The sequence below is a fragment of the Ranitomeya variabilis genome, chromosome 2 (assembly GCF_051348905.1).
Source record: "Ranitomeya variabilis isolate aRanVar5 chromosome 2, aRanVar5.hap1, whole genome shotgun sequence".
In the NCBI taxonomy this organism is placed as follows: domain Eukaryota; kingdom Metazoa; phylum Chordata; class Amphibia; order Anura; family Dendrobatidae; genus Ranitomeya; species Ranitomeya variabilis.
Genome location: NC_135233.1, coordinates 439,317,411 through 439,440,608, shown reverse-complemented (window position 1 = coordinate 439,440,608; position 123,198 = coordinate 439,317,411). Strand labels below are relative to the sequence as shown.

The 123,198-nt window shown below is 45.4% G+C and overlaps 1 protein-coding gene across 2 annotated transcripts; it reads right to left on the bottom strand.

Moving 5' to 3' along the window:
• Positions 1 to 1,850: 1,850 nt before the first annotated feature.
• On the bottom strand, positions 1,851 to 74,677 carry TP53I11 (tumor protein p53 inducible protein 11). 2 transcript variants are annotated; one of them, XM_077287068.1, is made up of 7 exons: positions 74,605 to 74,677; positions 14,410 to 14,577; positions 12,900 to 12,958; positions 9,097 to 9,145; positions 4,852 to 4,948; positions 4,662 to 4,763; positions 1,851 to 3,634 (listed from the first exon to the last, which is right to left on the bottom strand). In XM_077287068.1, the coding sequence occupies exons 2-7, from the start codon at positions 14,536 to 14,538 to the stop codon at positions 3,501 to 3,503; spliced, it is 570 nt and encodes a 189-aa protein (XP_077143183.1). In that variant the 5' UTR covers positions 14,539 to 14,577; positions 74,605 to 74,677; the 3' UTR covers positions 1,851 to 3,500. The 2 variants fall into 2 exon arrangements, with proteins under 2 accessions (XP_077143183.1, XP_077143184.1); XM_077287069.1 differs by lacking the exon at positions 74,605 to 74,677 and adding an exon at positions 63,129 to 63,282.
• Between the last annotated feature and the right edge of the window lie 48,521 nt (positions 74,678 to 123,198).

Here is a 123,198-nt window from a genome sequence, read left to right as displayed (position 1 = left end):
ATATATATATATATATATATATATATACATACATACATATATACATACAGTACAGACCGAAAGTTTAGACACACCTCATTTAAAGATTTTTCTGTATTTTCATGACTATGAAAATTGCACATTCACACTGAAGGCATCAAAACTATGAATTAACTTACTGCTTTGTACACTCTTGGCATTCTCTTGATGAGCTTCAAGAGGTAGTCACCAGAAATGGTTTTTACTTCACAGGTGTGTCCTGTCAGGTTTAATAAGTGGCATTTCATGCCTTATAAATGGGGTTGGGACCATCAGTTGTGTTGAGCAGAAGTCTGGTGGATACACAGCTGAGAGTCCTACTGAGTAGATTGAGAATTTGTATTATGGCAAGAAAAAAGCAGCTAAGAAAAACGAGTGGCCATCATTACTTTAAGAAATGAAGGTCAGTCAGTCTGAAAAATTGGGAAAACTTTGAAGTGCAGGGGCAAAAACCATCAAGTGCTACAAAGAAACTGGCTCACATGAGGACTGCCCCAGGAAAGGAAGACCAAGAGTCACCTCTGCATCTGATAAGTTTATCCGAGTCACCAGCCTCAGAAATCGCAGGTTAACAGCAGCTCGATTAGAGACCAGGTCAATGCCACAGAGAGTTCTAGCAGCAGACACATCTCTACAACAACTGTTAAGAGGAGACTTTGTGCAGCAGGCCTTCATGGTAAAATAGCTGCTAGGAAACCACTGCTAAGGACAGGCAACAAGCAGAAGAGACTTGTTTGGGCTAAAGAACACAAGGAATGGACATTAGACCAGTGGAAATCTGTGCTTTGGTCTGATGAGCCCAAATTTGAGATCTTTGGTTCCAACCACCGTGTCTTTGTGCAACGCAGAAAAGGTGAACGGATGGACTCTACATGCCTGGTTCCCACCGTGAAGCATGGAGGAGGAGGTGTGATGGTGTGGGGGTGCTTTGCTGGTGACACTGTTGGGGATTTATTCAAAATTGAAGGCATACTGAACCAGCATGGCTACCACAGTATCTTGCAGCGGCATGCTATTCCATCCGGTTTGCGTTTAGTTGGACCATCATTTATTTTTCAACAGGACAATGACCCCAAACACCCCTCCAGGCTGTGTAAGGGCTATTGACCAAGAAGGAGAGTGATGGGGTGCTACGCCAGATGACCTGGCCTCCACAGTCACCAGACCTGAACCCAATCGAGATGGTTTGGGATGAGCTGGACCGCAGAGTGAAGGCAAAAGGGCCAACAAGTGCTAAGGATCTCTGGGAACTCCTTCAAGATTGTTGGAAGACCATTCCCGGTGACTACCTCTTGAAGCTCATCAAGAGAATGCAAAGAGTGTGCAAAGCAGTCATCAAAGCAAAAGGTGGCTACTTTGAAGAACCTAGAATGTAAGAGACAATTTCAGTGGTTTCACACTTTTCTGTTAAGTATATAATTCCACATGTGTTAATTCATAGTTTTGATGCCTTCAGTGTGAATGTACAATATTCATAGTCATGAAAATACAGAAAAATCTTTGAATGAGAAGGTGTGTCCAAACTTTTAGTGTGTGTGTGTGTGTGTGTGTGTGTGTGTGTGTGTGTGTGTGTGTGTGTGTGTGTGTGTATATATGTATATGTATATGTATGTATATATAATTTTTTTTTTTTATATACACATACATACACACACAGTACAGACCAAAAGTTTGGACACACCTTCATACACAAACACATACAAGATTAAAGATTAACACATTTTCTGGATGCAGTGTCTCTTTTTATTAGTTGCAATGTGCTGCAGCGCCATCTGATGGGTAAATATTGCAAGTGCACTTAATTTAGTTAAATGAATAAAGTCAGACGTCTGTGTTGCTGAATGCATATTTTAATATGGAAGATACTGAGGTATTAAGTTTTAAAACACAAAAAAATAATAATACAACAGTCTTCACAATATCACAATACAGTGATGGGGGGGGAGGGGAAATAAAGTTGAAGTGCACCTACAGGCTACACAAAGGGGAGGCAGCAAGAATGGGGAGGAGGAGACCAGTTCCTTGGTGAGGCTTAGATACAAAACAGCGGTCTCTGTGGCCTGCAGGAGACGGATGGACTTAAAAGCACACAAAAAAAGGTCAATTTTTGGCGGTGTTCGCGCTAGTGACGGGCAGTGTTTAGGGGCAGGAGTCACCAGCTGCTGGAACAAGTAGTCATTATAATGGTAACGAGGCTCAACAGTTTGGGGTGAGACGATGAAAAACTGGGGGGGGGGGGGGGGGTTTGGAATGCTGCGATTAACCCTTTGCTGATAAATCAAAATATGTGGGAGATCTCAACAAATGGGAAAAAAAAAAAAAAAAATAAAAAAAATAATAGATTTCTAGCCCTCCCATGATCAATCATATTCACATCACGGTGTCTGTTGGGAATGTGTGGTCTGGACATTTTCCAAAGCAGATTTCCTGCTTATGGCGAGATCCACGCATAACATCCTGTGACACATCCGTGCATGGAAATCTCCTCCTGAGGATGCAGGAAGCCGTCCTGTCATGCATCTCTGCACCTACACAAAGTGGTGTCGCATCCTGGGAAAAAACATCTCCATTTCACAGGTCGTCCTGTGAACATCGACTATCAGCAGTACTCCCATACTGCCAGCAGGTGGCGCTGGATGGATCACCAAATGGAACCTTCTGTTACCCAAAAGGTACAATTTTGTATTTATTTTTTTTTTTTTTGCAGGGTGTACAAACTTACCAATGCAGGAATGTAACTTAACCCCTCACTGGCCAGAGGGAAGAGAAGGCACTGCTTCGGCAGACAAAGCATTAGTAGGATTTTTTTCCATAAAATCAGACCCTTGAAATCATACTCTTAGGTAAAAGCGTAGAAAATGCCATATAGCTGTTTTCTAGGTAAATCCATTTGTGAGAAATGATATGCAGCGGTCGGGTGTGCAGGAGATGGTAGTTTAGCGGTTCAGGGTCATGGAAAAGCCTGGTGACTGCTGCACGCGATGGAGGCCGTATCCATCTTTCCCAGAAGCAAGACTTTAACATTTTTATATGTACAAGTGATCGTCGTTGATTAAAAAGGGGCACAAAAAAAATAAATAATGAAAAAAAAAAATAACGCATGACTTGGGATGGTCACGACCACTCGGTGGCTGAAGACATGCGTAAACTGGCCACTTGGCTACAGAAGGGTTAATATACACACACACACACACACAAGGATGGCGAATACGGTAAAACATAAAAGGTTGATGGCGGCAGCACGCGCCGTGTGCTTCATCCAGTCCTGACTGCGCGGGGGGAGATCATGGACCCTGTGCCCATAGCTCCTTGTATAGGCGATCCAGTCTCTTAAGAGCAAAGGGGGCAGCAGTTCTTGGTTCCAAGAGTCATAAATTAAAAACCATTACACCCCCATTTCCATAAGATGATGGGAATTATTGTGGTGGGAGGAAGAGGATGGGGGGAGGGGAACATCCTGGTGCCAAAAAGCCAGAGATCTCCTAGAGTTTCTTGGGTCTGCGTCCAACTTGGTAATAGAAGTAGACGCTGACCAGAATGAAGAGGAGGCAGCTGAAGACAAGGATGGATGCGGCGATAGTCGTGGAGCCGATCTCGATCATGGTCACAGTGGTAACTGCACGAGAAAGTAGAAAAGTCAGTTTAAAACTTTGCACTAATCTATAGAACAAGCGAATATAAGAAACATCATAACAGATCTTATCAGAAAATTCTGCTTCTGTCTCCACTTATGAGCCACTTCTAATCCCTGTACTGATTGGGTGTACAAAACAGCTAAAATCTGTCTTGAGAGAAAAAGATTAAGGATCAGATTCCCAGCTGCCCAGGAAAGTCCTTGGAGAGGTCAGGCAGCTGCTTCTAAGATCTACAGAAAGAGGGCGGGCAGAACGTTCTTAGATCAGTCAGCACCCACCAGCTCAGAGACAACTGGAAACCAAGAGATGGAGACTGCAGAGGGGAAAATACTGGATACATCTCATATAATGGTCACCTCGTTATCGGAGGGTTACGTGTAAGCCATTTATATACTATAGAGAAGTGTGAGAAGTCCAAAGCAGAACGTGGCAACACGTAGCAAAGAGGGTACATTCATGGGAATCCAATGAACGCAGCTGTGAAGGTGATGGATTATTAGTGCTGGGGAGGACGCTGGATAATCATGGGGATCAGCTCCGTCCACTGTGTCTTGGTGGTAACTACAAGGTCTTATCAACAGATCCATCTTTTATCTGCTCTCCAGCTACAGGGGTGTCCTTTCTTCCTTCCCTTCTATCTTGGCAGGAGACGACCTCCTGAAGATACGCGATTTTGCAATATTCTGCGTGAGATGTCTATGCTATACGTCGCCACCCAGTGGCTGTGATGGAAGCTGCAGCCTGTTTGCTTTTATGGCTTTCTCAATGAAATTTGTTGTAAGGCAAAAAGGTAATCATCTATAACCGACGTAAGAAAAAAAAAAAAAAAAATTTTAAATTGATTTATTGCCCCCTCCCTATTATAAGAGTAACAGGATCCCCAATATAGTAGGAGACTAGAGAAAAAATAATTAGCATGTGCTTCCCCCTATAACAGCGCCCCTTATTTCCACAGGCCACGTCTGGTACTGCAGCTCGATTTGATTAATTCATGACACAAACACTCACCAATGAGTTGTATACTGAGATAACAGGCTTCGGTCAGCAGCGTCCATCGGATGATCACCTTTTCTGCCGTGTACATAGAATTCCATATAATTAATGAGATACCTGCAAAAAAAAAAAAAAAGGCACAGGGAGGCCGTCAGCGACCACAAGCGGACTATTATAACCATTATAATCTCCAGCAGACACTCACTGAATAGCGCACCGCCGTACAGACGCGTGGAGGTCTTACTGCTCACACCGCCTTTATCGAAGACGGCTTCATACAGCTGATCGGGGAAGGCGAGAGCCTGCGGGACGGAAAAAGGAAAAAAAAAAAAAAAAGTCAGTTTAGGGGGTGTGCTGACTTTTGCACAAATCTTTGGGGGCACATCTACTCCTTGCAGAGACTAACCGTTGATAGAGGTAGAATTATAGGCAAAGCAATGCTCCCTGGGAAAAAGGAATGCAAATGAGCTCCTCTCCATGAGGAAGAAAGGTGGCTCTCTAGTGCCACCTAGTGGAAGTATCCAACATATATCGATGTCTGGCTGGGATAAAGTTCTGCAGTGTTGATGCAAGGCAGGTCGGAAATGTACTTATTGCTACTTCCATCTGGTGGCACTAGAGACGCAACTCCTGGAGGAGAAATAGTTTGCTACTATTAAGTGTTACCGTGCAATCAAATATCTTTTAATTTTTTTAAAGCAATATTAACATGTCCTAAACGGTCCGATTATTGGGCATTCCAGGTTAGCAGACTTTCACTGCTCCCTACAAGAGCTATAACACTCCTCTCCTGAAATACTCTGCGCTGCATAAAACACCACTTCTACCGAGACCTCCATTCCGCCCCAACTTGCATGGTGACAAATCTTAATATTACTCTGAAATACTCTGCGCTGCTGTAGCCTCCATACCAATAACCTGGATGCGCATATCATACCCAGCAGCAAATATATTCCTTACCCATGCCCAGCCTCGTGTTATAGGCAGCCATGTTGCACTGACACAAAGTACAGGAACATCAGCTGTAAGTAATTCATATGTCTAGGAAGATGAGTGTAAATAATACATGAAACTCTGAGAAGGATGGCACTATGTATTCAGGGGAAATAAGACCACAGGGGGCGCCACTTAATGAACGCAGCTGCAGAAATTAAATAGTTAAATAATACCCCAAAGATCCCGGGGCTGGATCATCACCAATCTGCGTCAATGAATAATGGCGGCAGAGATCATTAAATTCGAGTAAAGATCTCCGCTTGCTGTCAGGAACAGCTGATAGATCTGTGCAGATTCCGTGGATACTTTGTTACAATTCTATTGTGTAAAGAAACCGGATTCCAGATTGATACATTGTATCATTGTAGCAGGCAAGAGATCTGTTTAGCTCAGAGGATTGAACACAACGGAAATGATGGGAACCAACTCCAAACTATGAGAAGTATCTAAAGAGATCAGCGTTTGAATGTCGGCAAGAAGATCTCGAAAAGCAGATGACAAAGACGTCTCATCATGCAATGAGGGGCTCAGCTGACCCCACATATAGAATCTCATTATTATTATTTATATAGCACCATTGATTCCATGGTGCTGTACATGAGAAGGGGTTACATACAAGTTACAGATATCACTTACAGTAGACAAACTTACAATGACAGACTGATACAGAGGGGCGAGGACCCTGCCTTTGCGGGCTTACATTCTGCAGGATTGGGGAGGAGACAGTAGGTTGAGGGTTGCTGGAGCTCCGGTGTTGGTGAGGCGGTATCTCCGGTAGTGGTGAGGAGGTAGCGGGGTCAGTGCAGGCTGTAGGCTTTCCTGAAGAGATGGGTTTTCAGGTTCCGTCTGAAGGATCCGAATGTGGTTGATAGTCGGACATGTTGGGGAAGAGAATTCCAGAGGATGGGGGATATTCGGGAGAAGTCTTGTAGGCGATTGGATGAGGAGCGAATAAGTGTGGAGGAGAGAAGGAGGTCCTGGGAGGACCGGAGATTACGTGAGGGAAGATATGTGGAGATTAGTTCAGAGATATATGCAGGAGACAGGTTATGGATGGCTTTGTAGGTCAGTATTAGTAATTTGAACTGGATACGCTGAGGGAATGGGAGCCAGTGAAGAGATTTGCAGAGGGGGGAAGCGGAGGAGTAGCGAGGAGAGAGATGAATTAGTCAGGCAGCAGAGTTAAGGATGGACTGGAAAGGTGCAAGGGTGTTAGCAGGGAGGCCGCAGAAAAGGATGTTGCAGTAGTCAAGGCGGGAGATGATGAGGGCATGCACAAGCATTTTACTAGATCGGCGGTTGAGGAAAGGACGGATTCTGGAGATATTTTTGAGCTGGAGGCGACAGGAGGTGGAAAGAGCTTGGATATGCGGTTTGAAGGACAGGACAGAATCAAGGGTTACTCCGAGGCAGCGGACTTCCGGTACGGGGGAAAGCGTGTTGTCGTTAATTGCGATAGATAGGTCAGGTAAGGAAGATCTATGAGATGGAGGAAAGATGATGAGTTCAGATTTGTCCACATTGAGTTTGAGGAAGCGAGAGGAGAAGAAGGAGGATATGGCTGATAGACACTCTGGGATTCTGGAGAGCAGAGAGATGACGTCTGGGCCAGAGAAGTAGATCTGAGTGTCATCAGCATAGAGGTGCTACTGGAATCCATGGGACTTTATGAGTTGTCCCAGGCCAAGTGTATAGATTGAGAAGAGTAGGGGTCCTAGAACAGAGCCTTGGGGGACTCCAACAGAGAGAGGGTGGGATGAGGAGGTAGTGTGGTAGTGGGAGACACTGAATGTGCAGTTGGAAAGGTATGAGGAGATCCAGGATAGGGCGAGGTCTTTGATGCCAAAGGATGAGAGGATCTGTAGTAGGAGGCAGTGGTCAACTGTGTCGAAAGCAGAGGACAGGTCTAGAAGGAGGAGTATAGAGAATTGTCCGTTAGCTTTGGTGGTAAGTAGGTCGTTAGTGATTTTGGTCAGGGCTGCCTCAGTTGAGTGATGGGGGCGGAAACCAGATTGCAGATTGTCAAAGATCAAGTTAGATGAGAGGTGGGAGGAAAGTTCAGTGTGGACGTGCTGCTCCAGGAGTTTGGAAGCGAATGGGAGCAGCGATATTGGGCGATAGCTGGACATAGCAGTTGGGTCGAGGGCTGGCTTCTTAAGGATAGGTGTGATTGTGGCATGTTTGAAAGCAGAAGGGAAGGTGCCAGAAGTTAGTGAGCTTAAGGTGTAGTCCCCTCAGTCTCGGGGCATCGGACAGGTGCCCTTTTCCTTATGAAAGACGGACTATTATTCTTGGCCAGTACTGAGGCTTAGATGCCTAAGGCACGGCAGTTAAGAATGGTGATCTACATGAATTATTCAGCACCATGGAAGGCCCCCCCACACATGAGTGCTATCAAGCTCCCACAGCAGGGGTAACCCAGCTCTCCAAAGATCCTGACTGCAGCAATAAGGAAGCGAGGGATGGAGAAGTTGGGTGATCGCATGCCCACAACGCATAAGAAATCTTCCTGGCTATGTTCGACTCAATAGAAGACTGACTCAACCTACATTCATCCAAAGACACAAAGTAACCGCTGTATAACAAAGCTTTTTACTATAAGGCCTCTGTGATAAGAGGAAGGTGGGGGGGGGGGGCGGCTGCCGAGAATGTGGAGTCTCATCACAAGCTCTTTATGGAATAGAACAAAAAAAAAAAAAAAAAAAGAAAACAGCAAGGAAGAAAAACCTTTATAGAGATAAAACTGAAGAATCTGATGTGGAGCAATGAGCGGCTGAGAAAGAAAAGTATCAAAAGGAGCATTAACCAGCGGAAAAAGACGAGCGGAGAGAGAAGATGGAGATGTCGATCGAGAGGACGACATTCATCCATTCTCTCCGTCAGAGGGGGCACGGCTGGATATGGACATCACCACCTCTGGGTAATGCCCACCTGCTGTTTGGCAGATTCTTAGCTCTGCTACATAAGTGCAGGCTGCAGAACTTGTGTTACAGTCTGAAGCAAAGTTGCAGTATAAAGCATGGTGGTGGGGAATTAAGACATATAAGCTTTTCATTAAGTTGGTGTCACACAAATGAGGCTGTCAAGTTTGTGTGAATCATGCCTACTTAGAGGCTTAGATTTCTTTTTAAGTCCCCCATGCTTTACACTGCAGCTCTGCTTCTTCAGATTGGCTAATGTTTATTAGATCAAGTTCTGCAGAAATTCAGTGTGTTGAGAGCGGATTACCATTACAAAAAGGGTCTAATTTGTTTTCTAACCCTAGATACAGCGCCACTTCGATATCAAAGGTTGTGACTGGTATTGCAGCTGACCCAATTTAATTTTTGGCAGCTTTAGGTGTGACACAAAGCAGTACATTTCTAATTTGATTTGTAGCACTGGTAAAGGGCAGCAATGTCAGCCATACTGGCTATCGCCTAAAAAAAAATTGATGGAGAGAATCAAAACTTACCATTACGGCAATTCCCGTGAACATCACCGCAGAGAGGAACTGCCATACTCTGGAATGGAAAAAGAATCCAAATCACATTGCATCACTTCTCAAACTCATTACCCCACTGCCACTTTAATTTCCTAAAATTTACACATGCAATGCCAATTGTGGCCACCAGGTGGCAGAGTATATACATTATGTATTGTATAGGTTTAGTGCATTCTGCAAAAAAACTTCTGACTCTGATACAACAGATCTGAAAATGCTGCGTGCTGGGGGGACCCAACTACAAAACATTATTATTCCAGACTATGATACAAAATAGTGATAAGACTTTCCTGTAATGTGACATAACATTGCAATATATAGAGGAGCCCCCGCAGTATATGAATCAGACCTTACATAATAGATCACAGAGCTTCCAAAAGGACTCGGATAGAAATAGTAGAGAGCATGTTATTAATCCAAGTCTGAGCGCAGAATAGACGGCGTCCCGACAGAACTTCATAAACGGCTTCTAAATTCTGCATAGTGGACTCCTACCTCATCTCACAATAGGGGATGACCAGTTTAGAAGGGTTAATTGGTGGGGGGTGGAGTAATTCCAACATTCAGGATCTTAAAGGCCATGTAAAAACGTCACAGAATATTTTTCCAGTTTATCTGCTGCAAAGTTAAGAACCTTTCCAAATATTCTTTGTTATACATTTTCTACAATCTGTAAAGTCCTTTATCTGGCTGAGAGCTATGCAAAAGTGTTACAAATCCCTGACGTTCATGTTTTGGAGTTCACTTTGCAGGGAGGAAGGGCAGAGAAAACAGATTACAGACGAGGAAAGCACCTGAATAGGAAATAGGTGCAGGATAGAAGTTGTGCTGATAGAGGAGCTAGTGAAGAGAGCAGAGCCAACAACCAGCCTATATTACTGAGAGAGACACCCCTACAAAAGAACAGACTTATGTAGTCGGATTCTTTGATCTGAATAATAGTATATATATATATATATAGGTCCTTCTCAAAAAATTAGCATATAGTGTTAAATTTCATTATTTACCATAATGTAATGATTACAATTAAACTTTCATATATTATAGATTCATTATCCACCAACTGAAATTTGTCAGGTCTTTTATTGTTTTAATACTGATGATTTTGGCCTACAACTCCTGATAACCCAAAAAACCTGTCTCAATAAATTAGCATATCAAGAAAAGGTTCTCTAAACGACCTATTACCCTAATCTTCTGAATCAACTAATTAACTCTAAACACATGCAAAAGATACCTGAGGCTTTTAAAAACTCCCTGCCTGGTTCATTACTCAAAACCCCCATCATGGGTAAGACTAGCGACCTGACAGATGTCAAGAAGGCCATCATTGACACCCTCAAGCAAGAGGGTAAGACCCAGAAAGAAATTTCTCAACAAATAGGCTGTTCCCAGAGTGCTGTATCAAGGCACCTCAATGGTAAGTCTGTTGGAAGGAAACAATGTGGCAGAAAACGCTGTACAACGAGAAGAGGTGACCGGACCCTGAGGAAGATTGTGGAGAAGGACCGATTCCAGACCTTGGGGAACCTGAGGAAGCAGTGGACTGAGTCTGGTGTGGAAACATCCAGAGCCACCGTGCACAGGCGTGTGCAGGAAATGGGCTACAGGTGCCGCATTCCCCAGGTAAAGCCACTTTTGAACCATAAACAGCGGCAGAAGCGCCTGACCTGGGCTACAGAGAAGCAGCACTGGACTGTTGCTAAGTGGTCCCAAGTACTTTTTTCTGATGAAAGCAAATTTTGCATGTCATTCGGAAATCAAGGTGCCAGAGTCTGGAGGAAGACTGGGGAGAAGGAAATGCCAAAATGCCTGAAGTCCAGTGTCAAGTACCCACAGTCAGTGATGGTGTGGGGTGCCATGTCAGCTGCTGGTGTTGGTCCACTGTGTTTCATCAAGGGCAGGGTCAATGCAGCTAGCTATCAGGAGATTTTGGAGCACTTCATGCTTCCATCGGCTGAAATGCTTTATGGAGATGAAGATTTCATTTTTCAGCACGACCTGGCACCTGCTCACAGTGGCAAAACCACTGGTAAATGGTTTACTGACCATGGTATTACTGTGCTCAATTGGCCTGCCAACTCTCCTGACCTGAACCCCATAGAGAATCTGTGGGATATTGTGAAGAGAAAGTTGAGACGCGCAAGACCCAACACTCTGGATGAGCTTAAGGCCGCTATTGAAGCATCCTGGGCCTCCATAACATCTCAGCAGTGTCACAGGCTGATTGCCTCCATGCCACGCCGCATTGAAGCAGTCATTTCTGCCAAAGGATTCCCGACCAAGTATTGAGTGCATAACTGAACATTATTATTTGATGGTTTTTTTGTTTGTTCTTAAAAAACACTTTTATTTGATTGGACGGGTGAAATATGCTAATTTATTGAGACAGGTTTTTTGGGTTATCAGGAGTTGTAGGCCAAAATCATCAGTATTAAAACAATCAAAGACCTGACAAATTTCAGTTGGTGGATAATGAATCTATAATATATGAAAGTTTAATTGTAATCATTACATTATGGTAAATAATGAAATTTAACACTATATGCTAATTTTTTGAGAAGGACCTGTATATATATATGTGTATATGTGTATATATATATATATATTTATATATATTCAAACAAAAACCAGGCAGCACTCCATTGTTTCTTCATTCATCGTGCAGTGTTTAATTACACCCACATGTCTGTCCGACGTTTCGGCTCTAAATGAGCCTTTCTCAAGCAGTGGGTAAGCTTTTACAGTGCATATATATAGGTTTAAAACCATAACAAACCTTATTGCCATTGGTGGTTAATACAGTCCATGTGTAGCGATATATATATTAATTGTGCTCATTAGTATAATAAAGTGCTTTAGTGCATTATAAAGTGCCTTATTGTGTATCTATCTGACCCACTGCTTGAGAAAGGCTCATTTAGAGCCGAAACGTCGGACAGACATGTGGGTGTAATTAAACACTGCACGATGAATGAAGAAACAATGGAGTGCTGCCTGGTTTTTGTTTGAATCTATGGACTTTGGATAGCTAGTGGACGGGCTTCCTGAAGGCTTTGCACCCAGAAGATAAGTTTAAAAGTGTTGTGCTGTTCCCTTTTTTGTACGAATATATATATATATATCTCATGCCAAAAGGTGTCAGTAGCCTTTAAATTTACCCGGCAGAAAGGAACATCGATGGAAAGATGTTTTTATTCTTGATGTACTTGCACAAGCGACGTAACAGAACTGTGTAATACTGACTTCCCCCTGTGGTGGCGCTGCAGGGAAATTTAACACTTGCTACCAGGTTGCATCACAGGTGATAACTGGGGGTCCCAGCAGGAGGACATCCAGACACTGCTGATCGTTAACGGACCCTTCCCACTAAATGCACAATTTCTTTAATATTTTAAAGGTTTTGCTTCCACTTCGGGAGGTAAGCAGTGCCAGTGAGTAGGTCAGGTGCACAATACCTGCGATCATGCACCGGTCCAGGTAAAGTCATCAGAGCTGCTCACCCCTTTAAGGATCGGCCATTTCCTGAGAACACTTAGCTTTAATTCTATTTCTTTTATATAAAGGATTTTTGCACATAGAGATGAACATGAGTTAGTTTGCACGTTAATGTCGAAATTCCACAACAGAATTGACATGCTACAGATTAATAAACGCGTATCTGCTACTTTAATCCTCTGTGAATTCCACCTGCACTTATCCAATATCTGCAACAGTTCCACCACGTGTGAATTTGGCCCATCAATCATGTAGAGACCTGACCAAGCTCTTACCTTAGACCCAGGGGTTCCCGTACAGCAAATTTGATTTCATTCCCTAGAACTTGGCTGATCTGTCGATGAAAGAGAGAGGGTTACATTTCCATCCTAATAAAACCCTACAAGTGGGGCACTAAGGTCAGTTATTACAGGCATCATTATCATTTGCGAGGATCCAGATTTGCAGCCTCTTCAGCCGCTCGCCTCTTAAGCATTGCAAATTATTTTAATCACCACACGGAAGCCTTGGCCGCCTGACCGCGGAAAGTATCGAGTGGCCGCTTCATCGTAATGCAAAAGGAGTTTTATTTTAGAGACTGCACAAAATAAATACTTAATGCAGTAATTACGAGCCTGCCAGGGCACTTACAGGGAAGCTGGGGGGAAAAGAGAGGGGAGATGGCGCCTGGATGCCTTAAGGGGTTAAGATAAATGCCAGTGATGGAATTCATTCCGACAGCGTCTGATGAGATCCAGAGGAAGAAGGCAGCACGGAGAGGAGTGTGAGGAACACAACAAGAGAATGGCACCGGAGCAGAAAATCCTCAGCGCAAAGGCCGTCTTAAGAGAGGATCCGGGGTGATTAAGGGGGCTAGACAAAAGACTAATGTAGAACAAGGGGTGGGGGTACAAGAACTCACGCCAAGACTGTGCCAACCAGCTCCGACAGCTGTAAGGATTAATAAGGAACCGATGAATAAGCTTTGTGCCAACAGCGACTTAAAGAGGCAGAACACTCTTCCTTATAAATCATCAGATGTACGGAGAGATCGCCGCAGTCATCAGCTGATCCCAAATTACCATACATCACCAACATGGAGATAATGGCCAATTGCGACTCCAGGGCAGATTAGTTTGCTCCTCTCTAGTGGCATAGGGGCAGTCGAAATTGACAGTAACGTTTGAGGACAAGCTCATATCCTAACTGTGCAGACATCAAATTCTCCATAATGGACGTTACATCGACGACGTTTTTTTCCCCTATGTGTATAATGAAGTCTATAGACAAGCCCCAAACAAAAAAAGTGAATTTCTTGACCCCCCATAGACACAACCAAAGCAATGGTCAGAGTGTCATTTCAAAACAAATTATGTAAGCAAATGTAACATGTATGCAAGTATAGCAGATGACATTCCTCAAAGGGGAATTGTCTGTGGACTTATTAAAGGTCTCCCAAAGTCCCAAATTATTCACCAGCAGAAAGGAGGCAAATTTTTGCTCTTCATTCTTCCCACTGCTCCCCTGAGCATTCTGCTTCCTCCACTCCACCATATGGATTCTGAGATATGGACCCTTTTATTTGCTACTTTTTATGGTCTTTATCAAGGGGCTGTGTCTCATAGGGTAATTATACACAACATCCTAAAGAACTGCCCCAGAGGACCTTGGAAGCAACACCCCCACTCTAAAGACCATAAAAATTGCCACTAAATACTCTGCTAAACCTACGTTTAAAGGAGTAAATCAGCAATTTTCTGAACAAATAACTACCTGCACCCCCCATTTATACACACGAGCACTCACCTTAGACCTGTGCACCTCTCCGTCATCATCCTCCCCTCCCACGCCAAGAATCTTGCGCGTCTTGAGCCGGCTCACAAGATCGCTCTGGCTGTGCTTTTTCATTAACGGTGGAGGAGATTTGGTCGCCATTGTGACGGCGCCGTCTGACTCTTCAACCAGCAGCGAACCCTGAGGATGAACAAGATGATGGGATGTCAAAAGAAATAACGAGACCATGCCATTAGATTGAAGGATCTATTGCCCAATTCCATTAATCCAGCAACTGACAATCAGGATGCCCCGCTAATCCGGAATGCAGCACAAATAGTCATAATCTAAATTCTCAAGAGTTAAATTAGTGGCCACATACTGGTGGGTGCAGAGAGTCACTGAGGGTCCCGATGCCCCAGCGATGAAGGATCAGTAGGGCAACGACTTGCCAGATCTTTAATATTGATGGTCTAGTAGGGCAACGACTTCCCAGATCTTTAATATTGATGGTCTAGTAGGGCAATGACTTGCCAGATCTTTAATATTGACAGTCTACCAGGAGCGGTCACTAAACTAAGCAGTAAGACATTATAGGTGCTATACACACACCCACAGTCTGACAGACGAGGGTCTCGCCACTGGGACATGCATTCATCTCCAGAACGAGACCCCATCACTTGCAGCTGCTCATACGCAGATCGCGCCATTTATGTTTGGAGCGTTTCCTTGCCAATTTTCCCGTTCTGTAAAGCCACAGACCCAATATTTCACTCCTCTGAGGATTTGTTACATTGTATCCAGTTTGGATAATCCCATGTGAACAAAGCAGCTGGAAGTCCAGACTGATACATTGTAACAAATGGTCATTTAGTTTCTCACCAGTGGAGGATTTTCTGTACTGTTGTAACAAACCCTCAGCCGCCTGAAACAAATTGAGGAAAGCTTTTCCCCGATCATCACAGGCGTAATGGGCAGGATCAGGGATGGGTAAGGTCCTCCGTTAAATTGCACATTAGTGGCCCCAACTACCCCTCCAGGGGCCCAGCTGTTGGCTTCACCAATAAAGCTTCGTCTATCACTCACCGGCTGCGGAATATACCAGAAGCGTTTCCAGGTCAGAGACACCGCCCGCACCAGTGATTGCTGGGGAAATACTGGGATTCTTACCATACCCAGTCCGAGCCACCACTGGGATAGGATTGCAGATTTTGTCTGTCTACATATGAGAGAGAGGTATAGAATACATCACTGTATAACTAGGCATGGTTACCATTCAGGAGTCTGGGAAAGCCGTGTGAGAACCCTGGGTACAAGGTTGGTCATATTGGTGGCCACCCAGCTTTACCTATAGACAATTATGAATAGTCATATGGAAGGGAGAATTGGATACTATATAAATAAGTGGGTATACCATTCAGGATGCTAGGAAAGCTGAATTTAAACAGCTGTTGAACCTGAAAGAATGCCCACATTACACCCAATCCTTCCTTACTCATACGAAAAATGTCCCTACGTATGTAGTTATATAGGAGTAATCACTAGGAAAGTATGCCATTCAGGACACAGGGAAAGTTGTGAGATATCTAGTGAAGCCAAATCATACAGCTTCACACGGTCATCACGCAGCTCTCCCAGAAACTAGAATAACATGTCTGGCCAACTATACAGAAGAACAGGGAGGTTACTGTGTAAGTAGGAAGAGAGACCAGTCAGGGGACTGAGAAAGCTGGGTGATAAATGCTGTTGGAGCCCTTTTAGTTGTGATTTAGTTATCACCAAGCTACTAAGACTTCAGGAAAACAAATCTACCTAGTGAGACAGTATAGGATGCCACACTGGATAACTAGACAGAAAGGCCATTCGGGAGCCTGGGAAAGCTGGGTGATAAGTGCACTGTGTCTTGCAGGCAGACTGCATACAGCTCTGACCCAGAGAATGGGAATCTAAAAATATTAAGACAACTGAACAAGGCAATTACTTGCGTAGCTCAGTAGATGGATGCCCGCTGGCGCTGCGTGCCGATAGCACTGGGCACAATGTATGCCCACATTACATAAAGGCAAATCTGATGAATTGGTTACATGTCCTTACTCTAGTCACATCCAAAGCTGCCTTCAAAACTCTGTAAATACCTTACACTCGGCAGGAGGTCAGATTCTAGACTGCAGAAAAAATTAAGGGAGAGTTCTCAATAGCAGCTCTGGATGTGACAGGAGATGAACTTCCTTCACATTCTACTTTATGAAGGGGATTCCTGAGAATTGTAGTGCTACAGCAGAAGAGTTAATAGTTCACATAGTTCACATTAGTTCCCAGCGCAGATTAGTCACATCCAGCGCAGATTAGTCACATCCAACGCATGCTCCAGTCACATCCAAAGCTGCTCAAACTTTAACCTGACTAAAGAATAAACTCCAGATTTTACAAGAACGAGGTGGAACTTAACCATAGTCTTAGGTATTCCTGAGACTTGTAGTGATACAGAAGCAGCGTTACAGGTTAGACTATGGGCCTAATTTTATAGTGTAGATAAATTAGGCTGCAATTTCGAAAAGCAGCTCTCGGTGTGACTAGAGCACAAGTCCCAGGTTTTACAGGAACGAGAGAACTGGACTTAGCTGCCGTGGTCTTATTCATTCCTGTGATTTGCAGTACTACGCTTGCACAGTTCAAAGGATAGATCAGTTAGGGTGAAGTTCCAAAGCAGCTCTGGGTGTGACTACAGTAAAAATTCCAGATTTTGCAGGAAATACATAAAAATAAACTGGTTGTTGTCCTATTTCTTCTGAGATTTGTAGTGCTACAGCTACAAATGAGCCCCCCAGGTCTGATTGTGGAGTGTAGATAAGAAAAGGCAAATTTTAAAAAGGCAGCTCTGGATGTGACTAGAGTACGAAGATCAGAACACAGACTTGTATCTGTCAGTGGGAAGCGGAATGACCTGCACCGCCATGGGCACGGATTTGACTCCCACCAAGCATTTCTTACCTGCGCTGAAGGCAAATACACCCCAGAAATGACTAAAAATAATGTATATATCCCATAACCACTATGTAACTTCTGCAGTTAAAACATTCATTAAATATGTGACCCCCCCCACACACCCAGCATGCCGCTTCATTTCCACACGTCTCCAAATTACACATAAGAATTTAATGGACACGTGTGCGGCGTGTGTCCTAGGAGGGCGCTGATAGCCTAATTAGCCTCCCTGCAGTGAGCAGGATTTTTTGCCCTTGGAATAAAACATATAATTAGGGCTGCACGCCGCGGCTCGCTCACCCCCACACAGCTAAGAGAGGCCAGCACTTGGCATGGTCCTGCAGAAAAGAATGCTGGCACCGGACCCTGGCGGAAGGGACGGCCGCTGGCATCAATGCTCGCTGTATAAGAGCCAACATAGACTTGGTAACGCTGTGCACCCACAGGAGACGAGAACTGCTGGGAGCGCCATTAAAGACAGAGGAAGAAAAAAAAAAAATGTGGAAAAATATATATTTTTATAAGGCAAATACATGCATGTCTTGGTTTCTAAGTTTTCTGCTTGCTATCAGTGAATGTTTACATGAAGAAAATTCCTAATTTTGCTCGCAGTTTAAGGTTTGTTACAATGTTTGCAAATATTTTGTGAGCATTCAGTCTGCTTAGACATTGTCTGCTCCTGCATCATCTAAGTGGTTCATGTAAGTGTGGAGCAATGAATTAGACCAGAACTGAACCAGAAGGGAACTGAAGGTAACTGGATACATAGTCACAGTAAACAGGGGTTCTGTTTGTTTTCACTCACCCCTATAGTCCTGCGCTTTTTACTAACCCCCTTAATCCTTACACCTACACTTGTAAGGAACTGGTCATCTCACCTTCTACACAAATCTGTTCCTCAACATACAATCCTGTGTCTCCAAACTCAGACAGCCACATCACGCCCTCTCCTGCTCCCACCTGCTAACACTTTCTCTGCTGCTCCTCACTGCCGGTGATAGCTCTCCTAGTCTTGGTCCTCCTCACCACAGTCACTTCTACCTCAGCCATGATTGATCGCAAACTTCCACAAGGTTTCTAACTTTATACCCATTCGCCCAGCCCAGTTTCCCATCCCTCTAACCGGAGCTCTGTGGAACGCTCGCTCTGTCTACAAGAAACTTTCCTACATCCATGATCTTTTCATTACTAAACAAACTTTCCTTCTTCACCATCGACTGCACTTTCAAACGGCAAATTCCAACATTCCCACACCCTGCCCCAGCAGCAAAAGTGGCGCAGCACTAAGTTTTCTCCTGTCAGATATCTGCATCTGCTCCTTCACCAAAATCCCACTGCCACCCTCCATTACTCTCTCTCCCCTTCCATTGAGGTGCACTGTGTGCGCGCATCTACTCCCCCTCCAACTGGTTGTCATTTACCACCCACCAAGACCAGCCACCACCTTCTTCGACCACTTCACCACCTGGCTACTTCATTTCCTTTCTGCTGACATCTCCACTATTATCATGGGCGACTTCAACATTCCCATTGACGCTTCCCTCTCAGCTGTCTCTAAGCTTCTATCACTTCCTCCTTTTCCTTGCTCAATGGTATTCTGCAGGCACTCACAAAAATGTAGAAACTGGATTCCAGCTCACCCAGCTGACCTATGCTCATCCACCTGGGGCTCAGACACCGGCTTCACATCAAGGGAAATAGAAAAAAAATTGGAGTCTGGCTCAACAGGACTCAATTTTCCTTTTTCAAAAGAAAATATAGTGCATACAAAAGAAAAATTTACATGGTCGACATGACCCAGTCGACGCGTTTCGACTGGGTCATGTTGACCATGTAAATTATTCTTTTGCATGCACTATATTTTCTTTTGAAAAAGAAAAGGAAAATCCAGTCCTGTTGAGCCAGACTCCAATTTTTTCCATTTTACTCACAAAAATGGCCACACTGGACCTCTACTTCACCCATCTCTGTCCCCCATCTATCCTCTCCCTCTTTCTGACCACAACCTACTTACATTCTCTTCCCTCTCCTCTCCAAGGCCACAAACCCCACTCCACAAACTTGCACACCCTCACAAAAATCTTAACCCCTTCCCGACATGTGACGGAATAGTATGTCACATGTCGGGACCCCCGCTTTGATGTGCGCTCCGGCGGTGAGCGCACATCAAAGTCGCGACATGTCAGCTGTTTTTTACAGCTGACATGTGCGCGCAATAGCGGCGGGTGAAATCGCGATCACCCGCCGCTATTAACTAGTTAAATGCCGCTGTCAAACGCAGACAGCGGCATTTAACTACCGCATCCGGCCGGATATGAGCGCATCGCCGACCCCCGTCACATGATCGGGGGTCGGCGATGCTCCTCCATTGTAACCATAGAGGTCCTTGAGACCTCTATGGTTACTGATCGCCGGTGGCTGTGAGCGCCACCCTGTGGTCGGCGCTCACAGCACACCTGCATTTTAGCTACATAACAGCGATCTGATGATCGCTGTTATGTAGCAGAGCCGATCGGGCTGTGCCTGCTTCTAGCCTCCCATGGAGGCTATAGAAGCATGGCAAAAGTAAAAAAAAAAAGTTTTTAAAAATGTGAAAAAAATAAAAAAAATATAAAAAAGTTTAAATCACCCCCCTTTCGCCCCAATCAAAATAAATCAATAAAAAAAAACCCAACCTACACATTTGGTATCGCCGCGTTCAGAATCGCCCGATCTATCAATAAAAAAAAAGCATTAACCTGATCGCTAAATGGCGTAATGAGAAAAAAATTCGAAACGCCAGATTTACGTTTTTTTGGTCGCCACGACATTGCATTAAAATGCAATAACGGGCGATCAAAAGAACGTATCTACACCAAAATGCTATCATTAAAAACGCCAGCTCGGCACGCAAAAAATAAGCCCTCACCTGACCCCAGATCACGAAAAATGGAGACGCTACGAGTATCGGAAAATGGCGCAATTTTGTTTTGTTTTGTTTTTTGCAAAGTTTGGAATTTTTTTTCACCAATTAGGTGAAAAATAACCTAGTCATGTTAGGTGTCTATGAACTCGTAGTGACCTGGAGAATCATAATGGGAGGTCAGTTTTAGCATTTAGTGAACTTAGCAAAATAGGCAAGTAAAAAACAAGTGTGGGATTGCACTTTTTTTGCAATTTCACTGCACTTGGAATTTTTTTCCCGTTTTCTAGTACACGACATGCTAAAACCAATGATGTCGTTCAAAAGTACAACTCGTCCCGCAAAAAATAAGCCCTCACATGGCCAAATTGACGGAAAAATAAAAAAGTTATGGCTCTGGGAAGGAGGGGAGCGAAAAACGAAAACGGAAAAAGCTCCGGGGGTGAAGGGGTTAAACACCTCAACCTACACTCACTCTCTGAATCCCTTCTCCTTGCAGACATCGGTTCCTTTCATGATACAGATGCTGCCGCTTTATATAACACCACAACAGCTGCAGCTCTCAAATCGGTTGTGACCCTCAAACATACCAAAGCTCGCACAAACAGGCAACCTTGGCACTCCAGCCTGACTAAAGACCTAAAGCAGGCTTCCAGGGTTGCTGAGCGGAGATGGAAAAGGTCCCACTCCAATGAGCACTTCATCGCATTCAAACAGTTGCTCACTACTTTCAAGTCCACACTCGCTGCACCAAAAATCTACTTCTCATCTCTCACTTCCTCCCTGTCTCAGAACCCTAGTTATTCAACACATTCAATTCTCTCCTCCGTCCCCCAGCACCCCTTCCCTCTCCATCTCAGCTGAAAATTTTGCCTCATTCTTTAATCAGAAGATTGACAACATGAGGCAAAACTTTTGCCTAAAACTGCTACAACCCCTCTTCATAACTACTCTGCCCTCCTCCTCCAAAACTGGCTCCTCCGCCATTCCGGAAGATCAACTTTCCTCTTAACTCTCCAAATCACATCTCACCACCTGTGAACTTGACCCAGTACCATCCCAACCCTAACCCATCTCTTCAATCAGTCATTAAGAACTGGTGTCTTCTCATGCTTCAAACATGCCTTGATAACATCCATCCTCAAAAAAACCCTCCCTTGACCCATCCTCTGTATCTAGCTATCGCCCTATATCACTTCTCCCCTATGCTGCAAAACTACTGGAACAAAACGTCCATTTTGAACTGTCCTCCCAGCTCTCCTCCTGCTCCCTCTTTGACAGATTACAATCTGGCGTCTGACTGCATCACTCCACTGAAACTGCCCGACTGAAGTCACCAATGACCTACTAACCGCCAAATCCAAGCGACACTGTTATCCCACTTCTACACAGTGGACCATTCCCCATTTCAGACCCTCTCATCCCTTGGCATCACAGGCTTGGCCCCATCCTTGATCTCGTCATACCTAACAGACTGGACACTCAGCCATTCCCACTCACACACCACCTCCTATTTTTCGGTGTCCCGCAATATTCAGTCCTAGGGCCCCTGCTCTTCTCCATTTACACTTTTGGCCTGGGACAGCTCATAGAATCTCATGGCTTTCAGTATCATCTCTATGCTGACGACACACAGATCTACATCTCTGGACCAGATATCACCTCCCTACTAACCAGAATCCCTCAATGTCTATCCGCTATTTCATCCTTCTCCGCTAGATATCATCTATATGAGAAGACAACTGAGTACTGCAAAACCAATGACCCGAAAAAAAACATGCAGAAATTGCATGCACACAGACAATGCATCCCAGCTTATGCCGTCGGTCGGCGTTTGTGACCTTTGTCCTGCGACCTCCTCACATGGCTGCAAGGCTCCTCAGGGATTTCTTATACTCCTATGGGTGGACGATAATATAGGGAAAGGCAGTCCAGGGCTGAACGGGTTAAGTTCTTTAAACCAACAAAAACTTATTTACCGCATACAAGAGCCGCCAACAGCTGAATGTCGCAGCCGCCGCTGCTAAAAAAAGCAACCACTTAATTAAGTCTTTAATTACATTTCTCCATATCCCCCCCACCTCGCGGCGAGCCCGGCTAATTGCCGATCACGTTTCTACCTGCTCACCTTAAAGAGACGCCTTCTCTTTGGGTTCGCGCTAGAAAAAGCGCCAACTAAATGCACAAAAGCCAGAACATGCGAACAATAAGTCTTTCTTCCATAGACATATATACGCTCACGCTTTTGAGTGTCTTTTAACCTCCTCAGGTTTCCAAAGATGCTAAGCAGAAGAACTGAACATTTTTCAGGGGTTTTCCACTCTGAAGACACTTTATTAGTTAAAATACAAGACAATGAGAAGATTAAAAAAAAGAAGACACCAACGCGTCTATTAGAGCTTTCTTGCTTCAAAAATCCGCTAACTGTTTCCTCCTTATTGGATGGAGTGGAAAAAAAAAAAAAAAAAAAAAAGCCGATCCATGAGTCAATGCTTCAGGATTACAAAGAAAGGAAAAAAAAAAAAAAAGGGAAAAGCAGCATTTCCTGAAGTCTCCTCTTCGCTTGTCTGAATAAAAAATAAATTGTGCGAACATAGGCTTAATCTGCTCAGTCTCTAGATTATCTGCTCATTTAAAAAAAAAAAAAAAAAAAAAAAACACAGGAAAAGTCATCTTATCTAAAAACTAATATTTTCATTGCTTAATGACTAATTTCATTGAAAACTTAAAAAAATAGTTCGGCAAAGTCACAATTTTATTTTGCTTTATAGTTTTTGTATCCATTTAATTCTTGATGCACTTATTCCAAAACATACACAAACTTATTCAAAATTCTCCTATTCTCTCCAAATGGAGATGGGCTGCAATTCCACACACAGCCTGAAGCAAGCGGTGGCGCTATTTCTAAAAGCAGCATGTTCTTCTAAATCTATACAACCCCTTTAAGTAGACCAGGCTAAAGAGCAGGGATGGGAATCCCGAGTACGTGCAGACGCTTTTCTCCTTTCTTTTGCAGTTTTCTCAGATGGGGGTCACAGATGTGACGTTTATGACCAATCCTAAATGTCATTCTTACTACCCCTTAAACAGTTCTCAGTTTGCACAATGCATGGCTTTTTGGTAACAGTCTTTTGAATGCAGCTTTAGATGTAACTAGAGAAGAAAACCTGCAGCTCTGGATTCTGTGAGCAGGTACAGAAAGATAAATATTTACAAAAACGGTCAATATTTTGATAAAATATAAAGCAGCAGTTTCCTACACACATTCCGCAGCTCCTTCCAAGTATCTTCTCATCTCTTACATAAGGCATCAGGGAAAATGTCTGCATGCAGTCCTAAGAAGATAAACATGAACCAGGAAGCCCAGGATGAGCAGTGCCAGGGTATAAAGACCACCCATAATAGAAAGGGTCTTATCTGAAACTTCAGCTAAAAATATATATATATATATATATATATACGTAATGTTCATAAGAAGAGATGAGGGCACTCACCGGACTGAAGTAAAAAATGGTTCCTTTATTGAAAACAATACATCCAGAAGACGATTAAGGCCGGGGGAGAGGGAGCTCGTGCGAGCAGGGGAGGACAATATATATATATTTAGAGTGATGGGAGCGTACAGCAAAAATCTCCAACACTGACGGATTGATTGACAGAAGCCATCAGATTCCATCCTCCCATTTTCCTCTTCATTTTCTACCTGCGCAGATCTGCGATGCAGCCGCCACGTGATGGAAAAGATGTGCAGACGGAGGCTCCAGATTCATTTTTCCTCCCCAGCACATGAGGTGAAGCACAGCAGTGACATGACGTGACCGCACATTGCTCTCCGCTCTCGGGATTTGGAAGTGAAGCCGCCAAGAGCCATCTGTGCCTGAACGCAGAGGCCCAAAACGCGGAAATGAGAGCAACAGAATGAAAAAAAGGAAAATATATATATATATATGAAGAAGACAATCCCAGCCGGGATTCACTGTGTACGCGGCTATGTTCGGTACATATACAGAAGTATCTGCTGTACAGCAGACTGCATCTACATGGAACAGACTTGTTTCAGGTCCACAATAATCAACCCAAGAAATAGAAAAGTGTGCAAGGCATCTTACAAGGGGCGGTCAGGTGAAAACGTATAGATCGGTGGGGGTCCGACCGCTGGGACGCACTGATCAGCAGAAGGGGGAACTTCCATCCCGACAGTGCGATCACCCTGCACGATTGGGGCCACCGATCAGCAAGTGATCACCTATCCCAAGGATAGCACATGTTCGCTGACAACAAGGAAACCCCCTTAAGGAATCATTGAGATACAATGTTGCACGTACGTGTTGTGCCTGTGAAAACTGATGGTAAAAACGGACACACGGACTACAACGATGGTAAAAACGGACACATGGACGGCAACGATGGTAAAAACGGACACACGGACTACAACGATGGTAAAAACGGACACATGGACGGCAACGATGGTAAACACGGACACACGGACGACAACGATGGTAAACACTGATACCATATTTTCACTTACATGTATAAACACGGTCGTGTGAATGAGGCCGATGATGTAGTGAAGAACGGACGGGAAGGGAAACTAAAGAAATCTGGCAGACTATGAGAAGTCTTTGGAGTAAGGGGGGGGAAATGTCCAAACTGAATAAATCATTCTGCGCCTAATTATAGACCTGTTTGCTTTACCCAGAAGTTGCACACGGTGAACTGCAGGCAACACAATTTATGCAGTGTGAACTAAACACTGGGATTCTTATGTAGCCATCTGGGGAAAATATAATGAAAATTGTAACTACGAAGCAACAGTTATAGAACGACTCAGCCCTGCTCACTGACTTCAGGGTCTAACTTTTACTTTATAAAAACAGATACTTGCAAAGTGGGCAATAAAGGGATTATTACTTCTCTCTGTAGTTCAGGGGTGGACATACCACTGCTGCAACCGGTCCATTATTCTGTACAGATCAGTATATGGGGCCCATTATTCTGAACGGAGCAATATATGGGGCCCATTATTCTGTATGGAACATTATACGGGGCTCATTATTCTGTAAAGCAATATATGGGGCCCATTCTGTACGGAGCAATATATGTGGCCCATTCTGTACGGAGCAATATATGTGGCCCATTCTGTGCGGAGCAATATATGTGGCCCATTCTGTGCGGAGCAATATATGGGGCCCATTCTATACGGAGCAATATATGCGGCCCATTCTGTACGGAGCAATATATGGGGCCCATTCTATACGGAGCAATATATGAGGTCCATTAATCTGTATGGAGCAATATATGGGGCTCATTCTGTATGGAGCAATATATGGGGCCCATTATACTGTATGGAGCATTATATGGGGCCCATTATACTGTATGGAGCATTATATGGGGCTCATTGTTCTGTATGGAGGACTATGTGGTGCCTATAATACTGGAGGACTATATAGGAGGAAATTGTCTTTTGTAAAGGGTACACTGCTGAGGACAGTTTCTACTGACAGGGAACATTTATCAATATCCCATTTACTTCTAATACCAGAGGTACTGAAACCTGTGGACCCTCAATCACGTGAATCCCCTCTGCTGTCCGGTATTGTAGAATTTACAATAAATATCACTCATGTAATGTAAGAAGTGAAATCTTTGACATTGTACTGTTCCTATATTTCTTATCTGTGCATCATGAATAGTGGTATGTGTTAAAGGGGCCAACTGAGACTCTTTCACCCGGGGCCCACGAAAACCTGGAGCCAGCACTGTGAGTGCATGTATATATTTGATTTTGGTTCAAGTACGATACTGTAATTGAGAAAAAAAAAATAAATATATATATATATTTTATACACACACACACACACACACACACACACACACACACACACACACACACACACACATATACATACTGGGGGCCAAAACAGTATAGGGCCCTTTGATTGCTATTTACACCCCTGCTTGCAGGTCAGTGATAATGAGGACAATCTGGCCTGTTGCTCAGAGAATGAGGCTCTGGGGGTCCCGCGGCCAGATTGTCCTCATCATAAGCGGAAGACCAGGCACATATCTTGAAGAGGGGCCCTAAGCTGCCAGTGTCCGCCCCTGCTGTAATTTGTTCCTTATTGTAACTTTTGCTCCACTTTTCTATTTGCAGAGACCTCCTCGATTCTTCTGCAGTTTCAGGTGAACGGTCTATCATTTTCTATTAAAACTGCGCCACTCTTGTCCATGGTTGTGTCAGGTATTGCAGCTGAAATGAATGATGCAAAAACTGCAATACCAGTTACCAAACCATAGAATGGCTCCATTTCTAGGTTAAAAAAAATAAAGATAAAACAATATCACTGGTCAGGTTCTGAAAAAATAAGAGAGGGATCAGCATTTAAAATAAAAAAGGAAATTACAAGCCAAAGTCACAGATTAGTTACAGGGGGCAGGAGCACCCGGGCTCTAGAGCTTCTGTGCCTGAGATCTACGACATCTAAATGCAAAAAAATAAATAAAAAAACAGAGAAAAACATCAGCATAAAAAAGACAAGAGGTGCAGATTGCGCTGGGATGCGCCCACCCCTCACATACAGCAGCCGCTTCTGGAGGGCGGCCCAACGTTCACACTCAGTAATTAGCATCTGTTGGATTCTTTGTGTTCGCAGCCACACAACGAGCCTCATTAACATAATTCCAGCATTGCAAAAAATTAGAAGAAAAAAATATATATATATACGGTATCTTTTTCATCTAACTTTTTATACTTGCAGCTGGGAAGAGTCTCCGACAAATCCCAAAATTAACAGCGCGCGTCGCCGCCTTGTCGGACAGCACAGACACAAGAGACTTGCTAAATTTGCTGGAAAATATAAATGGTGCGATTGTTCCCGAGGACAAGCGTTTCTAGCAGATTAATGAGCCGGAAACAGAATGGAGGCTGATAACGAAGCAGGAATCCAAAGCAAAAATATTAACAGCTTCATTAGAAACAATTGGAAGCAGTTTGGAAAGCTTGCTGTATAGGTGCAACTGATGGTCCAGAAAATCTGATCATCCGGCACCAGCAGAAACCAGTCATGAGATTTTGGTAAAATTCTCTATAAAACCTGCTTCTATGGAGCACGGTCAATGATCCGACATCTTTCAGGTCCAATGCACACTGAATGTAGTGTAATTAACTGTAGCCGGCGTGTCTGTTTTAGTAAATACTTATATTGCCCACGAAAAGAGCCTGTATCAGTCCTCTGTTACCCCTCCTGGATATTTTCTAATTTTTTTTTTATTATTTGACAACTGGGTGTTACCATTTGCCTCTATTAATAGAATGTGACGCTTTGCTGTCAAAACTGATTGGTCAGTGTCAGGAACATGCTCCGCTGACAAAAGCAACGGTATCGGTTGTCAAATTATTCACGTGTTTCCAGGAGGAACAGCATAGGAACCGCACAGTGCAAGAAAACATTGCTGCAGATTTCAGTGGAGACTTTAGTAAAACGGACACATTGTATCTCAAGGGACAAAGGTTTAATCTGAAATCTTGGGACGGAAAGATGGCAGATTAGCGGGTGTTTTTGGATTATTGGTCACTGGCACAATTGTATATTCCGTTAACTTTAAGAGCAGGACGGTAAAACAAATGGACTCAGCACCGTGAAGCACCGCACCCCCCCATGGGGGTAAGCCAGGCGCAGCGGCACCATCTACTTCTGCATAATATCACAAATCCGAGAAATCCAATCTACACAATCTGCAAGAAATAACAAGATGACACCTGGTTATTATTATGTGCGTCCCCCTTCACACATGCCTCATCGCTACGTACCCATGGATACAGCCGGCACGGGAGGATGTAGCACCATGCCATCATCGTCTGCACGTCTCATCTCCTGGATGGGGGTGTAAATGCAGCGCCCCAGAGTCCTGGTCGTTGCAGTACTGTCGCTCCGCCACTAAGGGGAGTGATGGTACGTCTGATGGCACTAAAGGAGTTCACCTGACCAGGTATCACAGTCACACACTACACTTCACACTCCGGCCACCAGGGGGAGCAAAGGGTTCTATGTATTAGGCCACTCCTCACACACGGGTAAAACTGGGGGTTGGATAGGAAGTTAGAGAGAAGCTGACTGGGTTTTGCCCAGGTAACATCTAGTGAGAGGAGAGCGTTGCTTGGGAAGATCCAGGGGGGTCCCTGTCAGGGGTGGGAGCCTGGCAGAGGCCTAGCGAAAAGGACAGATCGTTACGGAGCCGCGCCTGCACTTCATTGCGGCGGCATCTTAAGAAAGGACAAGCAGCGAAGTATATTGTGGAGAAGTGAGAAACGAGATCACAGCACAAAGGCGATAGAACCAGTAGGAGTCGTGCCCCAAGATCGGCAATATCCTACTGAGGCGCGTAGCCGGCGGCCGGAACGCCGAGGAAGTATTGGGCTCTACGCATTACTTCAAATCAACGGCAGGGCAGTTAACTATAGGTTGGCTGTCTCACCTAAATCACCTAAGCAGACATAGGAGGCAATTGTGGGAGAGGGGCGTCTCTAGGGTCCCTATAAAATAACTCCAGGCCTACCCGTCATACGGGTGCGTCCTATCCATATCATCTGGGGGACGGAGAGAGAGAACAGAAACATACACGGCAGTTGTGAGGACTATCCCGTGGTGCTCAGCAGGGAAGTACTACAACACCCAGGCGCTAGTAGGAAGGCTACTGATTTCCACCTGCAAAGGGAACTCTGGATGTGCCTTCGGACCGGCCGGTCTCAGCCAGCCCTGTTAGCAGTGCTCTGGATTGCGGATGCCGAAGCCTTCAGTAAAGAGGTAAAGAGACTGCAACCCTGTGTCCTCATTATTTACTGCGACCTACACCACCACCTACACCTTTTATTGGGCGCCCCTTAGCAGGACCACGGACCGGGTCAGGCCACCGTGACATCCTCAGAACCGAGAGACCCGGATCCGAGTACCCCGCTGTCCTGCGTCTGGGGGCCGCTACATAAACTTATGTAGCAGCTGGAACACTGAAATATATTGGACCCCTCAACCATAAATCCATCCATTAGTCAAAATATCTACCTCCGACCCGACGAGCCTTCTGCAGGATATTTGCAACATCTGTATAGACTTTACCCTCCATGAACTTTGTTGACAGACCACTAGAGGGCGCTCACTGCACATAGATTTCTGCAGTTCCCATTAAGATCAATAGTAAATCAGGCTTCAGTGAGCTCCCCCTAGTGGTGGCAGCTTGCAGACAATGTTATCATTTCACTAATGGATGGAAAGTAATGGATGAAAAACTTTCCAGGGCCATTTATTGTTAATTTCTGGGCACTTTAACCCATTAGTTAGCTCAATCCAAACTGTTCCCATTAGTACAACTGGGCAAAACAGTCAACATCTGCCATTTTGGAAATGTTTGCCTTGTTTATATGGTCATAGGGCAACAGTAATAAACTCAGTGTAATAGTCAAAGAAAAGGTATTGGCTTTCCAGTGCAGGAATGGAAATATGTTCATGAACCAGGAGGCATAACATTATTATGCCTGGCAGGAATAAGGAAACTCTTATTCCAAAATGTATTAACAGTAAGTAATATGGGGTCTTGGATTTGCCTTTTATTGGTCTTTTCAAAGCTCCCCGTGTTTTGTGCATTACAGTATATTAACAATCCTGGCTGCCAGTCATCCACTGCACATGGAAGATGTAGCATATCCTTGCTGAAATTCCTTGGATTTCATCCTTCGGAATAAAGGATTTCCTGGCACGCATAGGTTTTCCTGTTTTACTCAGCAACATGCAGTAAAATCTGAAATTATGCAATCACACCAGCAGCAGTGACTGCGATCGGCACTGCAGGATTTGATTGTCCGACTTTTGCAACAAACTTGGTTTATAATGTAATCAGCACAAATCAAGAGGACGACTTTGAGTTCAAAGTAAATAAAAGTTTAAATCGCTGTTTAGTAAAATAGTTTTCCAACTTTCTAACAGTGTGAACTTCCTACAGCCACTACTGGAAACCCACAATATCGTGTTTATTTATACAACTTGTTATATTTATTCCTACAAATACAAAGATAAAGTTCAGGAACTTTGTGTTTTTAGATAAATCTCTGCACCGACACCATGTATCAAATACTGCAGCGGTAACATTTCCATTTGAAAAAAAAAATAATAATCTAAATATATATATATATATATATATATATATATATATATATATATATATATATATATATATATATATATATATATATTAGATATCTATCTATCTACACACACATATATACAGTCATGGCCAAAAGTATTCACACCCCTGCAATTCTGTCAGATAATACTCAGTTTCTTCCTGAAAATGATTGCAAACAAATTCTTTGGTATGATTACCTTCATTTAAATTGTCTTAAATGAAAAAACACAAAAGAGAATGAAGCAAAAAGCAAAACATTGATCATTTCACACAAAACTCCAAAAATGGGCCAGACAGAAGTATTGGCACCCTCAGCCTAATACTTGGTTGCACAACCTTTAGCCAAAATAACTGTGACCAATTGCTTCCGGTAACCATCAATGAGTTTCTTACAATGCTCTGCTGGAATTTTAGACCATTCTTCTTTGGCAAACTGCTCCAGGTCCCGGATATTTGAAGGGTGCCTTCTCCAAACTGCCATTTTTAGGTCTCTCCACAGGTGTTCTATGGGATTCAGGTCTAGACTCATTACTGACCACCTTAGAAGTCTCCAGTGCTTTCTCTCAAACCATTTTCTAGTGCTTTTTGAAGTGTGTTTTGGGTCATTGTCCTGCTGGAAGACCCATGACCTGAGGGAGACCCAGCTTTCTCACACTGGGCCCTACATTATGCTGCAAAATTTGTTGGTAGTCTTCAGACTTCATAATGCCATGCACACGGTCCAGCAGTCCAGTGCTAGAGGCAGCAAAGCAACCCCAAAACATCAGGGAACCTCCGCCATGTTTGACTGTAGGGACCGTGTTCTTTTCTTTGAATGCCTCTTTTTTTCTCCTGTAAACTCTATGTTGATGCCTTTGCCGAAAAAGCTCTACTTTTCTCATCTGACGAGAGAACATTCTTCCAAAACGTTTTAGGCTTTTTCAGGTAAGTTTTGGCAAACTCCAGCCTGGCTTTTTTATGTCTCGGGGTAAGAAGTGGGGTCTTCCTGGGTCTCCTACCATACAGTCCCTTTTCATTCAGACGCCGACGGATAGTACGGGTTGACACTGTTGTACCCTCGGACTGCAGGGCAGCTTGAACTTGTTTGGATGTTAGGCTACGTTCACACGATCAGGATTTCCATCCTTTTTTTTTCCTGCCCGTTTTTGGAAAACGGCAGCTAAATTCCGCAGTGAATTTGAGCTGCGTTTTCTGATCCTTTTTCTTCAGCGTTTTCCACTGCGGGTTTCCAATAGCAGTTTCCTATTGGAGCTGCTGGAAAACCGGTGCGGAATCCGCTGAAAGAATTGACATGCTACTTCTTTTTTCCGCTGGAAAATCCGCGCGGATTTTCCAGCGGAAAAACGGATCGTTAGCACAGCGGTTTTGGTTTTCCATTGGGTTACATTGTACTGTAACCAACATGGAAAACTGATCCGGATCCGCAGCTGAAAATCCGCTACGGATCCGGATCAAAATCCGGATCGTGTGAACGTAGCCTTAGTCGAGGTTCTTTATCCAACATCCGCACAATCTTGCGTTGAAATCTCTTGACAATTTTTCTTTTCCGTCCACATCTAGGGAGGATAGCCACAGTGCCATGGGCTTTAAACTTCTTGATGACACTGCGCACGGTAGACACAGGAACATTCAGGTCTTTGGAGATGGACTTGTAGCCTTGAGATTGCTCATGCTTCCTCACAATTTGGTTTCTCAAGTCCTCAGACAGTTCTTTGGTCTTCTTTCTTTTCTCCATGCTCAATGTGGTACACAAGGACACAGGACAGAGGTTGAGTCAACTTTAATCCATGTTAACTGGCTGCAAGTGTGATTTAGTTATTGCCAACACCTGTTAGGTGCCACAGGTAAGTTACAGGTGCTGTTAATTACACTAATTAGAGAAGCATCACATGATTTTTCGAACAGTGCCAATACTTTTGTCCACCCCCTTTTTTATGTTTGGTGTGGAATTATATGCAATTTGGCTTTAGAACAATTATTTTTGTGTTTTTTCATTTAAGACTAATTAAATGAAGATAATACCAAAGAATTTGTGTTTGCAATCATTTTCAGGAAGAAACTGAGTATTATCTGACAGAATTGCAGGGGTGTGAATACTTGTGTGTGTGTGTGTGTGTGTGTGTGTGTGTGTGTGTGTGTGTGTGTGTGTGTGTGTGTGTGTGTGTGTGTGTGTGTATGTGTATACACTCACCGGCCACTTTATTAGGTACACCATGCTAGTAACGGGTTGGACCCCCTTTTGCCTTCAGAACTGCCTCAATTCTTCGTGGCATAGATTCAACAAGGTGCTGGAAGCATTCCTCAGAGATTTTGGTCCATATTGACATGATGGCATCACACAGTTGCCGCAGATTTGTCGGCTGCACATCCCAAAGATGCTCCATACAAGGCAGGATGGATCCATGCTTTCATGTTGTTTACACCAAATTCTGACCCTACCATCCGAATGTCGCAGCAGAAATCGAGACTCATCAGACCAAGCAACGTTTTTCCAATCTTCTACTGTCCAATTTCGATGAGCTTGTGCAAATTGTAGCCTCAGTTTCCTGTTCTTAGCTGAAAGGAGTGGTACCCGGTGTGGTCTTCTGCTGCTGTAGCCCATCTGCCTCAAAGTTCGACGCACTGTGCGTTCAGAGATGCTCTTAGGCCTACCTTGGTTGTAACGGGTGGCGATTTGAGTCACTGTTGCCTTTCTATCAGCTCGAACCAGTCTGCCCATTCTCCTCTGACCTCTGGCATCAACAAGGCATTTCCGCCCACAGAACTGCCGCTCACTGGATTTTATTTCTTTTTCGGACCATTCTCTGTAAACCCTAGAGATGGTTGTGCGTGAAAATCCCAGTAGATCAGCAGTTTCTGAAATACTCAGACCAGCCCTTCTGGCACCAACAACCATGCCACGTTCAAAGGCACTCAAATCACCTTTCTTCCCCATACTGATGCTCGGTTTGAACTGCAGGAGATTGTCTTGACCATGTCTACATGCCTAAATGCACTGAGTTGCCACCATGTGATTGGCTGATTAGAAATTAAGTGTTAACAAGAAGTTGGACAGGTGTACCTAATAAAGTGGCCGGTGAGTGAGTGAATATATATATATATATATATATATATATATATATATATATATATATATATATATATATATATATATATATATATATATATACATATATATACACACACACATATATACACATATATACATACATACAGTGGGGCAAAAAAGTATTTAGTCAGTCAGCAATAGTGCAAGTTCCACCACTTAAAAAGATGAGGCGTCTGTAATTTACATCATAGGTAGACCTCAACTATGGGAGACAAACTGAGAAAAAAAAATCCAGAAAATCACATGGTCTGTTTTTTTCATCATTTTATTTGCATATTATGGTGGAAAATAAGTATTTGGTCAGAAACAAAATTTCATCTCAATACTTTGTAATATATCCTTTGTTGGCAATGACAGAGGTCAAACGTTTTCTGTAAGTCTTCACAAGGTTGCCACACACTGTTGTTGGTATGTTGGCCCATTCCTCCATGCAGATCTCCTCTAGAGCAGTGATGTTTTTGGCTTTTCGCTTGGCAACACGGACTTTCAACTCCCTCCAAAGGTTTTCTATAGGGTTGAGATCTGGAGACTGGCTAGGCCACTCCAGGACCTTGAAATGCTTCTTACGAAGCCACTCCTTCGTTGCCCTGGCGGTGTGCTTTGGATCATTGTCATGTTGAAAGACCCAGCCACGTTTCATCTTCAATGCCCTTGCTCATGGAAGGAGGTTTGCACTCAAAATCTCACGATACATGGCCCCATTCATTCTTTCATGTACCCGGATCAGTCGTCCTGGCCCCTTTGCAGAGAAACAGCCCCAAAGCATGATGTTTCCACCACCATGCTTTACAGTAGGTATGGTGTTTGATGGATGCAACTCAGTATTCTTTTTCCTCCAAACACGACAAGTTGTGTTTCTACCATACAGTTCCAGCTTGGTTTCATCAGACCATAGGACATTCTCCCAAAACTCCTCTGGATCATCCAAATGCTCTCTAGCAAACTTCAGACAGGCCCGGACATGTACTGGCTTAAGCAGTGGGACACGTCTGGCACTGCAGGATCTGAGTCCATGGTGGCGTAGTGTGTTACTTATGGTAGGCCTTGTTACATTGGTCCCAGCTCTCTGCAGTTCATTCACTAGGTCCCCCCGCGTGGTTCTGGGATTTTTGCTCACCGTTCTTGTGATCATTCTGACCCCACGGGGTGGGATTTTGCGTGGAGCCCCAGATCGAGGGAGATTATCAGTGGTCTTGAATGTCTTCCATTTTCTAATTATTGCTCCCACTGTTGATTTCTTCACTCCAAGCTGGGTGGCTATTGCAGATTCAGTCTTCCCAGCCTGGTGCAGGGCTACAATTTTGTTTCTGGTGTCCTTTGACAGCTCTTTGGTCTTCACCATAGTGGAGTTTGGAGTCAGACTGTTTGAGGGTGTGCACAGGTGTCTTTTTATACTGATAACAAGTTTAAACAGGTGCCATTACTACAGGTAATGAGTGGAGGAAAGAGGAGACTCTTAAAGAAGAAGTTACAGGTCTGTGAGAGCCAGAAATCTTGATTGTTTGTTTCTGACCAAATACTTATTTTCCACCATAATATGCAAATAAAATGATAAAAAAACAGACAATGTGATTTTCTGGATTTTTTTTTCTCAGTTTGTCTCCCATAGTTGAGGTCTACCTATGATGTAAATTACAGACGCCTCTCATCTTTTTAAGTGGTGGAACTTGCACTATTGCTGACTAAATGTGTGTGTGTGTGTGTGTGTGTGTGTGTGTGTGTGTGTGTGTGTGTGTGTGTGTGTGTGTGTGTGTGTGTGTGTGTGTGTGTATATATATACATATATATACATATACATACACACACATATACATACATATATATACACACACACACGCACACACACACTTTCCAAAAATGATAATCCCGTCTTCGGCCCAGCAGCTCCACATCAATGAAGAACATTGTATTACTCGGTCACAAGTAGTCAATGTCATTGACATACCGTACGTTGCAATTCACATGAAATGAAATATCTGGACCCAAGATCTAAGAGAGGACCAATCCAAAGCAAGAGGAAGAGCGTGCAGGGAGCTGGGTTGGCAGGGCAGAAAAGTATAACTTTTTTTTTATTTTTATTTTTTTAAATTCCTTCCCAGCCATTTTAAGAATCACACTAAATGGTAGTGTAAGCTTTGCTGCCATTTTATTAGAGCTGCGCAAGTCGGATCCCCCAGAAATTAAGTTCCGGGAGAATCAATGTTTTTGGGGAAAGCTTGTGATGAATTCAATTTGTGTATTTATTGATGTAGTAATCATTCATCTGTGGCATCAAGACTTAGAATGAGTTTGAGTTTTCAGCCTCTGGATGTCTATTAGATGGTTCCTATTCACTGACCACTTCCCATTATCTAGAGTAAATCATAAACGTGTATAAACCGATGTAAAAGCAAAATAGAACACAAATACAACAAAAGTTTATACATAGAATTCACAGACAATTTCATTTAATAAGTAAATAATAGGGATGTCCATTCACAAGATATTGATATTAACAGGACTTGCTCTGCAGTTCCATGCAGCAGCTACTACTCATTCAATCGAGCTGCACTGCAGCGCTTTGTGCTGATTACACTGGAGCAAACAACCGACTAGTGAGGGTGCCAGGTATCAGAACCCTGCAGATCGGAGATTGATGACTTATTCTAAGAATCGGTCATCAATATGTCCTAACTGATCAACGCCTTTACGTTTTCATTTTAACAACCCCGACAACACTTCTGTCTGCATTTTCCAGTGGTTTCCTCACGGTCCAAATAATCATCCACATCCATGTCTTTATCCAAAGAAATCACAACATGAACACCAATGAGAACCCACAGGTGGTCATAAAATATCAACTCCGAATTGCCAGAGTTTTAAAATGGAAGATTGGAAACTTTAAGCAAGGACACTTTCTTTAGGAAGCAAAAGGTCTTAAAAGGGTTAATCTGAAGTTCACAAATAGTTAAAATTGCAAAGTGCAAAGTGCTTGTAAAAAAACAACCAAATAACTTTAGTATTCTCTTATTAAAAATACTCTCCGGACTCTAGAATGGAGGGATTTTTAGTTCTACAGTTCACTGCTCGTTGCCAAAGTTACCGATCACCTCTGTAGGCAAGGAGTGCAGCACTCCCAAGTTTTTCTGTAAAGCTTGTAAGCGCTGCTCCGTCTGGATTGCTGGATCTGGCCAACATCCTTGTCCCTGTAATCCAGCAGCGCTGCCACCGCTTGTAGCACCAGTGCGTACAGTTGAGAAGGCAAGGGGTGGTGAACGCCTCAATCAAAACCCCTTTTAAAGGATGTGGATGATAAAGTATATGATAGTGAGGAGGTCTGAAAAAGCCACTACACCGACCTGCCCCCACAAACATAGTTTTTAAAGGGTTCAGCGGTGGCGGTCACATTAGGGTCATTGACCCTTCTGTCCCAAAAGACACCACCAGTATTGTAAAGGACACATGCGAGGTGGGGGCCCAGTTACAAATGTTGCATTGGGACCAAGGAGTTTCAAGCTAGACCTCCGACTGCCCCTAAGATACCATCCGACTACTCCCCACCCCCTCCACACTGATCTACCAGGTAATGGATTTTCCAAGGTAGACAATCCTACAAATTTTAGATGGACGGTTTAATCATAAACCCGGACTCTTCAAACCTAAACCTAGGAGAGGCCCCATAGGAGGACATCAGGCACCAGGGAAACAAATCCCTTCTATGTTTCCCTACATACCCCTCCTCCTGTTTCCACTGTCGCTACATTTTGCCACAGTTTCCCACATTACGATACTCACGTAAGAGTCCTTGGCAGACAAGACTCGTCGCCAATCCCTGCCTCGTAGAAACATTGGCTCACACTTACGCAGAGACATACGCAACGCACGGAGCAGATATACACACACACAAACAGCTCCAGGAATAACATAGGAAGCCTGGCGGCCCAGCCTGACTCATCCACGGGGGCAGGGTTTCCTCCAGCTCCGGGGGTCCCTACAATGCAGCATTCACATGGTTTTTGCACACTTTGCATTTCAGCTCCTGCTAGTAATAACTGTAACAAAGCAGAGTTTGTTATCTAGTACACCTCACAATGAGATCGCATGGTGCTTTGCATAGGACTGCACTGTCCCAACTACCTACATGGCAACTCAGAGCAGCGATGCTCGCTTTACCAAAGATTCCAGTGCACAGATGTAGCAGAGCCAAATTGGCGATGCTGCCTCATTTGTGCATTGTGAAAAAAAAAAAAAGTAGCATTCATGAGAGTATGACAAACTGCAGTCCTATGTAAACACAATATTGTGACATCACAAATTGGTTAAAGGGGTCAACAAAAATTACAAGTAATAAATGCCATAAAACAACAAATAGAGCCATCACCTGCCTAATAAATAACAGGGTGTTCCGATGCTCGCTGGTTTCTTACTCGCAGTGGTCAATCTCATTGGACCACTGCAGCCAATCACTACCTTTAGCAATGGACAGTGCAAGACTGTTGAAGAACAGAGACTGGCTGCAGGGGTCACATGGATTAGATATCACGTGACCACTGCAGGGATGTAAGCAGAGGATTTTTCAGGTATATTTATGCCATTTATCACTTCAACGATATCATTTCATTCATACACAGATTACAAATGTAAATTTCTCATTATTCTCCTTAGGTGACAGATCTGGGAGCCTCATACAACCCCTTCTGTAAATGCACAGTCCCACGTACATTCTCAGATGTAAATATTTACAAAACTCTTACTTTCCATATTTATAAAAAGAAAATTAGTGCACCTTTCTACTCTACAGATACAGAGCTGGATCCATTGACGCATCAATTTCACTGATATATAGATATAACTTTCTAACAAAGTTACATTTCGGTTTCAGTTCCTTATCATTGTCAACATCTGTTTGCAGTCAATGATTGAGAAGAAAGTTAGAGTTTACATTCAGAGACTGGAACCACTTTATAAGCCGATATCTCCCAGCTCATGATTTGCTACAATTGTATCCAATCTAAACAATCGTCTATGAACTAAACACATTTCTTTTTCCTGTTCTATATAGTTTGTTACAATGTATTGGGGCAGATAAAATGTATCCGCTCATAGACTCAGATACAACTGCAGCAAATCTTTAGCTGTGTGATTTAATTGGCTCCCTACATGACATTTCCAAGCAGAAATCTTGCAAATAGTGATGAATTTATAGATAAAAGTATATTAGAAAGTTGCCAAAAATATAATAAGTGAATTGTCAGCCGCACATGTATTGATTTTATTAGTAAGTGATGTCACTCAGGCACCGGACACCTCACGCCTCATTGCTGATCTAGAGATCTTTGAGGATAATTCGTGAAGATTCGTTATCCCATTAACCAAGTTAACCCTTCCACCACTAAACATATCAATATAACTCACGGGTGCTTTTTCGGTCCTGCCATGTGCATACTGGAGAATTGCATAAATTACAACTCCCCAATGCAATTATCATTGGACTCACCATCTGTACAGGAGGATATCTTCTATTACAGTATTCAGCTCACGAGCAGACAGCAAGCCTCAGGCTGCCATAAACAGCTGCTGAGGGACTTACAAGGCAGCAGCTCATATATTAGGAGATTCTGAAAGAAGTGGGAATTGCTATATTAACCATATGCATATCTATCCCAAAATTATATTCTATATCATACCTCAGAGCTAAATTCACAAATCTGCTGTCTTTATAGATTGAATTCACTAGCAATCCCTGCCGGTTCAGCTTCTGCATAAAAATTGCTCTGTTGGTTTTCATTCTGGCTATATGATCTTTATATTAACAAATACACAGGACCTGGGTCCAGCAGCCACATCCATAGTCAGGGCCAGGGGCCAAGAATCTGAGAACAGTCTCCTGGAATTGTAGAAAAGTCATGTTGTGACCAATGCATGACTGTCCTGCTACTTATCCAATGAGGCTGTGGGGGATACCAGCAGGTTGGACAAGGTTCACAGGGCTTCTGTCTGGTGGCCACAGAATACTGATGTGATCATTGCTCCGGGGTCCCATGAATTAATTAGCTCATCTTAAATATGTACAGTAATCTGATGCAGAGAAAAAAATAATACAAGAATCTGCAGAGAAAAAAAATAATACAAGAATCTGCAGAACTGGAACTCTAAGTACAGGATCAGTAATGTAAATGTATGTACACAGTGACTGCTCCAGCAGAATAGTGAGTGCAGCTCTGGGGTATAATACAGGATGTAACTCAGGATCAGTAATGTAATGTATGTACACAGTGACTGCACCAGCAGAATAGTGAGTGCAGCTCTGGGGTATAATACAGGATGTAACTCAGGATCAGTAATGTAATGTATGTACACAGTGACTGCTCCAGCAGAATAGTGAGTGCAGCTCTGGGGTGTAATACAGGATGTAACTCAGGGTCAGTAATGTAATGTATGTACACAGTGACTGCTCCAGCAGGATAGTGGGTGCAGCTCTGCTCAGCTGCTACTCACTGTGTTGATTGTGGGTGCGGTCGCTGCTGAACCTGCAGTGTGCTCCTGAGCTCCTGGGAACCACCACCTCTCCGCCCGGGGACCTCCTCTCTCTCTTACCCAGGGAGTGAGTGGGTTTCCTGGGATGAATGAGGGGGCCAAGTCCCAGGCTTCTGCTTCCCGGACCAGGCTGGCGGGGGGCAGAAAGAACCAGCAACCAGCCTGCACATCAGAAGATTCGGCGGTGAGACGCTCCACCAGGAGTCGCAGCAATGTGGCTCCTACTCCCCCCAGGTCTGCAGAGACCCAGAGAAGCCGCAAGGCTTCCATGGAGGAGAAGCTTGCTAGCGTGCAGGATGACGGCCCTTCCGGAGGAAAGCTGAGTGCTCACGGAGGTGAGGCCGACCTCACTGAGGAGGGTTGGGCGCTGCAGAGACCCCGGGAGTCTGTGTCCACCTATGCCTCCCGGGTCATGAGCCACCTCCGTGAGTATGAAGAAGCAAGCAAGAGATTGAGAAGGCTCCGGGAGGAGCTGCGCTGCACAAGCGCAAAAGCTGCAGGCGCCTCCAGACCCAGGAAGATGCAATTCCAGGCTGAGGTAAAGAGGCTGAAGCTGGAAATTAATGACCTGGAGGTAAGAAAAGCCTTTATCCAAGAAAAAAGTGGACCATTTAAAGAAAAATTGCAAAATGAAGACCGATTTAGAGAAATGGCTGATAACAGAGAGCAAAGGCAGATAGGGCTGCAGCCTGGGAGCCAGGTGGATGATGATGATGATGATGATGAGAAGGAGGATGACCAGCAGAAAGCCCCACCTGGCAGCCTGCTTAGTCACTCACAGGCCACGTGCAGCGAGCTCCCTGCTGGACAGGCGACAATGACATCTCGTCGCAGTTCTGCTGGCTCTGGGGAGGACAGTGACATCGACCAGGGAGGGGCACTAATGGCAGAGATCAAGCTCCTGGAGTCCCCAGTGTGCCTTCAGAACTTCCATCTTGGTGATGATTTGCCAGAGGAGGCACCTGGGGGCCGGAAAAAAAAGGTGAAGAAGATCAAACCTAAGCTGCAGGAAGCGGTAAGCTATGTATATGCCCCCCTCCCTGTACCCCCTGAGTCGGCTGCAGGGTCAGCTCGCTGTATAAGCCCCGTTGCCCAGCCCAGCCCGGGTTCTGCTGTGGATCCGGTGCAAAGGCGCGGGGAGACTACAAAGCAATGTAGTGAGGCGCAGAGCTCCGTTTCTGCTTGTAGTAGCAGGGACGTAGCAGCAGGTGCATCAGCCGAGAGGCTGGACAGTGAGGGCGGCCCGGCGGCGGGCGAAAAATCAGGCCACGATACTGTGGTGCGCTCCCCAGTGGGAGGGGGGGGCAGCCCGGTGTCAGGGGCAGCTCCAGTAGCCTCGGTGCCCCTGAATGCTGTTGCCGCTGATCACTTAGTTGAGAAGCGGCGGCAGTGTGAGGGGGTTACCGGGGCTGGGCGTTCCGGTCCTCCCACCAAAGTCCTGTTCTGTGTTGGCGCCGCTGGTCAACAAGATCCTGATGCTAAGGATCAGCGGTGCCTCACAGCAGCGAAAGATCAGCGGCGCCTGGTAGCAACCATGAAACAGCGGAAAATATCAACTGATGATGCGGAGGGCACACATAAAACCAGGGGTGAGGTCACCTCCAGTTCTGTGGAGGAGACTCAGCCCCTTGTGCCTGATGATGCGGAGGCCAAAGTGTCACCCCCTGTTGTCACTGGTCCAGCAGGAGTGAATGTGGTGGTGGGTATGGATGAGGAAAACTCTTTATCTAGTGGTGTGGTTGCTGGTTTGGTGGAGGGTGAGGAGGTTATGGAGGTGGGTAATGGTGATACTGTTGGTGTGGATGTGGTCACTGGTCCGGTTGCCCCCCCGGTGGTGGCAGCACCTGTCAGGAGTTATGCCGCTGTCACCTCCGGGGGAAATAGGGCGTCCTCCGTCTCTGGGCTCTGGGGACGGCATGTTGCAACGGCGTCTCCTGGAGGCTCTAAAGAAGGGAGAGAGATCACTAATGGTAGAGGGTCGAGAGGTTGATCTATCCTTCTGGATAGAGAGGCATGGCCTCGGGGCCTTCCGAGAGCAAAGAGGGGGGGATACAGTGTGGTCCCTCCCAACAGCCGGGCCGGGTAGTGTGCGTAGGAATGTGGTCCGTCTTCGGTGGAGGGGCAGTGATGCGTGTCCTCCAAGGTCGAAGGTTGTGGAGCTCCTGCTGAGGATGGGCTTCAAGGCGATTGACATCTACGCCTTGATACATCCCTATTCCACACCTGAGTTTGATGTCAGCTTTGTTCGGCCGGAGGGGCTTGAACTTTTCTGGTCGAACTATGAGTTGGGAAAAAATGAGCCCGGCTGGCGAGACTTTGCCGTTCAGGCGGTGTCTCGCCAAAATCAAGTCAAGAAAGTGACCGTGATGACATGTAACGAGTCGCTTTCTTGTTATGACATCATGACGTGGCTTGGCCGGTATGGAGAGGTAGTGGAGATGCCAAAGAAAAACCGTGACGAGTTTGGTATCTGGTCAGGGGCCTGGACGTTTATGGTAAAACTTAAGCTTTCAGGTGGTACGGTTGCCCACATACCATCATCTGCCTTCCTGGGTAGGGATCGTATCCTGGTCTTCTACCAGGGGCAACCGAAGCTCTGTCACAAGTGCGGCGACCCCACACACTTCAGCGCAAACTGCACTGTGCAGAAGTGTGCATTGTGTGGGGATGTCGGCCATCTTGCTGCATCTTGTGTGGAGATTAGGTGCCACCTGTGTGGTGAGTTAGGTCACCCATTCAGCCGTTGTCCTCGCTCCTTCGCTAACGCAGTCGTGACCCCGGTGGGAGAAAGCCGTGAGGCTGATTCTGCTGGGGAAGGGACTAGCAAGGGTGAGGGAGCTGAGGGGCCAAGGAAGAAAAGCAATAAAAAGACGCCTGCCCAGCTAAGGCGTCTAGACAAGCGCAGACAGGATAGGGAGCTGGGCGAGCCTCGGGCTACTGGGGCGGCCCCTGTCCTGGATGCCAGTCTTGCTGCTGAGGCCCCAAGGGATGATGAGTTGGATGAGGAGGTCAGGAGGATCCACAGGGAGGAGAGTGCCACTGCCTCAGAGTCCTCCCATTATGAAAGTATGGATGAGGATAATAGGCAGTGGCTAGAGGACAAGCGTAAGCTCGGCACCAAAAAGAAGAGAAAGAAGGGAGATAAAAAAATCTTCTCTCACTCTGACCAAGGTACCTAAGGAAGGAAAAACCGACTCCCCTCTGGTTGGTCTTTCTAACCGGTTCCAAGCCCTTGAAAACATCTCTTCCTCTGAGGAGGAAGCTGAGGGTGAGGTTCTGGCTTCGGCAGGGCTCACAGGGGGCGCCGAGTCTCCTCCTTCTGGGAACGCAAGATCCTTGGAGGGAGGGACTGGCCCAGAGTCCGGAGACGAGGACGAAAAAAATAAAAAACGCGTGGAAATGGATACCTCCATGTCATTAAAGAGGGGGAAGGATTCCTCCTCTGAGGCAGAAGATAAGGTGAGTGGGAAAAAGAAAGCCATCTAACTCAATCACCAATGATGGCGGAACCCACTCCGTTGATGCTGGCGTCCATTAATGTCGCCAGCATAAAGTCAAATACAGCTAGATTTGCGGCCTTTGATTTTCTCAGCCGGGTTGAAGCTGACATTTTCTTTTTGCAAGAGACCAGGCTGCCAAACATGGCAGATGTGTTTAAAGCTAAGAGGGAGTGGAGACTCGGGCCCTCCTATTGGTCTCTTGCGGCCGAGCCGTATAGCGGAGTGGCGGTCCTTTTTACCGCACCGGTGGAATGCCGACGGGTTATTGAGTTAGAAATGGGGAGGTGCCTGATCTTAGATGTCCTCATGAAGGGACAAGAGCTCCGGCTCATTAACATCTATGGTCCCCAATCTAAGTGGGACCGGAAGTGTCTCTTTATGAGGATCAAGCCCTACCTTTTTACAAGTCAGCAGGTTGTCTTTGGAGGGGACTTCAATGCTGTCACGAGGCCCCGAGATAGAGGAGGTTCCAGAGACAAGCTGACTTATGATAGCGTCGCCCTTAATAGTATAGCTAGTGAGGCTCGCCTGGTGGATGTCCACATTCGGCACACCCCAGGCCACGAGGGGTTCACCTATCATAGAGGTAACTGTAGGTCCAGAATAGATAGGTTTTATTTAAAGGAGGAAGCTGTCTCTTCAGCAGTGTCTGTTGTTGAGGTGGAGTTCTCCGACCACTGTTTAATTTTGTTTTCTCTGAATGTTACAGAGACCCTCCGGATGGGAAGAGGCTTTTAGAGGCTCAATTCATCTCTCTTGGAAGAAGCGGAGATAAGACAGTCCTTTGAGGATTTTCTTCAGAGCCAGGTACCCTTACTGGATCTTTGTAGTAGTAGGTCAGAGTGGTGGGAGATGTTCAAGGAAAGGGTGGCGAGATTCTTCCGCCAGCTCTCGAGCCTCAGGAGTCTGAGCAGGTACCGCCTGTATCAGGGTCTGAGGAGGAAACTCGAGCATCTTGTCTCAACTGGAGGTAGCCGCGAGGAGATCTCCAGAGTGAAATCTTTGCTTATGAGGTGTCAGTACGATAGACACGCATCTTTGGTTTTTGAGAGGGATTACGGGAAGTACCGCTCGCCCGACCCTTACAGAAACTGCAAGATGTCAGTGAATAGTAAAGTGGTTACAGGACTGGTCGACACTACGGGGTCCCTGAGGCGATCCAGATCAGGGATCCTGGAGGTTGTCAGATCCTTCTACTCGCACCTCTTGGGGAAGAGGGATCTTGATTGGGATGAGATGTCGGCTTTCCTGGCAGAAGCTGTCCCCGAACCAGGGGTAGACCCCTCTCTTGACGTTTTGACAGAAATGATCAGGGAAGAGGAAGTTCAGTTGGCGATTGAAGGGCTTGCTCCCAAAAAAAATCGCCTGGTCCAGATGGCTTAACATCTGAATTCTATAAGACCTTTAAGGACGTTTTGGTTCCCCTCTTGACTGAGGTATTCAATGAGTGTCTTTCCTCGGGCACTCTGCCGAAGTCAATGAGGAGGTCTGCTCTGATCATCTTGTCAAAGGGTAAGGACCCTTCTTGCATTGAGAATTGGCGTCCCATAGCGCTTCTCAATGCAGACAGGAAGGTTCTGGCAAAGGTGCTGTTTAATCGGCTGGTGAAATTTGCACCCCGACTCCTTTCGGGGGCCCAGCATTGCTCTGTTCCAGGCCGCAGCACATTTAGTGCTGTGCTCTGTGTCCGAGAGGCAGTGGAGCAGGGTAGGGCTGGTCACTGGAAGGGGTACATGCTGTCACTGGACCAGGCAAAAGCGTTTGATCGGGTTAATCACGAGTACCTCTGGTCCGTCCTTCTGAGATATGGCCTGCCGGGGGGGTTTGTTGATTGGCTTAAGACCTTGTACAGTGGGGCAGAGAGTTTCCCGCTTGTGAATGGTTGGATTGGTAGCTCTTTTGAGGTTGGGTCCGGTGTTCGCCAGGGTTGTCCCTTGAGCCCGCTGCTGTACGTGTTTGCGATTGACCCTCTTCTTAGGAGGGTGGAGCGTGGACCGTTGATCGGGATGGATCAGGCAGCACCGGAAGCCACTCTGATGGTGGTGGCGTATGCTGATGATGTCACTGTTTGCTTCCTCTCACGAGGAGACAGGGTGGCTGATGTCAGAGGTAGATCGCTACTCGGAGGCATCCGGGTCCAAGATCAACCGGGATAAGTGTGAGAGTCTCTGGCTGGGAGGAGGAGATCCTGGTTTTGAGCTCCCGGACACCCTTCCAGGACCCAAAGTCTCTGCAAAAGTCCTTGGCATCGAATTTGGCCAAGGGGATTACCCCAAACAAAATTGGGACAGCAGGCTAGAGATCGCCACTCAGAAGGTGAACCAATGGAAGGGTTGGTCTTTGACCCTAAGGGAAAGGGTAAACCTGAGCAAAACTTACCTGCTCCCTTTACTGATTTATCTGGGCAGTGTGTGCATCTTGCCGGAATCTCTCTGGACTCGGGTCTACAGTTTGTTCTTCCAACTGTTATGGGGGAATAGACTGAACCTGGTCAAGAGGGAGGTTACTTACCGTACGAGGAGACTAGGAGGGTTGGGTATGGTCAACCCTGTGGTATTCCTTGTGGATACCTTCATTAAGATCAATATCGCAAACCTCTGGAAAGAGGGCTCCTCCGTGGGTATTCTCCTGTAGGGGATGGTTTCAGCCTTTCTTCCAGGAATGGGAGACAGGAGGGCAAGTGAAGGATCTTCGCACACCGCATGGACATCTTCCGGCTTACGCTACCTTGGTTCTGAAGGTAATTCGTCGGTGGGGTCTGGGAATGTGGGAGATCAGGACTCTGCCAAGGAAACTACTTGACAGTAGGGTTCTGTTGACCCATTTCCAGAGGCCTCTGGCGCTCAGGGACTGCCCAAGTCGGGATCTTGGGTGGGTTTGCATCTTTTGAATTCTATCAGGATCCCCTCGAAGTTTTGGGACTTGGCTTGGCGCTGCTTCCATGGGAAACTGTGTGTGAGGGACAATCTGAAGTGTAGGAGCTCTGAGGACAGGAATTGTCCTCGGGAGCATTGTGGTACCTTGCTGGAAAGCATGGACCACTTCCTGCTTCATTGTCCCTTCAACACAGAGGTGTACAACAGGGTGGGCGCCTTCATTGGCTGGTCTCGGCTGGCCGGTCTCTCCTATGCGGAATGGGCCTATGGAGCATTCGGAGACCTGGGTGGTCGGGACCGCTGCACCTTATTTCTAGTTAGCGCAGTGGTTAGGTATCACACGTGGAACGCACGGTGCTTAGTATCGACGCAACGAAAAATCCTCCCAGTGGACGATGTGTTTAGGACCATACTCGGTGACCTGGTGAAGGTGCGCTCTCTGGAGTATGGGAGACTGGGTGCACGGAGGGCCGCGCTCCTCTGGAGGGGCTTTTCTTTTAGTGTGCCCTAGTCTGGTCATCTCCTTTCCTGGTGGTGGGCTGCTGCTGACACTGTAGATTTTTGTTTTGTTTGATCATTATACAGTGATGTAGGGCTGCAGGCGCCGAACTTGGGCTTCGTGTTTTGTAATTATTGTGGTGTGTGCTGCTGTATATATTGTATATATTGTATATATTGTATATAGGGATATAGAATTGGGTGTAGGTATTAGGTTGGGTGGTGGGAAAAGGGGGGAGGTGGGATTATCTTGTGGGACTATGGGACACTGGGTTGTTTGGGGGAAAAACTGGCACTGCCTGATCTGGCCTATGGACGTTGGACATGGACTCAGGCATGAGACGCAGGACCAGCTCTCAGGTCAGTGCGGGGGGTTGGGAATGGAGGATAGCTTAGTATTGTATATATTTGTTTAACTTGTAGTTATTTTATTTAAAACTAAAAAAAAAAAAAAGTTCATGTATATAGTCTTTGTTTTCCATTGTTTATTTTATTTGTTATTATTATTTTGTTTGGTGACCGGACCTGAAGGTCAAAGTAGTTATTGTTCTGTATATACTGTATAATATGGTATAATATGTGTGAGAGGAGAGAATGAGCGGCTGGACCAGTGTTCAGTATACTGATTATTTTCTTATGTTTTGTTATGCTTTCTGCTATTATTGTTGTTATGTTTTTCATTTTTATAATAAAAGATCTACAGGAGGTAACTCAGGATCAGTGACTTCAATTCCTAAACTGAATCTGTCACCAGGTTTTTGATACCACGTCTGAGAGCTGCATAATGTAGGGGCAGAGAACTCAATTTCAGTGTTGTAGATCTTACTGGGCGACTTGTTATTTAGATAAAATCCTGGCTTTATTTATAGCAGATCTGCCACCTCTCTGAATGCTGAGCTCGGTATAACCCCGCCCCCACCACTGATTTGCAGCTTTCTGCCTATGCACAGTATAAGCAACATCTCTGGAATCAGGGTCTGGGTTTATACATTATGCTGCTTTCAGATTAGGTGGAAAAACCTGACAATAGATTCCTTTTATATTTACATGACTCATAATATATTATATGCTCCGTTTATAAAACAAGCCGCGGTCCCTCGGCAGAATGCAGGTCGCCATTGATGGCTTTACCATTAGAAATATCATGATTGCATTATTTCCATCACAGACTGTTGTGAATGAGCCTGGAGCCACTGATTTTAGGGAATTGTTGTCTATGTATTCGTGCAGGTTTAGCACAGGCCGCAGCTTGTAGCTTTGCCATGTTATGGTGCCAATGTCAATATTAGGGATTCACCCAAGTAGACGCTTTGTAAGATCCATGTCCAGTGATGAGGGCGAAGGAGGATCACACAGACTACAGGTTTACATTTAGTGTGAGGTTACCTGCGGTCGTCAGTACCATGTACTCTCCCCTCCCCCATATACAGTATCTCACGTACACCAGTAAATACCAAACCACATTTCCAGGAAACCAGCACAGGACTTTCATTCACAAATATACCTAGAACCAGTGGTGACAGATCAGCACAGCAGCTTCCTTTCTACTCCGCTATTTACCCAGAGTTACATTTTCTCTTTATTTTTAGCAAACCAACGAACTATGCTGGGGGTTGTAGTACGCAGACACCTACCATATCACACATGTAGCACACACACGTCCCACACCAAATCCTCAATCCAGTCTCAGGACAAATTTGCAGTTTTGTCCACTTTATTCTGTGTAATCAACTTTCTCCTTCCACTTTAAGATCTCTGCTAGCTGATAATGAATAGAAACCTTTCCATTAGAGTCCTGTTCACACTGCTGCAGTTTGGTACAATGTTTAGCTCTCATGCGCAGAAGCGATTATTTCTCTGGGCTTTATAGGAGGGGGGATTATGGTGCTAAGAATCCCCCTTCTCTCACCTTCTCCTCCCAGGATCCATCACTAACACTAACACTGGCAGGCATGTCTCCACTAGACTGTCATGACTATATGCCAGCTGCACAGCGCTCAGTAGGCGACACCTGGCAGAGAACTGGAAACACAATTTCACAGTCGCAAATCAATTCGCATTTAAGCGTCTCGTGCACAAAAGTTTTATTTGCAGAAAGTTACTGTAAAGGTCAGAGTCAGAGTCTGGTCTGGGAGGATTGTGCAGAATATGGAGCGATAGACCGCTTATTAACGTCGGCTATAATAAAGTCCGGAGAGGCACAAGTTCAGGCGCAGAATTCCGAAACTCTTCGGATTATTTATCCTTTCACTCACTGGTTTACACCATATTATCAGGTTCTTGAAAAAGCACCAAATGCGATAATGTCTGTAAAGCGCTGCATAATATGTTAGCGCTATATAAAAATAAAGATTATTATTATTATTGCTCAGTTATATGGGAAGGAAGAGGGGGGTGATTTTCTATTAAAAGGGGATAACATGCAGATAGCTGTGGGTCCGATCATTGGGGGCCCCCATGAATGGGGCTCTGGGACCCAGTCTTGAAAGGATCGGAGGTACACATGCTATTTCTGCCCTTAATGCTTTGCTTATACAGCATCATCATATATATTTTTAGATACATCATGACTGTCCCCATTGGGGATCACAATCTAAATATCTTATCACTATGTCTTTGGAGTGTGAGGAAACCCACATAAACACAGGAAGAACATGCAAACTCCTTGCAGATGTTCTTGGTGGGATTTGAACCCAGGACCTCGGCACTGCAAATTAACCCTGCTGAGCCACCATACAGTGCTAACCACTGAGCCACCATACAGTGCTAACCACTGAGCCACCGTGCTGCCCAGTTCTATAGTGAATGATTGGGGAGGAGACAGAGCATGGGCACTTCTGCTTTTCTCAAAATTGGGCTTCACTTGGGAAGGAAGAGAGGTCTCAGTGGTTGGAGGTTGGACCCCTAGAGATTACCTATTTATACTTGATTTTTTGGGAATAGCCCTATAAATAATGCTTATGTGTCAATTCGTTACCATTTTCACGATCACTGGCTGCGGTCAGTGAACCAGAACACTTGTTTAGATCTCTATGAAGCTAGTCCTGCTCTTTGCTTAGAAATAGATACAATTGCATCTACTTCTGTGAGCAAACAACTCCAATTCGATACATTGTAGCAAAGCCCCAGCAGCTTTAGTGGATGTGTTTAGCTCACAGAGCATTGTCTACAAGGAGTACCATTGTATCCACTCGTCTGAGAGCGGGACTAGCCATTATCTGCAGGTTTACTACCTCAATGTAAGGAAAGCTCCTATTCACTGTCCACAAGCAGTGACCTTTAAAATAGCGAGAAAATGAAACAATGTCTATTAAAGAGCTGCAAAACTTTACATTTCTAGGGGTTTAAAGGTCACCCCCTCCTCCCTACAAAACATGTTTATCTCCTATCCACAGAATAGATAACTTTCTGATCCCCACTGGTCACAATAGTTATTCCATATTCCTCCCCTGTATGTGTAGGAATGAATGAAGCAGAAGCTCACACTTGTCTGCTACTTCTCCATTCAATCCAAGAGACAGTGAAGGGAACAAGGCAGATAATCATGGTTCTGGGGTCAGGTATTTATCTACCGAGATGTAGATTGGTGGTATATATCTTTTGTAGGGATAAAAAAAGGCTATAAAACCTTTTTTAAGGCCAAGTTCACATGTCCAGTAATCGGTTAGAATGGATCCAGCAGCAAACTATTAGCAAAGAATTTTTTATTTTAGCTGGACTAATCAAATCCAGTTGAAATCTTTTTTTTTTTCTTAGCAGGACAAAATAGTTGTGTCTGCACAATGTATTTCCTGACAGATTGCGGCTGGATCCGTTTTAACTGACAATTACTAGTGATGAGCGAATGTGCTCCTACAAGGTGTTATCTGAGCATGCTCGGGTGTTTTCAGTGTGCTCGAACACTATGTTCTGGTTCCTGCAGCTGCATGCTTTGACAATCCCTGACTGTATTGTGACTGTAACAGGGACTAGAACATAATATTCAAGAAACCTGATAACACCGGAGCATGCTGCAATAACACGTTATCTGAGGACGTTCGCCATCACTAATGATTACTGGACATGTGAACATGGAGGGAGTTAGAACCCTATTAGGGTATTCTGATCTCGTCCACTTTTCAGGACCATTTAGAGGGTGATAAGAGTGTCTGTTACTTGGAAGACCCAGGCTGTCCACGCATCACTCCAGCAGCTCATTGATATCAATAGGCAGGGTGTAATGCTTCATTTCTCCTGTGGTGGCGCTGTAGGAAAACAACTCTCCCTAGAGATTACAGCTGATCAATGGGGATCCCAGTAGGACTCCTTGTGATCCGCTTATCATTGGAGGACATTAATTAAGAAGATTTCCCTTATTAAAGAGCAATCCAAAAGCAGCAGCAGGCTGACCACTCTGGGAAAGCTGGGTGACAAGCCCTGCACATGCTTGTCCAGGCACAGATTATACTTTTATTTCTATCAGAAGACCCTCGGTTTCCCCTTCACAGCCATCTGCATAAATGTTAACAAGACAGTAATTACATTCCTGCGCCAAGACGATGAGAGCCATTAACTGGTAGACGCGGCAAGCGGCAGGACCATCTTACAAATGCTCAGGGATCCTTAGACTGGAACGTCAGGCTGTAATTAAGGACCACTATTCATTAAAGGGGGCTGCTTCCCTCCCCCATCTACTTGAGAAATCTCAATACTTCATTATATTCCCAAAATCTGGCATTTTTCCAGCTCGCTCTTCAATAACGCCGTTCTTCTGACAGTTGAGTCCCTAATTCTCTCCACCACAACTTCCTGTTATTTCCCCAGCGTTGGGTGACGTTAATGCAAGCGAGGCCGACAGCTGAGGGATCTAAGGATGACTAGCAAAGCTGCAGAAGTCGGGTAACCAAACAGTAAGAAAAAAAAAAAAAATTATGCTAATAAACAGAACTGAAGGACTGAGACATTCACAATCACATTATAACCCCGCCCACGAGGAGCTGCCCAGTATTACAAAGGGGGAAACACAGATTTGGCCACTACATGGAAATATTAAAGCCAAGCTATTGCATGGACAGGATTAGAGACTATAGGAAAGTAGATGCCCGCTGCACAGAAATGCAACAGAACAAATTAAGATGTGCAGATTCATGGAAGATTTCCAGGTGAACCACTCTGACTAAACTGATCTTGTAACTTTGAAACAGCATATGCCACAGCAATAAATAAGGTGTTCAAAATTAGAAAACATGGCTGTTGTCTTCTCAAACAGTGCCACTTTTGTCTTGTGGTTGTATCTGGTATTACAGCTATGTACCATTGAAGTGACTGCAATACCAGCTGCGGACAGGGGCGGTGCTGTACATGATAGGGAAAAGCCATGTTTTGGGGGTTTTTTTATGCTGGAATCCCCGTAATAAAGCACACAGCGGTGGAAAATGTCGGGGTATCCAAACTTATAACAGTGTGATCACGCACGGCCTTGAGCACCACCTGCAAGTATGTTGATAGAAAAAAAGTTCCCACAAGAACTTCTCCTGATGGACAGAACTGGACATCTTCCTATGAAAACATGAGATACTGGGTACAGTCATTAAAAAAAAACGACAGCGTGCGGATCCCAAGAGATGTCTGACTGCCAGGACGCAATATGAACAGTCTGAATCCATCCTATAAGGGTGATCTCATTAATCATTTTCTAACCAAAAGTCCAAAAATCCTGTTTAAAGTCACTGCTGGTCATTCTAGCATTATAAATAATATATTTCAATGTGTTTTTGTTTCCATGTGCTCCTTGACACAATTTACGGACATAATCAATCTCCTTCCCCCTCTGGCAGCTAACAATTAAGTTCCTTATCAGCGATACTGCCAGGCTGCAGAGGGGGTTCAGCTCCTCCCCTGAGGAGCAGGCAGAAATATCCATCACCTGTAGTGCAGAAACTGTCACCATGCAGAGACCTGGCAGTGGCGAGAGGGACCACCGGCAATCAGCTCAGTAAAGGGAAATGTTCATTACTCTACACAAATGGAAGCAACGTATTAAAATAAATGTCAGAACTCATCACTGCAGCTGCAAAAAATGTATCTTTTACACAATGAATACTGTTACAAAAATCACATCCAGAGCTGCATTCACAATTCAGCGCTGCATTGTGAGAGCACAGAAGACTGTTACACAGAGCACAGCCATTTGGTCACATGCCTGACAACAATCCAATTACTCTGTAGTCTGTTTCCAAGGGCAACCAGCACAATTCTGTATGCAGCTTTAGAGGCGAATGGAGCAAATCCACATAAGACTGAAATATGAGGTTAAGGACAGGTGACCATATTGGTAATTAGCGCAGATAGTAATCAAAGCGCCGGGTATTGATGGCCCTCTGTGTTATTATTTATAGATTTTTTGGGGGGGGAGCCTCCAAGAAATGAAATATAATCCCACTGAAAGCTGTAATAAGCAATATATATTACAGGGCAGGAAAGCGGAGGCTATAAATCCCGGTTAAGAAGAACCACTAACAGTAATTATCACAAAGGAGGAGCTCTGCACACCACCAAAGCTGCAGTAATGGCATGAAAGTGTACCGTGCCCCATAACGGGGAAATCGCTGATTAAAATAAGTGCTTCAGCCTCTTCTGTAGCTGGCAGCTATTAAAGCTTCCTCTAAAAGTGCTCAAACATCCAGCTTTCCCAGGATCCTGAATGGCAAAATAATCTTTATATGCAGAGATGTTTCCTACCTTTAGACAGATGTGTAGTTATATAGGTTTGCATTCAGGAGTCTTAAAAGAGGACTTTTCACAAGGTCAAAAGTGGCCAGATTTTGCTTTTTTTAATTTATTTTTTATTCCCTCCGTGTATTACTGTTTTTTGGTTTTTTTTGTTTGCTCCTGGGATTTTAGGGTTTATATTTAGCACCAATTGTTATGGTCTATTCTAAGGGGGCGTGGGCTCACAGGGTAATAATGCAAAGTTTCCTAAAGACACACCCCCGAGGATCTTGAGAGTCGCAATCTTCGAAAACATTCTAAAAAAAAAATCAAATAGAAATTCCTACATCTCTGGAACCATATGGTGGATTTAAAAAAAAAACCTCGGGAGCAGTAGAAAAGTGCAAAAACAGGACACTGATCTGTTCTTCTTAAGGCCACGTTTAAATTAGCGAATTTTACATACATGTGTTGTCCTTGTTAAAAATTAGATTGCACGTGGACTACTATTAAAAAGGGCTATTCTGATGGCAAAAGAATAAATAAAACACATCAGACACTTGGATGGCAATATGGAAGAAAAAGAGTTTTCTTTTTGGGCGGAAAAAAAGAAAAATGGATGACTTTGCATATGTTCATCTGAGCCCGGCATAAAGCAGGTTTGTTTATTTTCTCATAAAAATATTTTTTTTTTTCCCCGTTTTTTTTTTTTTTTTTAACATATGCGTTTTGGATCCTCAATATTTTCAGGATCTCATGCTTGTGTTCATAAACGGAAACATTTCCCGAGGGCTCTGATACATTGCGGCAATCTGACATGATCAGAGCAGGTTACCAGCCACCAAAAGGAAACAAAGTTTCCATTGAAAAATCTGCAAATGGTGACAATTTGGGTAATTTATGAAGATGGAGAAATAATTACGTGTCATATCCCAGGCTTAATTTCAAGCAAACTGGAGCAAGAGGAACCTAGGTTTAATGTAGACCCAAAATAAATGTGCACCATGAAGGCAAATTAGATTAGAGCGATAGTTACGGATATTCGGTGTATAGCATATTTATTACAACACTCCAAGCCAAACCCGCCTCAGAAAGTTGGCAAGAACAGCAGAACAGATCAAACAGTCACAAATAATAGCAAAAATCTGGTCTGAGCCATAATTACGACTCCCCGGGTGTAAAGTATCGGCAAGCGGGCGGCACAGACACTGGGGCTTCACCCTCAGCCAACTGTAAGGCAAGAAGACTATGCAGACGACAAGCGCAGATTGCCTTCAGAGTGTAGGACACAGATCTCCTGGGTGCGCTCCCTGGAGCGATGTGCGCATTCAGTCACAGGGATAATTAACACATGTTGCACTAGCACTGATCCATTTACAGCTGATTTTTCGGCTTTATTTTTCAGGCTGAAACTCTGTAAAAGAGTCAATCACATGCAGTGGGTGCGAGGCGCAGAGATCACGGCTCTTAACCTGCCGCATTCTTATTACCAGCATTTCATTTCCAGATCAATAGAGTTCACTTATTCAGTTTGGATTCTTATATCAGTCGTCTCATGATTGTTCTTCCCCTGCCTCCCCGCTTGCCAAATGACAGTGCGCTCTGACCAGTTCATGGTTTCTCCGTTGGCCTGAGCTGCACTAGCTCTCATGCTGCGAGTAGAGACAGCTTTACCCTTGTAGAATCGCCAAAGCAAGGGAGCAACAACCACGCCGGCCAGCTCCAGGGGCAACAACCACGCCGGCCAGCTCCAGGGGCAACAACCACGCCGGCCAGCTCCAGGGGCAACAACCACGCCGGACAGATCCAGGGGCAACAACCACGCCGGCCAAATCCAGTGATCAGAGCGGCACTTGCAGCCTATAAAGCAAGTAACTTGCATGTGTCATGCATCTTGCCTATTACCTGCCACCTATGATCGACTGCAGCGATAGCTGGTGGTAACCTAGGCAATAAGCGATAAACTGTAGAATTAAAAATCCCTCAGTTCGAGAAGAGAGAATTTTTAATAAGAGGTAAATTGCAAAGTTGCTTGTTTTTATGAATACTTTGCAATTTTAATCATTTGACAAGATGAAAAATAATTATTTAACTACTTCCTACTGGGATGGTCCAATTCCCACTTTGTTCAAGTGAAGCCGGGCCCAGGGCCAGTGCTGCTACTGCCCCACAACTAAACTACGTTCCAATGCCCACATCGAGGCCACAGGTCCCAGACCTCACTGGCATTTCTACAAGACTTCTAGTGCGTCTTCATTCTTCCAGAACAATATGTACTTGTGGTGCCGACTTCACCCAAGCTTCCACTGGAACCTCTCACCGTCTTAGACACTAACTCTCATTGACTGCCTAATCCAAGAAATGCCTTTTCTTTTAAATCGACCTACCCCTCCCATGCAGGGCTGGTCCCAAACATCAAGCATACCTTGTTCTGCTGTACCTACAGTAACTATCGCTAGTCTAAACACTGCTTCCAATTCTGCCAGCTGTATCTTCTCTATACATTATACATAAATAACTTTGCACATTAATCACGTAACATTGGTGCCTATAAGGTCCTATGCGCCTCTATATCTCACATCACTATACAAACCATACAATAAAACTACAGTTATGGAAATATAGAATGTTCAGACATGTGATTATATTATAACAGAAGTTGTCTTACAGGAGAACAGGCACGTGACCGTCCTGGACATCTCGTTACACAAGGTCCCTTTATTTGCCTCAGTTGAATGCTGAATCAGAGGATCCGCAGATGCAGAGAGAGCAGATGACAAATCACAGTGTGAGAATTTGGTTATTTTATTTAACAGACTTCGGCTCGATCTCGAGCGATGGTGACTTGATGGATGAACACTCTTGTAGGATGATGGATCTTGTGGAAGCCTAGATAGGTCCACCAGTGTCCTTTCCGACGAGATCTTGATAGCATCAAACCATCCGGCTGCTGATCTTCCTCTTCGCCTTGTTCCTTCTATTCTTCCACCCATGATGACCTTCTCCAGTGATTGATCTCTTCATATGATGCGTCCACAGACAAGTCGTAGCTTGGTGATCCTTACTTCCAATGACATGTCTGGCTTGACTTGTTACACAATTGCTTTGTTTCTTCTTCTTGCCACTCATGGTATTAATAATGTCCTTCTCCAGCTCCACATTTCAAAGGCATCGATTCTCCTCCTGTCTTGTTTCTTTATTATTTTCTGCACCATAAGTAGTTTTAACTCATTTTTTGGTAATCGGGGCAGTAAGTTATATTTCCAAAATCAGTTGCTGAAGAACAGATACGCTTTAAAAGACACCCAGTACCAAGGTTTCCATCCACGTCTCCACGGCTTCTTTCCTACTAGTGTTCCATCTGTCCAATCTCTTTACCAGTACCTGACTTGTAAGTTTCTATGACATTCCTCCTGCAAGCAGATTTCGTCCCAGTCTGGCTGGACACTCTGCCGTTACCAGTTTTAGATGTAGATGCATTCTGTGCCAATATTCCTTCCTAAGTCCCCTTGGGTTTTTTGCTTGTCCCAGGACTGTCACTCACAGGTTACTCCAGGTCTTTACCAGTCCCGGGGCTTCTTTGTTGGTCTTGTGCCTCTTTCCCAGGCTTCCAATGATCTCCTCGAGTGTCACATTTCCAGTTTCCAATGGTCCTCTCGGATTCCCATTCTTCCAGTTTTCAAAATCCTGCTGTACCTCAATCTCACTGGATTTCCTTTTCAAGGCATCTATAGGTTTCCACCCAATGTTGGCCATCCTCTTGCAGACTCAATGCCAATCTCTGAGGTTGAATGCCCAATATCATCCTTTCCTTGCTACTTTGTTACCCTTTTGATGCCAGGCTCCCAAGGCTTCCTCCTAATGTCGGAAGGTCTTGTGCACCTCACTGCTTCGCTAGTGCGGAAGTTGTGTGATAGAAGACGTTATTCAATAAGAACATGGGGAGATGTTATTCTGGCACCCAGTTAGTGGTTAACCCCTTTTGGCAACTGCTCCTTATCACAGTTGCAAATTCAACTCATCCAATCCAGGAAAGACTAGGAGTGGGAACGATAATCTGTGAGTCAAACAGCTTTTACTAGATCCCCAGCTTCATTAATCCTTAGGCAACAGAGCTCAGTTGGTCAAGCATACGTAATCCGAGTCAATGTGATATCTGGATTTTTAATTTTCCATTTTACATAAGACTTCAAGTGTGAAAGCAAAAGCAAAAACGAGCCCCCAAAAAAGCCATAATCAACTCTGCTGCATCCAGCCCATAACAAGAATAAAGCTAAACTGTAGTGGTGACAGCGTCGCTCAGTGGGCGCAAAGGGCATCCTGGTGACTACTAGCCATCATGAGTTTCTCCACCCAAAATTCATCTAGTGGAACTCTAACATTATGAATCAGATCCATCATTTCTTTTTTCTTGTCTTGTGCCATTCGTTGACTTTGTGCCAAATTCTTAAAAAAAAATTGGCGCACACTGTTCATTAATTTCACGCGAAAACAAAAAAAGTTATTTCACTTTAACCTTTTAAGAGCAAAAGTTCTGATGCGCATCAAATTTGAAGAATTTGATGCAAATCAAAAACGATTAAAAATAAATAAATAAATAAAAGGATGCGAATGCAATAATGAATCAGGACTATTGTGCTTTGAAGAACAAATAACCCTTATGGGAGTTGGTTATGCATGCACCCCCCAGTGCTATCCAATGGTTCATTAGCAGCAGGTGGTGTGCAGAGGAGATGGGGACACTAGAAAGGGGCAGTGCATCTTCTAGTAGACATCACAGGTGGTCTCTTAGCCACCTGCTGTCACCATAAAATTAGATTACACTTGAAGGAGGCTAGAAGAGCCCCAAGGGAAATTCAGCAGTAGGATGCAAGACATTTTCTTGATGTTAGCGATTCATTATGAAGCCATTTCCCCGTCTTGCTGCCACTGACTATAAAAACCATGTCCTGATCATATGCGGTATGTCACAGCTCTTAGGCAATGGTTGCCTCTCCATCGCTGGCACTTGCTCTTTTGGCAGCATTTCTCGCTGTTACTGATTGAGTCAAGCTTGAAGCTTCAACTAACCTTCCATTTTAAAGGGCAATTTGCAAGTGCACCATCCTGGAGTTGATCAAACATACCATCCATCCCCTATAAGTGTCAGAGACAAATCTACAATTTGGGACAAAGGGGGTAACAATAGGATCTTCATATGCAAACTTGAGGATAATGTGGTGTCGGCCTCCCATCAAGATAGGTGTAAGCAAATTCATTAACCAATGAAACTCCCAAGGCATTTTAATGTATTGACGCCTATGCAATCAAACACAGGGAGAAGAAACAGCAAGGACAAGGGGACAAATAATCCTTAATCCTAAACACCTGCACTGCTCCTTTAAGAAGAAGAAAAAAAAAAAAAAAACACAACTCCTTGAATTGTCCTCTATTAAGTTTATTCAGCCACCAACGCTGATTAGGGCGATAGTCACCCAGCTTATCCAAATCCCAGAACGTTACATATGCAGAGACACATGCCATGTAATTCCTATAGCGCTCCTTGCAATTCAGGAATCTGGAAAAGCTGGGTGATGTCCCCTCGGGTGGATCTATTGGTTGTCACCTAGCATTTTCAGGCTACGACAAATGCAGATGTACAAAAATACATCATAAATTCAATATGGCGCTGAACATTCATGTAGGAATCTAAAGAAGCTGGGTGATGTGCCCTTTTTTTTTTTTTTTTGTCAGCGCTATTGGATGTCACCCAACTTTCTCACACTCCTGAGAATGGCAGATTTTGCAATGATAAATCCTACATTTAACATAGCATTACCCGTTCACCTAGGCATCGGGAAAAGATGTGTAAAAGAATATTGGTTGCTCAAAGCTTTTTCCTTCCCAAGGAGCAGAAAGAGAAAACAGAAATGAAGGATATTTGGTAAACAGATAAAACATAGGTACTTCATATAAAGGGGTATTTAATAAACAAACAACCAAAAAAATGGGCATGGCTCAAAACACAGAGAGACCCTCAGGGCTGTAGTGATCAAGGATCAGAGAAAGAAAAAACATAGACATTAAAGTTATTTTGTTATGCCCTGGGGTACCAAGCAGAACTGTACTGAAAATATACAAAGTTTCACAGAATCAGGAGAGAAAGTGTTTCCCACACAGAGGAGTCCTGTAGGTCTGACAGACGAGGTTAGAGGTTGGGAACAGTCCCTCCTCTATAGATGTAATTACTGGGACTTACATGAACCTATAGAAGCTTGGCGGATGGGGATTTAACCCTGACAGATGTTTTCAAAACTGGGTTAACCACTTTACAATAACAGTCAGATGTAGCAGAGTCCAGTTTGCCACTCTGTAGACTCATAGCCAACGTGTTATTCTTCAAACACTCGTAGGGCAAGATGCACAAGCAACGCAGCCTTATAGTGTGACTAATTCAGCTCTGCTACATCTATGAACCCGAAACAGAAAATACTTGTAATAAACTACAGCCGCTGGGATTTTAAAGGGAAAAGCAACATTTTATGCCACTGTTTAATTCTGATATTGAGACTGTTAGATAGATTGTACCTGTATGATCCATTAATCCCATAATGAACGGTCATAATTAATGATTAGTTTACATCATAATTATATTCCAAAGGGTCTCATACGGAAACTGTAGCATTTTAACCTTTAGATCTAACTGGATGCTGCAGAGAGCACAAACACAATCACACACATACAGGGGCTTGTAGCATCAAAGAAACTGTCAACTTAAATTTAGGGTCTGAATGAAAGGATGAAAAGCAAATGAGACAGAGGAGCAGCAGCCAGGGATGTGGCCAGAGAGAAAGTGCAGCAGCCGGCTGTCCACTGCCAGAGGGAGAGAGAAAGAGGGGGCACAACATTCACAGCCAAAAAGAAGGGGTGCAGATTCAGGCAGAAAGAAAAGGCGGGTGCAGGTGCCATAGCAAGCCACAGACAGAAAGGTGTACAGCTGCCACAGCGCCAAAAAAAGGAGAAAAAAGGGGTGCAGATGACAAAAAAAAAAAAGAGAAGAGGAAATGCAGCTGCAATAGCAAAGATAAATAAATGGGGTGCAACTGCCACATCTCCCAAAAAAGGAGAGGAAAAAGTGGTGCAGATGCCAGCCAAAGAAGAGAGAAGAGGGAGTGAAGCTCAAATAGCAAGAAATAAGTAAATGGGGTGCAGCTGCCACAGTCAAAGGGGGTGCAGCTGCAATAGCAAAAATAAATACATGGGGTGCAGATACCACAGGAAAAACGAGAGAAATATTGCCATACACAGTGACAGATATGGGTTTTACAGATGTGCGCAGCACCCCTGCCCAAAGACAGTGCTACGAGATAAGGTTCAATAAGTAGTTGCACACAGACATTTGCACTGGGTATAGGCGGTAAGGGGGGGAACAGGAGGTAAAAGGGGGGTGGGGGGGACAGCTACAGAATGGCAGCGCCTGACTATCCAGACAGCCAACATTAACACACATGTAAAGGGGCACCATGTCCTGAGGTATAGAGCAGTCATGAAGTGGGGGTGCAGCACCCAAGTGCACAAATGAGCTGCAGAAAAATGCCCAACACCTACACTCAGGTGCGCTAATTAGTAATGTGAGCGTCAGAGATAACCGTCTGCAGTCACAAAAAGGCACACAGCACCCACACAGAGAGGCAGCAGGGAGTCAGTGAGGAGATCACAATCAGATTATTTGCAAACAGCACTGCTGACAATCTGTGTGGGGGATAAAGTCAAGAGCAACATGCAAAGGAAGGGGTGGGGGCACAGCGCATACATACTAATATATATATATACACACATACATACACGGGGGGGGGGGGTCATAGCTTAGGTACATTCTAGAAAGGGGGACACCGCATGCATCTTGAACAACTGGGTGCAACACCCACACACATGGGAAGGTGTATCACATAAATACACAAAAATAAACAGGCAAATAGAGGGGTGCAGCCCCCACACCGAGTGTGAAATACCCACAGTAAGAAAGGAAAAGAAATAGCCAACTACCTACACAGCTAATGGGGTGCAATAGTCACAAAGAGGGGTGAGCCCGAGCTACATACACAAGCAGGGGTGCTGAGAAAACTAGAGCTGCTCACATACAGAAAGGGGGTGCACTGACCACATACAGCCAGAAAGAGGGGTGCAACAGTTACATAGAAAAGAGTGGGGTGCAGCAGCTAGTCCTGTCCAAACATGGGGGCTGCTCCCAGCTGCATGGAACAGAAGTCACACACACATACTGGGGGTCCAGCAGCCACACACATACATACTGGGGGTCCAGCAGCCACACACATACATACTGGGGGTCCAGCAGCCACACACATATACATACTGGGGGTCCAGCAGCCAGACACACACACACACACACACTAGGGGTCCAGCAGTCACACACACACACACACACACACACACACACTGGGGGTCCAGCAGTCACACACACACACATACTGGGGGTCCAGCAGTCACACACACACACACACACACACATAATGGGGGTCCAGCAGTCACACACACACACACACATACATACTGGGGGTCCAGCAGTCACACACACACACACACACATACTGGGGGTCCAGCAGTCACACACACACATACTGGGGGTCCAGCAGTCACACACACACATACTGGGGGTCCAGCAGTCACACACACACATACTGGGGGTCCAGCAGTCACACACACACATACTGGGGGTCCAGCAGTCACACACACATATACTGGGGGTCCAGCAGTCACACACACATATACTGGGGGTCCAGCAGTCACACACACATATACTGGGGGTCCAGCAGTCACACACACATATACTGGGGGTCCAGCAGCCACACACACATATACTGGGGGTCCAGCAGCCACACACATATACATACTGGGGGTCCAGCAGCCAGACACACACACACACACACACACACTAGGGGTCCAGCAGCCACACACACATACATACTGGGGGTCCAGCAGCCACACACACATATACTGGGGGTCCAGCAGTCACACACACATATACTGGGGGTCCAGCAGTCACACACACATATACTGGGGGTCCAGCAGTCACACACACATACTGGGGGTCCAGCAGTCACACGAACACACACACACACACACACACACACACACACACACACACACGGGGTCCAGCAGTCACACACACATATATATTGGGGGTCCAGCAGTCACACACATATATATTGGGGGTCCAGCAGTCACACACATATATATTGGGGGTCCAGCAGTCACACACATACATACTGGGGGTCCAGCAGACACACACACACACACACACACACACACACACACACACACACACTGGGGGGGCCAGTAGTCACACACATATATATTGGGGGTCCAGCAGTCACACACATATATATTGGGGGTCCAGCAGTCACACACATATATATTGGGCGTCCAGCAGTCACACACATATATATTGGGCGTCCAGCAGTCCCGGGTGCCTCCCCGGTGCGGACCCCGCAGCCTCTGACCTGTGTGCCCCCCTCCGCTCCGCGGTCACTGCTCGCTGTCCCGGCCGCACATCTGCTCTGCTCCCCGGACCCCGGAGTCTCCTGCTGCCGCCGCGGCTCCCAGTCGCCACACACTGTCTCACCGTAATCACCGGCACAGGCGCACTCATTACCGTAATGTGCCGCCCAGAGCGCACGCCCCCTCCCACAGTGTCTCACCCACTCACATCGCGGGACCCCCCACTCCTGGAGGCGGTGACATCATCCGGGAGAGTTATACATAAAGTTTCTGCATCTCTCAAAAAACTTTCTACAAGTGCAGAAAACTCTCGGCTCTGTTAGCATTTTTTTGGGAAAGCTGGGTGACAACTATTACTGCCGCAGTTTTGTGCTGGTGGTTGTCAGACAGCTTTCCTGAATGCAAATCTTCCCGTACTACTGCCTATAATGTGCAGCAAAAGTGGGAGACAGGACAGTTGGGGGAACCCTGCACCTCTCAGGAGGATAGCAGTGTCCACCCAGCTTTTCCCTTAATGGCAGAACTGTCATTTTGGTATCAAAGGGGTGTAACTGTAGGGGGCTGCAGAGGTGACAGTAGCACAAAGGGCCCCTCTGTCACATAAGAAGACCCCACTATCATAGGGTTCAGCCTCTGAAATCACTGCTTTACTAGGTAGATTTGCCACTCAGGAGTCTGAGAAAGCTGGGTCTATAATAACCTTGGATGCTCAGATCTAAGTGGACGGAATAAGTCATCAGATTTGCACAGAGGCGGAGGGGTCCGGTGAAGACTTCAAAAGGAAACCAGACGGACCCCATAATAATGAGTAGACCCCCAGCTTCTGTTTCTATGACTGAAGCCGCCGATCCTGAACAGAGCCCGACGTGTGCATGTAATTCCTATCACTGGCGGACACGGACAGAAGAGACCCCTGTGCAAGAACCTCATACAGGTCCTCACAATGCACAATCCCACCATGTTTGGAGATGGCAGTGGCCCCCTTACCTCTCAGGCTCGGACTGGCCACCAGGCGGACAGGGCAATCCTCCGGTAGGCCGCCCCTGTGAACAAACTGCTAATGAGCAGTGCTATTCCACTTGATTCACAATTTGCAGAAAGATATAATGTAATCAGTCATTAAACAAGCGAGCCAAATTAATATTACATAGAAGCAAAAGTAAATGTATGCGTTAGGGTCAGGGTATATCTGCATGTAGCTGAACAGCGGGGCCCAACAATCATTACTGGTGAGTCTCTGCCCACCCAGCCCGACACTGCTTGTGCCCTATGTGGCAGGTTGCTCCAATGATACGTGCGCCCCGGATTCCTATTACCCACATGCAGACATATCTGTATCTTCCTGGCAGGCGATGAGAAACAACGTAACACCCGCTCTCCATTGTTTACTGCAGAAATGTTACAGTGCGGCAGCTGCTGACAGGGGCCCATGGGCAGCGCCAGCCTCCTGGACAGCTCGTCTTTGCCTGGGGCGCCCTTCTTGCTGCTGCACCCAGTGCATTATGCAGCTTTCTTCACACTCTTTCATTACTCGTCCTTCAGAAAGTCGTCTCTGGGCGCCTCCACATTGGGTGAAAATCCACATATACAGAGTATACAGAGAGCATGGAGGGTATATAATAACCAGTGGCGTAACTTAAAACTCATGGGCCCCGATGCGAACGCTCCAACGGGGCCCCCAAATATTTTCAATCTTTAATAGGAATAGTATTTTTATATAGGCAAAAGGGACTTTTAGGGCCCCCTAGGCTCCAGGGCCCCGGGTGCGATTGCAACCCCTGCACCTGTTGTAGTTACGCCCCTGATAATAATCATGGTCCAGCAGGACCTTTATATGTGAACCCCTCCCCCTTCATTTCTCATCCCCCCCAGGACACATGTCCTCAGGTGAATTATTGCAATCAGAGGCGTAGCTGCAACCTCCCCCTCCCCGGGCCCCAATACGGATTCTGTAACAGGGGCCCGGGTGCCATGTGTAACAGTAAATACCAACATCGGGCCCCTCGGGCACAGGGGCTCTGGTGCTAACCCTATAGCTACACAGTCATCTACATTCACATTGCCGTATGTTATTTTAGTTTATTTATGTACGGTATTTTTATTTTTTTTGCACATCTCGGCATGCCATGTTAGGGTATATCCTCTGACGAGAAGGGTGCTGACAGTGAACAGTGCTGCCCGGCGTAACAATGCCAGCTGGGTACTTGCCAGATAGGTAAAATTGCCAGTTTATTGCTGCTGTTAACAGCTTGTTTCTGTTGGGGCTGAGCTGAGTGACAATGCCCAGGTCCACACAGGGCATAAGTAATGCCGCCATACTGTGCATACAAAAGACAACATTTCGCATACAGAAGAGGTGGTCTGGTTTTTGAGTTGCGTGACCTAATAACCAATAGAGTTCAATTTTTTTTTTATTATTTTAACTCATTCTCAACCTCTTCATCCCCCCAATTGACTTTCACTGAGCCCCCACAACAGATCCAATAACAGGGGCCCCATAATAGAACTGTCACATTAATGCCACAGAGCTAGAGTCGGAGTGCCCCCATAACAGAGCCTGGAACTGACCCCTATAGTGGGGAATATTAACCAATTCCTATGCTCCATACTTTCCTTACCCTGAGGGTCTTCACTACGCCTTTCATACTGAGTCCTATGCTGGGAACCTACACACCTGGTTAGACTATTTTTACATCCCCTAAAGCTGATGGAGGTTGTTGTTGCTGTAATGTCTGACACTGAATAAATCTGCAAGAGCCTGAAGGAAATGTAGAGCAGGGAACACAGCGTCCCCCTCAATAAGACACTGACTGATTAGAGGAGCCCAAATATTGATCTTGTCTGATCAGCTAATTACTCAGCGCTGCAGCTCGCAGACATTTGCCTTCCGCAGACATCGTTGGCATTCTCTTTGGGCACCAAGCTTTTCCATCAAGTGCCCAACCTGTCTTCAGAGGGCAAAATACCCAACCGCAGGCTTGTGAAAAAACACAATATCCTGGATGGAGGTTCAAAAAAGGGCTCATTGTGGAAATGCAGGAATGTGAAGAGCTCCCAGAAAAGTTCTGGGAAATACGGGGGACAACAATGTCTAGAACAGGGGTGCCCACTTTTTCTTACTATGATAGCCACATTCTGCTCTGAGAGACGGGTGCGAGCCACGTTCTGTGCAAATAAATCATAGAAGACCCATTTGCCCTTTTGAAGATTATAATTCCCCAAATACCTCCTTATAAAGTAAAAATATTGCAAGTGCCCCCTTATAAATGAATTGTGCTTTAGTACCCACTGGTAAAGCAATAATACTGGGAGTGCCACCTTATAGTGTAATAATGCCAGGAGTGACCCGTATGCAGTAATAGTGCCAGGAGTGCCCCCTTATAAAGTAATAATACCAGGAGTGCCCCCTTATAAATGAATTGTGCTTTAGTACCCACTTGTAAAGCAATAATACTGGGAGTGCCACCTTATAGTGTAATAATGACAGGAGTGACCCGTATGCAGTAATAGTGCCAGGAGTGCCCCCTTATAAAGTAATAATACCAGGAGTGCCCCCTTATAAATGAATTGTGCTTTAGTACCCACTTGTAAAGCAATAATACTGGGAGTGCCACCTTATAGTGTAATAATGCCAGGAGTGACCTGTATGCAGTAAGAGTGCCAGGAGTGCCCCCTTATAAAGTAATAATACCAGGAGTGCCCCATTATAAATGAATTGTGCTTTAGTACCCACTTGTAAAGCAATAATACTGGGAGTGCCACCTTATAGTGTAATAATGACAGGAGTGACCCGTATGCAGTAATAGTGCCAGGAGTGCCCCCTTATAAAGTAATAATACCAGGAGTGCCCCCTTATAAATGAATTGTGCTTTAGTACCCACTTGTAAAGCAATAATACTGGGAGTGCCACCTTATAGTGTAATAATGCCAGGAGTGACCTGTATGCAGTAAGAGTGCCAGGAGTGCCCCCTTATAAAGTAATAATACCAGGAGTGCCCCATTATAAATGAATTGTGCTTTAGTACCCACTTGTAAAGCAATAATACTGGGAGTGCCACCTTATAGTGTAATAATGCCAGGAGTGACCTGTATGCAGTAATAGTGCCAGGAGTGCCCCCTTATAAAGTAATAATGCCAGGAGTGCCCCCTTATAAATGAATTGTGCTTTAGTACCCACTTGTAAAGCAATAATACTGGGAGTGCCACCTTATAGTGTAATAATGCCAGGAGTGACCTGTATGCAGTAATAGTGCCAGGAGTGCCCCCTTATAAAGTAATAATGCCAGGAGTGCCCCCTTATAAATGAATTGTGCTTTAGTACCCATTTGTAAAGCAATAATACGGGGAGTGTCACCTTGTAAAGTAACAATTCCATGATTGTCCCTTATAAAGTAATAGTGCCAGGAGTGCCCCCTTATAAAGTAATAATGCCAGGAGTGCCCCTTATAAAGTAAACGGGGAGTGTCACCTTGCAAAGTAACAATTCCAAGAGAGTGCCCCCTTGTAAAGTAATTATGCCAGGAGTGCCTCCTTATAAAGCAATAATACCATATGTGTCCCTTATAAAGTAATAGTGCCAATGATACCTTCTTATAAAGTAATAATGCCAGGACTGCCCCCCTTTTAAAATAATAGTGCCAGGGGTGCCCCCTTATAAAGTAATAACGCCAGGTCTGCCCCCTTATAAAGTAACAATGGCAGGCATGCCCCTTATAAAGTAACAGTGCCAGGAGTTACCCCTTGTAAAGTAATCCCGCACAATTTTCGGAACCAGCAGAGGGAAAGCAAACGACGATGTTTATGGCCTGGGAAGGGGGTAATACCTGTGGAGCTTTCCAGGCTATTTAATATCAGCTCACAACTGCATACTTAGCATTTACTGGCTATTAAAATGGGGGACCCAAAAACAATGATGTGGGGTCCTTGTATAATTAATAACCAGCAAAGGCTATGTACACAGCTGCGGGTTGATATTAATAGCCTAGGAATGGGCCATGGATATTGCCCCTCCCCTCCCGGCTAAAAACATCGCACTCAGCCACTCCAGAAAAGGCGCACCTCCAAGATGAGCCAATTCCGGCACTTAGCCTCGCTCTTCCCACTTGCCCTGTAGCGTTGGTAAGGGGGGTAATAGTTGTGGGGTTGATGTCACCTTTGTATTGTAAGGTGACATCAAGCCCACGGCTTAGTAATGGAGAGGTGTCAATAAGACACCTATACATTACTAATCCTATAATTGTTAACTGTTAATTGAAGGCACAGCCAGAATAAAGTCTTTTAATGCAATAAAACACAACAAAGTTTTTCCATTTTATTGTTACTCCTAATCCATGCGACGCCCTCGATCTCCTGTAATAAAAATAAAAATAACAAACCAACAATATACCATACCTGTCCATTGTTGTGTCCCACGCTGTAATCCATATCTGGGGTACATACAGTTTTCAACCAAGACGGTGCTAAGATGCGACCGCCCTGGCTGAAAACCACTGGTGAATGAGGAGATGCTGCCTGCGCAGATTCAGTGACTAGCGGTGCCATCACTGATGCTGCTCTGCCTCACAGCCTGACCTGCGCTGAACTCTGGAGTGTGGGAAAATGAACTGGCGCTGTGCAGGCAGCATCTCCTCATTCACCAGTGGTTTTCAGCCAGGGAGGTCGCATCTTGGCACCGTCCTGGTTGAAAGCTGTATGTACCCCAGATATGGATTACGACGGACAGGTATGATATATTGTTGGTTTGTTATTTTTATTTTTATTAGAGGAGATCAAGGGAGTCGCATGGATTAGGAGTAACAATAAAATGGGAAAACTGTGTTGTGTTTTATTTCATTAAAAGACTTTATTCTGGCTGTGTATTTAACATGTAACAGGATTAGTAATGTATAGGTGCCTTATTGACACCTTTTCACTACTAAGCCGTGGGCTTGATGTCACCTTACAATGCAAAGGTGACATCAACCCCACAACTATTCCCCCACTTGCCATCACTACAGGGCAAGTGGGAAGAGTAAGGCTAAGAGCCAGAATTGGCACATCTTAGAGATACGCCTTTTTCTTGGGTGGCTGGGAGCTGATGTTTTTAGCCAGAAGGGGGCCAATTACCATGGCCACTTCCTAGGCTATTAATATCAGCCTCCAGGCGCTGGCTTTCCCTCTACTAGTTCTGAAAATTGCACTGGAGCCCACGCCATTTTTTCCCCCAAAAATAATCTTTTATTGATTACATACATGTCCCCTAATTAGTACACACACACTACTAATTGTATTGGTCACTGACATCTATATTTCTACCTATTCTGCATCTATTTACTGTACGTAATCCATTTCTTCTATCCTGTTGGCTCCTGCAGTGATTTTACAGAAGCCGACAAATGAATTACTGGCTATTCTTCTAGCTATCCCCCTATATAAAGACATCTATATATATATATATGTATGTCACAGACATATATATATATATATATATATATATATATATATATATATACATCTATTCTATGTGTATATTTCTATTCTATCTATTCCATTCTAACCTGTCAGTGTGATTTTACTGTACCTGCATGGTGCGAGTGCTGTGTGATTTTTTTCTTGCACCCATTGACTTCTATTGCGGGATGCGATCCGATTTCTGATTACAATCACAGCATGCTGCGATTTTTTTCCAGTCTGATCATGATCCGATCCGAGCTGGAAAAAAAAACACAGATGAAGACGCAATCATAGAATAACATTGGTCCAAATTCAATCCGATTTTTTATCAGATTGCATTCTTCCGATTTCATCACAAGTGGGAATGAGTCTTTACGCTGATGTTTTTTGTATGCACTGACTTCTGCAGACCACAGGCCTACATGATGGAGACCAGCAGAGCTGGGAGCCCATGTCCTGCTGCTCTACACCAGGTTCTGCTGCTCTACACCAGGTTCTGGATCTGGCACCCCCACATATCAGATATCTGAACCTGCAGCTCCTGGAAATAATGTACAGAGCAGGAGCACCACAGCGCAGCACCCTGTGTAGTGGATGTTCTCGGGTCCTATTAAAGTGAATGGGTGCTGAGCTGCATTACCCCAAACTGACCACTGCACGGTGTGTGGCGCTGTGGTGCCCAGCTTTGTATACTGTGGAATTTCAGTGGCTAAAATCTTTCCCCAATGGCCATCTTCCCAGTGGCTGAAGTTTCCAGTAGGCCGCATCGTCTCACAGTTCTCTAAGAATATATATTAGCCATTCAGGAGCCGGGGACAGCTGTGGACACCCCGTAGTAGTAGCCTAAGTGATTAATCACCCAATGTTCCTGTTTTTTTGCAATTTTGGTGGAACTTTAAGGCTTAGAAGCAGCTACATCAACCGGTCACAGCTTCGTCTTGTAAGGAGGTTTCGGTTGTAGCTTCTGTTTAAGATGCAGCAAAACAGGAAAAGCGTTTCAGTGCAAAGATCCAGAAACAAGATGATTTATGTAGATATACATCACAAGAAGCTTTCTCTTTATCACAGGATGATGAGGACGTCTCCTCCTCGGCGCAGGGAGGGTGGAATCTCATGTATTTGATTAACTTGGGGAAGACTCAAGAAAGTATAAAATAAGAAGATGATGATTAACATCATTCCGTGATGAACGGGAAAATGGGAACGATGGGAGGTGTAAAGCGAAGCGCTTGAGCCCCAGTGCAAAATCTGTAAGAGTTACCGCCTTTATCACAAGGTCTGTAATGGTCTTCGATGTGGCAGTGGGGTCTTTAAACCCCTCCGGGTACCAGGGCCGGGTACCATAGCTCTGCACCTGGGAATCATCACTTTTTCATTGTTGCAGTGTAGTTTAAACATTGTAGCAACCTGTGTTTTCTATTTATTATATTTGTTGCAATATTTGGAGATGAGCCAAACAGTTTGTGTCTGGATGATGTGGGTGTTCCGATCCCATATCCTAGAGCTGCACCCACATAAGGATTATTTGCACTGTAAACAGTGTGAACAGGATGCTACCTGTTATTCTGGGTGCATTTACATTGGCCGAAACGTTGGCATTAAACGACCGCTAATCGGCAACATAGAAGTAGATAATGGTCATTTAATAGCCACTTTCATGTAGAATGATCAGCACTATGATTGGACTGTCATTGTTCTCGGCAGCACATACTTGTTTACACAGGACTATGTGCTGCCGAGAACAATTATTTGCAATCAAACTTAAAAATAATTTCACTCAACGGACAAGCGCTTTAATCCTTCATTGGGTGATTCCAATTATGGGGAAACATTCTTAAGGGTGCTTGTTCACAACGATTGGCCACTGTAAATGCACCCCTTTTAGGCTGCGTTCACACAAGGCTTTTAACCGCAGGAACCCTGTGCCAATGTTTCCCTGTACAATTACTTAGGCTATGTTCACACTAGGCATTTTCGCAGATTTTTTTTAATGCAAATTTTCAGCTGCGTTTTACAGTACCAGCAACGTCTATGAGACTTCCGAAATCTCCTGCACACACATTGGTTTTTTTTGTCATCAGTATTTTGTGCTTTGCATTTTTTTTTTGGTGACACAGCTACTTTCCTGCAGGTAAACAGTGGAAGGACAGCAGCGGCACAGGGCTGCTACGGTTAAAAGCTGCGCCTGACTGCTGCAGCCTCAGTTTTGTTACTTATGCATTCCACAGGGGTATATAATCATTCAATGTGTTGCCCGTGTATGCCATGGACCTCATGCAGGCATGTATAACTCCATCATAGCTAGTGCACAATTTTCAATATACCGTAGACTGATGTTCCGCTTGCAAAAAAAATTCCATTATGGTCCATTATACAGAGCAGAATAATGCATGCAATGTAAAGGCAGCTCCTGCAGCCATGCACTATGCGGATGAGCACTGAGCCGCCTCCGTGCTGTCACTTCTGTCATTTGCAACTGCGACTGACCCTTTTTTCAATACTGCTGGCCTAATTCGATGCACTCATATACATTAGAGTCCGTTTCCTGGGAAATCAATAAATCTATCAATATTCTTTTTTTTTTCTTTGGAGTGTGGGAGGCGAAAAAAATCCAGGACCCCATTTCTCCAAGAAAATAGCGGCATGATCCAATTGATACATTCTCAGATACAATTTTGGGGCTCATTTGCATAAATCCTGCTTAAAAAAAAAAAGAATTAAAAAATAAATTACAGGTGAGGAGTGTGAGGAATAGGTCACTGCAGGGGAAGCGGAGTGACAACCAATATGGACAGGGGAAGCGGAGTGACAACCAATATGGACGGCATTATAGTTTCCCCCATAGGGACTGACACTCACCTTTTCAGATTAATAATTCCACGTAAGGTTCGCTATAAAATGGGTGACAAGAAGTCAATATTCATTGAGTTTGCAGTCACATAATGTAGCGACAGTTCACCATTGACTGTCACTAATGGAGCGTCCACCATTTCCCCTGATTTTTCTGCTAGAATCATTCACCACCAATTTCTTTGTTATTACTTTGTCTTCCGTTCATTATTTTTTCTTCGCGTTTTCAGGAGATTAAAACTCTTCCTATAAATCCTTACGATTGTTTTAAATTATTCCGGATAAGTAATAATTTATTATAGACTTTTGCACTTTGCCTGTAAATGGTTCTTTGCCTAATGACAGGATGCAATTTTATTTAAAAGAGCTTTTTTTTTTTCTGAACTAACATTTAGGACATCGCTCCACAACCCCCTGCTGCTGTTAAAAGGTTAACGGGGAGTTTTTCATCAGCCGGAGAGGAACAGGAAGGAGACAAAATGAAGCATGTCAATAAGACTGAATGCACATGTCCGGCTGGCCCTCCGTAGGACATGGGGACTGGACACAAATATGGTGCCCCTAGCAGTCCGAGGAAAAATGCCGTGTTCAGGTGAACAGTGGCAATTATACGAGGCAAGAAAACGTACATATTTATGGCAAGAGGGAGGTCACCTTTATGTCATCTATTCACCGGTGTTCACGTTTTCAACACTGTTACACACCTGTCCCAGGACCGGGCTTTGCTCCCTTCACCTCGGTCCGCTGCCATGAGTTGTGCTACACACGCTGCCCAGGACTTGTGTGCCCACCCGGAATTGGGGCTTAGCGGTTCCACCTCGAAAGGTGAGCCTCACATGCTATCCAGATGTCACTTAGGATGAACACATGAAGAGCCCTGGTAGCAGGAGTAAAATGCAAGTAACTGCTGCACACCTGTCAGGAGGGTCTCACGTCCCCCTGGAGTTAGACGGTCACGTCGAGTAATGAATCACAGGTCTTCTTTAGAGATGGTGTGATTCATGTCCTACTTTAAATGGATTTGGTTTCCTTTGGTGCTGAGAAGGTTAAAGACTCTTCCCATACTGGCTGAGACCATACAGACTGGTTGTACTCAGATGCAACTGCTTAACATCTACTCCCTGTATATATACTTGCTCTGGGGGTTTAGTCCCTGCCGGTGAAAGATTTGTTGAAAGTCGTTTGCAGAGCGTAACAAGTAGTTAGGTCGATAAAGAGAAATGAGGTCGAGATGTAGGGGGGCCGCACTGTGGAGAGGACAGGTAGGGTGATAGACAGAAATGAGAGAGGAGATGTAGGGGGGCCACACTGTGGACATCTTTGTGGGTGAGAACAAGCAGTTATATTGGATCCTGTAATGTATGGACAGCCAGTGTAATGACTGGCGAAGGGTGGACACATCTGAGCACCGATTAGCCAGATGGACAACCCTGGCTGCTGGATAGACTGGAGAGGGGAAAGTCTAGTGAGGGGAACACAAATTAACCGAGCGTTGCAGTAGTCCAGGTGGGAGTGGATCAGGGCGACTGAGCGTTTTTGTTGTTTCCATGGTGAGAAAGGGTCAGATTGTAGAGATGGTCTTTAGGTGTAAGCGGCAAGAGCGGGAAAGAGATTGTATTTAGGTGGTGAAGGAAAGATTGGTGTCAGACATAACACCGGGGTGTTATTATGGTGCCACCCACGGAGAGGGAGATGTCAGATTTATGGAGGTTAGTAGAAGACGGGAGCAGAAGAAGGTCAGTTTTGGAGAGGTTGAGTTTCAGATAGAGAGCAGACATGATGTTGGAGACTGCGGACAGACAGTCACTAGGGTTCTGTAGTACAGTGGGGGTAAGGTCAGGGGATGACGTGTATAGTTGTGTGTCGTTGGCATAAAGATGGTACTGAAAGCCAAATCTTTGTATCTTGTTTACCTTTTCATTTTTGCCCCATGCCTCATTGAATGGTGGAGGGGACAGGTTAGTGTTTAACAAGGAGCATAGCAAGGTCAGAGACCCAGGCCTCTCTACCTTCAAGAGTACCCCCGTGACAGGGATAGTTAGGCTCCCAGCTCCAGGGACAGTTTGAGCCACCTCTCTATTACCAAAGACCGTCACAACATGACAACGCCATGGACTAGATTGAGAAAAGCCTGAACCCCAGGGAATAATCATTTAAATGCAACTTGTCACTTTCCATAAATATATAATTTCTTACCTGGTGTAAATGTCGCTGATCTTCTGAATCCGGCGTTCTTCTTTTGCTTCTGCTCCTCCCTGTTCCTCAGATATGGCCCCTTCTTACCTGTTGGTAAATGTAACCTTTTTTATTTATTTAATTTTAGCCGGGATCCTCAAGAAGACACCCACATAAAATAGATGACTACCAAACCCACAAGACTATTTTAAAATACCGGGAAAAGAGGCGATATCTCAGGAACGGAGAGGCGCAGGAACAAAAGAAGAACATCGCCGGGTTCAGGAGAACAGCGACATGTACACCAGGTAAAGAAAGTATACATGTGTGGCAAGTGACAGCTGCTCTTTAGATGATCTATTCGCTGGTGTTCTGGCTTTTTACACTGGTGCCCAGTGGTCGCCCCTTTTTTGGCTATCAGGACTCTTCATAAGTTCATCCTATCGAACTCTGATCTTTTCCTGCCGTAATTTCCAGATGAGGACGGCGGCCATGGATCTGCTCTCGCCTGACCGCTGACTCATTCTCTACGATAGATCAGTAACTTCTCTGCTCTGCCTTTGACTCTTCACAGTTTTTTGCAGGGCGGTAAGTGACTCGGGCAAACTGGATAATGTCAGATGTTTACATCGCTCTTCACCTACAATTACCATCTGAGTATTATCATGGAGCGCCGCAGTCATAATATAGCTCTCTACTTTGGTTAAAGCTGAAAATGAAGCCCATTAGCTCTTGACTTGTAAGACAACCGCCGCTCCTGCACTTAGCGCTTCAGTATAACGAGACCTCATGATGAACATTGTCTTCTCTAATTATAGGCTATAAACCAATATCTTCCTTTCACCCCATGATGGTGTCACCGATGGATTATGGGGAAAGTGTGGCAGCGGCGGGTCACGGGGACATTGACGGAGCACTTTGCACATCTTCCGTTTATTTTTGGAGCCTGTATCCTTTACTCTATTACACCTTCAATTTCCCCCGATTGTCGGCTTCAGCATAAAAAATGTGACAAGATCCTGCTGACATCCACATCCCGTCGCGATCATTTCCTCGAAGCGAGCCAAGGACACCAAGAGATTAAGATGGAGGGGGTGCTTCTGGGACGACTGCAACAATTTATCTTGTTTGTCTCGTTTCATGGACATTAATATTTGGATTTGTGAGAAGTGATGACGTCACCGCAGCTTCACGATTGTCCATGAATCCACATTCTTTATATACCGATCATTACATTTTTCTTTCTAAGAAGTTTTCCAGTTTCAGGAAAACCCCTGGCTGCACTTCATTTAAAAAAAACAAACAAACTATATTTTACTCACCCTCCAGCACTGAGTCATCACTGCTGCTCCCATTGTCTGCAGCGCTGACATCACGTCAACAACGCTGCAGCCAATCAGTGATTAAGAAAGGGCTCAGGATGGGGGACATTATTACTGGAAGGGGCCTAGAATGGGGGACATTGAACCAGGATGAGATATTATTACTGGAAGGGGCTCAGGATGGGAACATTACACCAAGGTGGGGGACATCATTACTGGAAGGGGCTCAGAATGAGAGACATTATACCAAGATGGGGGATATTATTACTAGAAGAGGCCTAGGATGGAGGACATTATACCAGGATGGGATATTATTACTGGAAGGGGCTCAGGAAGGTAATATTATACCAAGATAGGGGACATCATTACTGGAAGGGGCTCAGGATGAGAGATATTATACCAGGATGGGGGATATTATTACTAAAAGAGGCCTAGAATGGGTGACATTATACCAGGATGGGATATTATTACTGGAAGGGGCTCAGGATGGGAACATTATACCAAGGTGGGGGACATCATTACTGGAAGGGGCTCAGGATGAGAGATATTATATCAGGATGGGGACATTATTACTGGAAGGGGCCTAGAATGGGGACATTATACCAGGATGGGATATTATTACTGGAAGGGTCTCAGTATGGGAACATTATACCAAGATAGAGAACATCATTACTGGAAGGGGCTCAGGATGAGAGACATTATACCAGGATGGGGGATCTTATTTCTGGAAGGGGCTTAGAATGGGGGACATTATACCAGGTTGCGATATTACTGGAAGGGGCTCAGGATGGGAACATTATACCAAGGTGGGGGACATCATTACTGGAAGGGGCTCAGGATGAAAGATATTATATCAGGATGGGGCACATTATTACTGGAAGGGGCCTAGAATGGGGGACATTATACCAGGATGCGATATTATTACTGGAAGGGGCTCAGGATGGGAACATTATACCAAGGTGGGGGATATCATTACTGGAAGGGGCTCAGGATGAAAGATATTATATCAGGATGGGGCACATTATTACTGGTAGGGGCCTAGAATGTGGACATTACACCAAGATGGGATATTATTACTGGAAGGGGCTCAGGATGGGAACATTATAACCAAGATTGGTGACATCATTACTGGAAGGGTCTCAGGATGAGAGACATTATGCCAGAATGGGGATATTATTTCTGGAAGGAGCCTAGAATGGGGGACATTATACCAGGATGCGATATTATTACTGGAAGGGGCTCAGGATGGGAACATTATACCAAGATGGGTGACATCATTACTGGAAGGGGCTCAGGATGAGAGACAATATATCAGGATGGGGGACATTATTACTAGAAGAGGCCTAGGATTTAGGACATTACACCAGGAAGGGGCCATGATGGGGGGACATCATTATAGGAAGGGACCATGATGGGACTTTATTACTGGATAGGGCCTAGAATGGCAGACATTATACCAGGAAAGGGACCAAGATCGAGGACATTATACCAGAAAGGGGCCCATGATGTGGGGCATTATTATCGGAAGGGGCCATGATGGGGACATTATTACAGGATGGGGATATTGTTAAAGGAAGGGACCCAGGATGAGGGACATTATGTCAGGATGGGGCACATTATTACTAGAAGAGGCCTAGGATTTAGGACATTACACCAGGAAGGGGCCATGATGGGGGACATCATTACAGGAAGGGGCCATGATGGGGACATTATTACTGGAAAGGGCCTAGAATGGAGGACATTATACCAGCAAAGGGACCAGGATGGAGGACATTATACCAGGAAGGGGCCCATGATGTGGGCCATTATTATCGGAAGGGGCCATGATGAGGACATTTTTAAAGGATGTGGATATTGTTAAAGGGATGGGCCCAGGATGAGGGACATTATATCAGGATGGGGAACATTATTACTAGAAGAGGCCTAGTATGGGGAACATTATACCACAAAGGTGACCAGGATTGAGGACATTACACCAGTAAGAGGCCATGATGAGGGACATTATTACAAGAAGGTGCCATGATGGGGACATTATTACAGGAAGAGGCCTAGGATGGAGGACATTATACCAGGATGGGGCTATGATGGGGACACTATTACAGGATGGAGACGTTGTTAAAGGAAGGGGCCAGTATGGAGGACATTATTACATGTAGGGGAAACACATGTCTTTTTAGGATCTAGAACGGTACAAGGGCCCATACATTTGACCAACATGAAAGTGGGGACTCAGGTCCAAATTTTGCACCAGGGCCCATCAGACAGTAGTTATGTCATGGCCTTTAGGACAAATGAATGCCATGGAGGGTGTCCTCCACTTATTACCTCCACTATGAGCTGAGTGGGAGATGCAGACGAGCATCAGGTCATGTCTGATGGTGGACCCAGTCTGACACCAGAAGGGAGACCTCCGAACTCCTGAAGTAGCTGGTACATCTCCTGGATGCATGTCTCTTAGGTCTTGATCTGGTCTTGTTGCCCGTAGCAACCAGTCACAGAGCGGCCTAGACAGTTCTGGAGAAATAGAGGCTGGCTGTGAAGGGCGACAATTGCCGTAATGGCTGCCTGTGTCTAGTTTGGAGCAGATATTTCTCTGATTTACTGTTAGGAGACCACAGGGAATGTTCTAGATGTACAGAGATGTAGATAATGTGTACTGACAGCAAACACTCGGGCTCGGAAGTGGAGGCCGCAGCGGAGGACCCGGCGGATCCCTGTGTACACAGCAGATACGTCTCTGTATTTGCTGGGCTCATTGAGCCGCTGTTCTGTCCCTCCAGACATCTCCCTTAGGGCTCCTTTTCACTTGTGAGACATACGTCCGAGTCTCGCAGGTTAAAACCCTCCTCTGGCGCCGACACTCCAGAGCGGAGCGTGCGGCCGCAAAGCAACACATGGAGCTGCACGCTCCGCTCCGAAGTGCCGGCGCCAGAGCAGGGTTTTAACCTGCGAGACTCGGACGTATGTCTCACAAGTGAAAAGGAGCCCTTAGGTCTCGATCTGGTCTTGTTGCCCGTAGCAACCAGTCACAGAGTGGCCTAGACAGTTTTGGAGAAATCGAGGCTTGTTGTGAAGGGCAACACTTGCCGTAATGGCTGCCTGTGTCTCGTTTGGAGCAGATATTTCTCTGATTTACTGTTAGGAGACCACAGGGAATGTTCTAGATGTACAGAGAGGTAGATAATGTGTACTGACAGCAAACACTTGGGCTCGGGAGTGGAGGCCACAGCGGAGGACCTGGCAGATCCCTGTGTACACAGCGGATACGTCTCTGTATTTGCTGGGCTCATTCTGTCCCTCCTGACATGTCTCTGGGATGCGGCCCGCGGCACTTTCTGGATGCTTTGTAATCTGAGAACCCAGACAGGAATATTGCGGCAAAGTCACATCAAATAGAGTTTTTTCAAAATTTTAAAGGCAGTCCGTCAGTCTAATCTAAGCACATAATATAACATTGGATATGGCCCCTACACAAATCTCACCTCACTGTAGAAAATGAAGGTTTATTATATGCGCTAATTGGTGCACCCTCGGTGTGGACAAGAGGCTCAGCGCAATGTCCGCCCTCAGGTGTCGCATGTCTCCGTCTCCCTCCCTGCTTATTCACACTGGGATGCTGAAGACAAGTTCTATATCTCTGCTTGCTTCATAACTTCGAGCCGCCCATCTTTTATGTCTATGCAGCGCCCCAGAGTCCTGGTCGTTGCAGTAATGTTGCTCTTCCACCAGGGGGAGTGATATATACGTCTGATGGTACTAAAGGAGTTCACCTGACCAGGTATCACAGTCACACACTACACTTCACACTCCAGTCCATCAGGGGGAGCAAAGGTTCTATTTACTAGGGCACTCCTCACACACGGGTAAAACTGGTGGGTTGGATAGGAAGTCAGTAAGAAGCTGCCTGGGTTAGACCCAGAGAGGACCTGTCAGGCAGACAGGGGGAGAAGGAGGAACATCTGAGCTGCAGACAGAGGGTCCCTGTCAGGGGTGGGATCCTGACAGAGGCCAAGCACGAGATAGAACGTTACGGAGCTGTGCCTGCATTTCATTGCGGCAGCATCCTAAGAAAGGACACGAAGTGAAGAATATTGTGGAGCGTGAGAAACGAAGTCACAGCACAAGGAGATACTACCGGGAGGAGTCCTGCCCCAAGATCGGCAGCCTCCTTCTGAGGCGCGTAGCTGGTGGCCGGAACACCGAGGGAGTAATAGGCTCTACGCATTACTTCAGAGACCGGCAGGACAGTTGATTTCAAGTCGGCTGCCCGACCTTAATACCTATGAAGACACGGAGGCAAATTGTGTGAGAGGGGCGTCTCTAGGGTCCCTATAAAATAGCTCCAGGCCTACCCCGTCATATGGGTTGTCCTATCCATATCATCTGGGGGACAGAGAGAGAAAGAACATCAGAAACATCCACGAAAGTTGTGAGGACCATCCCGTGGTGCTCAGCAGGGAGGTACTACAACACACAGGCGCTAGAAGGAAGGCTACTGATTTCCACCTGCATAAGGGAACTCTGGATGTGCCTTCGGACCGGCCGGAATCAGCCTGCCCTGTGGACGGTACTCTGGACTGTGGACTCCGAAGTCTTCAGTAAAAGGTAAAGAGACTGCAACCTTTGTGTCCTCGTTATTCTTTGTGCCTTACAACGGCCACCATCAACACCTATACAACAGGGAAGCCCTGGGGACAGTTCTAGCGCCCCCACTGTCGCAGGGCCGAGGGGTACCCGGTACCGGGCCTCTGAGTCTCTGCTCTGGGGTTGTCACGGTGGCTAGACCCGGTCCGTGACCCTGCTGAGGGGCGCCCAATAATAGGTGTGGATGGTGGTGGTAGTGCGGTGCAGTAAATAACGAGGACACCAGGTTGCAGTCTCTTTACCTCTTTACTGAAGGCTTCAGGGTCCTCAATCCGGAATACGGTTAACCGGGCTGCGCAAGCCTGACCGGTCCGATGGCACCTCCAGAGTTCCCTTTGCAGGTGGAAATCTGTGCCTACCTTCTAGCGCTTGTGTGTTGTGGTCCTCCCCTGCTGTGCTTACGGGATAGTCCCCACAACCGTTGTGTCTGTTTCTCGTGTTCCCTCACAACTCGATTCTGATGTTCTTCCACGTCCCCCAGATCTTATGGTTAGGACGCACCCGTATGACGGGGAGGCTCGGAGCTCTTCCGGGACTCTAGCGTCGCCCCACTCCTGTTGTTACCCCCCTGTGTCTTCCTAGGTCAATTGGGTGAGACAGCCCGCCTATAACTGACTGTCCTGCCATAGGTTTGAAGTTTGGCCTGGAGCTCTATACTTCCTCGGCGTTCCGGCCACCGGTTATGCGCCTCAATAGGATGTTGCCTCGTCTTACAGCATGACTCCTACTGGTATTCTCCTTGTTGCGTTGATCTCGTTTCTCACTCAGCACAATAAACCTCGCTTCTTGTCCTTTCTTGGGGTACCGCCGCTATATCGTGCAGGCGCGGTCCCATAACGTTCTCTCTGGTTGCTAGGCCTCTGTCAGGATCCCACCCCTGACAGGGACCCTTCCGAATCTTCCCCTACAACACCCTCTGCCACAAGGTGTTGCTTGGTTCCAACCCAGTCAGCTTTCTGAACTAACTTCCTGCCTAACCCCCAGTTTTACCAGATTGTGAGGAGTGGCCTAATACATAGTACCCTTAGCTCCCCCTGGAGGCCAGACTGTGAAATGTATTGGTGTCTGTGATACCTGGTCAGATGAACTCCTTCAGTGCCATCAGACGTACCATAGCCCCCCTTAGCGGCGGAGCATCAGTACTGCAACGACCAGGACTCTGGGGCGCTGCACATACTTCACCTGTGGGAAGGTACACCATCTAGCTGCCATTCCATCACCCCAGCGGACCCCTAGCAGCGTCAGTCACCCTGTCCGAATACCACAGGTGGCGTCACGAACACCGTACAAACAACTACACCTTTAAGTGGACGCCCCTTAGAAGGGCCACGGACCGGGTCGGGCCACCGTGACATTCCCAGAACCGAGAGAGATAGACCCGGTACCGAGTACCCCATTGCCCTTACACGTGGGGGCGCTCCATCTACTCTACGAATGGACTGATGATTCATTGCAGTGAGGATATCCATTTACAGTGGGTACGGAAAGTATTCAGACCCCTTTATATTTTTCATTCTTTGTTTCATTGCAGCCATTTGGTAAATTCAAAAAAGTTCATTTTTTTCTCATTAATGCACACTCTGCACCCCATCTTGACTGAAAAAAAAAAAATGTAGAAATTTTTCCAAATTTATTAAAATAGAAAAACTGAAATATCACCTGGTCATAAGTATTCAGACCCTTTGCTCAGACACTCATATGTAAGTCACATGCTGTCCATTTCCTTGTGATCCTCCTTAAGATGGTTCTACTCCTTCATTGGAGCTGGCTCTACAGTCCTTAGATAAATCCGGTGAGTCCTGCCCACTGATAGAGTAAGCCTGTGAGTCCTGCATCTCGTCCACCAGTGATAGAGAAAGCCTGTGAGTCCTGCATCACACCTGCGCTGCTACTGATAGAGAAAGCCTGTGAGTCCTGCATCACACCTGCTACTGATAGAGAAAGCCTGTGAGTCCTGCATCCCGTCCACCACTGATAGAGAAAGACTGTGAGTCCTGCATCACTCCGGCCACTGATAGAGAAAGCCTGTGAGTCCTGCATCACACTGGCCACTGGTAGAGAAAGACTGTGAGTCCTGCATTCCGTCCACCACTGATAGAGAAAGCCTGTGAGTCCTGCATCACTCCGCCCACTGTTAGACAAAGCCCGTGAGTTCTGCATTCCGTCGACCGCTGATAGAGAAAGCCTGTGAATCCTGCATCACTCCGCCCACTGTTAGACAAAGCCCGTGAGTTCTGCATTCCGTCGACCGCTGATAGAGAAAGCCTGTGAATCCTGCATCACCCGATCACTGTTAGTCAAAGCTTGTGAATCCTGCATTACTCAATCACTGATAGAGAAAGCCTGTGAGTCCTGCATCCCTCCGCCCACTGTTAGACAAAGCCTGTGAGTCCTGCATCCCTCCGCCCACTGTTAGACAAAGCCTGTGAGTCCTGCATCACTCCGCCCACTGTTAGACAAAGCCCGTGAGTTCTGCATTCCGTCGACCGCTGATAGAGAAAGCCTGTGAATCCTGCATCACCCGATCACTGTTAGTCAAAGCTTGTGAATCCTGCATTACTCAATCACTGATAGAGAAAGCCTGTGAGTCCTGCATCCCTCCGCCCACTGTTAGACAAAGCCGGTGAGTCCTACATCCCTCCGCCCACTGTTAGACAAAGCCTGTGAGTTCTGCATCCCATCCACCACTGATAAAGCCTGTGAGTCCTGCATCACCCAATCACTGTTAGTCAAAGCTTGTGAATGCTGCATTACTCAATCACTGATAGAGAAAGCCTGCGAGTCCTGCATCACCCGATCACTGATAGAGAAAGCCTGTGAGTCCTGCATCCCCCGCCCGCTGATAGAGAAAGCCTGTGAATCTTGCATTGTCCTCTCATAGACAAAACGTATACGTGCTGCCAATCATGGAGAAAGCTTGTGAATCCTGCTTCCCTATCACGGTAGCTGCTCACTTTTGCTGTATTCACACCTCCGCTGTGCACGTCCAAGAGGGCATAACAAAAACCCCTTTAAAAATAAAATGGCAGCCTGCAGCTGTGTAAACAGTCACAGCGTGCTGCACTGCCGTAATCCCATGATTACAGAATTCAATATGAGCGCAGCTGATTGTAAACTATGGTAATAGGAAACCAGTGAATGCAAGATAAACCCTCGATGCCACACAATTGTCTTCTTCTAGGAGCGATAATAATTTCAATCCTGCATGTTTAATGACTGGGACGAGGTGACTCAGTTTCTCTGAAGAAAGTCACAAGAATACAAATGCATCTGCAGGTTACTGAGCACAAGAGATCTGAATAACTGAACTCAGTCTCTGCAGCTACCAAGGTCACTAAGAAACGTCCACCCGCTGACCTTCACCCATCTCCGGGCAGTGCGCCACGTGCGACAACTGAAAAAGATGCGCAAGAGCGGCTTTATTATTAAAGATTTACCCTCCTGTAGTGCACAGTTTGCACTGAGCGGAGACATGGTACATATTTTTTATAAAAGGATAATTAGCAAAAATGAGCAACGTGATTCCCCATGAATTAACTTTGGTACCAATTTTTTGAAATTTGTCGAGCTTTGCTAATCCGAAAAATTCTTGATTCAGGACCCTGCCATGTTACAAATACCATAGAATAGAAAAGAAGGATCACATGACCTCGGGGGCAACCCTGTGGGCTTCCCCGTTATGGCTTTAAGGCTATGTGCACACGATGTGGATTTGCTGCGGATCCGCAGCGGATTTTTACATGCAGAAACACTGCAGATCCTTACTGTGATATACAGTACAATGTTATTCAATGGAAAAAAAATAAAGCTGTGCGGAAAAATCAGTGCGGAATTGCTGCGGATTTCAAAGAAGTGCATATCACTTCTTTTGTGCGGATCTGCAGTGTTTCTGCACCCCTCCATGCTAAAAATTTGCAGTGGCAAAAACCGCAGAAAATCCGCACAAAATCCGCATCAGTTCTGCATAAAAACCGCACAAAATCCACATAAAAACCGTGGCAAATCCGCGACTGCGGATTCTGCCAGGAGATGCAGATTTTGTGCAGAAAATTCGGCACCTCTTTTCCTAAGTGTGCACATAGCCTAAGTCACCAAACCCTACAGTACAGCCTGAGGAACAATATGTCAGAGGTGACTGATCACTCATAGCCACTATAAAAGCCCATGCAGGAGATGCTGCGGCTATTTTCTCGGGAATGGGGTCCAAGAGAGGATAGAGTTCAGTAACGGAGACATGACACATAGAATACAGATAATGTGTGAGAATTAAGACTTTCTTGACTATTTCTTACACATTTGGCTTATCTCCCAGCGAACAAGAGGAATGACCACTGGAAATCTAGCATGCCAGATCCTATCCCCAATGGGCTCCCAATCACATTAGACTGCGTCAGCCATTCCCACTGATATCGCTGGGATCGACCGACTTTAGTCTAATGTGCATATGTAGTTAAGAGGATGGCCATTTTAGCACCGCACTCATTTTGTTGCATGTTTGAACAAGAGGACCCAATTATGCAATCCATAGGCCTAAAACCACACTTATTGTATGTGACTACTAAGTGCACTGTCTACTACGCAACCATTTTAAATCCAGTCTATTACGTCCTCCCATCAGCCCCCTCACCTCTAGGTTTGCCCTGAGTGCCACTATCACACACTCCATGGTAGTATTGGTATGTTTCCTGACATTTCATGGCATCTCATAGACTGAGAAATGTAGCAGGAGGGTGATGACGACAATGGTGTTAATTGTGTGTTGAACAGGACCATGGAACCAGATCAGGGTGATTGTTAAGCACCTGTCCTGGATCCGGCTTTGCTCCACTCACCCTCGTCCACTTAACTCTGTAGTGCTCCACGTCAGGCTTGGAGATGGCCCAGAGTGATCCCATATGATCATCTATCTGAGCCTATATAAGGCCCACCAAGACACACACCTGTGTGATGGTATTAAGACTTTTAGTTTGACTGCGCAGTTGCAGTGCTTTCCAGTACCTCAGTTACCTGTCTGCCTGTGGTTTCCAGTACCTCAGTTACCTGTCTGCCTGTGGTTTCCAGTACCTTAGTTACCTGTCTGCTGGTGGCTTCCAGTACCTCAACTACATGTCTACCTGTGGCTTCACGGGCCTCAACTGCATGTCTGCCTGCGGCTTCTAGTACCTCAGCTACCTGTCAGCTTGCAGCTTCCAGTACCTCAAATACCTGTCTGCCTGTGGCTTCCAGTGCCTGAACTACAAGTCTGCCTATGGTTTCCAGTACCTCATTTACCTGTCTGCCGGTGGCTTTCAGTACATCAACTATATGTCTGCCTGCGGCTTCCAGTACTTCAGCTACCTGCCTGTGGCTTCCAGTACCTCTGTTACCAGTCTGCCTGTGGCTTATAGTACCTCAACTATATGTCTGCCTGTGATTTCCAGTACCTCAGCTACCTGTCTGCTTGCGGCTTTCGGTATGTTAGTTACTTGTCTGCTTGCAGCTTACAGTACCTCAGTTACCTGTCTGCCTGCATCTTCCAGTACCTCAGTTACCTGTCTGCGGCTTCCAGTGCCAGTTACCTGTCTGCCTGAGGTTTACAGTAACTCAGTTACCTATCTGCCTGCGGCCTCCAGTACCTCAGTTACACTGTCTGTCTGTGGCTTCCAGTACCTCAGTTACCTGCTTGCTTTCAGCTTCCAGTACCTCAAATACCTGTCTGCCTGCATCTTCAAGTACCTCAGTTACCAGTCTGCCTGTGGCTTCTAGTACCTCAACTATATGTCTGCCTGTGATTTCCATTACCTCAGCTACCTGTCTGCTTGCGGCTTCCAGTATGTTAATTACTTGTCTGCTTGCAGCTGACAGTACCTCAGTTACCTGTCTGCCTGCATCTTCCAGTACCTCAGTTACCTGTCTGCGGCTTCCAGTACCAGTTACCTGTCTGCCTGAGGTTTACAGTACCTCAGTTACCTATCAGCCTGCAGCCTCCAGTACCTCAGTTACACTGTCTGTCTGTGGCTTCCAGTACCTCAGTTACCTGTCTGCCTGCATCTTCCAGTACCTCAGTTACCTGTCTTCGGCTTCCAGTACCAGTTATCTGTCTGCCTGAAGTTTACAGTACCTCAGTTACCTATCTGCCTGCGGCCTCGAGTACCTCAGTTACACTGTCTGTCTGTGGCTTCCAGTACCTCAATTACCTGCCTGCCTGTGGCTTCCAGTTCCCCAGTTACCTGTCTGCCTGCGGCTTCCAGTACCTCAGTTACCTGTCTGTCTGCAGCTTCCAGCACCTCAGCTACCAGTCTGCCTGCGGTTTCTAGTATCATCACTATCTGTCTACCTGCAGTTTCTAGCAACTCAGTTACAGTACCTGCCTGCCTGCAGCTTATGGTACCTCTGCTATCTGTGACTCTCAGTCTCTCTGCTACCTATTTCCCGCATGCCTCACCTGCTTGCTGCACTGATGCTCGTGGTCCATGTGCCCACCTGGACCTTGGGCTTGGAAAATCCATTTCACCAGGTGAGCCTAACAGTGATGAAGAGGTAATGATGTCACCAGAGGTGGGGAATGGTGGTGGTGGCAACAGAGAGCAGAGCTGATGTACAGCCAAAGGTCCAAACATTCCACGGGAAGATCTGCTTCCTTTATGGAGCAGGTGAAGCCACAGCAGCTGTTGGAGATAGCTAAAAAGCTGTAAGACCTAGAAAATGCTATGGTTGCAGCAGAAATATGAGCATTGCTGGTGGTGGTGACTATGTGTGGCCATCTGCAGTATGTATCAGTAGTATCAACATTGCAAATCACCTCAGTGCACAGGTTTTACAGGTAGAAAATAAGCTGTGACCATTCAGGCACCAGTATAGGAAGGACCGTTCTCCATCAGTACATAAAGACTGTTCTACTCCTCTACATCCTGCAGTTTCAGCCTGGCTAATAATAATAATAATAATTTTATTTATATAGCGGCAACATATTCCGCAGCGCTTTACAAATTATAGAGGGGACTTGTACAGACAATAGACATTACAGCATAACAGAAATCACAGCAAAACAGATACCAGGAGGAATGAGGGCCCTGCTGCTCGCAAGCTTACAAACTATGAGGAAAAGGGGAGACACGAGAGGTGGATCGTAACAATTGCTTTAGTTATTTGGACCAGCCATGGTGTAAGGCTCGGGTGTTCATGTAAAGCTGCATGAACCAGTTAACTGCCTAAGTATGTAGCAGTACAGACAAAGAGGGCTATTAACTGCATAAAGTGTATGAGAACATGATACGAGGAACCTGATTATGTTTTTTTTTTTTTGTTTGTTTGTTTTTTATGATAGGCCACACAGGCCAATCTGAACAAATGAGTTTTTAGGGCACGCTTAAAACTGTGGGGATTGGGGATTAATCGTATTAACCTAGGTAGTGCATTCCAAAGAATCGGCGCAGCATGTGTAAAGTCTTGGAGACGGGAGTGGGAGGTTCTGATTATTGAGGATGCTAACCTGAGGTCATTAGCAGAGCGGAGGGCACGGGTAGGGTCGTAGACTGAGACCAGAGAGGAGATGTAGGGTGGTGCTGAGCCATGGTGTGCTTTGTGGATGAGGGTAATAGTTTTGTACTGGATTCTGGAGTGGATGGGTAGCCAGTGTAATGACTGGCACAAGGTAGAGGCATCAGTGTAACAATTGGTGAGGAATATGATCCTGGCTGCAGCATTCAGGACAGATTGGAGCGGGGAGAGTTTGGTAAGAGGGAGGCCGATTAGTAGAGAGTTACAATAGTCCAGACGGGAATGAATAAGTGAAACAGAGTTTTTGCAGAGTTGAAAGTAAGAAAAGGGCGAATTCTAGAAATGTTTTTGAGATGCAGAAAAGAAGAGCGAGCCAGTGATCGGATGTGGGGGGTGAATGAAAGCTCGGAATCAAGGATGACCCCAAGGCAGCGGGCATGTTGCTTTGAAGTAATGGTGGAACCGCACACGGAGATGGCAATGTCAGGCAAAGGTAGGTTAGTAGAGGGAGAGAACACGAGGAGTTCAGTTTTTGACAGGTTCAGTTTCAGATAGAGGACATGATGTTAGAGACAGTGATAAGACAATCACTGGTGTTTTCTAAAAAGGTCGGCGTGATAACAGGAGAAGAGGTGTATAATTGGGTGTCGTCAGTAGTGTTGAGCATTCCGATACCGCAAGTATCGGGTATCGGCCGATACTTGCGGTATCGGAATTCCGATACCGAGTTCCGATACTTTTGTGGTATCGGGAATCGGTATCGGAACCATATTCATGTGTAAAATAAAGAATTAAAATAAAAAATATGGATATACTCACCTCTCCGGTGGCCCCTGGATCTTACCGCTGTAACCGGGAGCCTTTGTTCCTAAGAATGAGCGCGTTAAGGGCCTTCGATGACGTCGCGGCTTCTGATTGGTCGCGTGACCGCTCATGTGACCACTCACGCGACCAATCAGAAGCCGTGACGTCAGCCGCGACGTCATCGAAGGTCCTTCACGAGCTCATTCTTAGGAACGGAGGCTCCCGGTTACAGCGGTAAGGTCCAGGGGCCGCCGGAGAGGTGAGTATATGGATATATATGGATTTAAAGGGATTATATGTGCACAACGGTTTTTTGATTAGTCCCTATTCATTTTCTAATTTCTTGATATATATGGATACACTCACCTCTCCGGTGGCCCCTGGATCTTACCGCTGTAATCGGGAGCCTCCGTTCCTAAGAATGAGCCCGTGAAGGACCTTCGATGACGTCGCGGCTGACGTCGCGGCTTCTGATTGGTCGCGTGAGCGGTCATTGTTTGTCCAATAGGGGCAGTATACAAAGAGAAGAGGAGGGGGCCTAGGACTGATCCTTGAGGAACCCCAACAGTAAGGGGAAGGTGAGAGGAGGAGGAACCAGCAAAAGATACAGTGAAGGAGCGGTCAGAGAGATGGGAGGAGAACCAGGAGAGAACGGTGTCCTTGAGGCCTATGGAGCAGAGCATATTGAGGAGGAGCTGATGATCCACAGTATCGAATGCTGCGGAGAGATCCAAGAGAATTAGCATGGAGTAGTGACCATTAGATTTAGCTGTTAGTAGGTCATTATTGTTAGGTGAGAGGTGACAGCCGGGGAAAGGGACTGGAGGAGATGTGACGGAATGGGCTAATAGAACGACACAGTAACTGGTTGCCGTCATCGTCATCAGTGTCAACATAATTATCATCTTCTGCTTGTTGTACTGTGACAGATAGAAGCAGCATAGTTGATTTAGAATAATCCAGCAACTATAGGGTTTACAATGGATATAGCAGACAGGGAATGGTTAGTTCAGCCCCAGGGGATACTGGGAAAGTTGTTATTGTGTCCTGGACATTCAACAGTAATGTGTATGCTAAAGAGTCTCCTGACAGACTGAAATCAGACAAGCTGTATAGACCAGTTCTTCCTGGAAAGCAATTGCTGTAATCATAGAAATCAGTCATGATAGCCAGGAGCATCTTTATTACCTCAAGATATAAGTGAGAGAGCTACAGCACCAGACTCATCCCCCTGTCCACACCTCACCGCAAGAGCAAGGTACAGTTCTGCATAGGTTAACACACTGTGTGTGAAGAGAAGTTATCTGTGAAGAGAAGTTTCATATATGTTGAGGAAGCACTGCACAAAGAGAAGTGATTCTGTGTGATGAAAAGAAGCTTGAATAAAACCATTACATCCCCTCTACTGTGAAGAATCATAATTAATGGTCATCCCTGTCATGCCGCAGCTACTGTATGCAGGTAGATGCATGCTCCACTAGATGGTAGTAGAGAGGAGGAAAGACTGGAACACTTGCCAGAGCAGACCTGCAGCAAGGCCACCACCAGGTGGCAACAGGGTAGTCAAACAAGCCACGTAAAAACCAGGAGAGTAACTTAGTACAAAGGGGAAAATCAACTCAGAGTTAGAGATGCGCCAGAGGGTCAATACCAGACGGAAGCAGAAGTACCAGAAGCAAAAGACAGAGTCAAGTCAGAGACAAAGCCGAGTCAAGTACCAGAGAGTCCAATCACAAAGGGAAAACACTGAGTCGGAAAGGGGGAAGGGGAATCAACAGACACGGGAACAGTCAGGGATCGCAGCAGGACAAATCAGGATATAACCAGAGTCAGCTACTCGCCGTAGGCAGAAGCTATAACTGACACCGACTGCAGGATGCAATGGAGCTAAATAGCAAACCCGAACCCAGAATGAGGCAGAGCAAAGTTAACCCTTGACTGACATGATCAGCCCGGGAAAAGGGCAGACAGGACTAAAACCCGGACCAGATCATGACAGTGCTGAGTAAGATTTCCCCAGGATTCCAAAAAGAACTAATATTTCCTTTGTATTGCCTTCATATACTGAGTAGCGTACATGCAAAAGGAACCCAACTCTTTCTCCATTCCATCATCAGTTATCTAGTCCTGAATGTGCATCCAGCAAATAATATGCACCGAGCTACTTTTTTGCCCACAGAACTTCCCCCTGGCCAAGTTGCTGACTGTGCAGTTGCTGCCGCACCACTTAGTAGCTATCATTTGCCATTAGTTAACTGATGTCATGCACTCAGCTTCAATGGAGGATATCTAGCTGCCTTTATTTCTCCAAGAGAGCCGTCCCTGCCTTGTACTTTAACATGGCAGAGACTGTGAGCTGCGTATGGAATAGTCATTGTGTAGCAAAGTGCTCTCCATCATTGACACATGGAGCAGCAGCCAAGGACGGGAACAGTACATGTCAACAGTTTGCGTGGTGGTGATGACAATACATCACTGCAACGAGGCCAGGTGCTAATGACACTTCCACAGTTGGGCAGTTCTGTTCCAATACCAAGCTGTGCTTATCCACATCTTCAACGGGCAGGTTCCAGTCTTCAACAGCAACAGGGCAGAACCTTACTTCTACTCCCCTTTACTTCTTTCATTTGTGCAAGCTAAGGTGCTGCCATGCTGTCTTACGGCTGATGAACCTGGGAAAAAGAAACCACACAGTGGAGGAGTTGCTCCTCTGTATCGAGTAGGAAATTTCCCACTGGCTGTCTCTCCATCGACAACTAGGCAACGTAGTCAACAAAAATGGCATGGACATTTTGGGTGCACTGCAATTGAACAATATAGCACATTTTTACTGCATGGCACACGTCTTAAATTTGATGGGGCAATGTATTTTTAAAAACAAAATAATGGATAACAGAAGGTAGTGTTCATGGCCAAGAGTGTATCCTTTCATTTCAGCCATTCTTAAGTGGCTACAATTGCTACAATTGCCCTCTGGACCCACTCACATTGATGCAACAAGGGATGGAGGAAGAACAGCTTCCACATCAGCTGCATTCTTGGTTGCTTACATGCCGACTGGCTTATTGTCACCATAAAGTAAAGGGATGATTGAATAGCCGTACTTTTAGACCCTCACTGTAAGAGCAACATGGGCAATTTGTTTCCTGCATTCTAAAGGAAGGCAATATTGGTGTATTACCCTGATGAGCTGTGTACCCAGCTTGTCGCAGCTTGTGCACAGCGGACACCTGCTAGCTGCATGTCTAGGTGGGAGGCACATCTACGCTCCCAGCGGAGTCCCCACCGCACCACATATGCATATGCCATCATTACCGCTTCAACAAGTAGCAAAAGCTACAGCACTAGCAGCCAATGCAGTTTCTGGAACATGATAGACCAGTTGTTTTTTGTTTTTTATCAGCTGCGCCAACCTGACACACATGAGTAAATGAAGACGCTCTGCGTACCTGGACTGTGTCCTTTCCCTGATAAATACCTTCTGGGTCAGTAGATTAGACCAGGATGAATATAACTAACCTTAAACTTCTCCCAAAAAAGGAATAGTTTGGATGGATAACAATAGACATTGCTTGTTCACTTTCAAATCTCCAAAGCTGTTGGTGATAAAAAAAAAAAATGGATAATTTTTGGGCAGCTTGCTAAAGATGCCATTGCTTATTTACTTTTCAAACACCAAACATGTTGTTTATTTCAAAAAAAAGGATAATTAATGTACCAGTTGATAAAAATCATTTGATATTTCCATATACAACATATGTTTATGAGCACTGGTAAACATAGCATCTACCAATTAAAAAACAGATAATTTTTGGACTGTTCTTTTTATACTTTTATATTAAAAAGCAAAAAAAGTCTGTCCATGTAGTGTGTAATTTAACAGGCTGTTGAGTACCATGGTTACCATCCATTTGCAAAAATAGCTATGTATGTTGAGGTCACTGACATTATCAAGGTCGTGTTGGGAGTTTAACATGGATTGGATACAGTCCTAGGAGACCTATGAGTATTATGCACATCTTTTAAATTTCTCAGACAAGTCAGATGAATTTAATCAAAAAGGAATTTCAGGAAATTTGCTCATCTCCAATCATATAAGTAAAATATTAAGAAAATGTTTTTTTTTCCCCTACTTTTGCAAATTACATTAAACCATCTCTTTTCGTTCACTATTTGGTGACCTTAGAAATTAGATATTTGTCAGCAAATGAAGAAAATTTGGGTAAAAAATACCAATAGTCAAATCTCTACAGCCCAATATCTGACTTGTCAATCACTCTATTTATGTCTCTTTCCTATGGTTTCCTCCCATAATCCAAAAATGTTCATCAGTTTCCAGTGAACTTGGCCTTATTGTGTCCTAATGATTTTTTATGTTATTTTCCAGCTTTTACACCCAGGTCTCACATTACATTGCTTTTAAAGAAGCACTCCTCCTCCTCCTATCAAAATTTGTATCCTCTTAATATACTGCAGCAATCATATTATATTGCACTGTGTTCTTACAATTTATTACTTTTCAGTTTCTACACAGTTAATTCTTCTGTTTTCCATTAGGTCTATCATATCACGTGATTAAAAACTTTCTGACTCCTTCTACTAAGCTCTATGTAGAAACAGGAGATCAATTTTCCCTGTATGAGTCATGAATCACTGCGAAAGTCCCTGGCAGGGAGAGGAGAGAACATCTGGGTGACAAGGTGAAGAGGGGAATGATTCATGGAGGTGCAAGAGACTTCCTGTTTCTGCATAGAGCAGAGAAAAGAGAATAATTAGTTGGGTAGAAAGGCAAAATGAACAATTGTAAGTACACAGTGCTAAATAATATCATGACTGCAATATATGATGAGGATACAATCTTTTATGGAAGAAGTGCTTCTGTAATGTAAAATATAAGAGTAAAAGCCCAGAATTAAGATGCGGGAGGAGAGCGGGTAGTTTGCATTCTAGGATGCCTGGATGACTGTATGACATAAGAAGAGCTCCATGGCGGATAGAAATTGCTAAGTAGATTTTAGGGTCTTCAACACGAGATCTTGACATGCAGATTGATTGCATTAAAGACACTTTGTCATCTCTTAGTAAATTGTGGAGAATTTGTTAGCAGCCTCATCCTATATGATGGCGTACGTGTTTCATGTGCTTATTCTGATCTCTGCTCATTTCTCTCATGCAGTTTCCATTTAATGAGCTTTGAGGAACGTCTATTAATGTTTCAGACCCTGTGGGAGCTTATAGGAAGATGCATGTCGTGTGGACGGATAGGTCATAATGCCATGGAAACTGATCAGGGAAATATCTGGTAATTGTAGGGTTGCTGCATATATGTGTGTGCACCCGGCATCATTACAGAAAATAAGCGCAAGACTCTTAGCTTTATGGAAAAGTTAGGTGTCCACCTATATGGCCTCCATTTTACTCCCCATGGGGCATAGGAGTGGCATTGGGCGTCCTCAAAAATACAATGCAAAATGACATTACCATTATTCTGGATGGCAAATCTCTAAATCTAGTACAGTAGGAATATGATCCATTTATTCTCCTCCTAGCCAAGAACCAGGGTGCCGCATTCTAGGGGTCCCAGCAGCTGCACCTCCATCTACCAAGCAATTATAACCAATGGAAATAGATTTTGGCCGGAATAACCCTACAAGATTTGTAGTGCTCTGTTTTGACGATCAGTGGGAGCTCCAGCAGTCGGACCCCCACCTATTTACCAGTTATTGTCTCACACCTGCGCACACTCCGGACACGGACAAGCGGGACACTGCAGCAAAACTACCAGAATTTTGCTCAACATTAAAAAGAATCTCTGAGCTGTCATATTTTATTCCATGGCCTCTGTGTTATCTCCAATGTAAAATGATAAATGACAGAGAGAGATATATTACACAGCTCATTGTAATTGTGAACTTCTCCCAGACCAGGAACAGTGTCAAAATGAATCGTATGTACTGAGCTATGGCTCCCTGTCTGCCTGTCATAGTGTCAGCAGTGAGACGGGTGTAGATCAGTACTGTACAGGAAGATAGCGTTAGATACATAAAAGAATATAGCAGCCTCTGTAGCTCTAGGATGTGCAAACATTGAGCATAGAAAAATGTTATTACTGCTACATATAATATGCTTAAAAAAGAAAAACCCCTGAGGAAGCTAGGGGCGAAACGCGCATCAGGTGCCATTCTTTCATTAACTGGAGAGTCTGTGCATTTTTATACCTCCTACTTTTAGGACTTATACCCTTTTTAACTCCATCATACCTTGCTTTGACATACTGAGCTCCTTTTGCATTTTATGTTATCCTTATACACACTGATATCCCTCTGTATTATTGAGATTACACTTTACATACTCTATTATACCATCATAATTACCCCCTTTACTATCTAAATACCTGCCCCATAGTATTAAGCTTATATGTATCATCTACTTGATCTGTATCATGTTGCTTGTATTATTCTTATTCTCGTCAGCTTTCATTATCTTGTGTATTAATTATTTTAACTACATTTTCAATAGAAGCTATTTTTTATATTGATCCTACTGTTGCCTTGCACTTATTATTATAAGTTTGCAGGTATATAGAATAAATTGAAGGTGCTTAGTGCATAAACTGTCCAATTCGTGAGAGGTTAGCAGCCGCAATAAGGTGACCATAAACCTCGTATTTATCAGCCATGACCCTCCTGGGCTTCTTTAAGTACATGTTGGTATACATGCACCATGTAAGCGCTTGTTCACACTGTGGCCATTTAGCAGTCAAAATCTAACATGGAAACAAAATGAGCAAATACCCTGTAGTAAGTAAGTGATTAGCAATAGTGCATATAAATAACATAGGCACTTAGTAACAGCCCTCCCACCAGCGCCAAGGTGCACCCAGTTGGGACGGTCCTATCCTCCAATATTAAAATCTCACCTGGTGTCAGACGACCTTAGCAGGAGCAGGACCGGGGTCCGACTGTTGAGACACCTGGCCTTGGGAAGCCATGTAAATGAAATGCCTAGCTCAAAAAGGGAGCCACACCCCTGTTTGTACAAAGAACAAGAAACTACAGCAAAACCACATAAATGAGCCGGAGAATAAATTGGTCATTTCACAGACAAAACGTAAGACAGAAACGAAAGGAGCATATACCCCGCAGTAAGTAAGTAAAAGCAATAGTGCATATAAATAGCATAGAGCACTTAGTAAATACTGTCAGAGTTTGATCCGAGTTTGATCACAGTGTGATCCGATTTTCTTGGATGTGGAGAAGGTGGAAACCGAGAAGTACATCTTTTATTAACACCATTGCCCTCCCATCTGTGGGCCCGTATCTAACATTAACTACTTCTTATCCCTCTCCCATCTGTGGGCTGTACCTAACATTAACTATTTCTTATCCCCTTCCCATCTGTGGGCCTGTACCTAACATTAACTATTCCTTATCCCTCTCCCATCTGTGGGCTGTACCTAACATTAACTATTCCTTATCCCCCTCCCATCTGTGGGCTGTACCTAACATTAACTATTCCTTATCCCCCTCCCATTTGTGGGCCTGTTCCTAACATTAACTATTCCTTATCCCTGTCCCATCTGTGGGCTTGTTCCTAACAACATTAACTATTCCTTATCCCCCTCCCATTTGTGGGCCTGTTCCTAACATTAACTATTCCTTATCCCCCTCCCATCTGTGGGCCTGTTCCTAACATTAACTATTCCTTATCCCCCTCCCATTTGTGGACCTGTACCTAACATTAACTATTCCTTATCCCCCTCCCATTTGTGGGCCTGAACCTAACATTAACTATTCCTTATCCCCTCCCATCTGTGAGCCTGTTCCTAACATTAACTATTCCTTATCCTCTCCCATCTGTGGGCCTGTTCCTAATATTAACTATTCTTTATCCCCCTCCCATTTGTGGGCCTGTTCCTAACATTAACTATTCCTCATCCCTGTCCCATCTGTGGGCCTGTTCCTAACATTAACTATTCCTTATCCCCCTCCCATTTGTGGGCCTGTTCCTAACATTAACTAATCCTTATCCCCCTCCCATCTGTGGGCCTGTTCCTAACATTAACTATTCCTTATCCCCCTCCCATTTGTGGACCTGTTCCTAACATTAACTATTCCTTATCCCTGTCCCATCTGTGGGCCTGTTCCTAACATTAACTATTCCTTATCCCTTCCCATCTGTGGGCCTGAACCTAACATTAACTATTCCTTATCCCCCTCCCATCTGTTGGCCTGTTCCTAACATTAACTATTCTTTGTCCCCTTCCCATTTGTGGGCCTGTTCCTATCATTAACTATTCCTCATCCCTGTCCCATCTGTGGGCCTGTTCCTAACATTAACTATTCCTTATCCCCTCCCATTTGTGGGCCTGTACATAACATTAACTATCCCTTATCCCTCTGCCCTCTGTGGGCTGTTCCTAACATTAACTATTCCTTATCCCTTCCCATCTGTGGGCCTGAACCTAACATTAACTATTCCTTATTCCCCTCCCGTCTGTAAGCCTGTTCCTAACATTAACTATTCCTTATCCCCTCCCATCTGTGGGCCTGTACCTAACATTAACTATTTCTTATCCCCTCCCATCTGTGGTCCTGTACCTAACATTAACTATTTCGTATCCCCATCCCATCTATGGGCTGTACTTAACAATAACTATTCCTTATCCCCCTCCCATCTGTGAGCCTGCACCTAACATTAAATATTCCTTATCCCCTCCCATTTGTGAGCCTGCACCTAACATTAACTATTCCTTATCCCCTCCCATTTGTGGGCATATACCTAACAGTAACCATTTCTTATCTATTTTCTATCTCTACAATACATCACTAATAATCCTTGCTTATCTTTATACACTATCATGGGTTTCCGCATTTGCCCGGCTATTCTACACATTACCATACCATATTACATAGGGATTATACACATACACATTATGCATAAAAAGCATAACACCGTTCACATTACACTTTTGCACATGTCGGTTGTTTCCAGAGTAGGGACAGGGTAAGATAGTCCCCATCCTCACACATTCACCAGGGCATATTTGCGGACATCAGGGCATGAGACGGGCACTTTTGCAGCTGGAGTCGCAAGTTGTTGGGAAACGGATATGAAGCCATAGCGCCTGACACTATTATCTAGACATTTGCATCTCATATATTATCTTTCAATCCACCAGATAATTACCATCTGCACAGCAGCCATTCTACTGTGACGTTGTGTATGATCCCTTGAAGAATATGATTGCTCATTTCCTCCCACGATTCGGCGCCACCGTTGGATGCTGTCCGTATTCGCATCTTTGATGTTCACTCCCTGTTTTTGCTGTTGCTGAATGCTGAGCTCTAATTATGCACATAGGGACCAAAATACAAAACGCCCCTCACTCTCTGTGAATCCCCCCCAAAAGCAAATTTTGCATTGTAACATAAGAAATGTATTATTTCACATTCATAAACCTGTTCTGCAATATACAGCAGTTTCCACATGATATGAAAAATCTTCTGTGCACTCGCCCTGTGAGATCATGCTCCTAGCCTCAATTCCTATTACAGAAAACGTGTAGATTTACCTTTATCTTAGACTCACCATTCCCTCATAAGTGACTGTTCCAATGTGCTGCCAAGATGCCTGCGCATGCACCACTGGCAATTTATCTCTTTTGTGCTTTAGTGCTATGTGCAAGTGCAGACATATGACAGCACTTTTTAAAGGTGTTGACAGTGATTTTTTAAAATTTGTCCTAAAAATCCTCACCAGAGTCCACGTTGAAATTTCCATATGTTACATGTGGATTTCCGGATGATTTTGATATAGAATTTGGAGGCAGATTTCACTTATTTTCACTGAATGAATGAAATATGTAACGAAAATCTGCAACAATTCTGCTACAGATGGAGTCAACTTTAGTAGTCAATATACACTAGTGAATATATCACAGTATCAAAAAGTAATTCACTACCATAAAGTGACATATAATAGTGCCAGACAATTACATAGTATAAAGCCAGTGACATAGTATAGTGCCAGACAGTGACATATATAGTGCCAGACGGTGAGCATATAATAGTGCCAGACGGTGAGCATATATTAGTGCCAGACAGTGAGCATATAATAATGGCAGACAGTGAGCACATAATAGCGCCAGACATTGACATAGCATAGTGCCAGTGACATAGTATAGTGCCAGACAGTAAGCATATATTAATGACAGACAGTGAGCACATAACAGTGCCAAACAGTGACATATTATAGTGCAATCAGAGCTGCAGATCTGTGCACTGATAACAAGCTGGATTGTCTCTCTCCTCTATAACAAGCTGGATGGTCCCTCTCCTCGATAACAAGCTGGATGGTTCCTCTCCTCGATAACAAGATGGATGGTTCCTCTCCTCCATAACAAGTTGGATGGTTCATCTCCTCGATAACAAGCTGGATGGTTTCTCTCATTGATAACAAGCTGGATGGTTCCTCTCCTTGATAACAGGCTGGTTGGTCCCTCTCCTCGTTAACAAGCTGGATGGTTCCTCTCCTCGATAAGAAGCTGGATGGTTCCTCTCCTCGATAACAAGCTGGATGGTTCCTCTCCTTGATACCAAGCTGGATAGTCCCTCTCCTCGATAGCAAGCTGAATGGTCCCTCTCCTCAATAACAAGCTGGATGATCGCTTTCCTCGATAACAAGCTGAATGGTCCCTTTCCTCCTGAGTCTGCAGGACACAGAATCCATGGTTCCCAAAAAGAATTTCACATTTTGATTAATTTGAGCACAGGACAGTTTTCTATTTTGCCTCCAGTAAAAATGAAGTTTGGCTCAGAGAAGACGATTATTCAGTGGTGCAGTGCCCCCAGCAAACAGGAGTCCGTGTGCATCATGAGAACCCTCTAGTTATGTCATGCAGCTAGTTTTGCATTATCTTGAGTTCCACTGTATTCCCTTACAACCTGAAATGCACAACTGAGTTGTCATCAAGTTCTGCAGAGCTCTTGACTATAAAGTACTATGTCCTCGGCCTCCTACAGCTCTTGCTATATAATAGGCAGTGTTCCCTCTAGCATTCTATTCATGAACCAGGAAGCTCAGGAAGAACAGTGCTGTTGGTTTTACAGGTATAACAGGATGTGTGAGACTGCGTTAAATTACAAGAGGACCTTTCAGAAATGGTAAACTCTATGCTCCAGTTTACGGAGCCCACCGGAATACTAGGACTTTATATCTTACCTTCCGTGGGAGTCTTAGTGGAGATTTGTGCTCAGCCCTGTCTATCTGCAGCCTGATCTCACAGTAAATGTTCCCATGGATACATTGTAGTCTTACTTCTTTCATAAATTGACAGTATCTTCTTCTTCCTCCCTCATTACAGTCCTGTGACTGTTCTATGTTCTATGAAACAAACAACTACCCAGAGTACCCAGAAGACTCCGGTCCGAGGGATTTGCAGCTTCTTCAGTCCTCGGTTTTAATTAATCTGAGCTCAATGTTTATCCAAAGGATATTTTCATGATATTCCCGCATTATCAGATTACACAACAATATGACGCTGCTTCCAGGAGATTAGGCTTCATGCTGCGCGGATCAGGAGCAGAGATGGTGGCAGGAGTGTCAATCAAATCTCAAAGTGCAAAGCAATGGGTGCGGGCATACTCCTAATAATGGAAGATTAAATGGGATTGCACGATTGACAAGTGAGTCATGAAGGAATATATTATCAGAAGGGATGAACACGGGTATATGCCTGGCTGCAAATTACTGGATCATCTGATTTTACATGCTCATCTAAGGGTATAAATATTTAATTTTTACCATGGGTGCACAAACTTTTACATGCCATTCTATCTATCATAGACAGTTCCTATGTTTGTGCATAGTTGAGTCACTTAACCTTACTTCCATGTAAGAGATTTGTTTTTTTTAGCCACAATTCTTCCATGAAGCCACTTCTGGTCCCACTGGTCACTGCCAGTTCTGAGTTGATGGCACTGCTGGACATTTTCTGATATATAAGGGCAGTAACATGATGTGACTTATATCTGCTGTACTGTTTCCTTGGTCGACCACTGCGTTCTCAATGTTGTCCATTTCTTGGTGCTTCTGCGAAAGATCTTGAATAGCACATAATGAAACCCCAGTCTACTTTGTAATCTTCGCATGGGAGAGACTTTGCTGATGCAGTATAACTGCCTTGTTGCTCTGCTCAGTCTTGCTATGATGTATGAAACCATCTTCCACAACCTCACCTTTGTAGCAGAGCTTGGCTGTTCCTCTCTCACTTTTAAGCCTCCTACACAGGTGTTTCTTTTTCAGTTAATGACTGTGATTCATGAATCCTGTATATGAAAATGATGATCATTATCAGGGCCGGCGTTAGGGGCAGGCAGACCAGGCAGCTGCCTGGGGCCCCCACTCCCCCAGGGGCCCCCACTCCCCCAGGGGCCCCCAGCTAGCGGCAAATCACGCAGCCGCTATGGGGCCCCTGTGAGGCAGGGGGCCCGCCTGCCGCCAGCGCTGACTCCCCCGCTGCATTGAACTGTACCGGCGTCTGCCGGTACAGTTCAAAGCAATGATGGAGGGAGAGAGCGTGACGCCCCCTCTCCCATCATTCCCCGCTCTGCCTCTGACACAGCGGGTGCGCGCGCACTCACTGTGTCCCAGGCAGAGCAGCTGCAGCCGCTGACACAGGAGCAGCGCGGGCACGTGTGGAGAGGTGAGGAGCTTGTGTTTTTTTTTTTTTTTCTTTTTACTGGACGGGGAGAGGAGAGGGGAGGAGAGGAGAGGAGAGGGGGGGATGTGAGCTGTGGTGTACACCACTGGGGGCTGTGCTGTATACTACTGGGGGCTCTGCTGTATACCCCTGGGGGCACTGCTGTACACCACTGGGGGCTGTGCTGTATACTACTGGGGGCTCTGCTGTATACCACTGGGGGCTGTGCTGTATACTACTGGGGGCTCTGCTGTATACCCCTGGGGGCTCTGCTGTATACCCCTGGGGGCTCTGCTGTATACCACTGGGGGCTGTGCTGTATACTACTGGGGGCTCTGCTGTATACTACTGGGGGCTCTGCTGTATACCCCTGGGGGCACTGCTGTACACCACTGGGGGCTGTGCTGTATACTACTGGGGGCTCTGCTGTATACCCCTGGGGGCTCTGCTGTATACCACTGGGGGCTGTGCTGTATACTACTGGGGGCTCTGCTGTATACCCCTGGGGGCTCTGCTGTATACCCCTGGGGGCTCTGCTGTATACCACTGGGGGCTGTGCTGTATACTACTGGGGGCTCTGCTGTATACCCCTGGGGGCTGTGCTGTATACTACTGGGGGCTCTGCTGTATACCCCTGGGGGCTCTGCTGTATACCCCTGGGGGCTCTGCTGTATACCCCTGGGGGCTCTGCTGTATACCCCTGGGGGCTCTGCTGTATATTACTGGGGGCTCTGCTGTATACCCCTGGGGGCTCTGCTGTATACCCCTGGGGGCTCTGCTGTATACCCCTGGGGGCTCTGCTGTATATTACTGGGGGCTGTGCTGTATACTACTGGGGGCTCTGCTGTATACCCCTGGGGGCACTGCTGTACACCACTGGGGGCTGTGCTGTATACTACTGGGGGCTCTGCTGTATACCCCTGGGGGCTCTGCTGTATACCCCTGGGGGCTGTGCTGTATACTACTGGGGGCTCTGCTGTATACCCCTGGGGGCTGTGCTGTATACTACTGGGGGCTCTGCTGTATACCCCTGGGGGCTCTGCTGTATACCCCTGGGGGCTCTGCTGTATACCCCTGGGGGCTCTGCTGTATACCCCTGGGGGCTCTGCTGTATATTACTGGGGGCTCTGCTGTATACCCCTGGGGGCTCTGCTGTATACCCCTGGGGGCTCTGCTGTATACCCCTGGGGGCTCTGCTGTATATTACTGGGGGCTGTGCTGTATACTACTGGGGGCTCTGCTGTATACCCCTGGGGGCACTGCTGTACACCACTGGGGGCTGTGCTGTATACTACTGGGGGCTCTGCTGTATACCCCTGGGGGCTCTGCTGTATACCCCTGGGGGCTGTGCTGTATACTACTGGGGGCTCTGCTGTATACCCCTGGGGGCTGTGCTGTATACTACTGGGGGCTCTGCTGTATACCCCTGGGGGCTCTGCTGTATACCCCTGGGGGCTCTGCTGTATACCCCTGGGGGCTCTGCTGTATACTACTGGGGGCTCTGCTGTATATTACTGGGGGCTCTGCTGTATACCCCTGGGGGCTCTGCTGTATACCCCTGTGGGCTCTGCTGTATACCCCTGTGGGCTCTGCTGTATACCCCTGTGGGCTCTGCTGTATACCACTGGGGGCTCTGCTGTATACCACTGGGGGCTCTGCTGTATACTATATGGAGGACTATGGGGTGTGCATTTTACAATATGGAGGACTGTGGTGCACATTATAATATATGGAGGACTATGGGGTGTATTATACTAAACAAGCAAAATGCTGCATATTCATTGGGTGATTGGATTGTTTATGCCGGAATAAAAATCATTGTTTTCAGCAGCACATCGCTGGTGTAAACTGTAGATGTGCTGCTGATAACATGATACTGTATGGTGATCTGTTAGTGATCTATTAGTGATGGTTCTGTCCCATCATTCTTTCTCAGATGGTGGAAAGAGGCCGGGAAACAAGCATCCAACGACTTCAGTATTGTCGATCACACTCGTTTAGCGGCCTGAGATCAGCGCATGTAAATACAACCGAAATGCTTCTGTGTGACGTGCAATATGTTAGCATTTGGGGCCCCATTTTAAACTTTGCCTAGGGCCCCACTTTGCCTAAAACCGGCCCTGATCATTATCATCATCAGTTTGGTACAACTGGATACTCAGACCACTGACGATAATCCATAAGCAAGTGTACTGAGATTAAATGATAAAGGCAAAGGGAGGTCACCAAATATTGACACGATTTAGATTTGCCTTTCGTTCATTCATTTCACATTTTGGAAATTAACAAAAATAAACACTTCTATTTCATTAAAACTTCTTACAGTGCAACATTTTTCTACATCTGCATAAAACTATCATCTATTTATCCATCTATTATCTATCTATTATTGATCTATTATCTATGTATTATTTATCTATTATCTATCTATCTATCTATCTATCTATCTATCTATCTATCTATCTATCTATCTATCTATCTATCTATCTATCTATCCATTATCTATATTTCTATTATCTGTCTATCTATCTATCTATCTATCTATCTATCTATCTATCTATCTATCTATCTATCTATCTATCTATCTATCTTTTATCTATCTATCTATTATCTATCTATCCATTATCTATTTATCTATCTTTCTATTATCTGTCTATTATCTATCTATTTATCCATCTATCTATTATTTATCTATCTATCATCTATCTATTATTTATCTACAGTATTGATCTATTATCAATCTATTTATTATGTATCTGTCTTGCAGAATGTACAGTACTCTATCGTGTTACTTACTCAGATTGGATTTCGCTGGGACTTGTAGTTCAGGACACCAGCAGCGTCCACATTACCTGACAACAAGCCGCGTACATGGAGTCGATGTGTCAGCCGTCAGATGAGGGTTTTACTCTGCTGCCATTAGTGACGATCGATAAGATTTCTATATATTGGTTATGAGAGCAGAGGATGGAGCGGAATCATCAATATGTCCACAGGCTCCGAATCGTCGCTCCACACTCGTGCTGCATTAGGAGATGACTATTAACCCCATCACTGCCAACCCGGATTCATAAAGTCCTGCACCTGCCTTACCACAGGGGCTCCTCCACCATGTGGGTGCTGATCATTGTGCTTGAAGTGGCACCTTCCCAAATAAGTCAGAGCCAGAGAGGCTGGCACTGTGCTCATTACTGTGTGGCTGGCAGTACTAAGAATCTGGCACTATTCTCACTACTATCAGGCTGCCATGAGTATGGCTGACACTGGAAGGAGCTGCCAGCATTACGACTCTAGCCCTGTGTCACTATATAGAGGCTGGAACTAGTGCAGCTCTACAGTGAGGCTGACGATATAAGGCACTATAAGGGGCACTGCTGTCACCTAAGCCACAGTGAGCACCACCACTAGAGCCGTGGTCAGCACTACCACCAGAACTGTGGTGAGCACTACCACCAGAACCACAGTCAGCGCCACCACCACCAGAGCCACAGTGAGCACTACCACCAAAGCCACGGTGAGCACTACCAGAAAAACCATGGTGGGCACCACCAGCAAAGCCACGGCGGGCACCACCACCTGAGCCGCGGTGTGCACTTTCACCAGAGCCACGGTGAGCACTACCACCAGATCCACGGTGAGCACTACTACCAGAGCCACAGTGAGCACTACCACCAAAGCCACGGTGAGCACTACTGTTGTGAATTCTGCTCTTGGGCTCCCTCCGGTGGTTGTAAGTGGTAGCGCTGCTGTCTCTGAATCGCAGCATTCATCAGGTGTGTTCACTTTTTGCAATTTTGACTAGGCTATTTAGTCTTGCTTCACCCTTTAGTCAGTGCCAGTTGTCCATTGTTCCTGGAGGATTCACATCCCTGCCTGGTCTCTTCTGCTTTGCAGTTCAGTTCAACAAAGATAAGTCCTGGCCTTGATTTTTGCTGTCCACATGCTGTGGCCTTATTGTTCAGTTCTTTTCCATGTTTTTGTCTTGTCCAGCTTGGTCTGTATAAGGATTTGTTTAGCCAAGCTGGTATCTCTGGAGATGCAGATATACCCTCCATATCTTTAGTTAGCTGTGGAGATTTTGTATTTTCTGTGGTGGATATTTTCTAGTGTTTTAATACTGACCGCATAGTACTCTGTCCTATCCTTTCTATTTAGCTAGAAGTGGCCTCCTTTGCTAAATTCTCATTTCAGTCTGTGTATGTTTTTTCCCTCTCCTCTCACAGTCAATATTTGTGGGGGGCTGTCTATCCTTTGGGGATTTTCTCTGAGGCAAGATAGTTTTCCCTTTTCTATCTCTAGGGGTAATTAGTCCTCCGGCTGTGTCGAGATGTCTAGGGAGCGCTAGGTACATTCCACGGCTACTTCTAGTTGCGGTGTTAAGTTCAGGGTCTGCGGTCAGTACAGGTACCACCTTCTCCAGAGTACGTCTCATGCTGCTCTTAGGCCACCAGATCATAACACACTACCACCTGAGCCATGGTGAGCACTACCACCTGAGCCATGGTGAGCACTACCACCAAAGCCATGGTGAGCACTACTACCAGAACCACAGTGAGCGCCACCACCAGAGCCAAAGTGAGCACTACCACCTGAGCCATGATGAGCACTTCCACCAGAGCCACGGTGAGCACTACCACCAGATCCACGGTGAGCACTACTACCAGAACCACAGTGAGCGCCACCACCAGAGCCACAGTGAGCACTACCACCTGAGCCAGGGTGAGCACTACCACCAGAGCCACTGTGAGCATTACCACCAGAGCCACGGTGAGCACTACCACCAGAGCTACAGAGAGCGCCATCACCAGAGCCACAGTGAGCACTACCACCAAAGCCATGGTGAGCACTACCACCTGAACCACGGTGAGCACTACCACCTGAGCCATGTTGAGCACTATCACCAAAGTCACGGTGAGCACTACCACCAGAACCACGTTGAGCACTACCACCAGAGTCATGGTGAGCACTACCAGCAAAGCCACGGTGAGCACTACCACCAGAGCCGCAGTGAGCACTACCACCTGAGCCACAGTGAGCACTACCACCAGAGCCACAGTGAGCACCACCACCAGAGTCACGGTGAGCACTAACACCCAGCTGGTACAATCAGGCTCAAACATGAGGCTGACACTCGTAAATGACACTGGCACAAAGACACATTACAATGATTTTGGCACTGTTATTATTACCGGTAACATCAATACTACCACTCTGACACTAAGAATAAGGTGGGGATGTTGGCTAGAGCTGTTCACACTGGTAACATAGATGATGTTGCTGTGATTAGAACCAGTGGGTGCCATACCTGCTGGTGGTTTCAGCTGACAGTAAAATACAAGGGTAGTTTTCGGCACATCCAACTGGATAAAAAATGTCAGTTTATTGAATCGAGTTAAAAGTGCATAAAAAGTAAAAACCTGAAACCCAACGTGTTTCTGGCGTACTAAGACGCCTTCTGGCTTGTTACCGCCAGTGGAGCGGGGTTGTCGCGCTGGCAGTGCAGGCAGTGAGGAGCAGCACTAGACAGTATCCGTGGTGCACCAAAGGGACAGGGATACCAATATAAAGGTTCTGTCGGTGCGCTGCCAGTGACGTTAGTGAAGATGTGGTAATTAAAAGAGCTACCGTTTATTTAGGATCAAAATCACAGACCGGTTTTCGTCTCCGGTGATGTCACATGATTAAGGCTCCGGTCCGGGGCCGAAAACCGGTCGGCGAATTTGATCCTAAATAAAAAGTAGTAATTTTAATTACCACATCTTCACTAACGTCACTGGCAGCGCACCGACAGAACTTTTATATTTTTGCTCTGGCACAAAGAGGAAATATAAAAAGTGTGGCACAACTACAATGAAACTGGCACATTATACCGCCTCATTGTGCTTGTCTCATTATACTGCCTCATAGTGCCAGTCTCACTATACTGCCTCATAGTGCTAGTTTCATTATACCGCCTCATAGTGCTACTCTCATTATACTGCCTCATAGTGTCAGTCTCATTATACTGCCTCATAGTGTCAGTCTCATTATACTGCCTCATAGTGCCTGTCTCATTATACCGCCTCATAGTGCCAGTCTCATTATACTGCCTCATAGTGTCAGTCTCATTATACTGCCTCATAGTGCCAGTCTCATTATACTGCCTCATAGTGTCAGTCTCATTATACTGCCTCATAGTGCCAGTCTCATTATACTGCCTCATAGTGCCAGTCTCATTATACTGCCTCATAGTGCCAGTCTCATTATACTGCCTCATAGTGCCAGTCTCATTATACTGCCTCATAGTGCCAGTCTCATTATACTGCCTCATAGTGTCAGTCTCATTATACTGCCTCATAGTGCCAGTCTCATTATACTGCCTCATAGTGTCAGTCTCATTATACTGCCTCATAGTGCCAGTCTCATTATACTGCCTCATAATGCCTGTCTCATTATACTGCCTCATAGTGCCAGTCTCATTATACTGCCTCATAGTGCCAGTCTCATTATACTGCCTCATAGTGCCAGTCTCATTATACTGCCTCATAATGCCTGTCTCATTATACTGCCTCATAGTGCCACTCCAGCCTCATTATACCGCCTCATAATACCAGTCTCATTATACTGCCTCATAGTGCCAGTCTCATTATACCCCCTCATAGTGCCAGTCTCATTATACCACCTCATAGTGCCAGTCTCATTATACCACCTCATAGTGCCAGTCTCATTATACCCCCTCATAGTGCCAGTCTCATTATACCACCTCATAGTGCCAGTCTCATTATACCACCTCATAGTGCCAGTCTCATTATACCACCTCATAGTGCCAGTCTCATTATACCCCCTCATAGTGCCAGTCTCATTATACCACCTCATAGTGCCAGTCTCATTATACCACCTCATAGTGCCAGTCTCATTATACCGCCTCATAGTGCCAGTCTCATTATACCGCCTCATAGTGCCAGTCTCATTATACCGCCTCATAGTGCCAGTCTCATTATACCGCCTCATAGTGCCAGTCTCATTATACCGCCTCATAGTGCCAGTCTCATTATACTGCCTCATAGTGCCAGTCTCATTATACTGCCTCATAGTGCCAGTCTCATTATACTGCCTCATAGTGTCAGTCTCATTATACTGCCTCATAGTGCCAGTCTCATTATACTGCCTCATAGTGTCAGTCTCATTATACTGCCTCATAGTGCCAGTCTCATTATACTGCCTCATAGTGCTAGTTTCATTATACCGCCTCATAGTGCTACTCTCATTATACTGCCTCATAGTGTCAGTCTCATTATACTGCCTCATAGTGTCAGTCTCATTATACTGCCTCATAGTGTCTGTCTCATTATACTGCCTCATAGTGCCAGTCTCATTATACTGCCTCATAGTGTCAGTCTCATTATACTGCCTCATAGTGCCAGTCTCATTATACTGCCTCATAGTGCCAGTCTCATTATACTGCCTCATAGTGTCAGTCTCATTATACTGCCTCATAGTGCCAGTCTCATTATACTGCCTCATAGTGTCACTCCAGCCTCATTATACCGCCTCATAATACCAGTCTCATTATACTGCCTCATAGTGCCAGTCTCATTATACCCCCTCATAGTGCCAGTCTCATTATACCACCTCATAGTGCCAGTCTCATTATACCCCCTCATAGTGCCAGTCTCATTATACCACCTCATAGTGCCAGTCTCATTATACCGCCTCATAGTGCCAGCCTCATTATACTGCCTCATAGTACCAGTCTCATTATACTGCCTCATAGTGCCAGTCTCATTATACCGCCTCATAGTGCCAGTCTCACTATATATACGGTCTCATTAGAAGACACTAAAGACGATTCAGGAACCAAAACGTGAAAGTTTCCTGCTTGTAGAACTCGGCGGGTTCTCCTGAGGTTAAGCTGCCTGCAGTCCAATGGGAAACGGCACAAACCACATTTATCTAGTTGGATAAAATGACAAACTCAGCTCTTCAAAATCTGTAGATGAGCCCGGAGCGCCCTCCTTTACGGGACGTGGGACGCCGCAGCATTACTCACAGTGCTGATAAAACTGGCCATTGTTGCTGCAGCGGCCCTTCATGGAAAAAGTCCGGGTGCAGATAATGAGCCGCACCCTGTACCCCGAACATCTCAGTGCTGCCAGTGACTGGTTTATTATGACTGACAAAAGCTAAAGAGGTTTGATGCTTGATTTAAGGGGGATCTGCTGGTGACGCACTGTTATGGGGGATCTGTGAGTTACACACTGTTATGGGGGATCTGTGAGTTACACACTGTTATGGGGGATCTGTGAGTTACACACTGTTATGGGGGATCTGTGAGTTACACACTGTTATGGGGGATCTGTGAGTTACACACTGTTATGGGGGATCTGTGAGTTACACACTGTTATGGGGATCTGTGAGTTACACACTGTTATGGGGGATCTGTGAGTTACACACTGTTATGGGGGATCTGTGAGTTACACACTGTTATGGGGGATCTGTGAGTTACACACTGTTATGGGGATCTGTGAGTGACGCACTGTTATGGGGGATCTGTGAGTTACACACTGTTATGGGGGATCTGTGAGTTACACACTGTTATGGGGGATCTGTGAGTTACACACTGTTATGGGGGATCTGTGAGTTACACACTGTTATGGGGGATCTGTGAGTTACACACTGTTATGGGGATCTGTGAGTTACACACTGTTATGGGGGATCTGTGAGTTACACACTGTTATGGGGATCTGTGAGTTACACACTGTTATGGGGGATCTGTGAGTTACACACTGTTATGGGGGATCTGTGAGTTACACACTGTTATGGGGGATCTGTGAGTTACACACTGTTATGGGGGATCTGTGGATGCCGCACAGTTATGGGGGATCCGTGGATGATGCACTCTTATGGGGGATCTGTGGATGACGCACAGTTATGGGGGATCTGTGGATGACACACAGTTATGGGGGATCTGTGGATGACACACAGTTATGGGGGATCTGTGGATGATGCACAGTTATGGGAGATCTGCAGATGACGCACAGTTATGGGGATCTGCGGAAGACGCACTGTTATGGGGGATCTGTGGATGATGCACTGTTATGGGGAATCTGTGGATGACACACTTATGGGGAATCTGTGGATGATGCACTGTTATGGGGGATCTGTGGATGATGCAGTGTTATGAGAGATCTGCGGATGCCACACAGTTATGGAGGTTCTGCAGATGATGCACAGTTATGGGGGATTTGTGGATGACGCACAGTTATGGGGAATCTGTGGATTATGCACTGTTATGGGGGATTTGTGAATGATGCACAGTTATGGGGGATCTGTGGATAACGCACTGTTATGGGGGATCTGTGGATGACGCATAGTTATGGGGGATCTGCGGATGATGCGCTGTTATGGGGATCTGCGGATGACGCGCTGTTATGGGGATCTGTGGATGATGCACTGTTGTGGGGGATCAGTGAATGATGCAAAGTTATGGGGGATCTGCAGATGACGCACAGTTATGGGGGATCTGTGGAGGACGCGCTGTTATGGGGGATCTGCAGATGATGCACAGTTATGGGGGATCTGTGTTGGACGCGCTGTTATGGGGGGATCTGCAGATGATGCACAGTTATGGGGGATCTGTGTTGGACGCGCTGTTATGGGGGATCTGCAGATGACGCGCTGTTGTTATGACATGTGAGGCGGGCATCCTTTATCGTCTGTATCGCTGCCGGTCTGTGTTCCCTCCTCGGTTACAATGTTGCACTCATTGAATCAGCCCTGAGCATTGTATTAATAATTGATGACTTTTTCCCGTTAGATTTCATTACCTTTGGAATCTCGGGGCTTCCTGACATTTCCCTTCCCTACAGGGCAGAGACCTGCGCCAGGATCGGTCTCTCACCAGCCCAATAAAAGTGAATGATTTATTATGTAACCCTAAAAGCAAAGATAGAAAACTCTCCTGCACTTTGTTACCTTGATGATTTGCTCCAGTCTCAGGTTCCTATTCTATTCTCTAAACCACAAATGTGGAAGCTCACATTGAAAATAGTGAGTACACCCCAGGCAGGACAATGGGGTCAAAGCACCAGGAAAAGTATCACAAGGATTTCTGGAGAACAGTTTAATAGAAAACTTCTGCCAACAAGTTTCTATTGACTTGAATCCTTATAGTACAGGGATCTATTGGCCGACCCCCAGCATTATCCGAGACACATGCAGCACTCGGATGGGGGGCACTTATTTTCCACTGATTTTACATCTTCATTTTTATCTTTGTTATCTCCCAGGATACATCTATTCTTCGCTCCATATTTCCACCCTTATCTGTCACATGAACCTGTCAGCTGACGCCTGTGCAGGGCTCGCATTAGACAAACTGTGTCCCTGTGCAACATTAAAACTGAGGCCAAATACTAACATATTGCACAGGAACATTTAGGCTCTGTTCACACATTGCATTTTTGCTGCAGTTTTTTTAATGCAAATTTTACAGTACCAGCAAAAGCTATGAGATTTCAGAAATCTCATGCGCACACAATATTTTGTTTTTTTCCTGACTGATGTGGAAAACTGCTGTGCTTTTGCAATCTGCAGCATGTCACTTCTTTCAGCGTTTTTGCAGTTTTTTTCGCCCATACAAAGCAAAAAGTAAGTGCAAAAATGCAGTAAAAATGCAGATATCCGGTTTGGCTGCGTTTTTGGTGCAAAAACCTTAAAGAAGTTGCATCTTGATTTTTTGGGGGTACTAAACTTTATGAGCATGCACAAGAGACAACAAATACGAAGCAAAAACTCAGCAACACCTTTTTGTAAGCACTTTTTTTTTACTGCCAATTGCATAAAAAGGTAGCAAAAACGCAATGTGTGAACACAGCCTTAGACTGGAGTCACACTCAGCGTAAGACAATACGGTCCGTTTTTTACGGCCGTAATACGGCCGTAATACAGAGAAATGTTCCCAAAATAGTGATCCGTAGGCAGGGTGTGTCAGCGTATTTTGTGCATGGCATCCTCCGTATGTAATCCGTATGGCATCCGTACTGCGATATTTTCTCGCAGGCTTGCAAAACCGACATCTAATGGACTTATGTGCTCAAATGTTCGGTAAAACATATATACAGTATATATATATATATATATATATATATATATATATGTCATTGAGACACATATATATATATTCTGTATTTATATTTACTTCAGCGCGATGTAAGTGAAAAGCCGGTAATTCAATTGCCGGCTTTTCATTTCTCCTTCCCAAACCCGACAGGATATGAGACATGGTTTACATACAGTAAACCATCTCATATCCCCTTTTTTTTGCATATTCCACACTACTAATGTTACTAGTGTGTATGTGCAAAATTTGGGCGCTGTAGCTGCTAAAATAAAGGGTTAAATCGCGGAAAAAATTGGCGTGGGCTCCCGCGCAATTTTCTCCGCCAGAGCGGTAAAGCCAGTGACTGAGGGCAGATATTAATAGCCAGGAGAGGGTCCATGGTTATTGGCCCCCCCCCCGTGGCTAAAAACATCTGCCCCCAGCCACCCCAGAAAAGGCACATCTGGAAGATGCGCCTATTCTGGCACTTGGCCACTCTCTTCCCACTCCCGTGTAGCGGTGGGATATGGGGTAATGAAGGGTTAATGCCACCTTGCTATTGTAAGGTGACATTAAGCCAGATTAATAATGGAGAGGCGTCAATTATGTCACCTATCCATTATTAATCCAATTGTCTGAAAGGGTTAAAAAACACACACACACATTATTTAAAATTATTTTAATGAAATAAACACACAGGTTGTTTTAATATTTTATTGCTCTCTCAATCCACCTAAGACCCTCGCTTGGCAAAATAATAAACCCACAATATACATACCCTCTGATGAACCGTCACGTCCCACGAGGTAATCCATCTGAAGGGGTTAAAATATTTTACAAGCAGGAGCCCTGCTAATGCAGCTGTGCTCATGCTTGTAAGCCCCGGCGAATGAAGGAAATGTAGGTCAATGACCTATAGTTACCTTCAGTCGCGGTGATGTGCCCCCTGGTGGATGTCCTCATATGACCTGGAGCGTGGGAAAAAGTTCCCAGGCTGCAGTTCATGAGGACAACCTGCAAGGGGCGCATATCATATCCTGTCTCATATCCTGTCGGGTTTGGGAAGGAGAAATGAAAAGCCGGCAATTGAATTACCGGCTTTTCACTAAGACCGCTGGGTATTTCTCGCAAGTCCCACTGCTGGTCCGTGTGGAATCCGTATTTTCCTCGCCCCCATAGACTTTCATTGGCGTTTTTTTGCGCAATACGCTGACAAACGCAGCATGCTGCGATTTTGCACGGCCGTAGAAAGCCGTATAATACTGAACCGTAATATACGGCTGATAGGACCAGCCCCATTGAGAATAATTGTGCCGTTTGTTTGGCGAGTTTTACGGACGTATTTTCTGCGCTCTTACGTCCGTAAAACTCGCTAGTGTGACGCCGGCCTTAGGGTTACACTTCTGATTTGAGACCAGAGACCATATGCAAATTGTTTGGTGCTCGTTTACTGGCCTGTATACCCCACACTGCATCATGTCATTAGCAGTACATCCTCTGTTTACATGCAACGATTTGTTTTCGATAACGATGATAAGGACGTGTCATCATAAATGATCCAATAATCTGACAAACGAACACTTTGTTACATCATCAGATGAATGCTGGGATGTTTTACACCAGCGGAAAACTGTGGATACCGAACTCCCTCCCCAACAGTCTAATGCAAAACAAACCTACTTCTCATCTCTCATATCCTCCCTGTCTCACAACCCTAAACAGCTATTCATTATGTTTTATACAGTTCAACTACCTTTTCCTGTAGATCCATTGACAATTCTTTTTCTTTCCCTATGACTCACAATCCAGAAACGTCAGTGGCTGGATGAAAGATGCAAGAGTCTGTCTGGATCCCAGAAACTCACTCAGCTTTTATGCACACACACTGATTACAAGCAAACAGGTCACAGGTGAGGATGTTACCTTTAGTAGCCATTCAAACCCATTTGTGTCACCTTCTGTGCATGTTATCAGGCCAAAATCACCAGGGTATGAGAACTTTTGATCAGGGTCATTTGGATGTTTTGAGTTGTCGTTATGATTTTAAAAGAGAACACACAGTAGTTTGACAATAAATGGCTTCACACAACCACTAAGCATGAGTGGAGAAAAAGTTCTGATGTTATCATTCAACTTTTGAGCACAACTGTAAAATCTATGCTATATACAGCCTATGCTGTAGAAAATATTTGCTATAAACACAGTCTATGCTATATATAGTGTATACTGTAATATACATAGTCTCTTGTATATATGAAGAGTATAAGTTATGCTACATTCGCAATCTATACCATATACACAGTCTATTCTATATATACAGTATATTCTAAACAAAGTCTTGTCTATATCCCTACCTGCGCTACAAGCAATGGTAGACTGACAAGAGATGATGGAGCTGAGGTTGCAGGTACAATATGGAGGGCTTACTATAACCTTTGGTCATGTGCTCTAATGCCACTACAGGTTCTTTACCCTTCTAACCTCAAACTGCACTGTTAACGCAGGTTCAGCATTATCACTGTACTTTCTGGTTAATGAAGGCAGGCGCTTTGCAACCTTTTCGCATTGAGCTTGTTATGCAGCTGTCAGGATCACTATTACCTTGTAATCCAGCTTTAATGCAATGCTTGTGGAGCGCTGACACGGCAGTTCTTAAAGGGGAAGGTCACGGCAGCAGTGACCCGGTCCGTGGTACCTGGCGTCCATAAATAAAGCGTTGTTTTGGTGGTAAATGGAAAATGGGAATAAAGTTTATGCGGAAAAAATAGGAAATGTTCGTGACACCATCTGTGGCGTTCGGCAATGAGGTGGTGGCCGACGCTGCAGTTCAGATCCTCTGGGGCAGATGGTGATGCAGCAGAGTTGGTGCAGTTCTCCACGGGTAGAGCTAACCCCAGGGCAGATGTAGTGTAGAGATATAGGTTGGCGGTGGTGGCTATGCCGCACAGGTGCGATTGGAATAACACAAAGGACACAGCAAGGTGCAGTTTCCAGACTTTTACTTACAGTTCTTTAGGCACCCAGCCGGGTGTGCTGTGTCCCCAGGATCGGTGGTCCAGCAAACTCCCTGGTAGTTTGGGATGCACCCTTCCAGGACTCCTTTCATATGCCTTTCTCTGGCCGTCTCTCTACGCTGGCTTTCCTCTTCTCCTGCCCAGCGCCTTACCCACAGTCAGGGCCGGACTGGGACTAAAATTCAGCCCTGGCATTTGAAGTCACACAGGCCCACTTGTCACATGGTGACTGTATAATATCTTTGTACACTTGTAGGCTACAAGAAGTGAGGAGAGTGTAACACGACTATATAACATATAATTACAGCTGTATCCAGCATTACAGCTCAGCCCCCATAGAATGTAATGCAGCCAGCCCCCATAGAATGTAATACAGCCAGCCCCCATAGAATGTAATGCAGCACAGCCCCATAGAATGTAATGCAGCACAGCCCCCATAGAATGTAATGCAGCACAGCCCCCATAGAATGTAATGCAGCACAGCCCCATAGAATGTAATACAGCCAGCCCCCATAGAATGTAATACAGCCAGCCCCCATAGAATGTAATGCAGCACAGCCCCCATAGAATGTAATGCAACACAGCCCCCATAGAATGTAATGCAGCCAGCCACCATAGAATGTAATGCAGCCAGCCACCATACAATATAATGCAGCACAGCCCCATAGAATGTAATGCAGCACAGCCCCCATACAATATAATGCAGCACAGCCCCATAGAATGTAATGCAGCACAGCCCCATAGAATGTAATGCAGCACAGCCCCCATACAATATAATGCAGCACAGGCCCATAGAATGGAATGCAGCACAGCCCCATAGAATGTAATGCAGCACAGGCCCATAGAATATAATGCAGCACAGGCCCATAGAATATAATGCAGCACAGCCCCATAGAATATAATGCAGCACAGGCCCATAGAATATAATGCAGCACAGCCCCATAGAATATAATGCAGCACAGGCCCATAGAATATAATGCAGCACAGGCCCATAGAATGGAATGCAGCACAGGCCCATAGAATGGAATGCAGCACAGCCCCATAGAATATAATGCAGCACAGGCCCATAGAATATAATGCAGCACAGGCCCATAGAATGGAATGCAGCACAGGCCCATAGAATGGAATGCAGCACAGGCCCATAGAATACAATGCAGCACAGGCCCATAGAATATAATGCAGCACAGCCCCATAGAATATAATGCAGCACAGGCCCATAGAATATAATGCAGCACAGGCCCATAGAATATAATGCAGCACAGGCCCATAGAATGGAATGCAGCACAGCCCCATAGAATATAATGCAGCACAGACCCATAGAATATAATGCAGCACAGCCCCATAGAATATAATGCAGCACAGGCCCATAGAATATAATGCAGCACAGGCCCATAGAATGGAATGCAGCCAGCCCCATAGAATATAATGCAGTACAGCCCCATAGAATATAATGCAGCACAGGCCCATAGAATGGAATGCAGCACAGGCCCATAGAATGGAATGCAGCCAGCCCCATAGAATATAATGCAGTACAGCCCCATAGAATATAATGCAGCACAGGCCCATAGAATGGAATGCAGCACAGGCCCATAGAATGGAATGCAGCACAGCCCCATAGAATATAATGCAGCACAGGCCCATAGAATATAATGCAGCACAGGCCCATAGAATATAATGCAGCACAGGCCCATAGAATGGAATGCAGCACAGGCCCATAGAATGGAATGCAGCACAGGCCCATAGAATACAATGCAGCACAGGCCCATAGAATATAATGCAGCAGAGGCCCATAGAATGGAATGCAGCCAGCCCCATAGAATATAATGCAGCAGAGGCCCATAGAATGGAATGCAGCCAACCCCATAGAATATAATGCAGCAGAGGCCCATAGAATGGAATGCAGCACAGGCCCATAGAATGGAATGCAGCACAGGCCCATAGAATACAATGCAGCACAGGCCCATAGAATATAATGCAGCACAGGCCCATAGAATGGAATGCAGCCAGCCCCATAGAATATAATGCAGCAGAGGCCCATAGAATGGAATGCAGCCAGCCCTTTAGAATATAATGCAGCAGAGGCCCATAGAATGGAATGCAGCCAGCCCAATAGAATATAATGCAGCAGAGGCCCATAGAATGGAATGCAGCCAGCCCCATAGAATATAATGCAGCAGAGGCCCATAGAATGGAATGCAGCACAGGCCCATAGAAAACAATGCAGCACAGGCCCATAGAATATAATGCAGCACAGGCCCATAGAATGGAATGCAGCACAGCCCCATAGAATATAATGCAGCACAGGCCCATAGAATGGAATGCAGCACAGGCCCATAGAATGGAATGCAGCACAGGCCCATAGAATATAATGCAGCACAGGCCCATAGAATATAATGCAGCACAGCCCCATAGAATATAATGCAGCACAGGCCCATAGAATATAATGCAGCACAGGCCCATAGAATGGAATGCAGCACAGCCCCATAGAATATAATGCAGCACAGGCCCATAGAATATAATGCAGCACAGGCCCATAGAATGGAATGCAGCACAGCCCCATAGAATATAATGCAGCACAGGCCCATAGAATAGAATGCAGCACAGCCCCATAGAATATAATGCAGCACAGGCCCATAGAATATAATGCAGCACAGGCCCATAGAATATAATGCAGCACAGGCCCATAGAATATAATGCAGCACAGGCCCATAGAATATAATGCAGCACAGGCCCATAGAATGGAATGCAGCACAGCCCCATAGAATATAATGCAGCACAGGCCCATAGAATATAATGCAGCAGAGGCTCATAGAATATAATGCAGCACAGGCCCATAGAATGGAATGCAGCACAGCCCCCCCCCCCAATAGCTCCACAATCCAGTCATCACTCATTGATAAAAAAAAAACAAACACTCTACTCACCTTTCCTCCTGCCCCGCGCTGCTCTGGCTCTGGTCTCAGCAGTCGCAGTCTGCCCGCCCGGTCACACAGCAGGTGCACGATGATATGACGTCATCGCGCACCCGCAGTGTCAGCGGCAGGCAGAGCGGGGAATGATGGGAGAGGGGGCGTCAGCAGACGCTCTCTCCTCCATCATTGCATTCAACTGTACCGGGGTCTATGACGCCGGTATAGTTGAATGCGGGGCCGGGAGTGCGCCGACAGCGGGGAGAGTGTGCCGACAGCGGCACACTCGAGCGGCCCACTACTGCCACCGGCCCTTCTGGCATTTGCCAGAACTGCCCGATGGCCAGTCCGGCCCTGCCCACAGTGTCCCAATCCAGCAGCCATGAACCTGGTTGGGCGATGTCCTCTCAGTCCCCTGGATTCTATCCAGCTGCCTTTTTGGCGAAGTATGGGTGAATGTGGCTGTGACTCTTGCAGAAGCCACAGCCTCCAGTTTCTTAGCTAGACTTGTAGTTTCTCACTAAGTTGGTGCCGGTCCCCTTACTGCGACTTGGTCCCTCCAAGTCTGTATGCGGGCCCCACGGGTGGCTTCTGCACTTCCCGTGCCCCTAGGACCCCTTCTTGATTCTGGAGCTTCTTTCTGTCTCTAGTTCACACTTCTTCTGTCTGTCTGCCAGGAGCTGCAGACCAGCACGTCTGCTCGGCTCCACTTCCTCCCTCCTTCTCCTCACTTTCCCTCCTGATTAGCTCCTCCCCTACTCTACCTACCCCATCCACTCCCAACACCCATTCCTATCCAGCCTGGGATGAGGCCTTCCTCCCTAAGGGTACGCCCAGGTGCCCCAACTAAACTAAGTTGGATGTGAGTGTTAGAGTCCTGGGTTGTGCCCCCTCCATACCTGAGAGTGGGATACCACACCTCTGGGTGAGGTGCAGTATCTCTGTGGTGACTGGACAGGTGCCAGGGGCGCCACACTGGCAAGGTAGACAGAAGTGGGGGTCATTCTCCTAGGCAATGAGCTGTAAAAAAAATGTTAACATCTCAGGAATGGTTGCAAATTATACTACACAGGAAATTGCAAAAAGTGTTTTTTTTCTAGAAGCTCTATCTGACAACATCCATCTATAAAATAGGAATAATTCTTTAAGGAAGATTTCCAGTCCATGCCAGTCCCAACCCACTGCACCTATAGCAAATTAGAAAGCTGCGCCTGTGGCAGCGAAACGCGTGTCGGGGCTGACCTCCTTCTTTGGGGTCACCATCTCTCCAATTCACAGGCCTTGGTGAGCTTGTCCCCTTGTATTTTAATTTGTTACTTTGTGCGATTTGCGTTCACTTTACTTGGGGCATTCTCTTCCGTAGTCTTCTATGCACTATGGCTATATATTAATGCTTGATACTTTGCATTGTTGAGGTGGTGATCTTTTTCCCTGTTTGTATCTTCTTGGAGTATGTGTTACATTATATACTGTGATTTGTCTGATCTTTTGATACTTAATAAAGATTTATACTGTTTTTTATTAAAATTATCACCTGGTACCCTTTTTTCTCCTATTTTGTTACCTATAGCAACTATGTAGGGAATAAATGATCACCGGTGGGTAGTAACAATGTATAACACACACTGTCACAGTGAATGCAGAGAGCGCACAGTCTTTATATTAGGACAGCAGTAACTATATGCTTTTATTGCATCTACCTCTTTGAAACATATGAATGACTTTCCGACTATCTCTAAGCCCTGATACATTTCTGTCTGCTGCTTTTGTGCAAATCTAGATGATGGGAAGAGTTTCAGCTGCCAAATCACCACGTTCCATGAAAGTCTTTCAATAGGAAGCCTGTAATAAAGGCTCGGATTCTCTGCCATCAAAGCAATGTGTGATTTCAGATCTTTATACTCACCCCATATAATAAGGTGAAGTTATCCACGTTACTGCAGAGTCCTGCAATAGTCGCTTTTCTCTGCAACCTGGGAGTCTTCTGTGTGCATATGGTATTACATGACAGCTCCGTGGACTGTAATTTCCCAGCTGAACAGCTCATCCTTTATGAGATGCAGAAACTCACCGTCTCCCAACTGGGGACTCAACAGCTTCAACCATGTTGGTGCACAGATGTTGCAGACTTCAGTTTTTCAGCTTATGAAGGTATGTCCCTGTGCTGGTACGATGGGTTGTAGGGGCAACTACTGTATTATTTTAAAAGTTAAAGGGGTTGTCCAACCCTGTGTAAAGTTTTGGCAAGCACTACATCTTGCCGAGTCCTTACAGTCTTTAGAATAGACACTGTTAGGATTCAGATTTGCTTTCCAGTTCAAGCAGTGGACGAATGGCTTCCAGTGTGTGATATACATACTTACGGTCAATTGCTTTCTAGCTTCTCATCTATTTCTATCAATGTTTTATTTCTTGCATATTAAAGCAGTTGTCACGTGATGACCACTCGAACCAACAAGCAGAACTCAATGATAGCACAAATTTGCACTCTGCTGTACAACCTCTTTAATACCAAAAATCAAAAACTCACAGCAGTAAATCTCACATGTTTATTGCAGGAGGCATTCATTTTATCGTCTCCTTCTTCTTCCCTGTACAAGTAAAGGGGTCATTCCTTACCAGGACTTATTGGGCTGCGAGTGGATTGATTGGACATTCAGACACGTAGCTAATTGGAACTGTTATTTACTAAATAAGACAATAAACATGAGGGTTAGAGTGGTCTCACAAGAGGCAACCGACATGTTAGTTACAGTGGTCTCACAAGAGGCAACCAACATGTTTGTTACAGTGGTCTCACAAGAGGCAACCGACATGTTAGTTACAGTGGTCTCACAAGAGGAAACCAACATGTTTGTTACAGTGGTCTCACAAGAGGCAACCAACATGTTTGTTACAGTGGTCTCACAAGAGGCAACCAACATGTTTGTTACAGTGGTCTCACAAGAGGCAACCGACATGTTAGTTACAGTGGTCTCACAAGAGGCAACCAACATGTTTGTTACAGTGGTCTCACAAGAGGCAACCAACATGTTTGTTACAGTGGTCTCACAAGAGACAACAGGCATATTGGCAACAGTGGAGTCACAAGAGGTAACTGACGTGTTGGTTAAAATGGTCTCACAAGAGGCAACAGAGATGTTGATTATAGTGGTCTTACAACCGACATGTTTGTTGCAGTCATCTTACAAGAGGCAACAGACATGGTGGTTACAGTGGTCTCACAAGAGGCAGCAGGCATGTTGGTTACAGTGGAGTGACAAGAGGCAACTGACATGTTGGTTACATTGTTATCACAAGAGGCAACATATGTTGATTACAGTGGTCTTATGAGAGGCAACAGATGTATAGTTTACAGTGGTCTCACAAGAGGCAACAGACATGTTGATTACTGTAGTCTCAGAAAAGGCAACAGACATGTTGGTTACAGTGGTCTCACATGTGGCAACAGACACGTTGATTACAGTGCTCTCACAAGAGACAATAGACATGTCATAGCGGTCTCACAAGAGGCAACATAGATATGAGTTACAGTGGTCTCACAAAAGGCAACATACATGTTGGTTATAGTGGTCTCATAAGAGGCAACAGATGTTGACAACATTGGTTTTGGAGGAGGCAAAAGACATGTTGGTTACAGTGGTCTCACAAGAGGAATCAGATATGTTGGCTACAGTGGTCTCTCAAGAGGCATCAGGCGTATTAATCATAGTTGTCTTATGAGAGGCAACAGACCTGATGGTTACAGATAATCTCAACACTTGCACTCTCTCGAAAGGCTTGCCATGTTATGGTACTATTTTCCTCAGGGGCTCACATTGCTGTCTTGACATAATCATCATCTAACTACGCTCCCCACCCCAGAGCTGCCATTCCGAGAGTCTGGGTCCAGACCAGGAGCAATAATGTCCCAGTCACCTGAATCTCCAGCCAATCATTGGCCTCGGCAGTCCACATTTTAACTCAGCAGAAACCTTTGTACCATCTAACTATCCATGCCCTACATTTTTAGCTATGCCCAAATCCCTTATCACTAGTTCTTCGTTTGCCTGCACTGCCCCGTTTTTTTTATACAAACCAGGCAAATTGAGAGTTGCCATGGGCCAAAAAGGGGTGGAAGTGATAGAAACCCCACCAAAAGTGGCTGGTGCTGAGGGCATTGTCTCAAGAGAGCCATCAGATATGTTGGTTACAGCGATGTAAACCCCAACAAAAGTGGCTGGTCCTGAGGGCATTCAAGGGCAGGACTGTGGATGGTCATATAATATTTGTTATTCTGCCTACAGCAATTTTGCTAAGTATGCTTTTAGACACCCAGGAGATAGAGGACTAATTTAAGATGAAGTCCTGATTTTTTTTTTTAAACATCCCATTAATTTAAAGTCATAATTGAGTCTGAGCTCAAGGACTATTCGGAGCTCCTCTGCATCTGTAGTAGAGTCAGATCTTCCTGGGGCGTCCTGCCCTGGTTACCCTGTAAGCTCAGCATAATCCGTGATTCTGCTAGAATGGTGCATTATTGTAATAGACCCCCGGAGTGTATGTACTGATGTCGGAGATGATAATGGATTGTACTTTTCTCCTGCCACTCACTTTCCCCGGGCAATGCCAGTGAATGGTGTCTGCGTTCCCAGTCACATTAGACATGACAATTTGTTCT

What these genes read in the sequence shown, in the direction of transcription:
- TP53I11 (XM_077287068.1), bottom strand. Translation starts at nt 14,538, where the DNA reads ATGGCGACCAAATCTCCTCCACCGTTAATGAAAAAGCACAGCCAGAGC. An exon ending in CGGGAACCCCTGGGTCTAAG is followed by an intron (nt 9,146 to 12,899) that starts GTAAGAGCTTGG and finishes TTTCCATTCCAG; the next exon opens with AGTATGGCAGTTCCTCTCTG. An exon ending in TCTCAGTATACAACTCATTG is followed by an intron (nt 3,635 to 4,661) that starts GTGAGTGTTTGT and finishes TTTCTCGTGCAG; the next exon opens with TTACCACTGTGACCATGATC.